This window comes from Neophocaena asiaeorientalis, unplaced genomic scaffold (genome assembly GCF_003031525.2).
Source record: "Neophocaena asiaeorientalis asiaeorientalis breed wild unplaced genomic scaffold, Neophocaena_asiaeorientalis_V1.1 scaffold182, whole genome shotgun sequence".
NCBI lineage: Eukaryota > Metazoa > Chordata > Mammalia > Artiodactyla > Phocoenidae > Neophocaena > Neophocaena asiaeorientalis.
In genome coordinates this window covers 1,186,540-1,330,718 of record NW_020174648.1, presented here as the reverse complement: position 1 = coordinate 1,330,718, position 144,179 = coordinate 1,186,540, and the positions used below count along the sequence as shown (strand labels likewise).

At 39.7% G+C, this 144,179-nt stretch overlaps 4 protein-coding genes across 10 annotated transcripts; 2 read left to right on the top strand and 2 right to left on the bottom strand.

Moving 5' to 3' along the window:
* The first annotated feature begins 13,448 nt into the window (after positions 1-13,448).
* LOC112408936 (protein FAM163A) lies at positions 13,449-22,142 on the top strand. Its single transcript, XM_024758811.1, has 4 exons — positions 13,449-13,543; positions 17,212-17,232; positions 18,260-18,374; positions 18,981-22,142. The coding sequence occupies exons 3-4, from the start codon at positions 18,282-18,284 to the stop codon at positions 19,389-19,391; spliced, it is 504 nt and encodes a 167-aa protein (XP_024614579.1). The 5' UTR covers positions 13,449-13,543; positions 17,212-17,232; positions 18,260-18,281; the 3' UTR covers positions 19,392-22,142.
* A 15,380-nt stretch (positions 22,143-37,522) lies between these two features.
* LOC112408923 (torsin-1A-interacting protein 2-like) lies at positions 37,523-78,012 on the bottom strand. Of its 3 annotated transcripts, none has more exons than XM_024758788.1 (5): positions 77,889-78,012; positions 48,551-48,729; positions 45,976-46,491; positions 43,681-43,782; positions 37,523-42,861 (listed from the first exon to the last, which is right to left on the bottom strand). In XM_024758788.1, exons 2-5 carry the CDS (start codon positions 48,582-48,584, stop codon positions 42,104-42,106), a joined length of 1,410 nt encoding a protein of 469 aa, XP_024614556.1. In that variant the 5' UTR covers positions 48,585-48,729; positions 77,889-78,012; the 3' UTR covers positions 37,523-42,103. The 3 variants fall into 3 exon arrangements, with proteins under 3 accessions (XP_024614556.1, XP_024614555.1, XP_024614554.1); XM_024758787.1 differs by lacking the exon at positions 77,889-78,012 and adding an exon at positions 73,249-73,367; XM_024758786.1 differs by lacking the exon at positions 77,889-78,012 and adding an exon at positions 61,572-61,699.
* On the bottom strand, positions 59,159-61,577 carry LOC112408924 (torsin-1A-interacting protein 2). Its single transcript, XM_024758789.1, has one exon. It carries the CDS (start codon positions 61,076-61,078, stop codon positions 60,683-60,685), a length of 396 nt encoding a protein of 131 aa, XP_024614557.1. The 5' UTR covers positions 61,079-61,577; the 3' UTR covers positions 59,159-60,682.
* Positions 76,285-124,330, top strand: TOR1AIP1 (torsin 1A interacting protein 1). 5 transcript variants are annotated; one of them, XM_024758781.1, is made up of 14 exons: positions 76,285-78,048; positions 79,747-79,821; positions 85,676-85,735; positions 86,640-86,684; positions 87,006-87,029; positions 106,462-106,503; positions 107,551-107,637; positions 110,136-110,192; positions 112,317-112,358; positions 112,890-112,958; positions 113,801-113,821; positions 118,992-119,036; positions 119,394-119,450; positions 121,825-124,330. In XM_024758781.1, exons 1-14 carry the CDS (start codon positions 77,571-77,573, stop codon positions 122,610-122,612), a joined length of 1,890 nt encoding a protein of 629 aa, XP_024614549.1. In that variant the 5' UTR covers positions 76,285-77,570; the 3' UTR covers positions 122,613-124,330. The 5 variants fall into 5 exon arrangements, with proteins under 5 accessions (XP_024614549.1, XP_024614551.1, XP_024614552.1 ...); XM_024758783.1 differs by lacking the exon at positions 87,006-87,029 and having other exon boundaries at positions 76,286-78,048; XM_024758782.1 differs by lacking the exon at positions 113,801-113,821 and having other exon boundaries at positions 76,287-78,048.
* The last annotated feature ends 19,849 nt before the right edge of the window (positions 124,331-144,179 follow it).

The following is a 144,179-nucleotide window of genomic DNA, read 5'->3' as shown; positions in this document are numbered from 1 at the left end:
CTTCACCATCCATTTATGATTTAAAACTCTCAACAAAGCAAGTACAGAGGGCACGTACCTGAACATAATATGGCATATATGGCAAGCCCACTGCTAACATCATACTCAACGGTGTAAAGTTGAAATCCTTTCCTCTAAGATCAGGAACAAGATAAGAATGCCCATTCTTGCCACTTTTATTCAACATAGTATTGGAAGTCCTAGCCAGAGCAATTTGGTAAGAAAAAGAAATATAAGGCATCCAAATTGGAAGGGAAGAAGTAAAGCTCTCTCTATCTGCAGATGACATGATATTATATATAGAAAACCCTAAAGATTCCATCAATAAAAGAAAAAACTGTTAGAACTAATAAATGAATTCAGTAAAGTTGTAGGAGGCAAAATCAATACACAAAAATCTGTTGTGCTTCTGTACACTAATAACAAACTATCCGAAAGAGAAATGAAGAAAACAATCTCATTTGTAATTGCTTCAAAAAGAATAAAATACTTAAAAATAAATTTAACCAAGGAGGTGAAAGACCTGTATATTAAACACTACAAGACATTAATGAAAAAATTGAAGACACAAATAAATGGAAAGATATTTCATGCTCATAGAATGGAAGTATTAATATTGTTAATATGTCCATACTACCCAAAGTAATCTACAGGTTCAGTGCAATCCCTATCAAAATCCCAGCAGCATTTTTCACAGAAATAGAACAATCTTAAAACTTATATGGGGGCTTCCCTGGTGGTGCAGTGGTTGAGAGTCCGCCTGCCGATGCAGAGGACACAGGTTCGTGCCCTGGTCCGGGAAGATCCCACATGCCGCGGAGTGGCTGGGCCCGTGAGCCATGGTCACTGAGCCTGCACGTCTGGAGCCTGTGCTCTGCAACGGGAGAGGCCACAACAGTGAGAGGCCCGTGTACCTCAAAAAAAAAAAAAAAAAATCCTCCTGATCCCCCTGGGTCAGAGACCCAAGTGCAGGCTGTGCCTTGGCCTAGGCTGGGGCTTATGTTGGCTGGTCCCAGAGGGGCTACTTACTAGGAACATTTTGAGAAACTGTTTATCATTTATGTTTCCTACCAAATCCCTATCTTCTTTGTGTCTTTCTGTTTAGGAAGTTCATAAATGCTAATCTCTCTCTTTTCAACTTTACCTAAATTGGCATCCTCCCATCTCTGAGAATTACTGGCAATTCCTACCGATCATTTTTCTTTGGACAAGTCATCCTCCTTTATGATGATAACCCTTGAAAGAACAGGACAAGTTGCCTGTGGGCTCAGTCTCTTCAAGGTGTCTTATTTAAAGAAACTCATCCAATATGCAAAACATATGTGGAAAGCAATTTAAACCTTTATTGAAGATTTTGGGGAAGTCCCAATGGGATAAATTTCATTCATAATATACAAAAAAACTTAAAAAGTCTCTTTCCCATTTCCATCTCTCCCAATATCTCACGCACACAGCAGCCACCTCGAGTCTACTCCTCCCTGCAGTCTCTCCAGAATGTTTTTCAAGTACCTTTCATGCCAGCTCTTGAACTTCTCCTTTTCTCCTTTCATTGTCTAAGTGTATTCAGGTCAGGTCATATCAGTTCAAACAGCATGGTATCTCCCAACTTATCTTTTATTCTCCCCAGTCCAGGACATGAGCTGGTAGGCAGAGTTTAGCAGAAAGCAGAGGATATAAACATTATATGTTTCCCTATTACACCATATGTTTTCCTATTGCACCAAAAAGTGTAAAGTTGCTTTTTTAACCTGTTTTTTGAGAAAGCATGGCTTATCTGGATCAGCCTAATAGGGAGGCTTCCCTGATGGGTAATCTGGCCACGTGCAGTTTTCACCCACTTCAGCCCTCAGGGGCCAGTGGATGAAATGGGACTCCTGTCTCCATCTTCGCTTCTGGGGGGCAGTTGGAAGCTCAATTTAGAATCAACACAAGCCTCCCCACCGCATCTACAGGGTGCAAAGTGAGAGATTCAGCTGGAAGAGCCATCACAGGCCCCTCCCATGGCCAAAGAAATTAGAGCATGTAATGCAGAGAGAATTTACGATTCATGGAGATACAACTACTGTTGGCTTAGTTTTGCTCCCTCTGGATGACAATATGTTGATAAGTCAAGTAGGTCAGTTTTTAGAAAAGTTTAACTTGGAACTTCATGAAGACACCCAAGGGATTAGTTGAGAATTAGCAAACCCAGAATGTAGAATAGGAACCATATATATTGTGGGATGCAGTTGACTTGAGTGTGTGTGTGTGTCAACTATTAAGAATAGGAGGCATATTTGGATGTGAATTTCCCATTCTGCTCACTAAGCCCATGGGGTTCTGCCAGGAGCTCTCCCGTGGTTTTCGTGGAGTCCCGCGCCCACCTGCACAAGTAGCAAAAGGTCTGCTGCCTGCATCACTTCATCACCTGCAAATGGACTTTTGAGAGTCCTCCTCAGGGCCCTCTTGCCCATTTTAGAATGTTTTCATTGAAGTGACTAAGGATCCTGAATAAATCCTGGTGCAATTGTTAAGGCCCCCAAACCCTGTAGCTGCCTCGTCACACCCTCATCCTGCCCTCAGCCTGGTTCCATCAGACCCGACTGGCAGGATGAACGGACCAGGTCTCTGGGCTGGAGGACAGGAGAGGAGGCAGCTCAGTAGTGCTTCCCACACCTCCCTGTACCACATGGGTTGACAGTTTTCCAATCTTCCTGCTACATTTGTTTGTGTCCTGTGAGATTTGCCTTAGATTTGGTCTAAATTTTCCTTGGTCTACTTTTATCCCATTACTTCAAATCCTGTCCCCTTGGAGCACATTGAGCAAGCCTCCCCCTTCCTGCTACTCTGAGTTAGATGACTCTAGGGTCCTGTGACCAGTCCCTCACAGGCTAGCTCCCTCTGGCCCACTCATTAGCCTAATGCCTTGCCCTTCCTTATCTCCATCTGCCCTCAGAAATCAAATTCTCTGTCCCTTCAGTGGCCTGGGTTCTCTTACTTGTATCTCTTCCAGTCTCCTGACATCTTGCCAGCAAGGAGAAACAAACCCCATAGATGCTTCTGCCTTTCCTAACAAGCCCGTTCAGTAGTAATCAGGCTGGAGGCCTGCTGCCTGGGGATCTTGGAACACCTTCCGAACAATAGTAGAGATCAAATGGAGAGAAATCCAAGTGTGTGGTACAGAGCAATGCACCTTGTGGAAAGGAAAAGTGAACCCCTTCCCAACATACAGGCCATGGTGCCCCTGAGCCTCCTGCAAATGGTCAGGTCAGGAAATAGAACGTGGAGTCAGAACTGGGGTGGAACAGAGATGGGACCCATGGCACAGGGCACATATTCCCTGCAGAGCTAGAACTATGCTAGTCATGGAAGAATGGTGTGGGCAGGGTGTCCCAGCTCTTCCCAAAATAGCTGTGTGACCTTGGCCAAGCCACTTGGCCTTTCTGAACTTTTTGCTTTCTATGAAATAAGAGAAATCAAAAAACTGCCATGCCTGAACATCAAACAAGATGAACATAAGAAAACTATCAGCAGTAATGAACGTTGTTTTGAAAGGCCAAAACGGAAAGAGAGCCAAGTCCAAGGTGAACAAAGCCCTTGATACTTGTACTGGCTTCTGCACCCGTCTTTCTGAAGCAGAGAGAACAGATCCATGATCAGGAACCCTGACCCCAAGAGCTGCAGGGACAAGTGTCATCTGCAGAAAATAGCCCACACCCATCTAAAGTGACACATAATTAAGTCCCTCCGTGCCCTCTAGACTATTAGCACAGTGGGAGTTGGCAGGCAGAGAGCTCAGGGAAGGCTGAGAGGTGGGGCAGGTGGGGCTGGAGGTGCCGTGAGATGCTCTGTGGCAGGGGCGGTGGGCAGTGGGCAGTGGGGATGAGCGGGGGGAGTGGCGAGGAAGACCTCCCACAAACCTGGCATGTGTCTATTCACTAGTCTCTTTGTTTGACAAGCATGTATTGAGCATCTACTACATTCTAGGGCTGGGGATTCGCTGGCAGACACAAAGCAGCGTGCTTACTGGGTTTTAGATCAAAGTCACACCTCCTCCCCAGCCTGAGGGGCCCATAGCCAGGTTCTTAGGCTCTGAAGGTTTGAGGGCTCCTACACACATGCACCCACTGTTCTTCCATGATCGGCATGGTTTTTATTGGGGGACCACACAGGGCAGCCCGTCTTTGGGACACCCTTGTCAGGGAGGAGGTGAGCTCAGCCTCTCCTCTGACAGAGGCATCAAGGACACAGGCAGCACCTCTGGGGTGACGCTGGGCTTTGAGGAGCAGGGCTGTCTCCTCTTTGCTGTTTCTCTGCAGCAGATACCCGCTGATAACTCCGAGCACTGGATGAGCAGCTCTTCCTGCCCTAGGGAGTTTGCAGGCTCACGCACTGTGTTAGGCTGATGGGGACTGCAGCGTCACCCCCAGGCCTTCCATCTGGGGGTCCTGGGACCGGAGGACAGACTGTGCCCACTACTGTTTACTAGTCTCCCAACCTGTGAGCTGCTTGAGAGCGCTCTGCCTGTTCATCTTTGTGTCCCTGGAGCAGAGCTCAATGCCAGGCACTTACTTAGTGCTCAGTAAATAGCAGATAAAGAGTAAGTGAGGGGAATAGCACAGTTTCCACAAGTATCATGCTGAGACAGCAAGGTCCCAGCCAGAACGCCAGTCACGGTCATGATCAGGGGCCTTGGGGACACATTTCATCTGAGAGCTAGGTCTAGGCTAGAACAAAAGAGGCATGACCATCTATTTTCACATGCAATACCTCAGGCATAACTCATATATCAGCTGGGATCATGTGTTCTAAGGATCTAGATCGGACTTGCTCTAACCCCTGTTCCAGGGCTCATAGGAAGCCAGAATCTGTCCCAAGGGCCATCGTTCTCACGGTGACCTCTGGCTCTAAACTGCACACACCGAATTAGTTCCTGTGTCATCTGCGTTCCACGGATATGCACCCAGGTCTGAGCTCAGTGCCTTCACTGGATTGCCACAAACAAGAAAAATATCCCTCACATTTGTGAGTTACCAACAGTTTGCGAAGACAATACAGAAAACTTAGAGACCTCCCAAATCCTAAAAGGCTTTCTCTCAAACTAACTGCTGGGGTGTTATCTGGCCAAGAGGCTCAGCAGGGTCCCCCAGTCTGGGCCATTCTTTCTGGCTCCTCTCTCTTCCTCACGCTGCCCTCCCTGCTCCTCCTGCCACCCTACACCCCAATAAATTCTTCTCACTCTCTTACACCGAGTGGTCCAGCTCTTACCAGGGTCTGCTCCCCAAACTTGGCATAGCCAATTCATCAAGGGATGAATGAGCACAAAGGGCCATCTCTCCTGTTAGCAGCACAGAGGACTTCAGGGACCCTGAGTCCTTGGAACAACACCCACCCTCCTTATAAGGCTGCAGCATTTTAAATAACCACACCCTTTCCCATAATCCTCACCCCGTAAGGGAAGATATATCATTTACCTTCATTTTGTAGATGAACCTCAAGGAGATCATTCATTGTCCAAAATCGCCCAAGCAATGAGCGTAGAAAAACAGAATTTAAACCAAAATCTTGGGACTCTTAGCCTGGTGCTCTTTCCACTACATGCAGCAGGTGAGACCAGAATGGAAGGCTGTGTGTTGGGACAGCACTCTGCATGCAAAGCAGCTTCCCCATTTGACCTGCCATCCCACTGTCTAGAATGTGCAGAACACCAGGCATTGGGAATGGGGCTTTATGAAGACACAAGATTCCAAGTCTGTGCCCTCAAATGGTCTGGAATTTAAGAAGAAAGCAAAATACAGCCACTTGACACCAGTGTGTCAACAATACAGTTACCTGAGAACAAACAGGAAGGTCAAATAGAAATGCGCCGCATTAAGTCAATCATGGAAGGCCTCCTGGGGGTGGTGAGAGACCCCTTCTTTCTTTTTTGAGTTGGACCTCAGACATAGAAGGTTAAGTTAATTATACTCCTCAGCATTACTTCTCAGATAGTCCACATTATTTTTCATCATTGGTCTTGGCAAGGCCCCTCTCCTCTATTATTTATTTTTTTCTCTTTTATTCCTGTTCTCATTTTCCTCCTTCCACAGTCAGCCATTCTAGCATATTTAATGTGTATACATTTTGGGGTATGTGTTTTCGGTTTTGTTTTGTTTATTGAGGTATAATTGACATATAACAGTGTATTAATTTCAGGTGTACCACATAGTGGTTCCATATTTGTATACATTGCAAAATGATCATCACAGTAAGTCTAGTTATCATCCGTCACCACACGTAGTTGCCAAAAAATGTTTTTCTTGTGATGATAACTTTTCAGATCTACTCTCGCAGCAACTTTCAAATATACAATAGAGTATTGTTAACTATAGTCGCCATGCTGTACATTACTTCTCCATGACTTATTTATTTTATAACTGGAAGTTTGCATCTTTTGACCCCCTTTGCCCATTTCTCCCACCTCCACTCCCACCCCCACCCCTACCTCTGGCAACCACCAACCTGTTCTCTGTATCTATGCACTTGGGGGGTTTTTGTCTTTGTTTTGGTATGTGTTCTTGAAAATGTAAATTGTTGGTCTGTGTGCCTGTATTTTAAATTTATATAAGCAGTATTATATATCTTTATACATCTAATTCTGGGTTTTTTTCACTTAGCCTTCTGCTAAGATTTACCCTTGTTGCTCTGTGTTACTGTGGTCCACTTGGTCCATTGCTTTCAGCAGTTGCATTATCCTTTGAGGTGTACCTCTACCTGACTTTACCCCTCCACTCTCTAGTGATGATCACTGAGCCTGCTTCCAATTCCCTGCCACCGTAAAACACAGTGAGGAACATCTCCACACATGGCCCCTTATGAATATACCGAGAAATTTGGGGGATACAGACCCAGGAGCAGAGTTGCTGCTTCATGGGGTCTGAACTTAACGTGACCAAATAGTGCCAGGTCTCTCCCTCAACAGTTGTCGTAACTACACTCCACCAGCAGTGCCCTTAAATTCCCACATCTGCTCCAACACGTGACATTATCCAGCATCCTCATTTTTGCCAGTCTACCAGTGTAGAGTGATAGCTCACCGTGGTTTCAATTTGCGTTTCCCAGATTACTAATGAGTTTGGGCATCTCTTCATTTTCTTGTTAGCTTTTTGGATTACCTTTTTTATAAACCACCTGTCTATTACCCATTATTATATTGAGGGTCTCTTTTTTTCCCTTGATGATTTGCAGAGGTTCCTTGTATCTCTTAGAGAGGCCCCTTCTCAAACAGCATGGGCCTCTCTTTGCTGCTGTAGTACCTCATCTGGAGCAAAGGAACCGATCTGACCACCAACTCTTCCCACCCTCATCCCCGGGGTCAGGGCTTGGTGATGGCCATAAGTACAGTCAGAGTGAAAAGAGCCCCTTCCTCTGATTCCCTCTGCCAGCCATGCCTGAGCATTGATGTCCGACCAGACAGGGAACAAGGAAAAAAACTGTTCCTATTCTCCAGGGCTGCTAACCTGCTGTGTCAATTTCATGAGTTAATAAATGACTGGAGAAGGCTTAATTGCATCGGAAGAAATTGAGATCAGCCGGTGGTTAGGCCCCACTCAATTAACTTGTGCTCCTTAGGGGGCCAAGCAGGGTGCAGGGGGCAGCCAATCGTTAATTACATATGCTAGGGCCAGCTACAGCAGGCGTTCTGCCACTGTTGGTCCAGGCAGTGAGGGAGGTGACCCTGCCTCTGGGCGCTGAAGACACTGAGGGCAGGGGCCCTTCAGAGAGAACATAGACCCCTGGTCTTATGGGGAATGGGAAACCCATTTCCAACACATTCTATCAGGGTGGCTTTTAATGCTCCCCCAGCCCCATTCTTCCCCTAGAAGAATGGCCTTAAGGTTCCGCATCCTGACCTCTTTATTGGCTCCAACCCACCCAGAGACACCATGTACTTTTGGTTCTCCTTGCACTCCCTTCCTCCTCCTTCTGGCCTGCTTGGCCCGAGGACACAGAATCCAGAGCCAGCCTTGTTATGGGCAGCAGATGATGCCACAAACTCTGCAAGGTCACCCGCCTCCCCTGCTGCCTCCAGCCTGAAATCCTCCCAAAGACCTTCATTCCTGCATCATTTCCCGAAAGGGCCAGATAGTTAAGACTCAAACCTGTTAAAGACACAGATTCTGGGCCCCTCCCCTGGAGATGCTGCTTCAGTAGGTCTGGAGTCTCTGCTTTAACATGTGGCTCAGGTGATTGTTACCATCAAGCCAATTTGAGAAACCCTATTTCAGGGGACACCTTAGCTCCTGGGGAGACAAGTGTAGATGTTCTAGGAGGAGAGACAGCATCCTAATGGCAGGGCCCTGGACTGGGGCCAGGAGGCTTTGCTCCCAGCACCTCTCCAGCTCCATCTCTGTCTTGCTGTGTGTGGTTAAGCAAGTCACTTGTCCTCTCTGAACTTGGTTTCTTCATCTAGAAAAGTAAAGATATTGGGCCAGATCTCTTAGAGTCCTTCTATTTCCATGGACCATTTTTGTGTAAGTAACTGGTTTGTTAAACAAGCATATTGCATGATTTATGCTCAAAAAGCAACTTTGATTTTTTTTCTTCTAGTATCCCTTTATTTTTTAATTTTAATTTTTTTTAGTATACTCCTCCATTTATTTAGTAACCTTTAAAAGTCTTTATAGGCTCGGTGCTTTGTGACCGCCTGGAGGGGTGGGATAGGGAGGGTGGGAGGGAAGAGATATGGGAACATATGTGTATGTATAACTGATTCACTTTGTTATAAAGCAGAAAGTAGCACACTATTGTAAAGCAATTATACCCCAATAAAGGTGTTAAAAAAAGTCCTTATAAAAATAAAATTTTATAGATTTCTACATAAAGTCTCTGTATAGCTTGTGTTATGTATATACCTAGGACCTAATAATTTTATCATCATTTTATATGTCTTTAAAATTACATTTTCTTACTGTTTTTTGCTAGTGAAAAATGATAATAAGATGACTTAGAATGTTTCTTCTTTTTCTGTTATTGGAATGCTTTGTGTAAGATAGAATCATTTCTTTATTAAATGTTTGGTACGTGTTTCTGGTGAAGCCCTCTGGGCGTAGGTGTTTTCTTTTCTCTTTTTCTTCTTCTTTTTTGAAAGTCAATTTTTGATGATTTGATTCTTCACATTATGTTTCAAGTAATTTACTTCTTGAGGAGGTGTTAGTAGGTTACATTATTCCATAAATGCATTCATTTCATCTGTATTTTTAGATTATTGGCATAAGGTTGTTTTTAATACCCTTTAGTTTCCTTATGTTTGCAGCATATGTGGTAATATCCATTTTCATTTCTCCTAGTCTGTAGTTGTGTTTTCCCTCACTTTTATTGATCAGAATTTCACTGAAGGTCTATCACTTTATTTTAAAAAATTTTTTATTGACATATAGTTGATTTACAATGTTGTGTTAGCTTCTGCTGTACACCAAAGTTATACATACACACATATCCACTCTTTTTTTAAAAAAATTTATTTATTTATTTATTTTGGCTGCGTTGGGTTTTGTTGCTGGGTGCGGGCTTTCTCTAGTTGCGGCGAGCGGGGGCTACTCTACATTGCGGTGCGCGGGCTTCTCATTGCGGTGGCTTCTCTTGTTGTAGAGCATGGGCTCTAGGCATGTGGGCTTCAGTAGTTGTGGCACACGGGCTGTAGAGCGCAGGTTCAGTAGTTGTGGCACACGGGCTCAGTTGCTCCACGGCATGTGGGATCTTCCTGGACTGGGGCTCAAACCTGTGTCCCCTGCATTGGCAGGCAGATTCTTAACCACTGTGCCACCAGGGAAGTCCTGTCCACTCTTTTTTAGATTCTTTTCCCATATAGGTCATTACAGAGTATGGAGGAAAGTTCCCTGTGCTATACAGTAGGTCCTTATTAGTTACCTATTTTATATATAGTAATGTGTATATGTCAATCCCAAATCTCCCAATTTATCCTCCCCCCCATCTCCTGGTGACCATAAGTTTGTTTTCTACATTTGTGACTCTATTTCTGTTTTATAAATAAGTTCATTTGTACTATTTTTTTTAAGATTCCACATATAAGTGATATCATATGATATTTGTCTTTCTATGTCTGACTGACTTCACTCAATATGACAATCTCTATGTTCATCCATGTTGCTGCAAATGGTATTATTTTGTTCTTTTTTATGGCTGAGTAATATTCCATTGTATGTATGTACCACATCTTCTTTATCCATTCCTCTGTTGATGGACATTTAGGTTGCTTCCATGAGCTGGCTATTGTAAATAGTGCTGCAGTGAATATTGGGGTGCATGTATCTTTTTGAATTATGGTTTTCTCCAGGTATATGCCGAGGAGTGGGATTGCTGGGTCATATGGTAGTTCTGTTTTTAATGTTTTAAGGAACCTCCATACTGTTCTCCATAGTGGCTGTACCCATTTACATTCTACCAACAGTGTAGGAGGGTTTCCTTTTCTCAGCACCATCTCCAGCATTTATTGTTTGTAAATTTTTTGATGATGGCTATTCTGACCGGTGTGAGGTGATATCTCATTGTAGTTTTGATTTGCATTTCTCTAATAATTAGTGACGTTGAGCATCTTATCATGTGCTTTTTGGCCATCTGTATGTCTTCTTTGGAGAAATGTCTATTTAGATCTTCACCCATTTTTTTATTGGGTTTTTTTTAATATATATCGAGCTGCATGAGCTGTTTGTATATTTTGGAGACTAATCCCTTGTTGGTCAATTCATTTGCAAATATTTTCTCCCATTCTGTGGGTTGTCTTTTCATTTTGTTTATGTTTTGCTTTGCTGTGCAAAAGCTTTTACTTAGGTCCCATTTGTTTATTTTTGTTTTTATTTTCATTACTGTAGGAGGTGGATCAAAAAAGATCTTTCTGCACTTTATGTCAAAGAGTGTTCTGCCTATGTTTTCCTCTAAGAGTTTTATAGTAGCCAGCCTTACATTTAGATGTTTAATCCGTTTTGAGTTTATTTTTGTGTATGGTGTTAGGGAGTGTTTTAATTTCATTCTTTTACATGTAGCTGTCCAGTTTTCCCAGCACCACTTATTGAAGAGACTGTTTTTTCTCCACTGTATAGTCTTGACTCCTTTGTCATAGATTAGATGACCATAGGTGCATGGGTTTATCTCTGGACTTTCTATCCTGTTCCATTGATCTATATTTCTGTTTTTGTGCAAGTACCATACTGTTTTGATTACTGTAGCTTTGTAGTATAGTCTGAAGTCAGGGCGCCTGATTCCTCCAGCTCCATTTTTCTTCCTCAAGATTGCTTTGGCTGTTTGGGGTCTTTCATGTTTCCATACAAATTGTAAAATTTTTTGTTCTAATTCTGTGAAAAATGCTATTGGTAATTTGATAGGGATTGCATTCAATCTGTAGATTGCTTTGGGTAGTATAGTCATTTTCACAATATTGGTTCTTCCAATCCAAGGACATGGTATATCTCTCCATGTGTTTTTGTCATCTTTTATTTCTTTCATCAGTATCCTACAGTTTTCTGAGTACAGGTCTTTTGTCTCCTTTGGTAGGTTTATTCCTAGGTATTTTATTCTTTTTGAGGCAGTGGTAAATGGGATTGTTTCCTTAATTTCTCTTTCTGATCTTTTGTTGTTAGTGTATAGGAATGTGAGAGATATCTGTGTATTAATTTTGTATCCTGCAACTTTACCGAATTTATTGATGAGCTCTAGTAGTTTTCTGCTAGCATTTTTAGAATTTTCTATGTATAGTATCATGTCATTTGCAATCAGTGACAGTTTTACTTCTTCTTTTCCAATTAGGATTCCTTTTATTTCTTTTTCTTCTCTGATTGCCATGGCTAGGGCTTCCAAAACTATGTTGAATAAAAGTGGCGAGGGTGGACGTCCTTGTCTTGTTCCTGATCTTAGAGGAAATGCTTTCAGTTTTTCACCATTGAGAATGATGTTTGCTGTGGGTTCATCATATATGGCCTTTATTATGTTGAGATATGTTCCCTCTATGCCCACTTTCTGGAGAGTTTTTATCATAAATGGGTGTTGAATTTTGTCGAAAGCTTTTTCTGAATCTATTGAGATGATCATATGGTTTTTATTCTTCAATTTGTTAATGTGGTGTATCACATTGATTGATTTACATATATTGAAGAATCCTTGCATCCCTGGGATAAATCCCACTTGATCATGATGTATGATCCAAGTATCCCTTTACTTTAAAATGTATTTAGTGAGAGAAATCTGCCCCTGCCCCTAGATTAAAACTTGTGCCAGCCCCATTGCTTTTTAAAAATTTTATTTATTTTTGGCTGCATTGGGTCTTCGTTGCTGCATGTGGGCTTTCTCTAGTTGCGGCGAGCGGGGGCTACTCTTCGTTGCAGTGTGTGGGCTTCTCATTGCGGTGGCTTCTTTGTTGCAGAGCACGGGCTCTAGGCACACAGGCTTCAGTAGTTGTGGCTCATGGGCTCAGTAGTTGTGGCTCGTGGGCTCAGTAGTTGTGGCTCACGGGCTGTAGAGCACAGGCTCAGTAGTTGTGGTGCCAGTCCTTGAGGCATGAAAATGTCTGTCCTTTGACCTCCAGCTTCTGGCTGAGGCAGAGAACCTGGAAGTGGTTGGCCCTGTCCTTGTGGAAGGTGGCTCAGTGCATCCCGTTAATGGTTGAGTTCCCTCCCCAGTACAAATACACCCAGTGGGACACGTCCTTCTCAGGACAGTGAGCAGGGGCCCAGCGTCACCACCAGGCGGTGTCCTTCCCCCCTCCACCCCACCCTCACCCCTTTCCCAGTGTAAGGCCTAGACACTCCATGTTGAGTGGGTAAAGAATTTTGGCTTGAAGGGACCCCCCTAGTAATTAGTCTACACTGGGTTCCTCAATAGGGTCTCACCTCCCCCTCCTCCATCAGCACATCGGCGTGAACTTACCCATCCAACTGTCTGGTTGGTGGGTTGGCCTGAGGAAGTCGGGATATTGGAGTAAGAGAAAGGAGTGATCAGCTCTGGGCACTGGGAATACGGACAGGCCCAGGAAAGAATGGGGAAGGAGATGGGAAAGAGGTGTGTGGGGCCACAGAGAGGGGGATCGGCCATGCAGCCAACAAGGACACGTCCGCCAGGGAACAGGTCAGCATTCTCCAGTGGAGTATGAAAGAGGCAGCTGGACTCCCTTCCCCCATTGAGCCTTGCTTCCCAGAGCAGGGAGAGGCTCTTGTCCTGATGGTGCATTGGGCAAGGGTTCCGGACAGCGACACTGAGGGAGGGAAACAAGGACGGGATACGATGTGGCCTTAGAGGCCTGACCTCAGGTTCTTAGGCTCAGGGACCTCAGACCAAGGCAGCCGTGGAGGTCAGGAAACAAGCCCCCTTGGGGCTGTCCACTCCAGAGTCTTGGGGTCACAACCAGGTGCCAGCGTGTGCCCGTCTGTCCTCTCAGCCTCCCTTTCCAGCTCTCACTGACCTTCCCCTCTCTTCTCTGTCAGGGACTGACACCCTTGGCCATGACGTGCCCCCAGCTGCTGTCTGCTCAGGCACAGCCTGCGTGACTGGGCTGTCGCTGCTCCAGCTGTTTCACGTAAGTGTGAGGCACAGGAGAAGGTGCCCGGATGCTGGGTAGAGAGAGGTGTTGGTGGAGAGGGAGCTCCAGAAAGTCCTGGTCACAGAGGGCGGGCCCCGGGGGTCTGCAGTTGGCAACAGGATTGTCCTTGTTGGCTGTCCTCAGCCCCTGAGTTAGTCGCTACTGAATCCATTCTGTCCAGAGCTCCTAGGCCCTGTGAGGGAACGTAGGGACCTTGTTCTCAAGGCCTCAGGAAATTAATCAGGTAACTGGTGTGACAGAAACTCCACAGCACTGGCCCTTGGGTCCTGACTCAGACACTTGCTATTGTATGACTTTAGGCAAATCGTATAAAGGTCTGGCCTTCCCTCCTGTGAGTGGAGTTTTTGTATGGTTCAAAGGAGGTGTGTTAGTTATCTTTCGCTGTATAACAAACTACCACAATTTAGCAGCCTGCAAGAACACACATCGATTATCTCACAGTTTCTGTGAGTTAGGAATCCAAGCATCGCCAGCTGGTTCACCGTTTCAGGGTTGGTCATGAGGCTGCATTCAAGGTGTCCACTGGGATTACAGTTTAATCTGAAAGCTCAACTGGGGAGGGATTCACTTCCACTCTCACTTAAGCGGTCGTTCGGTTCCTTTTGGGCCATTGGATTGATAGCTTTAACACCCTGCTGTCCATTGGACTGAGGGCCAGAGGCCATCCTCAGTTCCTTGCTACAACATGGGCCTCACCAGAATCCAACTTGCTGCATCAAAACCAGCCAGGGCGAGAGCTGGCTCACAAGAGGGAAGTCAGAATCTTTGAGAATCTACTCACAGAGTGACATCCCGTCCCCTTGGCTGTATTCTGTTATTAGAGGCAGGTCACAGGTGGCACCCGTCCTCAAGGGGAGGGGAGTACACAAGGCATGACTGCCAGGGGAGAGGCTCATTTGGGGCCATCTTAGAACCTGCTCATCATAAATGGCGACAGAAATGGAAACACGTTGTAAACTGTACAGTGAATGCTGTTTAGATTCAGGGAGTTATTGTGATCATTGGCATCTAGTTGCAAAGAGAAAATAAGCACCCCTGAAATCATAGAGAGCCACTGGGTGTGGGAATTTAAATGCTAAGTTGCACCACCAGGGCTGGGCCCTCTGGGAAGCTGGCTGGGACCTGGCTAGGTGACCACATGCACTTCACATGTGCCTTCTTGGTTTATGACTGTCAGGCCAGACTTAAGTGATCACAGAATGTCTGGGCCTTCCTTCTCCCCACAAATAGCCATGTTTGAAGGATATCTTAGAGGTTACAAGGGGCCCTCACATACATGAATCTTTTTCCTGAGTTTTTTGGTAATCTCTCTTTTACCATGAGAAAGAAGGTCAGTTTCCGAGATGGGATGTCCGCTAAGCAGCACAGTTGGGCCCTGAATGGGCCTTCAGCCCTGTGGCTCTGCCTGCACTGCAGTGCTCCCCATTTCCAGACCACTTCTGCTGTGCAGTCTTCATGGTACTGAAAGAGGGAGGCCAGGCATGGAAGGCAAAGAAGGGAGGGCACTGTTCTTGTATGGCTTCATAATTCCCCGTTCTCTAAAACAGCCTGGACACATCCCAGGGGACTATGCCAAGACTTTCAGTAGAGTGGACCACTGCTGCCTCCTCCAACTTCAGGTCATAGGCCTCTCTGTCCCGAGCAGCCCTCAGGGGTGAGCATGCAGGGGAAGCAGGGGAGGGTGGAGTGGTGTGGCTGTGATGGTGTGTAAGTCCTCCCAAGGCTGAGGTTCACCTGCCCGCCCCCAGCAAATACCCCAGTGAACCCTGAAGCGTGGCTCACCGTGCATTTGGGCAAAGTCAAATTGGTCTTGAACAAGGATGCTCTGGTCTGCATATCAGATGTGAGCGGAGAGATACAACTTGCTGCCCTCTGGTGGCAGATCCTAGTCATTACTGCCAGGCCTGTGAAAGAAACGCTGTATGGTGAGATGATTACCAAACTTTTAAGTACCCGCTGTGTGCCAGGCAGGAGGATAGGCTACAGTATAAGATGCAACTCCTGATCCCAGAGGACTCATAATTTAGCACAGGAGTCAAGATGTTCCCACATGAAAGTTGACAAGCATCATACCAAGACAGGATTTGAAAAGTGGCACCTGGGAAGGCATTACAGCAGAATTCCAGCCGGAGAGAGTGCATCACCATGAGGCAGTCAGGGAAGGCCTCTCAGAGCCTTGAAGGATGGGCAGAATTTAAATAGATGGAGACAGTGAGAGCATGCTCTCCCCTGCCGAAACCCTTCAGGAACCCCCACTGTCTTCAAGAGAGTTAAATCCTAATTCCTTGCCTGCCTTACAGCCTCCCCAGCTTCATTCCTACCCCCAGCCTTCCCACATGCCTTACAGTTCCCGGAGCCTCTGTGTTCTTTCACACTCCTGGACCGTGCATTCCGTCCTCTCCACCTGGTCTACTGGACGAGCCCCCATTCAGCCTTTAGGAGTCAGCTCAAATATAACATGTTCCATGGAACTTTTCCCCAAGTGGTTAGCTGCCCCCTCCTCTGTGTTCCCACAGCCCCTGGTCTGTGCATCTCTGGTTCATAAGGCATATTAAGTGTCTTTTCATCACTTGGCTATAAACTTCTTAAGAACTGAGACTACCTGATGGGCAGAGGATTCATGCAGGGGGGACAGTGGGCGCTGAGGAAGAAAAGATAATTGGTGGTGAGCATGCAGGGAAGTGGGAGAGGGCAAAGCCTCTGAAGCTCAGTCTAAAAGTCTGCGCCCAGATAAATGTGTCCTGCAGGCAGTGTGGTGCCACAAAGTCTCCAGAGGAAGAGGGGTGCAGGGGCATGACGAAGGGCTAACTGTGGGTGATGTGAAGGGTGCTCAGAGACAAAACCAGCGAGATCTGTTAGGAAACCTTTGCACCAGTGCAGGTATGCGGTGCAGAGTCATCATTGGTGTGAAGAACAGAAAAGACTGGAAGAAACCAAAGAAGAATTTGAGGATTTGAAAGTCTGGGCATCTAGGGGAACACGCCACAGCTTTGTCAAACTCTAATATGCAAATAATCACCCGGGACCTTGTTAAAACGCAGGTTCTGACTCATTAGGCCTGTGGTGGGGCCTGAGATGCTACATTTCTAACCAGCTTCCAGGTGCTGCCAGGCTGTGGTCCACAGACCGCCCTGTGAGCACTTTGAGTGATTTAGAAGCAGAGCCAGGTGCACACAGGGCTCCAGGAGCACAATGGTGAGGAGCAGATGGTGTCTGGGTGAAGACAGGTGCCCCTTCCCCAGGTGAGCACAGCAGGGCGCCCGGCTTCCTGAGCAGCTGGCGTTCCAGCCCTCACTTACCCTTCGAGTAACCAACAGCCTGCAAAACCCTTTGTGGCAGCCCTGGTGGAACCACTAACAGAGGGGTTGGAGACGGGGAGCCCACTTGGAGAGAGGGCGATGACAGCCTGTCATGATTGGGTTCGAGGTGCCAGTGTGGGCATCTGAGGGACAAGTCTGTCCACTAAGCAGTTGGAGACACAGCCTCAGCTGCAGATTTGGGACCTCTAGGCCTGTTGATGATAGAGCCCATGGTGAGAGAGCAGGGTGAGGTGAGGTGGAGCTCAGGGATTAATCTAACCCTTGGGGCCTTTTTCAGGCTAACACTCTTCTAACAACATCTCCGTCCCTTTCATTGTCTTGCAGGTCACCGTTCCCTTTATGAACGTAAGTGCTTACGGTCATTCTGTCCTCAAGATGCCAAGTCTCCTCACACGTTCCTGCTCCGTTGACACAGCCCACCTTGGTCCCCGTGTGCCTTGGGGGTCGGGAATCCCCGTTCAGTGGCCTGAAAGGGGATTCGGCCCTCAGACAGCCTCATGTCCGGAGCGCGCCTCCACCTGTTAGCCCCCATTAGCAGGATCCGTCTGGCCAGCCTCGCCCCAACCTTCCAGGGGCCAGAATGTGCCTGCCGGCTCCCTCTGAGCTCGCCTTGCCCTTGTTTTCCCCAAGAATTGGAAAGAGAGGAGATACGCCCCTCAAATGAGTTAGAGCCAGGGTGGAACTTCTGAGGTTCAGACCCTGTCCCCTCCACCTGGGTCAAGGGCTCAGGGACCGTCATCTCTTGTGCCCCAGAGGGCAGTGGTTAAGAGCATGGCCACCGGGGTGAACCAGGCTGGGTAGACTCCCAGCCACATCAGTCAAAGCCCCAGTTCATCGTGAGTGAAATAAGGATAATCAAGAACTATCTCAAAAGGTTATTTTTTTTCAGAAGGTTATTTTGAGGGTTAACTGAGATAACCAGGGGAGTGCTTACTGACACAGTGCCTCGCACAGACTAAGGCCTCAGTGAACAGAAGTTATTATTCTCTGTGTCTCGGCCCCGTGGGGTAGGGGAAGGGGAGAGGGTTAAGCCTGATGTGAACAGAGGGGAGAGGGGAGAGGAGAGGGAGAAGAGAATTAAAGCAGAAAGACAGCAAGAACCTTTGAAACTGGATGGAAACAGGGAGCAGAATCACACCTTCAGTTAGCTCTGTGCCGCCTCTCTTCCCTTCCGCAGCTATAAGCCCCCCAGGTTAGGCTGGCCCAGGCCACAGCTACCCTCTGTCTTCAGGAAGCCCCTGGTGTTCCAGTGCCCAGGGCCCTCCCTGCTCTCGGGTCCCCCACGCCTTCAGCTGAGAAAGTTGCAGGAGGGCTCCCGGCCCCATGCCCAGGAGGGCAGCTGCCCCTCACCTCTCCGCACACGTCTTTGCAGAGTTTGATGGGGCGTCGGGCGGATGACAGCGGGAACGGTTGTGATCACTGGCGGAATCCTAGCTACGGTCATTCTCCTCTGCATCATCGCCGTCCTGTGCTACTGTAGGCTCCAGGTCAGTCCCCTGGGCCTGTGGCCAGAGGCCAGCAGCAAACCACGTCCCCAACATGGGGGCAGAACCTGGAGGCCCACTGCGGGCGGGACGAGGCCCAAAGCCGTGGAATGTGGGAGGCGTAAGTCAAGGGGGCTGGGAGTTGGGGGGCTGTCAGAAGGGAGCTATGTTCCCCTCACGCCCTGCACACTTCGGGCACCCAAGAGAGTGAGCTGGGAAAATACCGGGTCACTGTGTTGTGTCTCCCGCGCGTCTGAGATTTCTGGAGTGCTGGGAAGGGCACCATGTGGGGAGACTCTGAAAGCAGTTCTCCGCACCCCAGCCTGTGCTTAGTAGGATCTGTATGTCCCTCCCTCTCTGCCTCCCCGCTCTCTCAGCCTCCACCTGAAGTCAATGCACTAGGAAGTAGCGGGAGGAAGAGGGAAGGAACTGGTCTTGCAGGGCCGGGAGGACATCGCTGTGGACCGTGGGCCTCTGGTGTTGAGTTTTCTCTCCGGGGCCAACCAAGCCCCTGGCGCGGGGTCCTCAGCGGAGCAGGGCCGTGGGCACCTGTGCGCAGCCAGAGGGGGGCATTCAGCCCTCAGGCAGCCCTCCCCACTCTCCCCTCAGTATTACTGCTGCAAGAGGAGCAGAGACGAGGATGCACGCGAGGAGGAGGAGGAGGATCACGACCTGCCCGCGCACCGCAGAGGCCCCACCTGCAATGCCTGCAGCTCCCAGGCCCTGGACGGCCGAGGCGGCCTGGCGCCTCCCACCAGAGAGCCCTGCGGCCAGCCGTGCGGGGTGGCGGCCAGCCACTGCACCGCCTGCTCCCTATACAGCTCTCCCTTTTACATACGGACGGCTGACATGCTGCCCAACGGGGGTGGAGGCGAGAGGCTCTCCTTTGCTCCCACATACTACAAGGAGGGGGGACCCCCATCCCTCCAACTGGCAGCGCCCCCGAGTTACCCGGTGACGTGGCCAGGCTCTGGCCGTGAGGCCTTCACCAATCCAAGGGCTATTAGTACAGACGTGTAACCCCTTCCACCCCCGCCATGCACCAGCGCTGCTGCCCCAGCAGGAGCAATGGGGACAGCGGACGACACCCCCCAGCACGGCCCACAAGGACGGTCTCAGTTTTCCTGGCTTTCCTTTTCCCACAGTGGAGGGCCCACCCGGATTCAGGCTATTGAGGGCATTAAGAACCAGGGCAGGGCCTGGCCCCGCGGTCCACAGGTGGCGGCCTGACAGGTCGTGTTGGCAGCTTAGACAGTTTCTCTGTTGGGACTGTCCTGTGGCCAGTGCCAGCACTGCCACCACCGTCTCACTTCCTCAGTCCCCTGGCTTTGCCAGACCAGAGGAAAGCTGAGCAAAGGCTCTGGGGGCCTCCGGAGTCCTTGGGGGACAGAAGGAGAAAGGGGGTATGTAGGGCAAAGGGAGAGGCCAGAGCTGAGGCATTGGCAGAACTCGAGAAGGGAGAGGAAGGGATTAAAGGGACTCTTCAGGACCTGCTTGCTGAAATGAATCCAAGAGCTAGTTCACAATCTAGTTTTGTACTTCGCCTGTTCTAGAGACTGCATTCCCTGTAGCTGTTCCAACACGGATATTGCTTCCTGAACACGTCACATCTGCATCTGCCTCTGTCTTCACAGAACACGTCGACTGGACTTTAAAGGCTGTGGCATAAGGTTATTTGTGAGGAATGCACCCAAAATGGATGTCTAGCCTTGTCTCCCCACAAATCCTCTTTCTCTGCCTCGGGAACCAGCTGCCCTGGCTGGAGAACCTTTTGCAAGTTTTGTTACTAGAGTTTGAGTAGCTTAGCAAAGGAAAGCCTGCTGATGGTCTCGGGGCCCTGGTCCGCCACACTGAGCACTGTGCGTGGATGCAGCCCTGCGAGGACGTGTGCATTCCCAGGTGTGTGCACATGGGCCTGTCACCAACAGTGCACACCAGGACTTTGCCACCTGTAGGAGCTGCAGAGCGGAAGGGTCTCTGATGTACCAACTAGAAAGAAAAATCTGACTCCAGACAGCAGGAGCGAAAGGTGACCAAGGTGGCGGCCAATCCCCACGGCAGCCAGCTGGCTGGTACAGGAAGAGCCTGCGGAGTCTCCCCTGGGATAATGCTGCCGCGTGGAAGCCACGGAAGCCCCTCCAGAGACCTGGTGTTCTCCCTAGGCATCCAGCCACGAGGCCACAGAGCAGGACCCCTTCGTTTCACCACGGATGGCAGCCCTCGCTCTGAGGATGGGAGGGATTTGACTTAGCAATCAGGTTCCATGCTGGCTGCCCTCCCTCCGCTGACCCACCCCCCAGTCACAGGACAGGGGCCTGTTCATTGCTGTGTCACTCTAGCCCCAGTCCAACTCCCAGTTGTAACTCAGTGTGGCCTTACGCTGCTTGAGTGAATGCATCTGATGAGTTTCCCAGTTGCCTCTGCAGTGAGGGGTGGCTGTCCCCCCACCTCCTAAGGGCATTAGGAACCCCCAGACTCTCTTGTGTCACCGAATGCTGCAGAGCGTGGGGCAGGGAGGGAGCTGGCCCCTCTGCTGAAATCTTGATTTTTGCATTTGCGACAGGGAGGGTGAAGCTGGGGAAGGGGAAGAGAATTCACCGCACCTTTTGCATCACTCTGGGCACTTGTCACCTTGCATCTCAACCTGTAATCGAGGATCACAGGGTTGAGAATCAGAGGAGCTCTAGGACCAGTCTGTTATCTCCTCTGAGATTCCATTTTCTCCAGGGAAATGAGACTTGCGCAGGTGGACTCTGAGGACCCTTTAATGCTCCATGAAGCCAGCACTCCCTGAAAAGTTCTGCCAGCCAGACCACTCTTTCTTGCCGCAGTCCTGGCAGGCGCTGGATGCACTTGCCAACTGCCTGATCCTGTGTGCAGGGATGTGTGTTAATGCATGAAAGACCACAGTAAAACACAGGGTTCGCAGGCAAAACCATTTTAATCGTCAGTGGAAAGCAGACATGTTTGACTGTCCTACTGAGTGACCTCAAATGATAACATTTCTCTGCTACCAGGAGACAGCTCTAGGTGGGGTAATGAGCTCTGTTTCAGAGCCGGGAGGGACCAGCTGAGGATGACAGCTTTTCATGCCCATCCCACTGCCAGCCCTTACTGGGCTAAGCACGCCCCCTTGACACTAGCTGCTGGGCCTGGGCATCCTCACCGCTTCCTGACGACCAGCCCCAGTGCCTTGCTTGCCGCCCTGGGATTCCACGGTCACACAACCACAGCAGGGGCTGCCCCTCCTCACCCAGAAGTTCCAGTACCACCCGCCTTGGGAGAAATCAAGACCCAGTCAACTCTCACCTGCTTCTTGGCCCTGATCTGTTGGGGTCCCTGAGTGAAAAGCATCTCGTGCAATCCCGTCTCCTCCTAGAGCTTTCCCAGCCTAAATCAACCCACATATCAAAATCTGAGCTTGGGGCATTGGAGAGATGGTGGCCGCGCCCCTCGCCACACAGCTGCACGTTGCTCAGGGCACAGGCTCAAGGTTGCCTGCCCGCCTCCCTGCAGCCACAAGGGCCTTGCCTGAGGAAAAGGAAGCTCACCCCACTCAACCACACTGTACTTTTTAGCTGCCGAGTCTGTGCTCTGGGACACTATGTGGACACTTTTCAAACTGCGCCCTAAACAGGAAGAGGAGAGGCAGGGGACACCCTGCTCTCTCCGCCTTTTCACTCCACCCCCACTTCACTGCTCCTGCTACAGATTTCTTGCCCTGCATCTTTGATAACTTGGAGTCACAACTAAGTGAATGTCAAAATATAGGAGGAGTTGGACATAGAAATCCCACAGGGTCCTCCGTTCTTTACCTGGGGGAGGGGCAGCTGGGCATGGATTTAAGAGTGAAAGACCCTTCTCATCGCCCACAATGTCCTTTTTCAACACTGAGATCTACCAGCTTCCTCTCCCTTCCTGCTTCCCTCTGCCATGTCCACCCCGACACTCCCATCCCTTTCCTTGCCTCAGTCGGAGCTCTCATCCAGGAAGGATGTGTCATTTGTTGGGAAAGGGGATTGCAGGGTAGCCACGGCTGTTGCTGAGGCGGAAGGAGCTCAGTCAATGATGCGGAGCCCTGGGGAGTAACCTGCCTCCACTCCACCCTCACTGTCCAGGCCCCTGGGGTCCTACCTGTAATTCGGGTCAAGGTCCCCGCTCTAAAGTCGGAGGAGGCCTCTGGGTGTCTCAGGGTGGGTGCCCAGCACACAGCACTGTCCAGCCCCTTGTCTCCCAGCCACAGCTGGTGTTGGGCTGAGCACCACAGGAATCAGGGAAGGAAGAGCTGCTGGGTCACAAAGCCTCCTCTTTCCCTGTGACCTAACATCCCAGCGATCTAGTCCTGGTGGTCAGAAGGTGGATTTTTGTGTTAGACTTCACTTTGAACTCCGGTTCCACCACTTACCATGTGACTTTAGGAAACGTTTTGGACCTCTCTGTGTCTCAGTTTCCTCATCTGTACAGTTGGGCTCACGGTGCCGACCTTATTCCATTGCTGTGAAAATTACGTGAGCCTGGCGCACACGGTAGCCATTGTCGTTAGTAGGATTTGGTGGGGACTCAAGTCTGAGCTGTGGAGGCAGCCGGGATTGCTCAGGCATCAGGGTGGAAGCCTCCTGGGGGCTCTTTTTCATCTCTCCCCCAAGCCTTCCAGAACCTCTCCTCCCTCGCCACTTCTCCCTGCCTGTTCCAGACGCTGCCAGGACCACCTCTCTGCCCATTACTGCCTCTCCCTTCGTTTGGAAACTCCCTCATAACTGCTTGTGACTCTTTGAGAGACCAAGGGTCCTATCAACCTAGGACTGAATTTTGGCCTCACATTTGCCCCAGTAAATTGTACGAACGAGGGAGAGAATATTCATACGTACAACAGCTCAGCTCTCAGCTTGGCGCTGTGCATATTCCACTGGTTTCCAAGTTCAAGGCTTGGGTTTGAAAGTCAGGTCAGAAGGGGTCCAGAGGACATCCAGCTCCTCCTCTTGAGCCTGGACTCCCCAGACTGTCCATCCGTGGCCCTGCTGAGCCTCCCTCAGAACTTGCTAGACATTCTGGCTGCTCTGCTCCCAGTTGTTAGCGGGGAGGTGAGAGCGGGAGAAAGAGCAGGAGGGAGGGAGTCCCAGTGTCTGGCTGGGAGGAATGGGAATGTGCTTCTGTAGGACACCATCTGCATCTTCACAGAGTTAGGAAACCAGAGGAGAACTGGACCTGCCTCTCCCAGGGCTGGCGCTATGGGACCCACCTTCACTCGGCCCTGAATCCCACCCACCACCCCCTGCCTGGATCCATAGAGAACAAAGAGACATGACTGGCTGAGCGCTACACTCTAACCCACAGGCCACAGGGGACTCCATTTCCCTGGCTAACCACTGTATCATCACTTCCATCCCTCCTATCTGCGGGTGTAAACTTCCTAAGAAAGAACATCAAAGTCCTCTTTCTCTACTCAGTTTACAAAAGGCCAAGGTGACTCTGCAACCCTTCTGTGTTGCTATTCGTCTGTTTTTGTCACAATACTTGAAGTGTGACTTTAGGCAAGTTTTCTATATAATTCTAAGTTATTTGGGGAAATGTATCCACAGACTTGTTTCCACTTCAAGATGGGCTAAGGCAGCTGGTGCTAGGAAACTGAGATCTGGGAAATAAGACTCTGGGGCCTAATTCTGCTAGTTCTGTGAAGAGGATGCAACCATTCCCGTGGCCCCCTCCACAGGCGCCCTTAGAGAAGGACGGCCAGCCGAAACCAGACAGCCACCAAGCATCGCCCACCGACCTCCTGTCCTGTCTGCCTTCACATCCCTTGTCTGTGTCTTGCTGTGGGCGGGAAAGGGCTTCATCGGGCCAGATCATACTGCCTCTGCCTTACCCCCTTTCCCCTTTGCTTAAGGGGTTTACAGGGTACTTTTTAGATGGGAGGAAAGAGAGCCTGTAAGTATAATGTTGACACTTTGATCCTGAGTTTTGTTCTGGATCTAACTACACAGCTCAAGGTTAAACTCACAAAGTCTTCTGAACTCTTCTCGAACATAGGGCCCAACCAAAGGGAGAGGCCATCTCCAGACAACCCACTGTTACCCACAATAACAGTGTAGCTGAGGAGGCCATGACTCAACCCCCAAGGGGGGGTTCTCTCGAACTCTTCCTCAGGCAAGACTCCTGAGCAGGGCAGGGTCCTGGGTGAGGGTGGGAGGAGGGTGGAGAATGGCACCTCCACCTTCTAATCTCTAAGAGGCAAGGTCATCAAAAGCAACCACACACAGGCTCTGAAAAATCTCAACGCTCTCCCAATCTGTGAAAGCACTGTCCAACAAACAAATTCAAATACATTCAGGAATAACAGACTTACCATGAATATTCTTAAGGATAATATTTTCTGCCTTTTAACCCATTTGTTGGGCAGCCGTGAACTCTTCCTGAAGCTTAGGAGACGAACATTCACCCTGCCCTAATCAAGGCAGAAGTCCCCCTTTCTCAAGCAAACTGCCCCCCACAGTCCCAGGCGAGCCTGCTTCCCCAGGATGTCCTTTTCCAAGGGTGGCTGGTCTCTAGGGGACAATCTGCCCAGGCCTCCAGGGAAGTACTTGGCTCCCAACTTCTTCTCCATCCTGTCATCCCCCCCACCTCCTTCCTACACACACACTACCATCACCACCACTACCCCCAGCAAGGAACCACAGCCACAGCCAGGAGTTGGCAGGTAGACGAGGCAGCCTTCTCCCTGAGCTCACTGGCTCCCAGGCCTGCCCCACCCAGTGGGCAGGACAGTTCCAGTCTTCACAGGGGTGAACATCCAGAAGCCGGGTGGCTGGATCGCATTGGGCATCTGAGATCACCTTCCCCTCCAAGTCTCAACAGAAGATGACACAGCTCATCCAGTGCCGGCCATGGGCGCCTGAGGCCTTGGAGGCACACAGGGCTCCTGTGCTGGCCTGCCTGCAGGTACAAGCCAGATCCCACATCCACGCCAACCCATCCCAATATCTGCATATCCTCCTGGGCTGCGTTTTGCCTTGGGCCAGAGGTTTTCTTTCTACCCATTGGGAATTCCATCCTTGTTTCTATCAAAAGATCATTCCCTGAGAAGATCTGTGTTCCGGGTCTAATCAAACATCCTGAAATTATAGCAGAGGCCTGACCCTCCTCACAACATCCTCTGAATTCTTTCTCCAAACATATAGGGCCCAACCAAAGGAATCCAGCATGGTCAGAAGACCCCAAAGCCCAGGCCCCTGCATAGACACCGAGGGTCTCACCAGACCGTCACCCTCCTCTTGCCTCCTTCCCACCATATGTGGCCCCGGTACCCCCATCTGAGGAGGAGCCCTGAGCTAGTGACGACAAATGAGCAGGAACCCAAAAAAGAAAATTTAAGAATTGAGAATTTCCAATGAGGTCAAAAAGTGGTAATATAAGAGGTTGGACCTCGGAAGGATACATAAAAAACAAATACAAATGGCTTCCTATTGGGAGGGAGTGGGGAATCAATAAGATGAAGGTAGAAACAAAGCTTTTCAGTGTATGCCTGGTTATATTATTTTGACTTTGTAACTCTACATTTTGAAAAGTTTTTTCGTCTGTTAAATTATACCAGACTGTGCCTGAGAATAAGCGAGTACCTTCCCGGCAGTCACGTGCAGGTACCCACCCAGCTGTGAGCAGAGCCCTTGGGGGGAAGCCTGCTGAGGCCCGTGCTCAGAAGCCTAACTGAAGAGAGGCTGAGTCTCCTAAGATGCTGCCGCATTTGGATCCTCCCGGCCCTGGGGCTGGGTCACAGCTTCTGCCTGGGGACCCTCCACAGGCAAAGAGGCTTCTGTGCCGCAAGTAGGGAGCAGTCTTCTCCCCACAAGGCCAGCGGGCAGAAGGCTAGAGGGAGAAACAGTGTCAGCCAGAATAGGTTCCTATCAGATAATTATTTTTTGAATGTTTTTTGTTGTGGTAAAATATCTGTAACATAAAAATTTACAATTTTAACCATTTCGAGGTGTATGATTCAGTGGCATTGGTTCGGCAGTGGACTGATTTATTTGAGATACAATTGACATATGGCATTGTATTAATTTTAGGTGTGCGACATAATTTAATATCTGTATATAATGCAAGAGGCTCACCACAATAAGTTGAAAGGCCATTAGCACATATAGGTACACATTTGCAGTTGTTTTTTGATGAGACTTTTAAGATCTATTCTCTTAGCAACTATCCCATATACAATATATATATTTTTTAATACAGTATTGTTAACTATAGTCACCGTGCTGTACATTACATCTCCAGGACTTTTTATCTTATAACTGCAAGTTTTACTTTTTTAAATTTGGTAACAACTTAAGTTCAAACACATTCTAAAGCTACTTTTTTACCCTCACCGCCCCGCCATGCTGTTTTTGTTGTCACAGTAGGTTCTTTTAATACTGTGCTTCTCCAGTTCACTTGCTAGCTTTCTCCAGTAGAGAAGGCAGTAGCCAAGGGCTCAGGATCTAGGCTCTGGTCTCAGTTTTGCACTAATAACCACGTGGCCTTGGATGGTCACTTAGTCCCTCAGTTTCCCCATCTGTAAAATGAGGGATTTAGACTATACAGCTATTCCAATCATTTCATTTTGGTATTTTACGCCCCCTTCTTTTAGAAGCTTCTAGGCAATGAAACTCAAAGCCAAAGTGTAAGGAGCCTATTGGTTATCTAAGTCCAATCAAATGATGTCAGAACATTTCAGTAAGGACAAAACAACCTGGTTGTCAGAAACCTGACTCGTTTGTAACTTTCAGGAACTGATGTGTTGCAGAAAGTTATAAATGAAGTTCAGGGGCCAGAAACCATCATTCCCTTGGTGACCCAAGTGGTTCCCTCTGCAGCCGTGTCCACAGCTTGGAGCCATGTGACCCAATTCTAAGGGTGAACCAAAGTGCTCCCAAGCTGAGCTAGGCAGAAAGGCCAAAGGGCACAAATTGTGGAAAACAGCCATGAGAGAGAAGGACTAACATAGGCAAAACTGTTCATTCAACTAACATTTGCTGGGGATGCAACACTAGGTAACAGACATTGTGCTAGGAGCTGGAGAAATATAACTGAAAAGTACCACCCCTGCCCTCAAGAGGTTTATACTCCAGGGTGGAAAATTAACACATACTTCACAGGTAAAATACTAAACCCTCCAGGTATTCACTTGCCCTGGACTAAAACAGAGACTGGAGACTCAAAGGGTAGAAGATGGAGCTCATTATCCTCATGGTCGAAGACAGGAAGGGGCAGTGTTCAGCGGCTACCAGATGTGGCACCATTACTTTAGGAAGCTGATACCAGCCTCAGCACTTCTTTCCTGCCAGACATTGTCCTCATGTTAGAAAGAGCAAAGTTGCTAAGTCAGCTCAGGCTGACAAATGACCATAGATAGGTGCCTTAAGCAACAAACATTTTTTTGTCACAGTTCTGGAGGCTGGGAAGTCAAGATCTAGGTATTTTCAAATATGACGTCTGGTGAGGGCCCACTTCCCAGTTCATAGATGGCCATCTTCTCACTGTGTCCTCATATGGTGGAAGGGACGAGAGAGCTCTCTGGGGCCTCTTTTATAAGGGTGCTATCCTATTCATGAGGGCTCCACCCTCATGACCTAATCACTGCCCCCCCAAAGACCCCACCTTCTAATACCATCACGTTGTGGGGTAGGATGTCAATACATAAATCTTGGGGAGACACAGCATTCAATCCATTGCAGATGGGTCTCAGGTCCCTGAGACAAGAAACCATTGATCAAGGCAATTTGTAGACAACGAAGAGAGACTGAAATTCAAGCAGAGACAGGTACAGACATGCAGAGGATGTGCTAGGCTAAAGCCTTGAGGAGGTGAAGATACATAATGTGGTGAATTAAAGAGACACAAGAAGAAAGAAGAGAAACTCTAAGACTCAATCCCAGCTGTCAGGATCACAGAGTCCTAGGGCTAGAAGACAGTCAGAGGTCACATAGTCAACCCCACCTCAATGCACTGTCAATGCAAATAATCATCGATAACCAATCTAAAAATAGAGGGGAGTTTTACTCAAGCCAAACTGAGATATAGCCCTGGAGACAGCCTCTCAGTAGCTCTGAGGAATTCCTCCAGAAAGCATGGTTTTCGGCACAGTTTTATATCTTATCAGAACGAAGAACAACAAACATGACAGGGGTACATTCCTTCAAGTTTTCCAAAAAAGATTAGCAAATACACAGTGAGTCAGTATGGCCTTGGCGCCTGGGAAGGGAGCCTTATCATCAAAGGAGTACTAGCCTTGATGTCCCAGGAAGGGAGGCATTTATCTTTATCTTCACAACGGACATTCTTTACTTCTGCACAGTGCACCCTCTTCTTTAATGGTTAGGGCAGATGTACAATGTATGTGTGATGGGCCACAGACAGACTGTCCTAGTTGGCATAAAGTTCAAGCCAAATCGCGTACGAGCTGGAATGACTTCCGCATCCCTCAATATGAGAAAATTTCTTCCATCAGCCGTTAGAAACCATCTGACAGGGGAAAAAAGTGTCCTGTTTTGAGGGATAACCAGACAACTTTGGAGTCTAAGGTGATCGTTACAGAGCAAAGCCAGCCCTGGCAGAGCATGACCCGATGGTGCTTGGCAACTATGATTGAGTCAATCACAGGTAAATGTTGAAGGGCAAGAGCTTGAATTTGTCTTCTCATTCTCAGAAAACGTAAGCCCCTGCTGCTTCTCTACCAAGGGGAAGAAAAGGACTGAGCTACAGAAAATATCTAGCTGGGAGGTACTTACAAATAAAAAGGGAGTCATAACTCCCTCTTGAGTGTCAGCTTCTTAGACACTGGAGCCACAAGTACCAAACTAGGAAAGCCAGGAGTGGCTCCAGGAAGGGCAAGAAGGAAATGGAGGATCCAGGACTTGCTACAGCTTTGTGGTTCTACAAGAAGGTATGTTTACAGCTTCTGGGCCAAATGGAACAGGGCTTGGTCATGCATGCGTTTGTGTCTGTTCCCCACGTGGCTGACAGAGCCAAAGCCCTGTCATTTCATCGCCTCAGCAATGATGGTGGCCAGGTCACAACGAGCCCTCGGCAGCTTTGAGGAGGAGAGGAGTGTGGAATTTGGTAGACCTCGGCAGGGCAGTTGTGATGGGGATGATCAAACCAGGCAGGCACGGCTCAGCAAGCCTCCCTTTCCCCACAGGTTATCCGCAGTGTCACCTGATGAATGGAACCAGCGCTCACTCCACTTTTCAATATTTTAAGAATGTTAAACTAGAGCAAATTTTTTTTTTTTTTTTTTTTCGGTACGCGGGCCTCTCACTGTTGTGGCCTCTCCCGTTGCAGAGCACAGGCTCCGGACGTGCAGGCTCAGCGGCCATGACTCAAGAGCCCAGCCGCTCTGCGGCATGTGGGATCTTCCCAGACCAGAGCACGAACCCACGTCCCCTGCATCGGCAGGCGGACTCTCAACCACTGCACCGCCAGGGAAGCCCAAACTACAGCAAATTTTAAATTACAATGCCTAGTTGTGTTTTTTCCCACAGGGGCATTTCTACTCCCATAGACATCTGCTCTAAACTTTAGACAGAACATGGGATCCCAGGACCACTGGGAATTAGAAAACAGAGTGAAAATGGTAAGCAAAAGTCATTTACTCATTTTTCCCAAGTACATCTGTGAACTCAACAAACTGTCTATTTTTGCTTTTTAATATAGTGTGTTTTTGCTATATGACTATGAAAATTCCTGACAGCTGATGCTACCAGGTGGGGTTGGTGTATGGAGAGTTATTTAAAACACTAAACAACATAAATCTAGAAGTTTAAATCCTTCCTCTGCAAAAGGCCATCCATGGACTTGAACAAGCCATCCCACTAGTCTTTATTTAGTGTTCTGTGTGCTGTAAACTTAGGCTCGATGCTGCCCACCAGGATGTAGGGAACCAGGATGTAGGGAGGGGCAAATTATGGGGACTGAGTGCTGTCTGGACCATACCTGTGCATGCTCTGCACCCAGTTTGCTCTCCCCGTTAGATCATATCTCTTCAAGACCTTTCTGAAAGGCAGCTGTCACCTTCCCACTGGGCCTGATAGGGTCACCCCCTCAGAGGAACACTTGCATTTTCTTTCTGTGTTTTGTGTTTGGGTGCTGTCAGATGAAACCCTGTCAGGGAATAACCAGCCCCAAAACACAACTGGGAAGATAGTTTGCTGCAATGAGTGATTTGCAGGCTCTGGTGGGGTCGATCATCTCTAATGCAGGGCTGGTGACCCCTCCTGTAGCCTCTTGAAACCACGATGCTATTAAGCCCCCAAATATCAATCTCCTTCTTTCAGACTTTGGACAGCATGTTGTTTATGGGTATGTGACTGTCAGCAAGAAGGACATTCTGCCAAATATAAATTCTTGGTCATACTTCCCACAGATAGAAGAGGCAAGATCCTATTCAAGATTACCAACTTTTGGGGTGGAAGAAAATATTCTCCCAAACCAGGTGAAAGTATTTTCCCATCGCGGAGCACAGGCTCCAGACGCACAGGCTCAGCGGCCATGACTCACGGGCCCAGCCGCTCCGTGGCATGTGGGATCTCCCCGGACTGGGGCACGAACCCGTGTCCCCCACATCGGCAGGCGAACCCACAACCACTGCGCCACCAGGGAAGCCCCAGGTGAAAGTTTTGATTTTTCCTAAGTCATTGAGATAGCCAATGTTCTGTTCAGTTCTCGGCACACGGTGGGCACTTGGGAAATATTCACTGAACTGAAGGTAGCCTCATGCCTAAGATTACAGAAAGCAAAGTCAGAGGAGGAGAAAGAGCGTTACAGGATGGGGGGCGGTACTAGGAGAAGACTTAAAGACCACCAATAGCCTTGGTAAGAGGGCATTTACAGCCTTAGGCCAGGAACAAATATTCTCATAGAACTTCTGTTATTCATCATTATTTGCAAAATAATCAGAATTCCATGGGAGAGGGGCTTCCTTTCACAGAGAACCATGGTAGTTAGGGAGCAGCACAGGCAGTATTGTTTTCTGTGAAGATCCTCAGTGAACTGAGTGATTCCAAAGATGAATAAACTCTCCCACTATTGGGGGTTGGGTGGGGAGGGACGGAGGGATCACTCTTATCTTATATTTGAGTGTGAATAAAATTGATGCTTTTATAGCGCAAAAACTAAGAACTTCAGCGTACAGAAGGTTTTTAGATTTGAGAAGCACATTTTCTAGCCTCTTCTAGCTACGGTGTAATCAAAAAAACAAGACAACCCAAACTAAGCAGTTTATTTGCTTCTTGGATATGCAGAGTAAATGTCAGGAAGATGCCAATTTCCCACCAGATCATTAAAAATTGTAATACAATCCCCATGAAAAACTCTAATCTTTTTAGACAAGGTGATTTTAAAGTTCATTTGAAAAAATAAGTAATAATGGTAGGAACTTTGTAAAAATAAATAAATGAACCACCACCAGTATTAAAGCTCCAATAATTAAAACTGTGGTGTTTATGCCTAATGACCAGCTCAATGGATCAGAAAATTCAGAAACAGACACAAACACATATGGGAACTAAGTCTGTGACAAAGTGGCACTTCAGATCAGTGGGGGAAAGATAGATTCTCAGTAAATGATGTTTGAATAGCTACAGTAATTCAGTGAAGTAGGTCACTCAGACTTTTTGTTAAATGTGAATATTCACTTTCAAATATGTAAACGAAGTCTATAATGTAACTCAAAGTTAAAATCACCATTTGTGATAGGTTTGAAAAACCTATCATTTAATTTAATAAACAGTTATCATTGTAAGAGTAAAATACTGAATCAGTTACGTTTGTGAAAGTTGTTAATTTTATGTAAAAAATATGAACTTGAAAACACTTAGGGAAATAAATTGACAGTTGATATGAATATCAAGAAAGATACATTTAGGAGAATAACGTTACATTCTTTTTGAGATAAACACCACTTATTAAAATGTAAATAATAGTAAGGAGATGTTGGTCAAAACTTTTCAGCTGTAGGTTCTGGAAATCTAAGGTACAGCATGGTGACTGCAGCTAATACTGTATTGTATACTTGAAATTTGCTAAGAGAGTAAATCTTGTGTTCTCACCACAAAAAAGGGTAACTATATAAGTTGATGAATATGTTAACGACTGTGGTGATCATTTCACAATATATGTATATCAAATCATCATGTACACCTGAAAGATATATTAGTTTATTTGCCAATTATACCTCAGTAAACCTGGAAAAATGTAAATAATTCAAAGCAGATAAGAGATTAGATATCATAATTTTAATCTTCCTATGATTATTTGGGGTGCTATTAGTTAACAAAATAATCTTTAAACACTGTATTTAATTTTTAAGTATGTAATAGGGAAGAACCTTCGTATTCTATTACAGGTTAATCACTAAAGGAATGTTGCCTATAAGCTTAAATTATACATAATGGCCCATCTCTGGGAACCCTGCCTCCCAGGTAATGAGCATTAAGCTAAAATGCTTCGCAGGAATCATCCCGACCAGGCCCACCTGTGAATGACTGCAGGAGGAAAGAAATTATCACATCCTCCCAGAGGCTGATGGGAACCAGGAAATGCTTGACTCTGCTCCCTCCCCTTTTAGTATAAAAGAAGCCTGAATTCTAACTCAGGCAGGATGGTCCTTTGTGACACGGGTTCGCCATCTTCTTGGCCTGCTGGCTTTTGGCATAAAGTTGCTATTCTTTGCCCCCTCAAGTCGTCTCTCGACTTACTGGCCTGTCGTGCGGTGAGCAGTACAAGCTTGGACTCAGTAACAGGTATTTATTTCCATTTAGGTCATGAGTCTTTTTTTCTTAGTCTTATTAGGAATTTTTCAAATCTTGTACAGATGCATTAAAAATAAGATGTCAGGGCTTCCCTGGTGGTGCAGTGGTTGAGAGTCCGCCTGCCGATGCAGGGGACATGGGTTCGTGGCCCGGTCCGGGATGATCCCACATGCCGCAGAGCGGCTGGGCCCGTGAGTCATGGCCGCTGAGCCTGCGCGTCCGGAGCCTGTGCTCCGCAACGGGAGAGGCCACAACAGTGAGAGGCCCGCGTACCGCAAAAACAATAACAGAAAAAAAAAGAAAAGATGTCAACTTTGCCACCTCAAACTATCATGGGGAGGAAATAATTCCAAAATTATGTATAAGAACACCTGTGAATCAGATATAATAAAGAACAGAGTGTATGAAGAAAAGAAGTACAATATAAATGCTAACAACTCTTATTAAATAATATTTATTATTATTTAATAAAACAAAGGGACATTTAGTCATATGAAAAGAACACTAATGGTTTTGACAGCATGCTGAACTGATGCTGAATTCATCTGTGCTTCTGCTTTTCTTGCTTTCTGAGAATTCCTGATCACTCAGAGAGCAATATGGTGAAAATCTGATTGAAGAAATATACACCTTATCTGTGCTGTTTCTTTTGTAATTGGAATAGCTAACCAGTTGGTAATCATGCCCCAGACTTTCACCACTAAATAATACCATTGAACTGATGGCTCTTGTAAAAGGTACTTTGCTTCTTTGTTTAAATTTGCTAATTCAGGCATTAAGTTTAAAGACAACTCTATAGGAAGAAAGACTATTACCTCGAGTTCACTTGTAGTGATTATTTGGGGTGATATTTTTTAATTAAAACAAGGGGGAGAATCATTTTTCTTCCTATACCTACCAAGAGTATAACGTAAAAAATGGCACCAGCTCTTGTGTTGTGGCTCCTGTTTATTCTGACTGCTGCTGTATACTTAAATTTTCAAATCAAATGCAGTCGCTGAAGTTTTTTTGTTACTTTTTCATTAGTTTCCTGTAAGCATACTGACATTCTTCTAAAAGCCATTCATCTAGATTTTACCTGGAGAATATTCTACATACAGCTTACTTTCTCAGTGAAACTCATAAACAAGTGGATGAAAAATTGATAAAATGTTGTGCAATATCACTGACAATAGACCAACATGGTGATTTAGTATAGCCCCACATCATGTGATGAAATTACTGGCTATAATCAGAAAGACAGTGGGGCATATTCAAATTATCTTTCTCCAGCCAAACTACATGGCATATAAGAAATTATGAAACTAACTTGTAGCATACTTACAGGAGGCATTCAAACAAGATGTTTTTTTTAAAAGCTGCTTGAAACAAAAGAATTACTGAATTTTTGTGGATAACAGTACTAATTTTGCAGGGCTTGCCTAGCAGCCATCTTGCTTATATAACCAAACTGGTGTGTCTCACATGGGGCACACCAGAGCCTCTGCCTGAGTGGATGCAGGCCCAGGAGGCCTATGGCTTTAGCCCCACTCGGCACATTGTTTGTACCGTTTCTGATCCTTAAAGGTGCATCTCTTGGCTTTGTGTTATTTTTGTTTTTTAACTTTATTGAAGTATAGTTGATTTACAATGTTGTGTTAATTTCTGCTATACAGCAAATTGATTCAGTTATACATATATACATTCTTCTTCATATTCTTTTCCATTATGGTCTATCACAGGATATTAAATATAGTTCCCTGTGCTATACAATAGGACCTTGTTGTTTATCCATCCTATATATAATAGTTTGCATCTGCTAATCCCAAACTCCCAATCTTTCCCTCCCTTACCCCCTTGGCCACCACAAGTCTGTTCTCTATGCCTGTAAGTCTGTCTCTATTTTGTAGATAGGTTCATTTGTGTCATATTTTAGATTCCACATGTAAGTGATATCATATGGTATTTGTCTTTCTGACTTTCTTCACTTAGTATGATAATCTCTAGGTCCATCCATGTTACTGCAGATGGCATTATTTCATTCTTTTTTATGGTTAATACTCCATTGTATATACATACCACATCTTCTTTACCCATTCATCTGTCAATGGACATTTAGGTTGTTTCCATGCCTTCGCTATTGTGAATAGTGCTGCTATGATCATAGGGGTGCATGTATCTTTTCAAATAGAATTTTGTCTGGGTATATGCCCAGGAGTGGGATTGTAAGATCCTATGGTAATTCTATTTTTAGTTTTCTGAGGATGCTCCGTACTGTTTTCCATAGTGGCTGCACCAACTTAGATTCCCACCAACAGTATAGGAGGTTCTCTTTTTCCACACCCTCTCCAGCATTTGTTGTCGACTTTTTTTTTTTTTTTTTTGTGGTACGTGGGCGTCTCACCGTTGTGGCCCCTCCCGCTGCGGAGCACAGGCTCCGGACGCGCAGGCCCAGCGGCCATGGCTCACGGGCCCAGCCACTCCGAGGCATGTGGGAGCCTCCCGGACCGGGGCACGAACCCGTGTCCCCTGCATTGGCAGGCGGACTCTCAACCACTGCGCCACCAGGGAAGCCCTGTTGCGACTTTTAATGACGGCCATTCTGACTGGTGTGAGGTGGTACCTCATTGTAGTTTTGATCTGCATTTCTCTAATGATTAGTGATGATGATGGCTCTGTGTTTTTCAATTTCCCTTGAATTTATTCTATTATTGTTACATGTTTGGAGTTACAAAAAGATGTTAAAATGGCATCTTAGGTAATATAATAATAAAAGGCATTACAGAGTTGACGGTTCATCTTAAGTACTGGTTTGTATATTAGAAAATTAGGGATCCTAAAAAGTGTCAGGCTACAGGTCAAAAAAGACGATTTGTGTCTCATTTGTACTGTTTGTGTGTATGAGGGCCTCCGGAGGGCCTAAATTCATGTATCATGTGGGTGGATTCTTCAGTAAAGTGTGCCCTGCCCATATATGAAACAGGATCTCCTTAAGTAGCTAAGGACTTCACTCAGTAGCTAAGATCATTCCCTAGTTTAGCTTGATGAAGCTACTTTGTTAAAGAAAAAAATATCCAATGACGCATGTTAAAAATGGTAAGGCAGACTTGATTCAGGACCCTCATTATAGGTATAGGGACCACTGCAGTGGGATGTCACAGTGGGGAGAGAGACTGGGTTCAACTCCAAATATAGCTTGGGCAAGGAGGAATTTATAACCAAGGAGCAGGGATGGAAAACAACTAAGAGGAAACACCAAGGAAACGGGGGTTCTGGCTAAACTGACCTATCAGGCCAGAGTGATCAGACATCACCTAGGGGATGGAAGATGGAAGGTGAGGAGCCAGGTAGGATATTGAGGGTGTGGGGTTCTAGTTAAATTGACTTAGCAGGATTCTTGCTAAAAGTGTGTTTTCCAAAGAAGTACACAGATAGGCCTAGAAAAATATTCAGGAGCCTGACTAAAGTTTGGTCAAGCAAAGAATCATTGTCAGCTTCTGCATGAAATGTCCCATGACCCAGACTGCAACTTCAGACTTGACATCATTTTTATCGTATACTATTTAAAATTACAATTCCTACAGTAACTAAATAACTCATAGCACCTCTCTTCCTTATTAAGCAGTTTTCACAGTATTGAGGCTTAAGTCTGTTCCTACGTACTTGGAGAAGTATCTTAATATCCTCTAGTGGTGAGTTTATGAATTAAAAAATCACGTTGCTGAAAACCCTGTGTTCTTTGCCTTCAGGCTCATCTTGTCCTTTGACTTTAGCCCATTCCACTGAAAGCTCTTATTTAAGACATGCTGACTCCCAAGAGTTCCTATTTTTCTAAACTGCAGGAATAAATCAGATTTTCAAAACTGAATTCAGATTTGGTGGAAAATTGTTCAATAAAATGTCGATAGGTCTGTTGTTTTTAGTGGGGTACAAACAGTGGGGACAGAAAGCTGGGAGAAGGGTGGGTGAGGGGCTGAGATGGGTATTCAGGTGCTTCTGTGCTCTAACTCTGGTTTGACAACATTTTACAGCAGAAATTCTTAACACACTGTCCTCTCCCACCCCCGACACACAACTGAAAGATGTCCACTCTTAAGATTAACACATTCCTAATCAGGACACCTAGGTTAGGAGCAATTCCCAGAGCTCTACTTACAAGCCCTCCCTCTCTCCTACTGAAGAAAACCTCATTAAGTAGAAATAGCACACGAAGAATGCTAAATGAGGCCTGCAACTGATGGCCTGGTACCTCCTGACACTCACAGGATTCTTTAGCTCTTGAACTTATTACCAAAGGAGGGCAGTTTCCTTTCCCATCATTAATGACCATATGCCCATTTCTATAAACTTGCTATTTGGGGAACTATAATCAAGAATGAGTCAACGGAGAAAAATTAAGGAGATTTATTTTTCGTAAAACCGCACAACTAACTTGAATAAGGCACATTCTTCAACATCTATAAGAAACAAATGCAAACACAATCATGGTTACATAAGGAAGAAGGGGGATGCCAAGAATTTTGACATTAATACTGGCAAAGCCCGTTTCTTTTTGTTAGGTAAAAAAAAAAAAAAAAAAGCAAATTGCAGTTGTTTGAAAGTTAATGTGCCGTTTCTTTTAGGACAGGGATGGCAAACATTTAAATCTCCTGTAATCCGCTCAACCAGAAGCAGCTGCCTGGAGCTTTGGGCTGAGAAGGCTGAGGCTAGTGTGGGCACAGGGAGAAGGAAGGCTGGAACTGCCGCGGGCCTTCACATCTTCTTGCCAGCTCTACCCTACCTACTGAGCCCACTGCTTCCCAAGTCCAAAAACATTCTTTTGGGTTCAGGTAACTGCTCTTAGCCAAGAGCAAAGTTAGTTTATGAAGCCTCAATGAGGAAAAGTGGGAGATCATTTCCCAGTATAGGAACCAAGCTATGGATTTTTAAAGACATCAAAACAAGCTGAAGTAAACACAGCATATAATCCTGGAAGGAAAGGCATTGCAAACTGAATTATTTATATCTTTACCAATTATTTACAGATTAGGGGATACTGGTTGTGTTCTCAGGCCCTTTGGATAAGGCTAGTGCTCTTAACTAGTTTGTATATTTTTAAAAACAGATCGAGAAGCACTGCCATATACAGAACTGATAGGGCCGTGTATTAGTTGGAAGTGAGTTTCAGTAGCCCAGTCTCAGTCTGAATGAGGCAAATTTAGGCCCACATCATCAGCTACTTTACAACCTAATACCTAAAACTTAACATAATAGGAATAAGGCATATTTTAAAGTCATCTGGAAAAACTGTTTTACACAGATATCTTTAGTTCTCTCTAGAATTGGTAACACCTTCTTTGCAAATATATTATTCATAGCAAGTATTTCCCACGTGACTCATAAGCCTCAGTATTTCATAATCTCATAGATACCCTTAGAAATATTTTAAAATAATCACTTCATCATATTTCTATGGATTATGATAGTGATTCATAATCATTAATATTCACAATACATATATAAAGACAAACGTCAACATTCCCATTGAACAAGTGACAGTGTTAAAGGTACTTTAATTTTTGAAAAAATCAAAAACAAGAGAAAACAGAACCACTAACTTTTCAACAAATTTCAAAATGAAATACATTATGCTCAGATTGGTGGACAAAATATTAAAATAAAGATTAATATTTAACCATACATTCAACATGAAAAGCAGACTAAAAACTGCTTTTATAAAATGACATATTGAGGGCTTTACAAAGATGTCTTGGTTTATTTTTATAATTGCTATATTTTATTTTCAGATGATAAAAGAAAAAAGGTATCATGTTCCTATTTGAAAGTACTCCTCTACAAATAAACTGTGTATGGATATAAGCTTTATTCTCAATAAATGGTAATCAGCTATAATGAGTATGTCTTCTGCTTAACATTAGGTTTTGAAGTACTAGACACCTGACTATTCTGCATAGAAACTGGTCAGATGTATGCAAATATAGTCCTGGAGAAGATCATCTTGCTGAATTAGTATCACTTTTACATGCTGAATTTGTTACATTTTATCATCAGTGCTCCTTACGTTTCCTGTATAAAACAAACAAAAACCGTGAAAGGGTCAAAACCACCTCAGCTGCGAACACTGTTCAACCGTGTCATTACCTGGAGGATGGTGGGTCACAGGCCTGCTGAACCTTACCACATAAGCTTGGCAGCTTTCAAATGAAATATATTTAAATTACTTTATTGATTTAAAAATTAGAAGTAGAAACAACAGCATTGCTTGGGAGCTAACTGGGAAACCTAAAATTTACCCCACAGGGGAAAAAACTCAAGTCAGACAGTTTATAATTCTACCAGTTGGTTCTAGAACTCTGGTATCACTCAAGAAGTGATTTATATTAATGTATAACAATTAGAGTTGTTCTATGATAATAATTAAATGGTGATGTTTGGGTATCATATAAAATGCCCACAAGTCATTGTTCTAAGTCAAACAAGCAAACTATCTATTATAGTAATGAAAGATGAACTACTAGACACCCAAAAGAAAATTTAGAAACTTGAAAAGTGTAAAAAAATAGGTACAATTGAATAGAAATTAACCTAAGGGTACATTAGATAATAGATTTTATTTGTACATTTAAAAAATATAAAGTTTTATGCTCTAAGAATAATCATTTTATTCATGAGGACACAGAGCTAATATACTGCTTCTTTTAAAAATGATTTTTGAAATAGTGGACAGAAAACTGACAACAGTTTCAGTTGATTGCACTTATACATGGAAGGAGACACATTTTTTTAACAAAGGCTGAACAGTAAAAAAAAAAATTGTGACATTTGGAAATATTTTCTAAATTATACTGAAATGATGAAAAACCATATTCAACTGAATGACGAAACCATCTTTGTCTCAGCTGTGATCTGAGTCACTGACAGATTAGATATGCACACTTCATACTGGTTCTTTATAAATCTGAGGTAGCACAGGTCAGCAGGCACCAGTTCTACAAGGCACCAATGGTTTTGTGTGATGTAATGCTAGCATCTGAGATCCAGAAATATCAAAAAATATTGAATATGGCATATAGATTTTTCTTCAGTTTCCACTGATTTTAAATTGGATTGATATTATATTCACTATGCTTTAACTTTTTGTTCAGGAAGGTCTCTCCTCAAATCTAGCGGAAGAGTCCTTCACAAAGTCCCAAATGAAAACAGTTCCTTTAGGTATGGCCTTACGCTCAATTGAGCACAATGTCAGGTCTTGGTTAGAACAGATCTGTTTTTCCTGTGACAAACACTTTCAAATAGATTCTTCCCCCCATGTCTTTATGCTCTCTGTTTAGGCATCAACAAAGACCCCTATATCTTCTTACTGTTTCCAAAAATCCTTCCATAATTTAGTCACATGACTTCAGAGGCCAAAACCTAACTGAAATATTCCAGGTTCATGGTGGTAGTTCCTAGGTATGCCATGTAATGGGACAAATCCTTCATTAGGTCAGGATCATTTTACTAAAGTTCTGCCTTCGGGGTTGAGATGCAAATCAACAATCACTGTCTCCATAAGCATCTTTCTCAAGCTTTCTTACAATCACAGAACATGGTCCAACAATTAATACTAGCTGTTAAAACCTCTTAGAATCTATCTACCATTTCCACTTCCTCTCACTAAGTATAGCATCTCTTGCATTTTTCTAATTGTTAACCTAATCATACTTCTAACTAGCTGGTCAAGAAATGAACTGCATTAGATAAATGTTCCATCACTGTATAATAAGTAAACAGTATGGTAAAGTTATGCTAATGTACCTATATAAAAATCTATGATTCAACTGGTTATTAAAATCTGTTCTTCTTAAAGCACTCAAACTCTCATTGTAGACAATTATAAAATTCCATTCAGGGGAGACAGAAATGATAACAGAGATTAACCAAAAGCATTGAAATATGCTAGTAAATACTAGTTTATACATTCTGCTATTCATCTGTAAGTCTTCATTCTTCATAAATAGCATGTCTCTTGATAAACCTGTATTTTATTTTCAACCTACTCATGAGTTTTAATATTTTCATTTTTTTTCCTATCTTCCAAGATGCTTTTTCACTTAATCAGTGATTTTCAAACTTCATTATTAGTGGAACTCTTTATTCCAATTAAATCTTACGGAGGAGCCCAATATATAAAATGGGAAAAAGAAGAACTTCTTTGATACAAAGGGGAGGGGTGCCAGTAGACAGCCTGAAAATCACTGCTCTAAATCATTCAAGAAAATTGAAGCGAAGACACAGCCAATTGGAATTTCTTCATTTGCAGTGATTATAAACAATTCCCCCATTGTTTTCAATTTTTAAGAACATTTCTTGAGCACAGCTGCTTTTCCCTCAGAGCTCATTAACGGAACAAAAACACAGTGCCTTACATATAGTATTCAGGTAAATAAGTATTTGAATTCTTATTTCCTTTTTCATACTATTCAAAAGTGCAAAAAAGCATAAGATGTAATCCCACAACTAGGTTATTAAAATGAATTTTAAAAATATTTAACATGTGATAGAAATTTTAAAAAAAATTTTCAGTTTTATAATTGTAATTGCTTTAATCTGAGTCCAAATACTATCCAAAAGGCTCCTTAGAGCCTCAAGAAAACAAAAATCACTCTGTAGTTACTGAGAAGATTATCTTCCCATGTAATGATTCTGTTGCTCTACTTTTGGATTGAAGAACATTCCCCAGTTATATATATCTGATTTGCTTGAAAGGCAGGCAAGGAAAAAAAGTCAGGTCAACTTTTAGCTTTGTCAAGCTTAGATTAGAAAGATTTTACAAAAAGTAAAAAATGAAAATTTCTTTTCTCAAATAAGCTCATTTGTGCTTTCCAGGCTATTTCCTCACATTCGTCAACCTCCTTCCATATAAATGGAAGGCTTTTAAACTGACTTTTTAATAAACCCATGCTGAACATAACCAACTCTGTGCTTAGCTTATAGAAAGCAGCCCTGTTCTTCTATGCTCCTCACTGGCTGGACAGGCAGCACCAGGTGGGAAATACGGCTCCACAGTCCACTCAGTTTGTCTGAATCCATGTGGCTGAAGGAGCTGGGAGTGTTAGAGTTGGTAAACCTCGCCCAAAGTAAATCTCGCACTTTCTCTTCAGTTTCCCTTGGGCTGACACTTGCTTCTAATGTTTCCTCCTCCAGTAGGATGGTCAGGACCAGGGCCACATCTTTAAAGGCAGCGTTCTCATGGTCACAATACTTGTAGAAGATCAAGGTGGAGCCTGCAGGAAGGGATTCAAAGCGGTGGACCACAGCAGCCTTCCCGCCCTTCTCAAATCCAGAGCTCAGCTTGTTGTCAACTGACTCCTTGACCTTATCACTGTCCTGAAAGGTTTTTCCAGCTCCATCAATCTGAATGGCAGAGACTTTCTGGGCAGACGTGTAGGCATTCGCAACGTGGTGGCTGAGGCACTTCAGGGTCTCTCTTCCCTCTCGAGCTGCTGTAAATATGATGGTGGCTGGCTCAGTGGGGTGTGAAGCATTGAGGTGCTTCTGGAGAAACTTACGTCCTCTCTGCCACAGAAAGGAACTCTGGCCTGGATATTTATCCTTCAAATGGCTGAAATGAACCAAGAAGGCCTCCAAAGCTGGATTTTTGGGCACTTGCTGGGCCGGAGAGGAATAATAGCTATTAACAGAACGTAGCAAAACAATCAGAAACAGGAGGCCAAGACAGATGGGGCCTATCAGAGAAAGAGAAAATAAAAGACAAAATTAGAGAGAATGTGAGTCAGAAGTAAAGCCTGTGGTAAACTGAAAAAAGGCAGATATGCTGTCAGATTTTACTGGCCTGTGGTAAGTTTCTTTTGCCTAAGTCCTTTAAACTTTCAGCTGTTGAAATCTACTGGAAATACTTTTTCTTTAATTTCTTAAGAAGAAATTTGAAGATAATGACATCTTTGTTAAAAGGTAAAATCTAAGTTTATATATTTTTTGATATAGCTACTGATGTGATTTAGAAATGAACTATCAGTATATTCTTCTACTGTCTCAAAAGTATCTACTACCTACCTGTAGATAGGCCATTTTTTCCTAAACAGTCAAAATGTAAAAATGCCATTTGAGAAGTTAATACTTTCTTTTTCATTGAAAAGACAGCTTTAACAGGGAACTATATTCATATATCTTATAATAGCCTATAATGGAAAATAATCTGAAAAAAATATACATATATAACTGAATCACTTTGCTGTCTACCTGAAACTAACACAATACTGTAAATCAACTTTACTTCAATTAAAAAAAAAACAGTTTTAGTTTCTTGTTTATGAAAAGCCCTTCCTCAGGTGGGAATTCCCATTTTGTTAAGGATGGCAAAATATTGGCTGCCACCGCTAAGGGAAAAATCCCCAGAACTCTATTGCTCTATTCTAATATTACTATCAAACATTAAAAAAAATATTAAAACAATGTTAAAACTATTTAAATCTGCTAGTTTTCTAGGTACTTCTCTGAGGATTTCTGAACGTGAATCACTACAGTAAGACCGGTTTTGTTCTTACCATAGCTCTGAAAACGCTTTTTATTAATCTTGCTTATGGTATCCTGTGCATTCTCCTTGTTTCCTTCCAATTTTTGTGTTTCTTGTTGATGTCTCTCAACCTCTGGGGGGGAAAAAAAAAGGAACATTATTTTTAGACAGTACACTAATGAGAGTGTGTATACCTTTATACCTCTTACCGAAGCAAAGAATTACCTGATAGGATTTCCATACTTTATAAAATTTTGTTTTATACAAAGCTAACTTCCTGTCTTTTCCTTAAGGCTCACCATTACCTTTATTCTACTTAGAATAAAATGAAATGCTGTGAAATTCACTTAAGGATACTGTTGCTACAGCCACAATTCTTCACTGGCTCTTACATCAAGGACAAAGAAACAAGCATCCTGATATTGCAGCCAAATGTATCTAACATGGGATTTAAGAAGGGATTTAAGAAATAATGTACACAAGACTCAACATCACAGGGCAATGATGCTCTAATTCCAGTGTTCACATCTCAAAAGGCTCCTGAAGACCCCCCTAATATACAAATAACAAAGACATTAAGTTTAGAGACAGGAGAGATTACTGTACAGTAATAGCTTACCTTTGCAAAATAGCTTACAAAAGCAAGCTTGAAACTTAGTGAATGAGGTATACAAAGCAAGGAATACAAGGTTAAGAAAATTTATGAACTATATAAAAATGTAGGTGTGGGGTGAGACACCAATCATAAAATGTGTGGGTGAAAAGGAGGGCAGTATTTTGTAGACTCTGAGCTAAGTCACTCTAGAGTGTAGATGTGTGCTTGACCCCAGCCAGGTACCTCATATAACAATGAAAGCTGACTATTGCCCATAACCCTTACTGGAGAAATAACTCAAATAGCATACACTATTAACATAAAGAAATAGAGTCACCTTCACCTATAAACGATAGTTCATTTAGTCATATCACACCAAAACACGGGTTTTTAAAATATCATGTCACAGAATTTAAGGACTGAAAGGATCTTTAATGATCACCTACTGTAGTCCCCTACTTTACCTATTGTGACAAAAGGTCCAAGGATGTTAAGGGCTTTGCCCAAGGTCACATAAAGAGATATGGCCAAGCTGAGATTAGAATGAGGTTCCTCATTTCCTAGATTAGCTCATTCCATTATATTATGTTGCTTCCCACACATAAACTGCATTTTTAAAACAGTATTTTCTTCCTCTACTCAGTGAACCTGCATACCGGTGAAATTCTGATGGCAGATAATGGTCCATACAAATCATATCCATTCATTCATTTAACAGATATTCATAAAGTCACTTCTCTGTGCCAAGTGCCACAGAAACACAGTAAATGAGAGAGACATAGCCCTTGCCTTCCCTGAAGTTACAGACTATTCTAATATTAACTAATGAAACATATATTTGAGATCAGACATTGACTTATGGTGAAACATGGAATTCTAGCCCTTAGTCAAGTCCTTGATGAACAGAATGTCTTATATTTCTTTGCTCTGGCAAATAGGCATTTCAGACTGAGCTTTCAGAGTACTTATAAAATACAAATCCACACAGTATAAATCCATAAAATCACAGAAGGTAAAAAAAAGCTGGAAGAGACCAGCTGGATAGCATCTTGTCCTACTTCTTCAGTCTGCAAATAGGAAACCGAAGTACCAGGAAGTTGACAGATTTGCCTAAGTTCACCCAAGTTAGGAAGTGGTAGGGCCACAACTAGAATCCACATCTCTTGGGTTCCAGTGTAAAGACTTTGCACATTCCAACTATTATCTTTGTAAGGAATGATACGATGCTGTTCTCCTTAATATACAAGTGGGGAAAATCAGGTATAGAAAAATTAATTTGCTTAAAGTCCTATAAAACTGAAAGATGACCGAGTTAAGGGTCCTATACCACTGCTGTTGGTTTTTAAATATACCTATCTCTTGATTTATTTAGCATTTAGTTTTCCCCAAAGTAAAAGATTTTAAAAAGTGAAAGTGAAGATATGCTCATTAGAAATAAAGAAAAAGCCAGAGGTAAATTTTTTAAAAGTCATGCCTTAAAAAAAAACATACTGGATTAATACAGACAGCAAATAAATAAAAACTGTTAAAAAACGCAGCTTATGTGTGGGAAGCAACTTAATGTAGTGGAATGAGTTAGTTTAGGAGACGAGAAACCTCATTCTAATCTCAAGTCAGTTATATCTCTTTATGTGACTTTGGGCAAGGTGCAAAGGCCTTAATCCTATGAAGGAAAGAGAAGTTCTCTGAAAAGAACAGTACAAAACAGGACAAGCTCAGGGGTTCTCTCACCTGGTGCCAGCAGTCGCTTCCTCAGTGTGTCCTGGCTCTCCAGCCCTGCACTGGAATGCCCAGGACTCTGGGTATCCTGAGGGTCAAGGACAGGTGGCTCCTGCAAAGCTCCGGGTCTGTCGCTCACGTGCTCAGGGAGGGCTGCAGAGCTGCTCACTAAGCGTGCGTCTGTTCTTCCCACCTTGTCACTTGGAGAACAGTTGGGTTCTGGATCCAAGAGGTCTTCACCCAGACTTTCTGAAGGGAGTGGATGCCCTTGTTCTCCACCCTGGAAACTCTGGCCGTTCTCACCTTCTGTATCCTTTGGATATTTCCTATCATCTGTTTCATCTGGACTTTCTGATTGACCATCTGTATCTGTACTTCCTGGACCAACTGATTCTACCTCTTGGTGGTCTTTGTTAAGACCAGAGGCAGGGTTTGGGGTCTGAGCTTCTTCAGTGGTACTTGCTGTCACTGTAGTCTCCTGTGCCTGACAATTTATTGATGGATCATTTTCCAAATCCTTTTGAGGGTCTATTGAGATAAAAATTTATAATTTTTATTAAAAAAATTTCCCTATATTTTTGTATTTTAACAAGGTCCCTGATTAATAAAAATATTTATATAGATTTTTATGGCTTATGAGGCACTCTTCCTAAACATTATTTCTCTTGATTTTCACTAAAGGTGACTGATTAAACAAATTCACTATCATGTTAATCTAACAAATAATATGAATGTAAAACTATTTTGAATGACAAACCAATTTTTGGTAGTATTAAATACATCCTCTTCCCTAATGAAATAACAGACCTAGGCAATAATCATCAATAGCAACTAAAACCATTATGCAAAAGGATAATGAGGAATTTTATGAACGCGATGAATGAGACTGACAACTGCTGAACCCACTGATCAATCTTAACACCACAAAAAGAAGGAAAACCAGACATTACTATAACCTCCCGAATTCAATGCAATAGGAAGTACACCGTACCACTTATGAAGTATTCTTGCCAAACTGAATCTGAATCTGATCAAGCTTCTAGAGCTAACTACCAGTTTCCAAGAGACACAGGGATAGAGGGATACATTAAATTATGCCTCAGCAAATGTAATCATGCAAAACCCACAATGAGGGAAATTCTAAGGGAATTCTAGAATTCCCTTATTCTGTGTCCCTAATAAGGGACATATTCCCTTATGTCCCTAATTCTAAGGGACAAAAGACTTTGTTTATTTAATAACAGCAGGAAATAAAAATAAATGGCAAGAAAAAAAAAGGAGTAACCTATTGATTAAGAGGTACTTGAATACATCAACAATGTGTGGACCACACTGTTTAGATTCACTGTCCTGCAAACCAGTTGTTAAAGAAATATTTATGATATAATCAGAAAATTTTGAACACCAGATATTTGATGAGACTCAGGAATTACTGTTCATCTTCTATTTATGATAAAGGTATTGTGATAGTGTTTTTACAAAGAAATCCTTATCATTTAGAGATAAGTGTTCAAGTATTTATGGCTAAAATTATGTGACACCTAGAATTTGCTTCAACTCAATGATATGGGGGTAAGGAGAAGTAAGGGAGTATAAATGAAACCACATTAGCCATATGTTGACAGCAGATGAAGCTGTTTGATGGGTACATGAGATTCATTTCCTCTCTCTACTTTTATATATGTTTGAAATTTTCCATAATAAAGCTTAAAAAAAAAAGAGCAACCAAAAAGATGTATCAATCAAATGCAGTATGTGGCCCAAATGTAAAGAAAAAAGAATTTAAAAACCCAACAGTGAAGAAAAAAAAATTATGAGACAATGGGGGAAATGTGAATACTGGCTGTATATATGATGACAGCATGGAATAACTATTAATTTATTTTTTAGGTGTGATAATGCTATTTTGGTTCTTTTTTTTATTTTTTAAATCTATCTTTAAGAGATGTAAACTAAAGTATTGACAAAAAATGATATAATGTCTTGGGTTTGCATTTAAATATTCCAAGGCAGGCAACAAGAGTACCATTATGTAGGTAAAAGTTGAAGTTAGATTTTGAGTACATGGGACTTCATTATACTGTTCTACTTTCATATATTTAAAAATATCCTTAATAAAATATTTAAATACCCTTCTCTTCTGAAAAACCTACTTCATATTTTGCCTATTTTATATCATATATATATATATAGACACATACACGTAAGTAGGATGAAGAATTTAAATTTCATCTTTCCTTATAATTGAAAGATCCCCCTCTAAATATATAGCATATAGCTTACCTGATTTTTAAAAATGTAACTCTAAAGATCTGTCTACCATCTTTTTTTAAGATGCATTGTAATTTTTCCAATACTATAGGTTCCTACTATGGGAGTCTCTAAAATATAACTCTTTTTCATAATTAGGGTCTGGTATTATGGTAAAATTCAGTAAATATCAAAGAATAAGAATCATAACAAATTAAGCAATTAAGTTAATTTCTTTTTTACTTCCAAACTTCAGTTTTAGTCACCAGAGGCTTTCTCTCTAGCACAGCCCTAGTTTCCTACAGCACAAACCTAGTGTTGTACAAACTAGTCTTACCCTCTGGAGGATCCCTAAGTCCTCTGTCGGTCATGTTTGCGTTTTATCTCTTCAGACTTTGGGATACTTTTTGTTAGTGTCTGGTTTTCCTTGTGCAGATGTCTTGTTTTCTTCTTGTCCCAAGTCCCAGCAGGCTCATGCTTCCCGTGGACCCAGGAAACAAGGCATATATACAGTGACTAAAATAAAATAAAAAAAATTAAATGACTTTTTTATTCATACATGGGAGAAATGCCAATTTCAGCTTTATTTACTAAATCTGTTTAGTTTGAGTAATATTTCCTCTCTGAAACTTTTCTAGTGAAGAGAAAGCGTTTTCTGGCTTTCATGAGGATTATATTCCAAATCCTAGACTACAAACTGAAGAAAAGCTTCAGATTATTAACCTTGTATAGAGGCCATAGCCTTCTAATACATTCCAATGTGTCTGGAAGGATGTAAAAAGTAAGACCAAGTGACCAGAATCTTGAAGAGAACATCTTTGAAACTGAAATGAAAAGTAATTCTAAGAGTAAAAATTTAAGTCACTGTTGAGTTAATCACTGCAGATTTCCTTTATGTCTTCAATTTCTGTCCCATATAAATTTCTCAGAGTTTGCCTATCAGAAGCTTTCACTTATCATTAACAAGTAACAATGCACACGGGCTACCTACAAACTAAGATGGCTGTCTTGGTGTTAGGAAGAGGAAATACACATTTTGTGTTTAGTCACTGCCTTCTTAGTGGTTTTCACACAGTATTCTTTTGTAAAATATGGAGACAGGTATCTCTTTATACAATGCCCTTCTATACAGTGCTCAAAGAAGACTAAATATAAATGATTATGATCTTAAGATATTATGTTTACTCTATAGTCTTCAATTAAATGTTTCTGTAAAAAATAAATAAATAAATAAATGATTATGAGCTGTATATAAAAGGAATAAAAATCAGAGGCAATTTATAAGCAATAAAAACTTAATCATGTCATTTTATAGTTAAATCTTATTTTCTTGTCAAAAACCATACCACTCAGTTACTTAACCTTCACTATCTATAAAAATGATTATGGATTGCTATGATGACTAAATATAAGAATATATGTGAAAGAGCTTTGTGAAGTGCTACATTTTTTGGATAGCCTAGTTGAGAAGTTAGCCAACTAGCCTTTTTTGTGTCCTTCACACAACACTCTTTTATAAAATCTAATTTTACAAGTTAAAAAATTTGATCCCAAATGCCTAGCACAGATCTTAGTATACAGCAAGAACCCCATATTTTAATTTAAAAGAATATGAATAAGTGAATGAATGCTTGAATGTACGAATAGAGTGGTGTCAACTGTAAACTGAATGTGAAGGGAGGGGTTAAAAACAGGCCTCCTTTCTGCTGGTGTGAACACTTGGAAACAAGTCTCAGATTTGGAGGGTTCCTTGTCACCCTTTTATCTGCTTCAGACTCCTGGGACTGGGCTTATACATCTCCTTTTCATTACCATCATATGTTGCAATGAGGGTTACCTCCTATCCTATTTTGTGATAGAAAATAAAAAGTCCCCAATCCTTTAAAAATAAAGTCCGGTTACAAAAATTTTAGAAAGCGAAGATGCTATTCACAATAACTGTAAGGTACCTCATGATAAAAACTAAAAGGTACCTAGTAATAAATCTAACAACACATATGCAAGAATTTTAGAGTAAGGTGAAGTTTATGGTATGTAAATTATACCTCAATAAACTGTTTTAAGAAAAGAACTTTTAGGGAGAAAAGTATAAAACTTTACTGAAGGACATAAAAAGGACCTAAATAGAGAAATACATATAGACAGTAAGACTCAAAGCCATTTAATGCCACTTCTTTCCAAATTAATCTATAAATTCATTGCAATTTGAAACAAAATCTTGAGACAATTTTTTTATTGTTATATGTTTCTTATGGAATGAACAAGTTGACCCTAAAATTCACAAAGAGCAGTAAAGGATTAAGAAGAGTCAAGATAATTCTGAAGAAAGAAAAAAGAATTTTGAAAAGGGGGGATATTTTTACCAGATATATCAAGACGTTAAAAACAATAGGGCATTGGTGTAAGAAGAGACAGATTACACAGAATAGAGAGACAAGAAATATATGCATACATAAATAACGGAAATTGAGTGACAAAAGAAAAAGAATGGATTAGTGAATAAATAGTTTTGGGACAAATGACTTTTCAAATGGGAAAAAAATTAGATTTCTACCTCCACAAAAATCAATTGCAGATAAGAGACCTAAATGTAAAGAGCAAAACTTTGAAATTTTTGGATGAAAGCATGCAATACCTTTATGATCTCAAGGTTTTCTTGATCAAGATATAAAATATACAAACCATAAGGGGAACTTTGACAAATGTGATGACGTTAAAAATGTTAATCTCTAGACAAATCATCAAAATCATGGTTAAAAGATAAATTCACTGACTATAAAGATATCAGCGACATATAATCATTAAGAGATTAATATCTAGAATACATAAAGACTACTGCAAATCAGTAAGAGACAAATAATGCTATTCTAAAAGCAGTGGGCAAAAGAGATGAACAAGCAGTTAAATAAAGAGGACATCTAAAAGTCTACTGAATTGGTAAGAAACTTAGTCAAGGAAATGCAAAATGAATTAATGATGAGATACCATTTCACAACCACCAGATGGGCAAAAATTTTTAAATCAGGCAATACCAAGTGTTGGTGAGGATTTGGAGATACAGAGATCTTTACTGGCAATGAAGTAAACTGTTACAGCTTTGGAAAGCAATATGGCAATACCTAGTTAAGACACACAACACATTCTATAAATCGGCAATTCTTTTAGACATATACCTTAGAGAAACTTTTCCTCAAGTGCCCAATGATGTTTGTAGCAGCATTGTTTAAAATGAGGAAAAATGAGAAAATCGTAAATGTCCATAAATAAGGAAGTGGAATTTTTTAATTGTAGTATATTCTTTTTTTTTTTTTTTTTTTTTGTGGTACGCGGGCCTCTCACTGTTGTGGCCTCTCCCATTGCGGAGCACAGGCTCTGGACGCGCAGGCTCGCCACTCCGCGGCATGTGGGATCTTCCCAGACCGGGGCAGGAACCCGTGTCCCCTGCATCGGCAGGTGGACTCTCAACCACTGCGCCACCAGGGAAGCCCATTGTAGTATATTCTTAAAACATAATATGGTATATAAATTAATGAGTTAGATATCAAAATTTTATAAAGGTACAATATTAAAGCATTTATATAAAATTTAATAAACACAATAATATATAGAGTGATTCAAAAATAATTGAACAACAAGCAACTATATGCTAATAAAATGGACAACCTGGAAAAAATGGACAATTTCTTAGAAATGCACAACCTTCCGAGACTGAACCAGGAAGAAATAGAAAATATGAACAGACCAATCACAAGCACTGAAATTGAAACTGTGATTAAAAATCTTCTAACAAACAAAAGCCCAGGACCAGACGGCTTCACAGGTGAATTCTGTCAAACATTTACAAAAGAGTTAAGACCTATTCTTCTCAAACTCTTCCAAAATATAGCAGAGGGAGGAACACTCCCAAAGTCCTTCTATGAGGCCACCATCTTGTCTTTTGCACAGCAAAGGAAACCATAAACAAGACCAAAAGACAACCCTCAGAATGCAAGAAAATATTTGCAAATGAAGCAACTGACAAAGGATTAATTTCCAAAATTTACAAGCAGCTCACGCAGCTCAATATCAAAAAAACAAAGAACCCAATCCAAAAATGGGCAGATCTAAATAGACAGTTCTCCAAAGGAGATATACAGATTGCCAACAAACACATGAAAGAATGCTCAACATCATTAATCATTAGAGAAATGCAAATCAAAACTACAATGAGATTTCATCTCACACCAGTCAGAATGGCCATCATCAAAAAATCTACAAACAATAAATGCTGGAGAGGGTGTGGAGAAAAGGGAACCCTCTTGCCCTGTTGGTGGGAATGTAAATTGATACAGCCACTATGGAGAACAGTATGGAGGTTCCTTAAACTAAAAATAGAACTACCATATAACACAACAATCCCACTACTGGGTGTATATCCTAAGAAAACCATAATTCAAAAAGAGTCATGTACCACAATGTTCATGGAGGGAGGGAGATGCAAGAGGGAAGAGATGTGGGGATATATGTATATGTATAACTGATTCACTTTGTTATAAGGCAGAAACTAACACACCATTGTAAAGCAATTATACTCCAATAAAGATGTTAAAACAAATTGAATGAATGGAAAAAAAATGAACCAACTACTGATACATACCATAACATGGATGAATCTAAAAAGTGTGATGAGCGAAAAAAGCCACACACAAGATTATATGCCAAATGATTCCATTTATATGAAGTTCTAGAATTGCCAATGGTCTGCAGTGATGGAAAACAGATCAGAGGTTCCTAGGGGAAGGACTACTGACTGGAAAAGGGCATGAGAAAACCTTCTGGAGTAATGAAAGTGCTTCATATTTTTATTGAGGTAGTGTTTGTCATCAAACTTAAAATCTGTACATTTTATTGCATGTAGAATATCCTCAAAAAACTTTTTTTCAAATAACAACTGAATGCTTTAAAAAACGTATTACTTGTAAACGGGGTTGTGGTCAATAAGCAGTCTGCAAAGAAATCATGAGATATTTCAATAATCTTACAAATGTTCAATATACACCTTTCTTGTCACAAGGCACACATCATTTCTATAGCCCATTTCACTCAGACCCTTTGTAACATTGTTGTTCATAGCCAAAATGTAGTCCCTCGAGGCTACAAAGAAGAAGTGGTACAAACACAGAGGTTCTTGACACATCCTCACAAAAAGTCACATGGTGGGGTATCTGGGAGATCTGGAGGCCACTGTTCCAGAGGCAGGTCAATCTTTTCAACAGTGTCCAATCAATACCAGGAAATGTATACATTAGGAATCTCTGGACTGTGTAATAGAAGTGAGGCAGAGCCTCATGCTGATGGAAAATGTACATGTTGGAGACTTTGTGCAGCTGTAGGAAAAACCACTCCATAAGAATGTCCAAAAAAAATACCTTTGATGGTATCTTTTGCAAAAAGGAACTGATGAAGTGAATCCCTTTCAAGTTCAATTGTGAAATGTTGGTTTTCAGTGCCCCATTTATGGAGGTTATGATTCATTTTTCCACTTAAAGAAAACTTAGCCTTATCACTGGTAGTTATCTCCACTTCCCTGTGACCCTGAAATCTGCACCAAAACTTATTGTTTTGCTTTAACTGTCTCCATGAGGGCATGAACCAGGTTAAAGTAGTAAGGCTGCATTCTCCATAACTGGAGAAAATCAACAGATAGTAGGCTGAGGGATGCCTACTATTTCGATATCCTGAGACCTCCCTGAAGAGGGACACAAATTTGCCTCAGTGCCTCTTCTTCTGTTGTGGCTGCCCTGTGCTCTGTCTTTAAGATGCACCTTTTCTGCTCCATCTCAATGTACCAGTGGTAATGTTTTGTCAGCCTGGTAGGTGTTCATTGTCTGGTATATGGAATGACCTTTGCACTGCAGTAATACAACCAAGTTTAGCAGACTCCAACACATAAAATTAAATGTTGTAAGGTTACCTCTATAGATTGATGCATAATACATGTTTATATATGAATGTTACTGAGTAATAAAATTTTGAAAGTGTTCAACTCTTTTATTGCTCTGTACATTGTTTAAATAAACACATGAACAGAAAGGATATATGCTTGCTTCTATGGAGGAAAGGACAGGAATAGGATGAGAACAAGAATCGGTTTCAACTGTACCTGTAAAGCCTCTAAAAAAAAGAAAAAAAAGGTATATGTGGCAAAATGTTAGCGTATTTTATCTATTTTTTCAAATTGAAGTATAGTTGATTTACAGTTGTGTTAATTTCTGTACAGCAAAGTGATTTGTTATACATATATATACATTCTTTTTTATATTCTTTTCCATTATAGTTTATCACAGGATATTGAATATAGTCCCCTGTATTATACAGTAGGACCTTGTTGTTTATCCATTCTGTATATAATAGTTTGCGTCTGCTAACCCCAAACTTCCACTCCATCCCTACCTCCACCTTCCCTCCCCCTTGGCAACCACAAGTCTGTTCTCTATGTCTGTGAGTCTTTGTTTCGTACATAAGTTCATTTGTGTCATATTTTAGATTCCACATATAAGTGATATTATATGGTATTTGTCTTTTTTTTTCTGACTTACTTCACTTAGTATGATAATCTCTAGTTCCATCCATGTTGCTGCAAATGGCACTATTTCATTCTTTTTTATGGCTGAGCAGTATTCTATTGTATATAGGTACACCTTCTTTATCCATCTGTCAATGGACATTTGTTTCTATGTCGTGGCTATTGTGAACAGTGCTGCTATGAACATAGGGGTGCATGTATCTTTTTGTTTTTGCAATGCCATGCACCTTGCAGGATCTTAGTTCCCCGACCAGGGATTGAACCTGGGCCCTCGGCAGTGAAAGCACGGAGTCCTAACCACTGGACCGCCAGGGAATTCCCTATCTTTTTGAATTACAGTCTTGTCTGGGTATATGCCCTGGAGTGGGATTGTTGGACCATATGGTAGTTCTTTTTTGGTTTTCTGATGAACCTCCATACTGTTTTCCATAGTGGCTGCACAAACTTATGTTCCCACCACAATGTAGGAGGGTTCCCTTTTCTTCACACCCTCTCCAGCATTTGTTAAAATTTGTACACTTTTTAATGATGGCCATTCTGACTGGTGTAAGGTGGTGCCTCATTGTAGTTTTGATTTGCATTTGTCGAATAATTAGTGATGTTGAGCAGCTTTTCATGTGCTTCTTGGCCATCTACATGTCTTCTTTGGAGAAATGCCTATTTAGGTCTTCTGCCCATTTTTCAATAGAGTTTTTTGTTGTTGTTGAGTTGTATGAGCTGTTTGTATATTCTGCAAATTAAGCCCTTGTCAGTCGCATCATTTGCAAATATTTTCTCCCAGTCTGTAGGTTGTCTTTTCGTTTTGTTTATGGTTTCTTTTGCTGTGCAAAAGCTTGTAGATTTAATTAGGTCCCATTTGTTTATTTTTGTTTTAATTTCTATTGCCTTGGGAGACTGACCTAAGAAAACACTGGTATGATTTATGTCAGAATGTTTTGCTTATGTTCTCTTCTAGGAGTTTTATGGTGTCATGTCTTATGTTTAAGGCTTTAAGTCATTTTGAGTTTATTTTTCTGTATGGTATGAGGGTGTGTCCTAACTTCGTTGATTTACATGCGGCTGTCCAACTTTTCCAACACCACTTGCTGAAGAGACTGTCTTTTTCCCATTGTATATTCTTGCCTCCTTTGTTGAAGATTGACCATAGGTGTGTGGGTTTATTTCTGCGCTCTCTATTCTGTTCCATTGATCCATATATGTTTTTGTGCCAATGCCATGCCATTTTGATTACTGTAGCTTTGTAGCATCATCTGAAGTCTGGGAGGCTTATGCCTTCTGCTTTTCCCTTTTTCCTCAGGATTGCTTTGGCAATTCTGGGTCTTTTATGGTTCCATATAAATTTTAGGATTATTTGTTCTATTTCTGTGAAAAATGTCATGGGTAATTTGGTAGGGATGGCATTAAATATGTAGATTGCTTTGGGTAGTATGGCCATGTTAACAATATTAATTTTTCCAATCCAAGAGCATGGGATATCTTTCCTAAGTTAATGTATTTTAGACCTGGGTACATAGGTGAATGTTATTTCCTGCACTTTTCTATATGATGGATGTTAATATATTTTTTAAATGAGTAATCAAATAAAATATATTAGCTTCTGTGAGGAAAAGTAAGAATCAAAAGAAAAGGCCTGTGGTATGATGAATTGGGAGATTGGGTTGACATATATACACTAATATGTATAAAATGGATAACTAATAAGAACCTGCTGTATAAAAAAATAAATAAAATAAAATTCAAAAGAAAAAAAAAAAGGAAAGGCCTGTAATGGTAACTGAGCCCACACACAATGAACTTATGTTACAGAGGCACACTTCAACCACAGCCTCCTATACATTTTGTCATATCCAGTTGAGAAGAGATAGGACAAAGAAAAGCTGCCCATGAGAACAAAATCAGAGCTGGGAGAGCAGTAGGACCTCACCCAACCTACTCTATCCTGGAAACCTCAATCTTATGATGTATGGACTATTAATATTCCTTCTATTTTACAGATAAGGAAACTGAGATATAGAGATGTTAAGAATCTTACCCAAGAACACACTAGTAAAAAATATATATATGTATCATAAACATACTATAAGGCATCCTGATTCTACATTTGAATTGTGACTCTAGCACATATGACCTGGGTAAATTTGCACATATTCTTCAACTCTTCTCAAATTGCGTATTTTGGTGTTGTGAAAGTCTCAAGTGATGTAATAAATTATGTAGCAACTACATCTACCACAATTATGATTATAAATGGGCCTAAAAAATGAGACAATGATTTGCCTTGGGTCATTCATCCCACCAGGCCTCTTAATCTTTACATCTAAGACCATTTGACATACATAATTACAGGATCGACCTCAGTCCCAAGATTAATCTTGTCCTTCACCAGGAAGGATTTAAGAAGTTTTTAACAATTCAGCATCAAGTTCTAACAATTTGGCTTTAATCCCTGTTCTAAAACTAAGACTCTACCTTATCCCTAGTTCTAACTTCTGCCTCATTCTCTTATACCCTTCCTAGTCCTAAAGACGTACTACATGCCATATGATTGACATGTGTTATCACATTTAAACCTCACAACAGTATGAGGTAGGTATTATTACATAACCTATTTCACAGATGAAGAAACTGGATACAGAAAGGTTAAAATGCCCAAGGTCATTTAATAGTGCCAGAATCAGAAGACAAACCTAGGTCAGCTGGCTCCAAAGCTATTATTTTTCCTCTATAACAAGTAGTTTTCAAGCTGTGTTCCCAAGCTTCCATGGAGACTCAAGGGCTGCCAGAGGAGACTGAAGAGATAGAAGGGGTATGGCTCAACTCACTTTTACAGATATCTGTATTCTGCTGATTGCCACATACACTTTGGATGTCATGGAATTCTTTCTTGCGTACCTGTCTGCCTGGGCTACCTTCTCCTACAACTTAGAGATGAATCTTAACTTAGTCACGCACAACTCAAGACAGACTCTGCTTTAGTAGGTACTTTCCAGTTGCCCCAGCACAGTTTCCATTAAACTTCCACTCCTAGGTCTGCATTAAAATAACAGAGAGTAGTTCTAGAAGTCTAGAAATGGCCACCATTACGTGTAAGTAATTATCAACTCTCCTACAGTACGGAAGTATAGATTAATATGGCTCATATAATCCAAAACAGTGGATCAATTGTCATGAGAATTTTAAGAATACACTTATACTTTAAAATTCATTATTCATAACTATGAAGTAGAGTATTTTAGAATAATCTGCAATATTTTAAGCCAAGTAAAGTCATACTTAAAAAGACCGAAGCTGAAAAGCTACAAAGCGTTCTAAATTTTCTCTCTTGCTCAATTTTATGAACTCTACCCCATGATGTTAGTTCTGAGAGCTGACCATATATCAGGTATGTGATGATAATCATGTATGAAGGCAAAGTACCCTTCTTAATGTAATATTAAAATTAGTATTTTTGATTCCTTTCTCTTGCCTATATACTCATATACCTTATAATGACAACACACAAAACTGTTTTTGAGGAGGGCTACAATAGAGCCTTCCTCACAGTTGAGAAAAATGACTGAGTTATAACCTGAAATATCAGCAGTGACCTTCACTCTGATGTGAAACCTCTTTATATGTCACCGGCAAAGTACAATAACTATCACTACCTTACAGTATTATGAGTACTCAGTTCCTTTTTTTTTTTTTTTTTGCGATACGCGGGCCTTTCACCGTTGTGGCCTCTCCCGTTGCGGAGCACAGGCTCCGGATGCGCAGGCCCAGCGGCCATGGCTCACAGGCCCAGCCGCTCCGCGGCATGTGGGATCTTCCCGGACCGGGCCACGAACCCGTGTCCCCTGCATCGGCAGGCGGACTCTCAACCACTGCGCCACCAGGGAATCCCTCAGTTCCTATTCTTTTAAGCCAGATAACTAAATACCCTGGATATGCTGCTATGGTATTTCTCAAAGTATAGTTCATAGAGTACCTGCATAAGAATCTCCTGAGGCAGTATTTGTAAAATGTAGCTACCTGGGCCCCACAAGCAATCTAAGGAATAAAAATTTCTGTAAGATTGGAAAATTTGCATTTCTGACAAGCTCACCCAGGCACTGATTTGAAAACCAATTGTATAAATCCATTTAATATGTCCTTACTATTTAAGAATGAGATTGGTTAAAACAAAAACAAAGACCCTTTCTCTATTTTGCCGATATTTAAAATTGCACATATGTAGTGCTTTTTGGTATGTGTCTGAAAAAGTTTAGGAGACAATAATACTGATCATAACAACACCACACTCAAAAGCAATACCTCAAAGTAAATTTTCACTTTTTAGAAAAAGCTTTAGGATAGTGTAGTTCTTAACCAATGGTAAATGATAAACTAATTAGTCTTCACTCAATTTAGCAGTCCACACAGTTTATTCAGCAATAGAACAGAAGAGAACTTCCATCATGACAGACATAAGGCAGATACAGGGCAGATCTCTGGGGTACATTCTTTAAGCAGACTAACAAGTGACTTTTTAACATGTGGCAGGCATGATTTGTTGCATACAAACAGCCATTCATTCCTTACTTCTTCCTTCCTAAAAGAGCCCTGATTTTATTAGGGGAGACAATGTGTCCTACCCAGGCAGTGCAACTCCATTCCCCTCTGCCAGGTTTCCCAGGCTCCTTTGTGAATCAAGGATGTAAGAAAAAATCTGTGAGGGACTTTTGAGAAAGATCTTCTTCCCAAATAAAAGACACAGACTTGAAAGGAGAAAGCTTTTTGCTCCTTACTTCCAGCCTTTGATTCGGATTGAAATGTCTAGAGCAGCAACAAGCTACATTGTACTCGGTGAGAACTATGAGGACAAAAAGCCAGTATGCTAAAGATCCCAGAGGGGAAAGATAGCGAGAACCTGCGGCCTTGAGAACATTGTTGAGTTGCTACACAAGCACTGGATTATCTAGAATCTTAAGTGGAATTTTAAAATTGTTCAGTGGCCTCTGAGATGTTTTCAATGCTTTTTCTAAGTTTCTTAACCTGAACTCTAGTTTCATGATTCTTATGAACAAGTGAAGGCCAGAATGAGGCCAGTGTAAGACCTTCTTAGTTCTAAGAAAAATGCTTCCCCTAAACTGTTCATAATATATATGCAGTCAAGCTGGGTAACTCCTTTCGTCACCTATCTCCTAGGACAGGTACTTTTCCATTGCCAGGGGAGGACATTCTAAGTTCAGTCACCACAAAGACAGGATAGTCCTTGCTTATGTAGAGCCAAGGAGGTGTAGACAGAGGCATTTCTGCATGTTTTTATTGTCACCTATTTAGGTGCTGCCTGACTGAATGTGATTCCTCTGACAGTGACCAGTTATGGATAACGTCATAGCCACACTGAGGATGAGCTAAATAGAGCCAATGATGAATAAATGGTTATATATGAATAAATTTTATATATATATAATTATCACTGATTAATATTTAAGAGGTGGAATTTAGAACAATATAGTTCATTATTAAAATGTCTAGTTGTCTTACTGGAATAATCTAGAATTCAGCTACAAGGATGCTTTCCCACAAAAGTTATCACTAGAATATAATGAAAGTACACACAGTATGGGGCTTCTCCTCCAGGACTACCATGTCATAATAACGTCAATAATTAGGCTGTGGAGATTTTTAGGAGTAAGCTAATTCCAAAACATAGGAAATATGGAATAGTCAGGTTCTAGATGAACAATCTGGCTTGGAATACTGATTAAATTCATGCTGAAGAAGAGATGCACAGACCCTGGAAGCAGATCCAACAATTTAAGCAGTTTCCCAGAGTAGTGACAGTCTGGATCAGATATAGAAAGGAGTCATTTTTCCATCTTCCTTGGGCTACTAGTACAAAACCCTCTAGAGTCTCCATGATTTTGACTGTTTCAGAAGTTATTTGCTTTGGCCAAGTTTTTTGTTCAAGGTTTTATCTGTTCTGGTCAGGATTAACTGTAATGCAGGGTTAAAACCAGCAACTCTAGAGTCATGTATCCTTTTTCTAACCAGTGGAGGACCCAGAAGAAATGGGTGGCAAGCTTTTTCAAAGGTCCACCTGGTAAGATTCTGGGGAGCCCACTCAAGTGGGAAAGACCAAGGAAGAACAAGGCTTCTATTAGCAGGATTATCAGGATAACACTCAGGGCAATAATCAGCTCTGTTAATACGGTCTAAGAATACTTGGTAACATTCATTCTCAACCAGTTCAGTTTGGTACAACCAGTGGCCTAGTTCTAAACTAGGGAACCATTGCTGTCCACAGTCAGGGCAATGTGAATTATCTGAGAACATTGGGACCTAGAGAGACAACACAGAAAGCAATGTAACTGTAAGAGGCAACAATGATAAAAAGAGACACCCAAACAACCAGTCCTATTACAGGTTTGGTTTAGCACTTTCTCAGTCCAACCACCATTACTTGGAGAGGGTAAAATGTGGCTTGCACCTCCGTGCAATTCTTCAAGATTTCGTTGTCTATTTTTCACTCACTTGCAACCCAGTCTCTGAACTCAGGGACTGATCCAGTCTATGTTATTAGTCACTTACTAGCAGCACAGATCTCAGAATAGCTCCTTTAAATCCCAGCTTCTCAAGAAAAGATAGGGTTCTAGTCTAAGTTAATTATTTTTTCTTGTGTGTTATCAGCTGGTGGTATCATGCAGAGGCATCTGGCTTACTCTGCTTTGCTGGTAAGTTATTATGTCTGCTTGGTGAAACAGAGGAGCTGACAGGTCCAATGGGTCTTTGGTGGGCGCTGGCACTCTTGCCGTTGTAATACACGTACCCAAGTCTTAAGGCCTTGGCACTTTATAGCGATGTAGAAGGGTCAGGAAAACCTGGCAGAGTCCTCTTGAGCGTGGATCCAATGAAGTCTTTCTTGGGAGGACCTTAATCAGGACCCAGTCACAGGGAAGTAGCTGCTGTTGAGTTGGTTGAAGGGTCTGGGAATGCTTCACACACCTGTAAATAATAAAACTTCAGACGACTCATGTGGGCTTTGAGTTGCTCACAATATTATTAGAAACATGCATTTGGATGAGAATTGTCTCATGGGTTTCCCCATAACAACTTCATATGGGTTCAAACCAATTTATCTGTTGGGAGTTATTCTTATGCTTGATTGGGCAACAGGGAGGATTTTGGTTCATTTAAGGTTTGTATTAGGTTAATTTTTTTTTAGGACTATATATTTCTTTTTCCTACTCCTTTGGAACTTTGGGAATAATAAGGTCTGTATAATCATGGTTAATGTGGTACAACTTTGAGATTTTTTGTCTCTCTTCTGTGAAATGGGTGCCGTATATATAGTTCTCCCATAATGGGTGGGATAACATTAACAATGGTGACAGCCTTCTAAAACAGACTTCAATCCATGCAGGGAAAAGCTTACAAAATTATTAGATAATATTCTTAATAACTAACCATAGGAAGTTGGATGAAATCCTTTTGAAGGCTGAAAAAGAAAACACAAGGGACATGTCTCATTGTCCACATCTGCCTTTATAGTCTCATATGCATTTTAAGTTTAAGAAGGCAATTAAGGCACGGTCCTGAGCTATTCTTGGAAAATATATAGTAAATCAGTTGGAATTTACAGATGCTTTCATCATCTTTGTACTCCTTCATGACACTGAATGTAACAAGTAAACAAGGTAGGGTAGAGCAGGATGCATGGAACAACTAGACAGGCACCTAGGAAGTGCCACAGATCACCAGAGCACAATATATAGTCTGCCTTTCTCCAGTGTTCTTTTGTGAATTCTGAGGCCTGATCCTGTGAGAGCACTAAGGGACACTGGGGAAGATGTGAGTGTTAAAACTGTATAAAGATATAGCCTGGGGCTTCCCTGGTGGCGCAGTGGTTGAGAGTCCGCCTGCCGATGCAGGGGACACGGGTTTGTGCCCCGGTTCGCGAAGATCCCACATGCCGCGGAGAGGCTGGGCCCGTGAGCCATGGCCGCTGAGCCTGCGCATCCGGAGCCTGTGCTCCACAACAGGAGAGGCCACAACGATGAGAGGCCCACGTACCACAAAAAAAAAAGATATAGCCTGAAAAGCAGAGGGAGTTATAACCCTTAGCTGTGATCAGCCAAAGCATTTTCCTTACAGACTATCAATAGCAGCTGTGATTCTCAGATTTTAAAATGGCAACTTTAAAAGACAACTGAAGAGCAGCCTCTGCCAGTGCTGCAACCTGGGGTCAATAGTCTGATGGGAGCCCCGGATGGGGTGGGATAGAATCAGTGTAGATACACTGATGTGTTTTTTGAGGTTAGGTGACAAAGTATGCATGAAGATTACGAACTCAGCTCCTCAGGCAGAGTGAACAGAAAGAAGGGTTCCTGACCTTTGTGGTGACAACATAGAGTACAACAGATTTCCCTGAGGGTCTACTGTCAAGAGCCACTACAGTAAAAGTTTCAGTTGTTGAACTGGGAAATCTTGGATGTCTAGTACATGAAACAAATAGATGATGAATAAAACCCACATGATTGTGGGGTTTATCACAGAAGTTAGTAGTAAAGTTATATGACTAAGTCTGACATTGAAAAGGTATAGAATTTTGGGTTTTTAGAAAGAAAAGGGGAAATTCAATTAAAACCACAACAAGATACTGTATTTCACATCCACCAGACTGGCAAAAATTAACAAGTTTGACAATGTGGGCTCTATATACTCTAGGCAAGACTACCCTCCCCTCAAACTCCACATCTCTGTTGGCTAAAGCTCCATTCCCTAAGCTCCAAATGCTCAGAATGAAGGATGGCCTTCCCTCAACCTTCATTTCTCCATCTTCAAGAGTTAAGCAAGACTAGAGCTCCAAGTATTCCTGAATCAAGAGCAATCTAGTGTTCCATATGTTCTAGACCACCCCTCCCCTCATCCTCCAAACCACAATGGGCAAGAGGGGAGTCAAAACAGGGCTCCAAAGCACTAAATGCTCAGAATAAGATCACCTATTACCAGCCTCCTAACTCATTCCTTCCTGAAAATACTCCTGGCAAGATTCTCGAACTACCCCCCCCCCTCACCCTCACAAGCTTCACTACCATTATCTGCTTGAAAGCCTGAGGACCAACCAATCTCATCACACCTGTACCTCTTTTTATGTCAATCACCACATGGAGCCCAGAGCTTCCTGGTTATACTTCATCCTCTTATAGTCTCTAATTCCCATATGGCTCTGACAGCAGTAAGATAATATCCCCTTCTCTTCTTACTTTTTTTCCCCATAAAACATGTACCATTTTGATATTAAATATTTTACCTATTTGTCTCTACTAAAACCTAAACTCCAAGAGTAGGGTGTTTTGTTTTTATTTACTGCTGTACATACCCAATAAACATTTCTTGAATGAATAAATAATGAGACTATAGAGTAATTTGAATCCTTATACCCTAACACTAGGAGCATAAATTAGTATAACCACTTTTGGAATTAATTTGGCATTATCAAGTAAAGCTGAGGATGTGCATTTCCTGTAACTCAGTAATTACCTGAGAGTAGTGTCAGGTAACTACCCTAGAGAAAATTACACGTTTATTTAAAAACACGAATAAAAATATTCATAGTAGTTCTTTGTGTAACAGCAAAATAACAACCAAAATGCCCAAGACAGTAGAATGGATTAAAAAAATTGAGATAGTCCCACACAGACATAGATGAAACTCAAGAATATTGAGCTGAAATATAAAGAGCAAGTAGCAGAAGAATACACACATACTCACTCTCTTATATAGTTTCCATTTACATAAAGTTTCAATATATTGCTTAGGAATAAATGCAATAAAGCTAAAAAGAAAAGGATAAGTACAAGGATAACTATTACCTTTGATGGGATAGGGAAGGGAATGGGATTGAGAAAGGCATACAGAGTATTTCCAAGATAATTGTAAACATTTTTTCTTTGAATGGTTGGAGGTACAAGAATGCATCATAAATCATAATAGTTTACATAATCTCTATTCAATATTTTATTTTTTTCTACTTCATTTTTACTTTTTTTAACTTTTAATTTTTATTGGAGTACAGGTGATTTACGATGTTGTGTTAGTTTCAGGTGTACAGCAAAGTGGATCAGTTATACATCTACATATATCCACTCTTTTTTAGATTCATTTCCTAAATAGATCATTACAGAGTACTGAATAGAGTTAGTTCCCTGTGCTATACAGTAGGTTCTTATTAGTTATCTATTTTATATATAGTAGTGTGTATACGTTAATCTCAATCTCTATTCAATATTTTATAATTAAAAAAAGAAAAGAGTGGAAAATAGCAGTGGGCTAGAAAAAGAGAATAGGCAAAACCAACTTTCACCCTGTGGACAAGAAGACCAGGAGCAGTTACCCTGCTCAGAGGCAAAGTGGGTGACTGAGGAAAACAGGAGTCCTACAGAAAGACATGGATCTTTGTTTTTCTCATAATATTGGAAGCAACTATCTCTTCATGGAAATAAAGTAACAGAAAATATATTATAAATCAACTATACTTCAATTTAAAAAAATCTCTATGGAAAGAAAAAAGAAATAAGGTAAAAGAGGCCTACCTAATGGAAAAGAACTTCACTTCGCCAGATATTCAACAGAAAAACTCCATCTCTGAAATAATACTTTTTTTTTTTTTTTGGCCACGCATGGAGCATATGGGGATCTTAGTTCCCGACCAAGGATTGAACCTGCGCCCCCTACAGTGGAATTGCAGTCTTAACCACTGGACCACCAGGGAAGCCCCCAAGATAATACTACTTAATAATAATAGCTAATACTTATTGAGCGTCACTATCTGTTCTAATACATGTAATACATTTTACATCTATTAACTCATGTAATCCTTACAATAATCCACTCTATAGTTAAAGAAACAAAGAGGTTGAGCAACTTGCCCAGAGTCACACAGGTCTTTGTAGAGAAATCAGTATTTGAATTCAAGAAGATTGGTTCCAGAGCCTGTACTCTTAACCACTATAAGACACTGCCTTTCTGAAGCAGTGACTGTTGAGTTTTAGAAAACCCTTTCATAAGCTATTTGCATAAGCTACAGGATACTCTTCAATTGTGTGTATTATATTAAAGTGGGGGTGGGAGAAACTCTCTCCCATAATTTTCCACTTTCACACAAAAAAATCCAGGATACATTTCAGGGAGTCCTAAATCCCCTGAAATTACATATAAAATTTTTTATGTACACATGTGCATTTTTTTCTGGAAAGAGAGTACAGCTGATCCTTGAACAACGTGGGGGTTAGGGGTACCAACCTTCAAGTAATCAAAAATCTGCAAGTAACTTACAGTCAGCTCTTCGTATATGCAGTTCCTCTGTAGCCATTGTTCTGCATCCTCGGATTCAATCAACCACAGACCGTGTAGTACTGAAATATTTATTGTTGAAAAAAATCTGCACGTAAGTGGACCCACACAATTCAAACTGTGTTGTTCAAAGGTCAACTGTACACACTTTTAGATTCCCGAAGGAACGGTTCAGAACCATTGAGGATGAATGGTTCCTAATCATTTTACCATCAAAGGCAATTTTTATTCCTGGCACCCCCCTCCCCAGATCTCAATGTGGAAGGATCCCTGAACAACTACCATTCTTGTAATAACTTCGTTTTCTCATTTTATTAATTAGACATGTAGATCTGCCAATCAGAACTTCTAATAAAAACAAGAAAAAAACTAGTGTTAATAGCCCTGATTTAGAAATTTTCAATATTTTAAATTACCGATAATATTCAAAATGCCTATAACAAAGTCAGAGAGATTTCGGCTACTCTGGATTTGTTTCCTTCCTCAACTCCATTAGCTTAAGTCAAAAGTGGTTGATCTGAGGTAAATGTATGATTACCACTAGGCTGGTAGAAATGCAAAAAATACCTTGGGAACCACCATTACTCAACTGATTATTGTTTAAGTTACTGAGGAAACCACCACGTACTAGGCCCAATGCCAAATACTATACATACAGAGAGAAAAATCTTACAGAGCTTCCAGATGTCCAGGGAATCCAGATTGGAACCAATGCTTTAGGTAAAGGCTAAGAGCTTTTCGATAGATATAAAAAGACTGCCTGTAGAGATCACAGGAAATTCAGGAAGGCCCACAGAAGTTGGAATGTCCTTATCTTCAAGCGAACCTTGCAGCCAACAACAGTGGGCAAAAAACAAATTTAAAGGGCTTCCCTACCACATAAATGCTATACAGTCATCTTTCAGTATCAGTGGGGGATTCATTCCAGGACCACCCACAGATACCAAAATGCAAGGACCAGAGGGACACTCAAGTCCCTTACATAAAATGGCGTAGTATCTGCATATAACCCATGCACATCCTGCTGTATACTTTAAATCATCTCAAGATTACTTATAATACCTAATGTAATGTAAATGCTATGTAAATAGCTGCCAGAGCACAGCAAGTTCAAGTTTTGCTTTTTGGAACTTTCTGAATTTTTTTTCACAAATATTTTCTATTTTTTTTTTTTTTTTTTTTTTTTTTTTGGCTGCGTTGCGTGGCTTGTGGGATCTTAGTTCCCCGACCAGAAACTGACCCTGGGCCTTGGCAGTGAAAGTGGCAAGTCCTAAGCACTGCACCAATAGGGAACTTCCCAGATCAGACTTTTTGTGTATGAGAACTAAAGTAAATTTAAGTTTCATCCTGTAGATTTATTAGAGGAAAATTTAGAAAATAAGCACTTTAACATCAAAACAGAAAATGCAGTTCTATTCAAACCAGTGAAATTTACACTACTAATGATGGCAGCTTAATACATATTAAATAATTATCATCTCTAAATATTGAGTCTGTATCATTCTTCGCTATTTCCTGAATTAATGTTAGTAAGCTAGCTCAAATCTGCCTCTGATAAACAAAAATTCTCTTGTTCTTTTTATTTATTTATTTAGAATATTTATTTATTTGGTTGCAATGGGTCTTAGTTGTGACAGCTGGGCTCCTTAGTTGTGGCATGCATGTGGTATCTGGTTCCCTGACCAGGGATCGAACCTGGGCCCCCTGCATTGGGAGCTTGGAGTCCTATTCACTGCATCAGCAGGGAAGTCCCTCTTGTTCTTTTTAGTGATAGGATAATATAAGTTTCAGATTGAGTCAGGACTGGGATGACTTCTCCAGGCAAATATATCACTTAAACTTCAGCCTCAGCCAAGTCCTCATATGATATGTAAAATCAGAAGAACAGACACATAGAAAAAATATAAATGCTCTAAATTTTCTTGCATTTCCATTTTAAATATTTTCTCCCATGGAATAATTTATTCTAACACTACTCAATAATCAAAACTATTTTTTGTATGAGACAGCTTCTCTGATAAGTTTCACACACGAAGTGAAATCTCAAGAGCTTCATATTTCATTAACTAGTTCTGAATTTAGATGTTGGGAGATTAAGGAGTATGAAAAAAAAAGAATCACTCCTTTTTAAATTCACATAATCTAAAATAATTCTTTGCTTAAAATATATTATGAAAATACATGCTCCTGAAAAAAGTTTTCAGCCTGTTTTGTGAGGAACTACTTTTAATTTGGCAGTCTTGAGATCACAGAGAAAAGGCAGAATCTTCAACACTGTTGAGCACACACACTGTTCCCTCTTACGAAAATAGATAAGCCAAAAAAAAATATGATCTTGAGTCACCCAGGAGTTGAGAAACAGGGAATTCCCTGGCAGTCCAGTGGTTAGGACTCCGAGCTCTCACTGTCGAGGACCTGGGTTCAATCCCTGGTTGGGGAATTAAGATCCCACAAGCCTTGCAGCGAAGCCAAAAATAAAAATAACAAAAAAAAAAGGAACTGACAAACATAACAGGTGTGTGTGTGCATTGCTGGCATTCCATAAAGGGGAACAACTGGTTTAAAAATTTACTGGTGCACTTCAATCTACTTTGCCCTAATGGACAGAAGTCCATGGTTCAAATTCTATCTACAGTTTCAATTTAAAACACCAGCAGCCAAACCTTTAAAGTTAATATGCAGTTTTCAACAGTGAGACCTAGTGCTAAGGTTAGGTATTTATATACTTGTACCAGCTATTTGTGTCTGTGTTGAAAACTAAGTATCTAAGTCTTGCCCACGCCTCTGCACCATATCCATTGTCATAATATGCCAGGATTATTATTTTCAAGATTTCCCACTCATTTCCCAGTGTTTTCACTAAATAGTACTTATTCCGTATTTTTGAAGGGGAGGTTGAGAAAGTACTAAAAACTAGAAACAAAAAGCACTCCACTTACTTTCTTAGGGAACTGTTTCTTATATATATAGGGACTGGATGTCTGGTGCAGTTCAGATATAAATTTTTTCTGAGGATAGAGAAAAAATTTCCTTTCCTTCTTACCCTTCTTACTCCCTCGATTTGCATTTCACATTTAGGCTGACCCACGCAGAGGCAAAAAGCAACACACAAAGATCAAAGAGTTTGCTACGATTTCCAACAGTGGGTGGCATAACTGATTCCCAGTTTTAGCTCAACTCCTCTAATCATCTTTAATATCTACAGGAAGCCAGCACATTGTTATTAAACATTTTATTTTGAACGAATTTTAAACTTGTAGAAAAGTTGCAAAAATAGTGCAGAGAGTTCCTTATACCCTTTACCCAGTTTCTCCTAAAGTCAACATCTCATAAAATACAGTTACAAAACCAAGAAATTAACACTGGTACAAGTCAATTAACTAAACTACAGACTGCTCCAATTGTACCAGTTTCTCCACTAACGTCCCTTTTCTGTTCCATAGTCCAGTATGGGATCCATTACTGCATTTAGTTGTCAATTCTCCTGAGTCTCCAATCCGTGATAGTTTCTGTCTCTAATTATCTCTTGTGACTTTTCCTGGTCTTTGTGACCTTTACACTTTTGAAAAGTACTAGCCAGTTATTTTGTAGAATGTCCCTCAATTTGTTTGTAGAAAGATAAAGAGTTTATGCATTTTTGGCAAGAATAACACCACAGAAATGATGTTGAGTCCTTCTAAGTGCATCATATCACTGGGGTCATGATGTCTGTATGTCTTATTACTGGTGATGTTAACCTCAATCAGTTGGTTAACACAGTATCTCCACTGTCAAGTTACTATTTTTCCTTTGTAGCTAATAATTATATTGGGGAGATATTTTGAGACTATGCAAATACCCTGATTTTCCTCAAAATTTCACCTACCAGTATTATAGGTAGATTTTATCTGCAATAATTACTACGCAGCTGTTTGTCTAATAGTGATTTTGTTTCCTTTTTACCATGTTTACTCATTGGAATTCTTCTCTAAGAAAGAGCTGTCCCTTCTTGAATTCTATTTATTTATCAACTATGTCAGTATGGACTCATGGCCACTTACTTTACTTTATTCTATGGGTTAAAATCCAGTACTACCATTACTCATTTTATTACTCAGGTTGTTCCAACTTCGGCCATCAAGCTCCTTCAAGTTCCTCCTGTGTCCTTTCAACAAGCTCCCAAACCTTTTTGAGCATTTACTTAATTTCAAGCACCACAAGATGTTCCAGGCTCACCTTGTATTTTCCCTGACTCAGACCTGGAATCAAGTACGTCTCAAAAAAAAAAAAATCCTAGTTCCTTTTATCAGAGGATAGTGTTTAAAAACAAGAGCTGGGTGCTCATTGCTACTGGGGTTTCACCATCAGGTCAACAATTTGGACAACCCCCACTATTATTTGTTTCCTTACTAAACTCATTAGCTGGAAATCATTAGCATCACCTGGGAACCTATTAGAAATGCAAACTCTTGGGCCCCACCCCAGACCTACCAGACTAGAATCTTTGAGGGTCTGGTGCAGGAATTTGTTTTAACAGGCTCACCAGATGATTCTGATGCTCGCTATAAAATTTAAGAAACATGAAACACTGCTTTAATAAAGAACAGTTAGCTTTCCATCACTATAAACCCTATGTTTACTCTATCTATCCCTAATAAAAAAAGGGAAAATTTACCTTTTTTGTCTTTTGGAAAATTTACTCTTAATAACTTGTGCATAAATTATATTTTTACTGCCACAACTAATAAAACTATAGGTGAATGCCTCATCTGTTAAGGCACTGAACACTTCCCTACTCTTGTTTTCCTACAAAGTTTTTTTTTACATGTGGTGGTCATGGTAGTTAGAAAGTACAAATATTGTTACTCTTATACAAAGAAGTTTAAGTCAGCCTGCAGGACCATCTCCTGCCTACATATATGATTCAACATCCATATAGTGAATCTATAAATATGAAATCCTCGCAGCACAGTCCTCTAAAGTCAGACTGCCTAGGCCTGAATGACTGCTCCAGCACCTGACTTGGTGAACTCTGCCCTATTTCCCTGGTTCTCTTAACCACAAAATGGAATAACTACCCAGATGAAAGAAGCATTATGAGGGTTAAAGTGATCATGTGCAGCACTTACCGCTATGGGGGCACAAAAGAAGTCTCAGGATGTGTTTATTATTATTTGAACTGTTAAGTAAAAGTGCAACTAGACGTTTTATTTTTCGGAATGGGGAAAGCAAGTGGACACTGTGCTAAAGGAAAGTTCTGCCGTTTCTTCACTAGTAGATCAAAATAAGGCAGAACCAGAGAGCTCTATTTATATAATAAAACAAAACCCTCAGCAGTTTACAAATTAATGTTTTAAATTTGCCTTTTGGCAAAAATGTTATTATATTTACATTATGTACACCCATGATCAAGAGCTAAAGAAGAGTATATAAAAATAAAAACAATTTGATTTGTTCAGGTAGTGGAATTATTGGTGAATTTTCTTCCTTTTTATTTTGATTATCAAAACCATGTGCCACTTCCTTTAATATTAGTAAAGAAGAAAGCAGTCCAATTAGTAATAACTGTTTCCACTTATTGAGTCCTTAAACCCATTTAATATTCCAAATAACCCTATGACTCTCCACTTTAAAGATGAGGTAATGGGCTCAGAGAGATAAAGCAACCTGCCCAAGCCACAAATTGACAGAACAGGAATTCAAACTCAGCTCTGACTCCGAAGTCTACGCTCATAACCAATGTTGGAGACATCTTTCTTTATTCACAAATGCTTGATTTGCTGTGCAAAACTTACGATAAAGTATAATCACTATATTGACTTATCTCTTGTGGGACACAGTAGTCATTATAAAATGTAGACTATTAACGAAATTTTAACACAATTAAAATTCTAAATGAAAAATGAAAAACAGCATAAAGCAGACAAGGTTTCTCTCAGCAAACTTTCCTTCAGGAAATTCAAGTGGCACTTCAGAGAAATGTGGATTTCCATGGTATACAGTTTAAAATTACCGCCTACGCAAAAATAAATTACATACAAGACGCTATACATTATTTAAATACCCAATAATCCTCAAATAATTAGCTAAATTCTTGTTACTCTATTTGTTACTTATAGAAGCTCTCAGGCTAGTATTATCTCTACACTAGGAAGAAAAACAAATGAAGTAGAGCTTAACTGAGTCACTTATGGTTACGATAAACCAGCAGTAAAACTGGTAATCAAGTTCTGGGCTCTGCATTCAGCATAAGCATTACTCAGAGACTCCCAAAGTTTTCACAGCAAATGTCAGTTTTCAAACTGTTCTAATCCACACAAAGGCTTCCAGGAACATTTTTAGTTCCTCTACCAGTAAGTTCCTTTTTAAATTAGATTATTTCCCACTGACCATTTATATAGTAATCCTGTGCTTGAAAAACAAAACTGATAAATACGGATAACAGCCACAGCCCTAATTCTTAACAAACAGAGACAAGGAAAGGATCTCTCATATAGATCCAAAAGAAAATGTTTTAAAACCTAAAGACAGGTAAAATTGAAACAGTGTGTTGAATCAGATTAACTGATTTCTGTAACTGTGTATAAAGTCAAACAATTAAGCACTACTGATTAAGTAGAGAGTAAACTTTTTTGAAGGAAGGAAAAAGGGGTAAACTTTCTCGGGTATGAGATACAATTGGCAATACATATATAATATGTAATTAATTGGTAATTGCAGGGTCTTACTAAAACTTCGCTCTTTTTAGCACCATTAAGGCTAAAAAGCAGGGGTGGCAAGTGAGGGATGGCGGGGCGGGGGCGGGGGAACACGGACACTATCTTATAAAGATTAAAAAGACGAATGATGGGATCCTGTTAAGCATGAAGGTAAAGGGAGTAATCAACACCTGCACTGGTAGATTTCTCGTTTACATTTGAACCTTATAGGAATTCTGCTTCTCGTCTCAAAGTCCAAACCAAACATTTATTCCCACCTTATTCTGTTTAATGTTTATGATTCTGTTTCTCTTTTTTCACTCCAAAACAAAAATATACCTCCAACCTGCTCCGTTTAAGGTTTTTGCGGTAAGGAGGTGGGGGTGGGGAAGGACCGTTTCTGAAAGATATTTAAAAAGAAGGTATCAGATCAAATATTAAAACATGGAAAAGTTGTATACAAATTTTACTTACAAATTCTAGCGGGGTTTTAAATCGTCGACTGTCAATGTCAGGAGAGCCCTTAAGAGTGTTCTTTCTGCTCCACAACGCTGAGCTGCTCCCCTCGGACGCGGCGGAACAGAACGTCGTCCTGTCCCTGCCCACGTGACCGCGACCTCCGCGGGGAGGGTAGGCGCCCGCGGAATGCTGGGACTGGTAGGCGCCGGCCCCTCCTCCCCGCAGGCGGCCAGCGGCCGAGCTGGAGGCTGGAGGTTCGGTGAGTGCAGCGACAGAACCGCAAGCCTCCCCGCGTTCTCGGGCTGCTACCAGACCCAGAGGCAGACATCCCTGCAAGACCCTGGAGGACCCTAAACCCTCATAAAGACCTAAAGTTCATAGGCTTGAGGAACTAATGGAACCAACACAGTGAGAGGTACTAGCCAATGATACTGGCAAGCACCAGTCAGACTTGACTTAGAAGCCGGCCTCTACCATTACAAGGTGCATGTCCTCAAACGAGTTGCTTAATCTAAACCCGAGTTTGCTCTTGTCAAATGCAGACAACGCTACATACATAGTACCTCATAAGGTGGTTGTGAGTAAATGAGCTAATGTACATAACAGTGTCTACTAAACGACATTAGTAAATGATGAATAAAAAATAGCTATTATCTTAATCTATTAATTTTATAAAAATGAAAATTGAGAGATGGCAAGCAATGTACGCAAGAACACATAATTGGTTAAGGGCAAAGTCAAGTAAGTCTAAAAGTCCTGTTCCTGACCTGCACCAATTCAATATAACATAGAAGAAATCTACTCACATAAATTTCACTTCCTCTTTCCTAATTTTTTCCCATAACACTCCTGACCAACACGCTATTGTACTTATTTTGATTTTTATCTGACTCCCATAGAATATAAAAGCCTAGAAGGCAGGGAGGGTTGTCTTCTGGTCTCTTCTTTTACTGCTGTATCCCCAGCACCTCGAACAGGGTTTGCCTAGTACATAGCACTAGCTCAATAATTTACTGGATTACTGATTCTTCATGTAACTGATTTTTTGGTGTATTCACCTCTCAACCATCCTTTTTTTGGCAGAAGACATGGGATTTAGGAACATTCTTAGATGCTGTTTAATTGACTGCAATTTCTAATTCAACAAAGAATAAGTGGAAGACATATTCTAATCACTTCATTTCTAGACATTTTCATTTGTATTAACCGTCTTTAAAGTATTTTTTCTATCACTTGTGAGAATGGGGAATAAATGCAGCTAGCTACTGTCTTTACTTCCTCTTATTTAATATTTCAATCTTTTCCTTATTAAAAATAACAATGTTTCCTCTTTCTACTAAGATATAATCCCAAAGTTATTTCTCTCATCAAAAGTGTGGATATTATGCACAATTAATTGATAAATGCTTTCTCAGTAAACAACAGGATTTCTGCTTACCCTAAACAAAAAACTCACGTACAAAAATTATCTTATTGGGGCTTCCCTGGTGGCGCAGTTGTTGAGAGTCCGCCTGCCGATGCAGGGGACACGGGTTTGTGCCCCGGTCCAGGAGGATCCCACATGCCACGGAGCGGCTGGGCTCGTGAGCCATGGCCGCTGAGCCTGCGCGTCCAGAGCCTGTGCTCCGCAACGAGAGAGGCCACAACAGTGAGAGGCCCGCATACCACAAAAAAAAAAAAAAAACAAACTGCTTTATTTAGAAATCCATTGTCAAGAACATTAGATTTCTAGACTTAGGCCTAATCGCTAGGTCCTTAAATTGCCAGTCATTTAACCTGAATTATAATTTTTTGTATATCTGTCTTCCCTAGTATATGGCAAATTCCCTCAGGGTAAAGAACACTCTCATTAATTTAATTCATATATTTATTAAGCATCTATTCTGTGTTTAATAAATATATGAATTAAATTGATGAGTATATTCTTTGTTGTAATCACTTCTTCTCTTGTTCTCTTTTGATTCACCGAATTCCTCTACATATCTCAAACTCCCAAAGTAATTGTTTAACATCTGGAGCTCATGCCTACTCTCTTGGTATTGGCAGCCCAGCAATTCCCTTATAATATTAGCTATGAGTCTGTCTCTGTCTCACCTCTTTTGGGCCACCCTTGTAGTTTGGAAAACATCTACAGCAGAATATCTGGTTTGACAAGGGTTTACCTTTACCTCTCAGTTAGTGATGAAAGTTGGTATTTGTAAGTTGCTAAGGCGTGGGAGGCACGTATGGCAGGGCTAGGATTATGTATCCTTATTACCTAGATAAAGAGGGAAAATCCTAAGCAAATATATGTGTTAATGCTAAATTAAAGTTGCCACTCCTCTGATTTTACTTCAAGCGTCTCATGATCTGTTTCTTTGAAAACCATTCCTAAACTCTTACAAGCATTTTTAATTACAAAATAACACATGTACTGAATATTCAATAATATATAGAACCTCCTGTCCTCTCTTTTTTAATATGTCCCCCTAAACTAAGTTTTACAATCTGTAACCAAGTTTCCATATAGTCACCTGTCCTGGTAACTGTTTTAAAGAGGCTCTTAATATATGCATTACTGTTCATAATATGAACTTTGTATAATAATACTATAAAGTTTTATATTGTTTAATAATTTCATCTATTACAGAACTTTTACTATTATATGTTAATAATGAGTAATATAGTAGGTACCTCATAAAGCATTAGTTAAATAAAAGCCAGGTATTAACCAAGTATCAACACTTCTCAGCATTTTGTCAGAAAAGACTAAGTCCCACGAATCTTGCAAATATACTATCTAACTCAGGCTGACGAGGGAGAACATGCTTTTAATTTTCCCTTAAGACAAAAGATTTTTTAAAAAAGTAGCATCTCCCATGTTGCTATTCCTTCAGTTTCTTTGGCTATATTGTATACAGTAAAAACAAAAGCTCAACTAAATGAATCTAACAGGCAAAAACCTAGGTGATTCTCTAAAGCATGTAATTCCTCTTGTCTGTGGCCAAATTTCTGGACAATTAGTGAAAACATTGAACACCTTAAGATTTCACTAAATTGAAATCTGTGCCCAGTTTGGACAAATGAGTTGCTCAAAAACATTCTAAAGTGATTTTAAATACAGGAAAGAATAAACAAATACCTTCAAAATTTTCAGGCTCGTTCATTATAATTGCTATCCAAATTGCAACTTTTTAAATCTAGTCACTAAAATCAATTATAGAAAGCCGTCCAAGAAGTGTGTGTATATTTGAAGGCAAGATTAATCTTTTTTCAATAATTGTTCAGACTTTATACTAAATTAACATTCCCTCAGTGTCTAAATTTGGTTAGATATTTGCAGATTATCCACATCTGCAAATACGATACACAGAGGTGGAACATAGGCTTTTATCATGCTTTCTTATTCAGTAAACTAAACGCAGGAAAACCCTATATCAAATGCAGTATATCAAATCATGCCCAGAATCAAAGTAAAAATAATGGATCACAAGTGAAAATTACAGTGCCGTCATTAAAGTACTTGTTCATTTCTCACTGTCCATAACACAGCACTAGCAAGCTTTCTGAACAGTGCTGCTGGACTACAGCTTTTATACGAAACCAGGAATAAGACTGCTTGCTATGCGCACATTTTGCAAATGTTAATCCACCCCAGTATGCCTGTAGATCCGATTTCGTACACTCAACGAGGCACTTAAAACTTAAAAAGTGGTTAAATGCCTTCCCAAGGACCTTGAAACTAAAATTTTCTCCAAGATGACACCTACAAAAGTATCTTTCTTATCAACCCCTGCTAAGAAACACTCGGAAAGGTACGGCGGAGGCAGCAGTCGATCAGAGGCTGCGGGAAAACTGCGCAACAGCCTAGGGGTGAGGACCGAAACTTCCCCTCCACTCCGCCTTTCCCAGGTTCTCGGTACTGGGGGACTGGCCGGACGTCTCCTGCGTGCCGGCAACAGTTGCCAGGAGCAGCGGGCTGAGTACCAGCACTCTGCCCAACCAGTGGTCTCTTCTCCGTCGTCCCCTCCTTCCCTCCCTGAAGGCTGAGGACAGCGACGTCCTCCTCCCTCTTCTCCTCCTCTTTGGTGCCTTCAGCCAGGAGGCGGGAGTGACCCGCGGCAGCTGACCCAGCACAGGCACTGCCTCTCCCACAGCCCTCAGAACACACGATGGGCCCAGAGGCGGGTTTGCAGCACAGCAGCGACGACGCAGGCGGCAGCCCCAGCGACTCTCAACTGCCTCCCTGACCGTCGACACCACTGCCGAACACCCGAAAAACCATCGCCACCAACGGCGAGAGACTCTACAGGCCCTCCAAAACACCTTCTCGATCAACTCAAGCTACGTCAACAACTATGGCAGGCGAGGGGTGGCGGGCGGAGCCGGAGAAGGAAGGATGGGGGCTGTACGTCACGCCCAGAGCTCCGCTACGGGAGGCGAGGCCCCGGCTCGCCCCTCAAAATGGCGGCGGCAGTGACGCGCCTGCGTATGGTACTCCTACGCCGTCGCGCCACGGCCGGCGGGAAGTGAGGTTCTCAGAAGAGCCGCCCGAAGTGTACGGCGACTTCGAGCCCCGGGCGGCCAAAGAAAAGGCCCCGGTGGGAAGACAAATTCCGCTAGAAGAGTTCCGGCCCGATTCGGCGAAAGAGGAAGTGAGAGAACGCTCCTATTACCTTCGGTCTCGGCAGCGGAGGCAGCCGCGACTCCAGGAAGCCGAGATGAAGACGCGAAGGGCTACTCGCCTCCAGCAGCAGCAGCACTCACAGCAGCCTCCGCTGCAGCCGTCTCCGGTTACGACCCGGAGAGGATTACGGGACTCCCATTTATCCGAAGGTGAGGCCGACAGAGGTAACAGTCTCAGCCCCGAGCCAGGGAGGGAGTGCCGCGAGCGTGCGCGCGCAGAGGGCGTGTGCGCCTCGGCCGGGCGTGTGCCTTTCTGGACCTCACCCCCTCGGGGCTTCTCCGCCCGGATGGGCGTGCGACCCGACGCCCGGTCCGCCCCGACCGCTGGCGGGAAAGCGGCAGGGGCGGGGGCACTGGAAGGGAAGGCAGTCGTGCGGAGCTACTTGAGCAGAGCCGTGGAGCCGCGTGCATCCTTGGGCATCAATTTAGGGGTGTCAGGATTGCCCCTTTTCTGCAGGCTTGCACGTTGGGACGGCGAGTTAGGCGGCAGGCGGGACACTGAATCACTCCGGGCTGGGTTTCATATCGGTTCTCTTTGTCCTGCGGATGTTTCTACCAAAGCCAGTTCCATTTCCTCCTTTAACTCTCAGAGGCCAGAAGTCCCTAGCTGAGAATTTTGGTTCTCATCTAACCTTCCAGTATTTCTCCATCACTACCTAGGTGGGGAGAGAGGGAGGGGAATTTTGTGAGTGGCCGTTTTGAGAACAAGTGTAGTTGATTAATTGATTTGAGGGCCCACCCAAATACTTACACCGAAATAGGGTAAGGCAGTTATCCTGAACTTGAAGCTTCCCAGTGCCTGATAAACTTGAGCTGATCGCTCTTTCTAGAGTGTGGTGGTCTCTGGCAAAAATTTGCATGTTGGGGACCGTCAATGGTTAACTAGTAGCCAGACAAAGCAAGACTTTTAATTAGTTGTCGTCTGAATGGGCCGCAAGGATACTGACAAGGTGATTGTATAGTTTTAGGAAAGTCACAGATGAATCAACTCCCTTAGTCCATCCTCTCCCACCCTGCCCTCTCTCCCCATCTAACACTGAGTCACAGATGAAGTTTCATGTTGGCTCCCCGTAGGGCACCTATGAGGTAAAATCAGGGGATTTGAATCATAATGGAATTACATAGTTAGTGATAGACCTTTGATGGATATGATGAAGAGGAGGTGGATTTTCAGTTTAGAGCAGAGTAATAGGCTGCACATTTACGACCTAACACGTGCTGCCACATTGGAAGATGTGTTGATTTTGGAAACTATGTTAAAGATAATGTAAATTAGTATTGGGAGTAGCAATTCAAGACAGTTTAACCCATATATATGTTAGTTTTATCTCTCTTAAGATTGTCAACTTCTGAAGACAAAGACCCTACATATATATTTATGTATTTGAAGGACCACGTTATACTTCCGTGCTTATGTTCATTCTGTATCTCCAATATCTGGAAGAATGCTTTAGAAGGCAAAAAATATATATGTTAAATTGTATTGACTCTCCCACACAGGCTGGTGCAGTTGTATAAGCTAATTTTTTTTAACACATAAAGGATATACTTCTATTTTAGTAAATCTATAAGGATCTACACGTTTTTCATTCTTCTGCTTTAGCCCATCTTTTAAATTTTCTAAAGTAATGTAATTTTGTTGTAAAGCATCATTGGTGAATAGTTTATTTTTATATTGTCTTAAAGAGTAGTTCTGGCTAGTTAAATTCCTAAGTTTTGATAAACCTAATAACACATTTCTGAAGGGATGAATTACTTGCATTTCTGTTTATATATTGCTGTTAATATACATAATCTCTACTCAGTTCACATATTCTGAATTTTAGAATTGTCATATCTTTTCTTTAGAGGATGAACCACCTTCACAAACTGTTTTAAGCCCAACTGTCTCAAAGAATACTATCAGGAGAACACAGACTCCAGGTAAGAAGAGTGAGTTTATTGTTTTCCTTACGTGGCTGCTTTTTTTATGTATAGATGGTAGCCTGGTCTATCAAGGGTTGCAGATCATACCTCATTCAGGGTTTCAGTGAATCTTCTTTATAGGTTTTTATTGAATTAAGCAATAGTAGGATGTGTCAAGAAAAGACAGGGCACATACTTGGTGTATGTTAATTCATTCACATAACTATGCAGGATAGATGTACCCATTTTTTGGTGAGAAAACTGGAGCTCAGAGTAGCTAACTTTTCTCTAAGATTACTTGCTTGTAACTGAGCCAAATTCAGACCCAGGTTTGTCTTCTCCAAAGCCCTTTCATTTGCCCCAAGTACCTCACTGTCACTGTCCCGTGTAATAATTACTACTCAGTAAAGCTTGTTAAGTGTTGAATGAATGAATATGTCACACTACTTTCCATTTGAAACGGATTAAGGGCTTCCCTGGTGGCGCAGTGGTTAAGAATCCTCCTGCCAACGCAGGGACACAGGTTCGAGCCCTGGTCCGGGAAGATCCCACATGCCGTGGAACAACTAAGCCCGTGCGCCACAACTACTGAGCCTGCGCTCTAGAGTCCGTGAGCCACAGCTACTGAAGCCCGCGCACCTAGAGCCGGTGCTCCACAACAAGAGAAGCCACCACAGTGAGAAGTCCGCGCACCGCAACAGCGAGTAGCCCAGCTCGGCGCAACTAGAGAAAGCCCGCACGCAGCAATGAAGACCCAATGCAGCCAAAAATAAATAAATAAAATAAAATGGATTAAATGGTCTGCATTGTAAAATCATGACACAATATGGTCGATCTCAGTTTGATAATATATTTCATCAAATCTAAGATCTCATCAGTTGTAAGATATACTGTCATTGTTTTATGTACCACCTAGAAGGAAGAAATGCTGCCAATTAAACTGTAATATGCCTTAGATTTTATGATACATCCCACTTTCAGAGATGTTAAAGTGTAAAAATATTTGCATCTTAGTATCAATGTAACATGACAATAGGGTACATTTGATAGTCTACTTAATGTTTTAAAACCTGTTTAAACTCTTTTCAAAAGCAAGGGAAAGGATTAAGTTGTCATTAACGCATAACATCCTTTGGTTTTTAGTTCCATTTATTTTCAGTTTGCTTTATTTGATATTAGGAAAGTCCACAGCAATAAATGATTGTAGCTATTGAAACTGATCATCTCTGGCTTTTTATTTTTAAACGCAAATCCTGACTTCTTTCCTTACCCATTGCTTCTAATAAGATTATTCCTTATAATTTAAACTGTTCTGTTCTCAGTTTAGAATGAATAAATATCTGGTTCAAGTTCAGTTCCAAATAACACACCCTTTATGCTTAATTCCTTGAATAGCCTATGGTACTGTATTAAGATTATAAACTACCTTAGAAAAATGCTTTGAGTGATAGGTGCTATAAACAGATTTTCCAGGCCATTTTTTTTTAAGATTTATTTATTTATTTTTGGCTGCGTTGGGTCTTAATTGCTGTGCGTGGGCTTTTTCTAGTTGTGGTGAGCAGGGGCTACCCTTCGTTGCAGTGCGTGGGCTTCTTATTGCGGTGGCTTCTCTGGTTGCAGAGCACGGGCTCTAGGCACACAGACTTCAGTATTTGTGGCACTCAGGCTCAGTAGTTGTGGCTTGTGGGCTCTGGAGCACAGGCTCAGAAGTTGTGGCACATGGGCTTAGTTGCTCTGTGGCATGTGGGATCTTCCAGGACCAGGGCTTGAACCCGTGTCCCCTGCATTGGCAGGCAGATTCTTTTTTTTTTTTTTGCGGTACACGGGCCTCTCACTGTTGTGGCCTCTCCCGTTGAGGAGCACAGGCTTCGGACGCGCAGGCTCAGCGGCCATGGCTCACGGGCCCAGCCGCTCCGCAGCACATGGGATCCTCCCGGACCGGGGCACGAACCCGTGTCCCCTGCATCGGCAGGCAGACTCTCAACCACTGTGCCACCAGGGAAGCCCCGGGCAGATTCTTAACCACTCTGCCACCAGGGAAGTCCTTCTAGGCCATGTGGAAAAACCATATCCTTGAAATTTTATTTATGGGAGATTTAATTTCATGTCCCTTATACTGGGAGAAACAAAAATCTCTCATTTTTAAAATCTACAGTAAATTTCTAAAAATTATGGAGTTAAGTAAATTGATGTAATGAAGACTGTTGAGCACCAGCCTATAGACCATTATAAAACGATTATAAAATAGAATGTCTCGTACAGTCTTTTGGAGTTCACATTAGGCCTGTATTTAAGGACTGCTGTTGAGGTACGTGGCTGCATAATATTGTGGAAAGAGCACTGGACCTTGGTTGAATTAGCTACTCACCTTGAACCTCAGGCCTTTATCTGTATGACTTACCCAGCCTAACTCACAAGGCCACTGCAAAAATGATATAGTACTTGCCAAGTCAGTTTATACACAGTAAAACATACAGATATAAGGTGGGGTTTTTTTCCTCACAGCACTTTACAGGAGATGTGAAGTTCATAAAATTTTGCTTAAGCATTTCTTTTTTCTCAAGAAGCTTGTGCTATAGTTGGTAATGGAAAAGACAAAACATTTCCCAGTATAGATGATAGATCGATGGAACTCATGCATAGATTACCTGGAATATATCGATATCATACTGTGCTACAGTATAACTAGAAATAAGGATATGTGCATCTTTGGGAGACTTGAGATACTCGGGGTTCTCTTACTCTAAAAGGTGCTTTTAAAAATTATACTGCATCTAGCACTTGGCATGCTCTTGTATCATTCCTCTTAATAAAAGGAGAAGGAGTTTAGGGAAGTCATTAAATGAATGGTTATAAAGTCTTTCTAGCAGAGGAATTATTTAAACAGGAGTCAACTTTGATGGAAAACTGCTTTAAGTGCAAGTTTAAGGTAGGCCCTTCCTTGTTTGAGGGAATGTAAATGGATGCAGTCACTATGGAAAACAGTTTGGAAGTTCCTTAAAAAAACTAAAAATAGAGTTGCCGTATGATCCTGCAATCCCACTCCTGGGCATATATCCAGAGAAAACTCTAATTCGAAAAGATACATGCACCCATATGTTTATAGCAGCACTGTTTACAGTAGCTAAGACATGGACACAACCTAAATGTCCATCAACAGCTGAATGGATAAAGAAGTGGTGTGTGTATATGTATGTGTGTGTACACACACACACACACACACACACACACACACACACACACACACACACACTGGAATACCACTCAGCCATTAAAAAGAATGAAATAATGCCATTTGCAGCAACATGGAAGGACCTAGAGATTATCATACTAAATGAAGTCAGACAGAGAAAGACAAATATTATATGATATCACTTATATGTGGAATCTAAAATATGATACAAATGAACTTATTTACAAAAACGAAACAGATTCACAGACTTAGAAAACAAATTTATGGTTACCAAAGGAGCAAGGGGGGTGGAGGAAGGATAAATTAGGAGTTTGGGATTGGCAGATACAAACTATTATATATAAAATAGATAAACAATAAAGTCCTACTGTGTAGCACAGGGAACTATATTCAGTATCCTATAAGAAACCATAATGGAAAAGAATATGAAAAAGAATATATATATATATAACTGAATCACTTTGCTATACACCAGAAACTTAATACAACATTGTAAATCGACTATACATCAATTAAAAAAGAAAAAAGATAGTCCCTTCCTTCTTGTAGAATCATAGACTTTCAGTTTAACTTTGGTATTCAAAATTGTGCCATAATTGTGTATAGGGCCAGTGGTATGGTCTGAGAGAACTTTATCCAAAAATGTCCTTAAAACTAATGACCTAAAGCAAGGGGCCACTTTCTAAAACAACCTAGTAAAGACAACTACATCATTTGTCATCCTGTTTTTGAAGTTGTGAAAAAATGTTGATTGTATTAGTTTAGAATAGGAATATGGTTTAAACTCTGCTTAATGTTTGAAGTTTCAGAATTGCATTATTTTCATGTTGAAATAGCCATTAGGTTGTTCAGTCAGTTCAGTCCACATATATCTGTATGACTTCTTCTATGGCCAGGTTCATCCCTTTCATGAAACTAATTTCATAATCTAAAAATACAGTAGGAAAATTTCATTTACTTTTCCTAAAGTTAAGTATTTTTAACAGTTATGGTTTCTGGCTAAATAATTATAGTTAAATATTTTTAATACCTTCTATTTTGTCATGAACATTTGATTCTTTGGCTCCTGTAGTTACAGCATTCATTCATTCTCCAGATATTATAGAGCACCTACTTTATACCAGGCCCCTTTCTAGAGCCTGGGGGTGCAGTGGTGAGCAAAAGCAGCAGACAAAGGAAGGAGATTGCTACTAAAGAAGGGTACTTGTTATTTTATTCTCTAATACCTCTCTGGGCTACTCTGTCTCCTTCAAGTATTTCAAGTATCTTACATAGGGCTGTATATATGGTAGAGCATACAAGAAAAGCTCAAATGAAAAGATGGGGACTGAAATAGTAATTGATGTCTATAGAGTAAGTTAAGTTTTAGGTTTTAATTAAACCTGAAAAGGATGGGAATACAGAGGAGAAAAAGAGGAAGGTAGTTGTAATAATAAGAGTAACAGACATGTACAAGATTTCTTTTTAAAGCTGCTTATATAAGTTCTAAATACCTGATATGTGAAATTCTAACAACTGATAATATTTCATAGACTCTTAGAACTGGAAGATTTAGGGAAGTCATCTACTCAGAGTTTCTATCAGTGTAGGTGTCCCTCTGTTAACATGTATCTGTGCATTGTTGATCATCTGCAGTGATGTGGAAATCACTCCCTCACTCTCCATTCTGTTTTGGAGACAACACTTAATTTGGTTGTTTTTCGTTTTACTATTGAACTAAAAGCTACTTTGCTGTAACTTTCTCTTGATCTTAGTTCTCTGTTTTTGAGCTACACAAAGTCAATTTAATTGTTTCTCTACATCTCTGTCTTGAAGATGTACAAAATCACGCTCAGTAAGTATTTTTAGAACAAATGAATGGGTGTCCCTTCAAGATTTCTCTTCTTGATACTGGAAAGGGGAAATTGGATTAGGTCAGTTTTGTGAAAACAAACATAGGCAGCCAGTGTAATGGCAGGGGTCAGGGATAGCTGGTTCAGAATGTGGTTTTTGCACTTCTCATACAGAGCCAAACATACTGCTTTTTTATAGAAACAAATGAAACAGAGCATAATATAACCCACATTTAGATGTAGATTGCATTTTATTTTATGTTGTGTGAGGCTGTTTGAGGAAACACACCTTGGATTTCTAGGCTAACATTAATATTTTATTTAATGGGATTGCTTCCTCATTAACCCTATGCCATTGAACCATAGACAGTCTGAAACCTGGCTAACATTAACATTGTTTTAAAAATTGGAGTTTGCATTTCCTGAACACACACAAGGTTAAATAATTGGAGGGAGTGTATTAAGTCTCAGGAAGTTAACCCTCAAATTAAAATATGACATAAATAATCCACAATTAGGGTATGCCACAAATGGGGTAGATATAGATAATTGAGTTGGTGCTATGGTACAGATTTTGGTTCTTAATTGAGAAATTTAGAAGAGTGTTATTTGATATTCCTTTCTTGTTATACAAATATGGTCTGGTGAGAAAAACTGCAAAATTTTCCGTCAAGTCCATAAATTTTTTATAGCAGGAAACTTTTCTCTAGTTCACTATTGTATTCCCATACTTAGCAAAATGGAGAGCTCAGAAAAAACTTGGCTGACTAAATAGATGATTGTATAATAAATCTAATATGTTTGACATTTTATATTTTTTTTTTAATGTTTTCTCTTCCTGTATTAGTGGTGAGTAAAGATCCTGTAATCGGCCTGTGTAGACCCCCTCTAAGAAGCTCAAGATTTGGTAAGAGACTGTTTTGTCTGTTGGTTCAACTTTCTTATATTTTTAAATAGGGTACTACATGTATTCATATGGTTCAAAATTCAAAAGTTTCTAGAAATATACAATGAAAAGTCTCCCTGCCCCTTCTGACCTTTGCCCACCCAGTTTCCTCATCAGAGGCAACTAATGTTGTCAGTTTCTTAGGTATTTTTCCAGAGGTATTTTATGGAGATATAGGGAAATTCATGTATAAATGATATTTTCCTCTCTTTTTTTAACCCAAATTTTAGCCCAATAAATACTCCTTTCTGTACTGTCTTATTGTTTATTTATTTTTACTTAAAATATATTGAGACGTCTTTCTATACAAGTGTATAAAGGACTTCCTCATTCTTTTTAAGAGGTTGTTTCTTATATGTTGCTATGATTCTTTTTGTTAGCAAAATGGTTTTAAATTAGGGTCAGGGACTTTTTATTCTTCCCAGTATAATGCTAATAAAAAATTCAAGACTGAGGCTTTGTGGCTCAGGGCTATAAATTTTCCCTGCCTTAATTAAGTTTCTTTTTGACTAAAACCTTAAAAGAGTATTGCCCTTAAATTGATTTCATGACTATGAAAGAAAGCTAGTAATGTCATTCCAAGAGGTCTACTTCTACTTAATTTTTAGAGTTTACAGACCCATAAGGGTGCTTTATCGTGGGAACTAAAAAGGAAGCTTATTTATCTTCACATGAGGTTTCTACTCCTCAATCATTCCCTTTAAAAAAGAATTCGGTTGATTTTTTTTTTTTGATAGATGGCTGTCCTTTTAAGTGTTATAAATGATAAAAATCTGTTAAGGTTTTGATGATGAACCTGTGGTAAAGAACCATATGATGCATTTCCTTTTCAGCTCTAATCATTTTCTTGCTATCTCTCTTGCAGATTCGTCATATAAAACAAATGGAAATACTAAAATGAGTGAATTAGGTTTGTTTATCTCTAATTCTTGTAGGTTCTCTTTGAGGTGTCTAATTATCAGTAGAATACAGGAGTACATTCATTTGGTCACTGGCTTGAGAATATTACTTTGTTCATTATCTCAGCTTGAGGGGCAGTGTCCTTATGACCATAAACTTTCTTAATCACCTGGGTTTTTATTCTCTCTAAAATTATGTCTTTTGTTATATTATTGTTTAAATTCATGTAAGAAAATATAAGAACATGTATTTTAGTTTTTACTAGCTTGAAGTTTACACTATTGGGAGAAAAGGGTATCAATTTACCAATTAAGGTTTTTCCTTGATTTAGAAAGTGAATTTGAGCTTTTTCAAGGTAAGTTCAGTGTTCTTTGCCATGTTTGTTGAAGTGGTTTATATTCTTTTCAGTGTTTGCCTTGGTGTAAGACATGAACTACCAAGATCTGTGGCTTTAAGTGAATTTACATTGATTGTGGTTGGACTTAGGTTACAGTTCTTTTCTAAATTTGGAGATGAGTCAAAAGGAGGGAAGCTTCATTTTTCTTTGGAAATAGTTGCAGCTTGTTTTAAATTTCTTTCACTTAAGCTCAGGCTAATTTTTTTTAGAGACTTCAGCATTTATAGTGTCTGGGTACTGAAAATGATCCTTGTAGTATGCAACTTATCATGTGTACTTTCACCCACCAGTTTCTCAAATGCTCTATTTAAAAACTTAGAAAAAAATTTTTTTAAGTCACAGAATCTTAATTAGAAGAGAACTTGGAGCTGAAATAATCTAGCCTTTTATGTTCTTTGTATGCTAGATTTAGAAATCATTTCTATAAGTACTTTATAATAAAAACTAACTTTAAAAAAGTGCTTTCCAGCTTAAAGGGAATTTCTGTGAGATCAATATAGGGAATGACACCCTCTTTTTTTTTTTAATAGTAATGCTCGTACATCTTGGAGTATATAAAATGGCTATTCATGGAGCTTGAGCACTAGTGATACTTCCAAACTATTCTTTATTCTCTTTTTCTTGCAGCCCCACTCTGTTCTCCAAAACATGATTGGCACTGAATAGTCTTAAAAGGTACCTTTCTTGAAGGTATCTATAGCAGGGGTCCACAAACTACAGCCTCTGAGTAAAATTTGACCTGCAGTCTTGTTTTTGTACAGCCTGTGAGCTAAGAAAAGATTTTTATGTTTTATACTCACACACACACACATATGTGTGTGTGTGTGTGTGTGTGTGTATGTATGACAGAGACCATATGTGGCTAGAGAAGCCTAAAATATTTACTATTTGGCCCTTGATGGAGAAAGTTTGCCAACCCCTGATTTTATCAGTGGCAGAAATAAACACAGCATATCACCCAAATTAGCATTTGTTTGTTCTAAGTAAATTCAGAGAGTTCCATACTTGTCTGGACATAGATTTATTGCAACATTCCATACTAGGTTTTCCTGACAACACAAAAGACAGGAGACACAGTGACTCTCCTGTATTCTATCTAGTCTTCTGTTTGAGAAGGCATGATAGTCTCACTTCTGAATCTTCATGTCTTTGTCCCACACAACACAAGTGAAGTTTATATTTCCTTGAGTACCCTTCACTACTCACACGAACACATTCCATAAGTCTCTAGGAATAGGAAAGTCTATAGTAGAAATATACCTGGGACTTTGTGTTTTTCTTAAAAATGATGACCAGGAAAAAGAAAGTGAACAGAAAGTGATACAGTTAGTGGATGGTCTCCACCCACCAGAGAAAGTGGTTGTAAGTGGTCTACGTTTACAGCAGACATAAAGACCTGGGACTTCTGAAAGTACCTTTTCCTAATTGGTTGAAGTTGTTAGAAAAGTGACATCTCCTTAATAGCACATTTAATTATTGCCATTTGTCTAAAAGCCACAGCTTTTATAATTTAATAACTTTTTTTGATTAAGGGTATTATTGCTCCAAATGGGATTTTAATTTCTTAAAGTTTCTGCATGAGTGTAGGGAAGAGTAATACCTTTTAAAAAAAAATTTTTTTTTAATGCTCTAACCTTCCACATGTAGCAGGCAAGAACTTTAAAATAAAGGAAGCTGAATGACAAAAGAGGGAAATGAAATTAAAAGCTATGTAGTTGTAGATACTGCTGATTCACCATGAGATTGTATCTGAATATTTATCTGTACATTTTCTGCAGCTTGGGTTAAAAAAATGAAAATTGTTTTAAGTATTAAAATAGTGGTATATATATATGGTAGCCTAGAGAAGTTCCCTACTCTGGAAGAGGTCAGGAAGGTTTTATGGAGATGGCATTTGAATTGAATTTTGAAGGATGAATAGCAGGCAAAATGGGGAAGGAGAATTACAAATATCGCCAATACTTGTAATTGTTTTGTAATAGAATGTCACTCTTTTACCTTTAGAGTTCAGGCAATATGAGAAACTCCTTTACATTAGAGGCAACACTCACATTAACTGTGGCTCTTTGAGACATTTTATGTTAAATAATTTTCAGAATGACATTCTAAATCGGTAGACTTGGGTTTCTAGAGTTTCATTTTCTAGAGTGAGAAACATGTTTAAAAATGTATATACAGTCGAGATGAAAGCCTATTACAGTGATGATTACTTGTCAAATGTACAAGAGTTATTATTATTTAAGCTGTCTAATTCATAAAATATTACTGGATTGTAAGGCACAAAATAATACCGTTTTTTGTTCTTAGTGATGTTATCAAGATAGCCTAGCTTGACAAGTTATTGTTTATGTCTTGTATAGTGCTGATAAATTTTTACTGTTAGGAACATGGAATTCTAAAGAAAGGATTTTTAGACACAGATTAAAAGTCTTGAAAGTGTTCAAAAATAAATTAAATACTTCAAATATGATAATAACATATTAGAAGTATTAAAAGTAAATGGGGAACTCTGTTATATAAGCTGGTTAAAAAATAATTCTTAAATCCTCCCCCATGCTAATTAGAACACTAACATAAACAGTAAAAAGGAGATTGAATTTTAGGCAACCTGGTATATGGACTGATTATTAGTTAATTGGCTCTAGACAAATTGACCTGGAACTTCAAAAGTATTATGGAAATAAATTGTATCAGGATGAAAAAGGATGAAAAGGATGAAAAAGGATGATTAAGGATGAAAAAGGATGAAAAAGGATGAAAGGATGAAAAGGATGAAAAAGGATGATTAAGGATGAAAAAGGATGATTAAGGATGATTAAGGATGCTTAAGGATACAATAAATTGTATCAGGATGAAAAAGGGTGAAAAGGATGAAAAAGGATGATTAAGGATGAAAAAGGATGATTACTGTATAATTTATTTTTTCTGATAGTTGGGTGAATGAATATAAATCTTCAACATACTTTTCTTTCCATTAACGCAGATTCAAAAATCAGTTCAGCCTTAAAGAAAGGTTGCTACACCAAATAAATTTTAAACTATATAAAGCATAATGCCCTAATATAATTGTAACTTTAGCCCAGCTGCTGTATTACATGACTTACACTTAGGTGTTGTTGGAACCTCTCATTTTAGGAGGAATTCACATCTCAGCCTTTTCCCATCATTCATTCATTTATTCAAAAAATTATTGAGGAAGGGACTTCCCTGGTGGTGGTGCAGTTGTTAAAACTCTGCTTGCCAGTGCAGGGGACATGGGTTCAAGCCCTGGTCCGGGAAGATCCCACATGCTGCCGAGCAACTAAGCCCGTGTGCCGTAACTACTGAGCCCATTTGCTACAACTGCTGAAGCTCATGCACCTACAGCCCATGCTCCGCAAGAGAAGCCACCACGATGAGAAGCCTGCGCACTGCAATGAAGAGTAGCCCCCACTCGCTGCAACTAGAGAAAGCCTGCACGCAGCAACGAAAACCCCATGCAGCCATAAATAAATAAATAAAATTATTGAGGCAAACTTTTTGGTTCCACGTGTAAGGAGCTTGGAAGTCACCACTTCAGCCTAATAACAAGTCAAAAACTGACAACTGAAAAATCAACAACTCTTAGATCCATAACAGAGGAGATGACACAGGTAAAACCACTGACCCCAGGATTGGAGAAACAGACAAACATAGGAAGTCATGGCTTACTGGAGCCAAGATTCACAAGCAGAAGCCTCTGCAGGTGGTAGTGCTGGGTAGGAAAATCTGAGGTGCAGTTGGTGAATTGTTGGAGGCTCAGTGTGGACAAGTCTGAAGAGTTAAAAATTCCAGGAGGACCCAGTCAAAGGTGGGCCCCTGCTGTATTGTGAAATTTACCTCCAGAAGCTCAGCCAGGCTCCCATAATGAATATCAGCAAAAAAATCCCCTCATACTTATGCAAGGTAAAGGGAGAAAGGAAACATTTTGATATATGCAAGGGCATTCTGTTCTTCTTAACAAGGCAAGCCCTCAAGGAAATCTAGTTAACTAGAACCTAACCTACTCTATTATTATTAAAGCCCGACTGACCTGAAGGAAGGGAAGTACGCAATGCCAGACCACTCTGAACATCCTGTCACACCTAAAAGGGAAGGGAAAAAAGGTGAGGAACTGTTTTGAAGTTCATGGTCCAGAGCCATAAGCTTAACCAAAAACAGAGACCTAGAGCTATAGAATACTTCCCCTTCCCCAACACCTGACCACCACCTTACTAAAGATCTATTTACAGCAGTTCTTTTTACCCAGTACAGCATGTCCAGCTATCAAGAAAAAAATTACGAAACATGCCAAAATGCAAAAAACACAATTTGAAAAGATACAGCAACATCAACCAGACGTGGCAGGGATGTTAGAATTATCAGACCAGGAATTTAAAACAACTACGACTAATATGCTAAGGGCTCTAGTGGATAAAGTAGACAGCATGCAAGAACAGAAAAACAGTGTCAGCCGAGAGACAGAAATCCTAAGAAAGAATCAAAAAGAAATGCTACAGATAAAAAAGCACTGTAACAGAAATGAAGAATGCTTTTGGTGGGCTTATTGGACTGGACACAGCTAAGGAAAGAATCTCTACAGGATATATCAACAGAATCCTCAAAGAAATTATAATTATGTGACATGATGTGTTAGTAAGTGCTATGATGATAATCATATTGCAATATATAAATGTATCAAATCAACACATTGTACACCTTACCCATAACACAATGTTAAGTATCAGTTATATCTCAATTAAAAAAAATAGAATCCTTAAAACCAAAAATCAAAGAGAACAGTGACTGAGTAATACAGAATATCCTAGACTGTGCGACAGCTACAAAAGGTGTAATAATGCATGCATAATGTGAATAATAGAAGGAGAAGGAAGGAACAGAAGAAATGTTTGAAATAATAATGACTGAGAATTTCCCAAATTAATGTCAAACACTAAATTCAGATCCAGGAAGCTCACAAACACCAAGCAGGATTAATGCCAAAAAATAAAAATACACTTAGGCATATCCTTTTTAAACCACAGAATGTCAGAAATAAAGAAAAAAATCCCAAAAGGTCAGAGGAAGACAGCACATGACCTGTAAAGGAATAAAGGTCAGAATTACATCTAACATCTCCTCAGAAATCATGCAAGCAAGAGATTGGAGTGAAAGATTTAAAGTGTTCAAAGAAAAAAACCCACCAACCTGGAATACTGTACATTGCAAAACTACCCCTCAGAGGTGAAGCCTCTACCTGAGCTAACTAAGAAAAAAAGAAAAGGAAAGAAGAAAAAAAAAAAAAGGGAGGAAAAAAAGTGGGACACGAATGACTGATGTCAGGAATAAAAGAGGGGACACTACAGATCCCATGGAAATTAAAAGAATAGCACAGGAATATTATGAACAACTCTGTGCCACAGATTTGATAACCTAGACGAAATGAACTGATCCCTCGAAAGACATAATCTGCTAAAACTCACTCAAGAAGAAATAGGTGATCCAAATAGACCTATATCTCTTAAGTTAATTGAATCAATAATTAATAACCTTCCAAAACAGAAAGCACCAGGCCCAGATGAGTTTCCTAGTGAATTCTATCAAACATTTAAGGAAGAAATTATACCAATTCTCTACAATCTCTTGGAGTATAGAAGCAGAGGAATTACTTCCTAACTCACTCTGTGAGGCCAGCATTATGCTAATACCTAAACTAGACAAAAACATCCTGAGAAAAAACTATAGACCAATGTCAGAAACACAGCAGAGTGAAGCATCTACCTTTGTCTCTCCCCTTCACTGTACAACCAGTGAAACATCCACAACTTAACAAAGGTGCCTCTGCCCAAAACAACAGGATGCTGGAGAATTCCACACAGCTGTACATCTAAAGCTGGGTGAATTTTAACACTTAGTGGAAGTGGAACTGAGGGAACAGTAGAGATGGGGCCTGCAATTTGAGTCCCTTAATGGGACAGCAGAGCCCACAGCTTCAGAGAACGCAGTAGCTGCAAGAAAGGCTACATGCATGACTTGAGCCAACTGACTGCACCAGCACCCATGGCCACAAGTAACTGGTGGGTAGCAGCAGTGTGGCCTAGGACCCCATCACAACAGCTGCTGAGGTGCCCACATCCACAGCCCTCTCCACCTCCTATTCACAGTGGCAGAGCCTGCAAACCTTACAACAGACAAGGTAGAGTTGCCTGCATGACTCCAGCTCCCTCTGCCCCCTCCGTCCTCTCCCCTTCCCCCGATGGTGGGAAGTGACCTCTAAATAGAAATCTAGAAATGATACAAGTAGAAGAGGAAAGAGAAATAAGATGTTTTAAAAATGAGGAAATCCTATGAGAGAAGTCCAACTCTTTTAAGAAGGGCAACGTTAGGATAATGGGTATCCCAGAAGGAGAAGGGAGCAGAGAGGTTATTTAAAGAAATAATAGCTGGGCTTCCCTGGTTGCGCAGTGGTTGAGAGTCTGCCTGCCGATGCAGGGGACACGGGTTAGTGTCCCGGTCTGGGAAGATCCCACATGCCAAGGAGCGGCGGGGCCCGTGAGCCATGGCCGCTGAGCCTGTGTGTCCAGAGCCTGTGCTCTGCAACAGGAGAGGCCACAGCAGTGAGAGGCCCGCGTACCGAAAAAAAATAGTAATAATAATAATAGCTGAGAATTTCCCAAACCTAGGGAAGGAGCTGCGTATACAAACCCATGAAGCTAAGAGAACACCTAATTACCTCTATGCAAAAAGACCCTCCTCCAAGACATAATATTAAAATTGTCAAAATTCAATAACAGTATTCTAAAGGCAGCCAGGGAAAAAATAATGGTGACCTACATACAAAGGAACCCCCCATTAGGCTATCAGTGGATTTCTCAGCAGAAACCCTACAGGCCAGGAGCAGAATGACATTCTCAAAATACTGAAAGATAAGAATTGTCACACAAGAATACTCTATCCAGCAAAGTTAACATTCACATATAAAGGAGAAAAAGACTTTCCCAGACAAAAGCTGAAGGAGTTCATCAACACTAAACCTGTCTTGCAAGCTCTATTGAAAGGAGCTCTTCAACCAGAAACAAAGTGGCCAAAATATACAAAACTTTGAGCAAGGTGATAAATAGAACTAGAAAATTGCAACGGTCTGTCAGATTTTTTCAACCCTCTATCATCACATAAAGGTTAAAGGGAGAAAAAAAGCAGAATAATATAACTATCTCACCTTGATAACAAACTCACAACATAAAAAGGAATAACTTAAGACAACAAAAACATAAAAGGGGAAAAGGACAGAACTTGTATAGGTAAATGAAGATATCAGTAGAAAAAGGACTATTTTAACTAAGGTGTTTTATACAAACCTCAGGGTAAACACAAACATTAACATAGAGCAGAGACACACAACATAACGAGAAGAGCCTGAGAAAAATATCTTAGAAAACCACCAAACCAAAATGGCAGACAGGGGACTTCCCTGGTGGTCCAGTGGTTAAGACTTCACCTTCCAATGCAGGGGGTGCAGGTCCAATCCCTGATTGGGGAGCTAAGATCCACGTGCCTCATGGCCAAAAAACCAAAACATGAAACAGAAGCAATATTGTAACAAATTCAGTAAAGACTTGAAAAAAATGGTCCACATCTAAAAAGAAAAAAAAAAAAAAAAAGCCAGACAGAAGCACTAGGAGAAACAAGGTATAGATCAACTAGAAAAAAAAAAGATATGATGGCAGTACTATGTCCTTATCTATCAATAATCACCCTAAATAAATGGATTGCACTCACCAATCAAAAGACACAGAGTGGCTGGATGGATTGAAAAACAACTATATGTTTCCTCTAGAAGACATAGCTCTAAAGACAAACATAGGCTAAAAGTAAAAGGATGGAAGATGTTACATCAAGCAACTAGCAGCCAAAAGAAAGCTGGTATAGCCATACTCATATCAGAAAAAGTAGACTCCAAGGCAAAAAAGGTAACAACAGACAAAAATGGACAGTATGTAATAATAAAGGAGACAATTTATCAAGAAGACATAACAGTGACAATTTATCAAGAAGACGTAACAGTGATAACATAACAGACAGATCATTCAGACAGAAAGTCAACAAGGAAACACTGGCCTTAAATGAAACATTAGACCAGATGGAGTTGATAGATTTTTAAAGAACATTCCATCCAAACACAGCAGAATATACGTTCTTCTCAAGTGAACATGGAACTTTCTCAAGGATAGACGATATGTTGGGACACAAAACAAGTTTCCGTAAATTTAAGAAGATTGAAGTCATATGCCATCTTCTCTTACCACAATGGAATGAAACTAGAAATCAACTTACAAGAAGAAAACTAGAAAACTTACAGATATATGGAAACTGAACAACTATTGGATCAATGAAATTGAAGGAGAAATAAAAAATTACTTGAAAACAAATGTAAATGAAAATACAATATACCAAAATCTATGGGATGGAATAAAAGAGGGAAGTTTTTTTTGTTTTTTTTCTTTACATCTTTATTGGAGTACAATTGCTTCACAATGGCTTGTCCCTCTCTGCTTCACAACAAAGTGAATCAGCCACACACATACATATGTGTTGCTTGTAGTAATCTCTCATGATCTTTTGTATTTCTGCAGTGTCAGTTGTTACTTCTCCTTTTTCATTTCTAATGAAATGAAAAGATTTGAGTGTTCTCCCTTTTTTCCTTGATAAGTCTGGCTAATGGTTTATCAATTTTGTTTATCTTCTGAAAGAACCAGCTTTTAGTTGTATTGATCTTTGCTATTGTTTTCTTCATTTCTTTTTCATTTATTTCTGATCTGACCTTTATGCGTTCTTTCCTTCTGCTAACTTTGGGGATTTTTTGTTCTTTCTGTAATTGCTTTAGGTGTAAGGTTAGGTTATTTGAGATGTTTCTTGTTTCTTGACGTAGGATTGTATTACTATAAACTTCCCTCTTAAAACTGCTTTTGCTGCATCCCATAGGTTTTCAGTCATCGTGTTTCCATTGTCATTTGTTTCTAGGTATTTTTTGATTTCCTCTTTGATTTCTTCAGTCATCTTGTGTTTTTCTGTCTTCTCATTTTGCTTATCTTACTATGTTTGGGGTCTCCTTTTTGCAGGCTGCAGGTTTGTAGTTCCCGTTGTTTTTGGTCTGTCCCCAGTGGCTGAAGTTGGTTCATTGGGTTGTGTAGGCTTCCTGGTGGAGGACTAGTGCCTGTGTTCTGGTGGATGAGGCTGGATCTTGTCTTTTTGGTGGGCAGGTCCACATCTGGTGGTGTGTTTTGGGGTGTCTGTGGACTTATTATGATTTTAGGCACCCTCTCTGCTTATGGGTGGGATTGTTTTCCTGTCTTGCTAGTTGTTTGGCATAGGTTGTCCAGCACTGTAGCTTGCTGGTCGTTGAGTGAAGCTGGGTGCTGGTGTTGAGATGGAGATCTCTAGGAGATTTTCACTGTTTGATATTATGTGGAGCTGGGAGGTCTCTTCCGGATCAGTGTCCTTAAGTTAACTCTCCCACCTCAGAGGCACAGCACTGACTCCTGGCTGCAGCACCAAGAGCCTTTCATCCACACAGCTCAGAATAAAAGGGAGAAAAAGAAAGAAAGGAAAGAAAGAAGTGAGGGAGGGGAGGGGAGGGGAGGGAAGGGAAGGGAGAAGGAAGGAAGGAAGGAAGGAAAAAGAAAGAAGATAAAATAAAGTAAGATAAAAAATAAAGTTATTAAAATATAAAATAATCATTAAGAAAAAAAACAGATGGATAGAACCCTAGGACAAATGGTGGAAGAAAGCTATACAGACAAAATCTCACACAAGCATATACATACACACTCACAAAAAGAGGAAAAGGGGAGAAAATCATAAATCTTGCTCTCAAAGTCCACCTCCTCAATTTGGGATGATTCGTTGTCTATTCAGGTATTCCACAGATGCAGGGTACATCAAGTTGATTGTGGAGCTTTAATCTGATGCTTCTGAGGCTGCTGGGAGAGATTTCCCTTTCTCTTCTTTGTTCTCACAGCTCCTGGGGCTCAGCTTTGGATTTGGCCCCGCCTCTGCGTGTAGGTTGCGGGAGGGCGTCTGTTCTTCGCTCAGACAGGACAGGGTTAAAGGAGCAGCTGCTTCGGGGACTCTGGCTTAGTCAGGCTGGTGGGAGGGAGGGTTACGGAGTGCGGGGCGAGCCTGCGGTGGCAGAGGCCAGCGTGACATTGCACCAGCCAGAGGCACGCCATGCATTCTCCCGGGGAGTTATCCCTGGATCCAGGGACCCTGGCAGTGGCGGGCTGCACAGGCTCCCTGGAAGCAGGGTGTGGATAGTGACCTGGGCTCGCACACAGGCTTCTTGGTGGCGGCAGCAGCAGCCTTAGCGTCTCATGCCCGTCTCTGGGGTCCGCGCTTTTAGCCGCGGCTCGCGCCCGTCTCTGGAGCTCCTTTAAGCAGCGCTCTTAATCCCCTCTCCTCGTGCACCAGGAAACAAAGAGGGAAGAAAAAGTCTCTTGCCTCTTCGGTAGGTCCAGATGTTTCCCCGGACTCCCTCCCGGCTAGCCGTGGTGCACTAACCCTCTGCAGGCTGTGTTCACGCCGCCAACCCATCCTCTCCCTGCCCTCCGACCTCTCCCTGAAGCCGGAGCCTCAGCTCCCAGCCCTGCCCGCCCCTGCGGGTGAGCAGACAAGCCTCTCGGGCAGGTGAGTGCCGGTTGGCACCGATCCTCTGTGCGGGAATCTCTCCGCTTTGCCCTCCGCACCCCTGTGGCTGTGCTCTCCTCTGCGGCTCCGAAGCTTCCCCCTCCGCCACCTGCTCCGCCACCCGCCATCTCCACCCGTGAAGGGGCTTCCTAGTGTGTGGAAACCTTTCCTCCTTTACAGCTCCCTCCCACTGGTGCAGGTCCTGTCCCTATCCTTTTGTCTCCGTTTATTCTTTTTTCTTTTGCCCTACCCAGGTACGTGGGGATTTTCTTGCCTTTTGGGAGGTCTGAGGTCTTCTGCCAGCGTTCAGTAGGTGTTCTGTAGGAGTTGTTCCCCGTGTAGTTGTATTTCTGGTGTATCTGTGGGGAGGAAGATGATCTCCGCGTCTTACTCTTCCGCCATCTTCCCCTCGTCCTGTCATTTTTTTTCCTTTTTTTAAAATTATTTTTATTGGAATATAGTTGATTTACAGTGTTGTGTTAGATTCAGGTTTACAGCAAATTGAATCTGTTATACACATATCCACTTTTTTTTTTTAAGTTTCTTTTCCCATATGGGTCATTACAGAGTACATCCATGTCTTTTTTTTTTTAATTAATTTTTATTGGCGTATGGTTGCTTTACAAGGAGGGAAGTTTGTATCAATAAGGTCTACCTCAAGAAAAAGGAAAAATCTTAAACAATCTTACCTTACACCTAAAGAAACTAGAAAAAGTAGAACAAACGAACCCCAAAGTTAGTATTATTAAAGAAAAAGTAAAGATAAGAGCAGAAATAAATAAGAAACTAAAAAGACAGTAGAAAAGATCAATGAAACTAAGAGCTAGTTCTTTGGAAAGATAAACAAAATTGACAAACTGTTAGCTAGATTCACTAAGGAGAAAAGCAACAAGGCTCTGATAAATAAAATTAGAAACAAAAGAGGGAAGAATACCGATACCACAGAAATACAAAGGATTATAAGAGAGTATTTTTAGCAGCTATACACCAACAAATTGCACAGCCTAGAAGAAATGGACAATATCTTAGAATCATACAACCTTCCAAGACTGAATCAGGAAGAAATAGAAAATCTGAATAGACTGATCACTTGTACAGAGATTGAAACAGTAATCAGACAACTCCCAAAAAACAAAAGTCCAGGGCCACATGGCTTCACAGGTGAGTTCTACCAAACATTCGATGAAGATTTAATACCTATCCTTCTCAAACTGTTCCATAAAACTGAAAAGAAGGGAATACTTCCTATCTCACTTTAACACATTATTGACCAGAGATGCCACAGGAGTTAGTTTCTGCAGAAATCCCCTGGTCAATAATGTGTTAAGAGGGCAATGTCACCATGATACCAAAACCAGAGGATGATAACAACAACAAAAAATTACAGTCCAGTATCTCTGATGAACATAAATGTAAAAATCCTGAACAAAATATTAGCAAACTGAATTCAACAATATATTGAAAAGATCCTACACCATGATCAAGTGGGAGTTATTCCATTCAAGGATGGTTCAACATTATAAAATCAATCATTGTGATACACCACCTTAATAAAATGAAGGACAAATCCATAAGATCATCTCAGTAGATGCAGAGAAAGCATTTAACAAATTCAATACTGATTTATGATAAAAATTCTAAAGTTGGAATAGTAGGGACATACCTCAACATAATAAAAGCCATATATGATAAACCCACGACAACATGATACTCCATGGTGAAAAATTGAAAGCTATCCCTCTAAGATCAGGAATAAAACAAGGATGTGCACTCTTACCACTCCTATTCAATATAGTATTGGAAGTCCTAGCCAGAGCAATTAGATAAGAAAAAAGAAATTAAATGAGTCCAAATTGGGAAGGAAGAAGTAGAAATAATAAATGAATACAGTAAAGTTGCAGGATATAAAATCAATATATAAAAATCTGGGGATTTCTCTGGTGATGCAGTGGTTAAGAATCTGCCTGCCAATGCAGGGGACACGGGTTTGAGCTGTGGTCCAAGGGCATCCCACATGCTGCAGAGTGACTAAGAAAACAATGTGCATAGCACAGGGAGATCAGCTCAGTGCTTTGTGACTACCTAGGTGGGTGAGATAGGGAGGGTGGGAGGGAGATGCAAGAGGTAGTAGATATGGAGATATATGTATAGCTGATTCACTTTGTCATAAAGCAGAAACTAACACACCATTGTAAAGCAATTATACTCCAATAAGAATGTTAAAAAGAAAGAAAGCAATGTCACTTACAATTACAATAAAAATAATATACGTGGAAGTAAATTTAATCATGGAGGTAAAAGACATGTAACAGTGAAAAATACAAGACACTGTTGAATTGAAGAAGACACAAATAAATGGCAAGATATTCTATGCTCATGGATTGGAAGAATTAACATTGTCAAAATGTACTTATTACCTAAAGCAAACTACAGATTCAGTGCAATCCCTATCAAAATCCCAAAGCCATTTTTCACAGAAAAGAACAAAAAATTTTAAAACTTATGTAGAACCACAAAAGTCCTCAAGTAGACAAAGCAGTCCTGAGAAAAAAGAACAAAGCTGGAGGTATCACACTCCCTGATTCCAAACTATACTACAAAGACATAGAAACAGCATGGTTGCTATGGCAGGAAAACATACATAGATCAATGGAACACAATTGAGAACCCAGAAATAAGCCCACACACATATGGATAATTAATTTATGACAAAGGAGCAATGAACATAAAATGGGAAAAGGATAGTCTCTTCAATTAATGGTATTGGAAAAACTAGACAGCCAAATGCAGAAAAATGAAACTAGACCAAACCATACACAAAAACTAACTCAAAATGGACTAAATATTTGAATATAAGATGAAAGCGTACACTTCTAGAAGAAGCAGAGACAATATACTCTGTGACATCAGTCTTCGCAGTATCTTCCTAGATACATCTCCTCATGCAGGGGAAACACAAGCAAAATTTAACAAGTGAGATTATATCAAGCTAAAAAGCTTCTGCAGCAAAGGAAACCATCGATAGAATGAAAAGACAACCTACTGAATGGGAGAAAGTATTTGCAAATGACATATCAAATATGGGGTTAATATCCAAAATATATGAAGAACTCATACAACTCAAAACAACCTGATTAAAAATTGGGCATAGGGGCTTCTCTGGTGGTGCAGTGGTTGAGGGTCCGCCTACCGATGCAGGGGACACGGGTTCGTGCCCTGGTCCGGGAAGATCCCACATGCCGCGGAGCGGCTGGGCCCATGAGCCATGGCCGCTGAGCCTGTGCATCCGGAGCCTGTGCTCTGCAACGGGAGAGGCCACAACAGTGAGAGGCCCGCGTACCGCAAAAAAAAAAAAAAAACCATTGTGCATAGGAGCTGAATAGACACTTTTCCTAAGAAGACATACAGATGGCTAACTGGCACATGAAAAAATGTTCAACATCACTGATTATTACGGAAACGCAAATCAAAACTACAGTGAGATATCACCTCACACCTGTTAGAATTCTCAAAAAGGCAAGAAATAACAAGTGTTGGCAAGGATATGGAGAAAAGGGACACCCTCATACATTGTTGTTAGGAATGTAAGTTGGTACAGTCTCTATGGAAGACTATTTAGAGATTCCTCAGAAAGTTAAGAATAGAACTACCATATGATCCAGCTATCCTACTTCTCGGCATTTATCCAAAGAATATGAAGATACTAATCTGAAGAGATATCTGCACCACCACCCTCCCCCATAATCATCACAGCATTATTTACAGTAGCCAAAGTACAGAAACAACCCAAGTGCCCATCAACAGATGAATGGATAAAGATGTGGTATATGTATAAAATGGAATACTACCCAGCCATAAAAAAAGATGAAATTTTGCTATTTGTGACAGTGTGGATGGACCTTGAGGGCATTATGCTAAGTGAGCTAAGTCAGACAGAGGAAGACATACATATGATTTCATTCATATGGGGAATGTAAAAAAACTAATAAACATTTAAAAGTAAATGAACATACCAAACAAAAACAAACATGTAGATAGAACAAAGTAGTGGTTATCTGAGGGGAAGGGAAAATGGGTAGAGGGGATCAACTGCGTGATGGATGGAAAATAAGGTTTTTTTAAATAAATTTATTTGTTTATTATCTATGTTTGGCTGCATTGGGTCTTCATTGCTGTGCACGAGCTTTCTCTAGTTGCAGCAAGTGGGGGCTACTCTTCGTTGTGGTGCATGGGCTTCAGTACTTGTGGCACACAGGCTCAGTAGTTGTGGCTCGCGGGCTCTAGAGCACAGGCTCAGTAGTTGTGGCACACGGGCTTAGTTGCTCCACTGCATGTGGGATCTTCCCGGAGCAGGGATCGAACCCGTGTCCCCTGCATTGGCAGGCGGGTTCTTAACCACTGCGCCACCAGGGAAGTCCCAGAAAATAAGTCTGTGGTTGTGAGCACATTGTAGGGTATATAGAAGTAGAAATAAAATGCTGTACACATGAAACTTACAGATCAATGTTACTTAAATTTTTTTAAAGATGTTTAAAAAATACTTCTCATGAACACAGATGCAAAAACCTTCAACAAAATGTTAGTAAATCAAAATTTTAAAAGTACGAAAAGAATTAATACACTACAACCAAATAGGATTTATCTCAGGTGTGCAAGGCTGGTTTAACATTTGAAAATCAATTCATATAATCCAGCACATCAACAGACTAAGGAAAAATCATATGATCATATCAATAGATGTAGAAAACAACATTTGATAGAGTCCAACACCCATTCATTATAAAAATCCTCAGTTAAGAATAGAGATAAACTTTGTCAACTTGATAAAGACTGTCTACAGAAACTACAGCTAACATGTGTAATAATGGTAAGAAACTGGAAGCTTTTGTACTAACATCAGGTACAAGGCAAGGATGTCCTTGCTCACCAGTTTTCAATATTGTGCTGGAAGTTCTAGCTAATGCAATAAGACAAAGGAAATAAAAGGTATACAGATTGGGAAGGAAGAAATAAAACTGTCTTTATTCACAGATGACATGATTGTCTATGTAGAAAATCCAAGAGAATGGACAAAAAAACCTTCTGGAACTTATGCAGTTATGCACAGTTGTAGGATACAAGGTTAATATACAAAAGTCAAGCACTGTCTTATATACCAGTAGTGAACAAGAGATACTTGAAAATAAAAACACAATATAATTACCATTCGCGTACCCAAACATGTAATACTTAGATATAAATCTAACAAAACATGTACAAGGTCTATATGAAAAAAACTACAAAACTTTGATGAATGAAATCAAAGAACTGCTAAATAAATGGGGAGATATTCCATGTTTACGGATAGGAGGATTCAATATTGTCAAGGTGTCATTTCTTCCCAACTTAATCTGTAGATTCAGTGCAACACCAATCAAAATCCCAGCAAGTTAATTCATAGATATCAACAAATTAGTCCTAAAGTTTGTATGGAGAAACAAAAGACCCGGAATAGCTAACACAATATTGGAAGAATAAAGTAAGACAGTACTCAGCCTCAAGCTAAACTAAACCTAAAGCTACAGTAATTGAGACAATGTGGTATTGTCAAAAGAATAGACAAGTAGATCATTGGAACAGAATAAAGAGCCCGTAAGTAGACCCACATATAGTCAACTGATCTTTGACAAAGGAGCAAAGGCAGTACAATGGAACAAAGAGTCTTTTCAACAAATGGTACTGGGACAACTGGACATTCACATGCAAAAAAAAAAAAAAAAAAGAATCTGAACACAGTCCTTAACACCTTTCACAAAAATTAACTCAAAATAGATCATAGACCTAAATGTAAACACAAAACTATAAAACTCCTAGAAGATTACATAGGAGAAAAATCTAGATGACCTTGGGTATGGTGATGCCATTTTAGGTATAAACCAAAGGCATTATCCATGAAAGAAATAACTGATAAGCCGAACTTTGTTAGAATTATAACTTCTGCTCAGCAAAAGACAATGTCAAGGGAATGAGAAGGCAAGCCACAGATTGTGAGCAAATATTTGCAAATGACTTATTTGAGAAAGGACTATTATCCAAAATAGACAAAGAACTCTTAAAACTCAACAATAAGAAAACAACTTGATTTAAAAATGGGTTGAAGTCCGTAATAGACACCTCACCAAAGAAGATATACAGGTGGCAAATAAACGTTTGAAAAGTTGCTCTACATTTTATGTCATCAGGGAAATGCAATTGAAAACGAGATACCACTACATACTTACATTAACAATACCAAATGCTTATGTGGATGTGAAGCAACAGGAAATCCTATTCATTGCTGTTGGGAACATAAGATGGTCCAACCACTTTGAAGTTAGTTTTACAGTTTCTTACAAAACTAAACATACTCTTACCATACAGTCCAGCAATCACATTCCTTGATATTTACCCAAAAGGGTTGAAAACTTATGTCCACACACAAGCCTACACACACATATGGCAGCTTTATTCATAATTGCCAAAACTTGGAAACAACCAAGATGTCCTTCCATAGGTGAGTGGATAAATAAACATCCAGGCAATGGGATATTATTGTGTTAAGAGCTATCAAGCCATGAAGAGACATAGAGGAACCTTAAGTGAATCTTACTAAGTGAAAGAAGCCAATCTGAAGAGGCTACATACTGTATGATTCCAATTATATGATATCCTGGAAAAGGCAAAACTCTTGAGACAATAAAAAGATCAGTGATTGCCAAGGGTTTGGGGTGGGGGTGGGAGATGGGGGAGCAATGAATATAGGTAGAGCACAGAAGATTTCTAGGACAGTGAAAATACTCTGATATCATACTAGTGGATACATGTCATTATACATTTGTCTAAACCCATAGAAGGTACAACATCAAGATTGAGCTGTTATGTAAATTATGGTCTTTGGGTGATTACGATGTGTCTGTATAGGTTCATCAGTTGTGACAAATGTATCACTCTGATAGGAATGTTGGTAATGGGGAAGACTATGCATGTCTGGGCACAGGAAGCATATGGGAAATCTCTCTCCCCCTCAGTTTCATGAATCTTAAACTGCTTTTAAAAATGAATTTTTAAAATGAATTTAAAAATAAATTTAAACAAATTACTGAGTGCTTACTATGTGCCGTTATGAACAAAACTGATGCAGTGGTAGAAGGGTAGTAGACTAGGAATCAGAAGAGTCTGTATTCAAGTCCTTTTTTGTCACTTGTTAGTCCTGACACCCTTAGACAAGTCACTTAGTATCTTTGAGCCTTACCTATGATAGTATTCCCTTAGGACATTATGGGAATCAGGTAACAGACATGAAGTTTTTTGAAAACTAACTAGCAACATGAGAATATTAAGGACTTACTATTATTAAAATAATAACTAAGACATGACCATTGACTCTTAAGAAAAAATTTTTTTTGCATGCTATGTGAATAGTTGTATAAATGAATAAAGCAAAACAGCCGTCCAAAAAAGAAATACTGTTATAGTTACGCACTTAGAAAACAAAACTTCAGAAAGGGAACAATACCTTTTTATGTGAATAGAAATATTACCAAATTTTAAGGGAATAGCACTAAGACAAGTTTGACTTTCTATTTTTCTGCTTGGAGGAAAAAGAGAAACTGAAAAGACAGTCTTTCTAAGGAAAGAGTAGCATAGTATTACTAGCAATTTTCTCAGGGTTAATTTTTTTTATAGCAGAAATGTTGGCAAATACTGATTTGCACTTGCCACTATTAAGAGAAGTTTGACTAGTATTATACCATCTAATTAAACTGATTTTAAAAAAGTATTTCCAAATTCACCATATAATGTTTTGGTAGTTGCCTTCTACAGTACAGTTTTTTTTTTTTCTTTTGTAAAGCAAATGGGGGTTAAAATCAATAGAAGAAAATCTGAAAGCAAACACAAGTTTTCAGCTCTGTGGAACATACTACTTCTCATATGATCATTCAGCAGTATTTTAGCCCAATTGTGCAATGCTTGCATTTGGGTATACCTTCCTTTATTAAAAAAAAAAAATCACAGAATTCCCTGGCGGTCCAGTGGTTAGGACTCTGCGCTTCCACTGCCAAGGCTCTGGGTTCAATCCCTGGTCAGGGAACTAAGATACCATAAGCTGCGGGGCACAGCCAAAAGTACAAAAATAAAAGTCAGAATAGCCAATGTAAAAATACTGCATTTGTTTGACACATTTTGCTCGTTTATCTTTGTCCAGATTCTCTGGCTCTTAGAAATAGTGGTGTATGTGGACCTGCTGGAACTAGGAGAGTTTCTTTACCTTTCTTACATCCTCTTTGGATGCACTGATTCATTAAAGAACTAGTTTTTCAACTCTACTGGTGTGGTTGGCTTTTCAAAAGAGTATAGGGAATCTAGCAGATATGAGAATAAGAATACAGTAAACCTATAGGGACTGTATTTATCAACATAGAGTTTCATGTTTTCTGCAAACAAAGGTTACATTTTATAATACAAACAGACCTCTGGGTGAAGGAACAGTAAACTCTTTCTGATTCTAGTTTGTAGCAGACTTATTCCTGAAATAATGTAAAGGGAATTAATTGATTCTTTTTTTTATAATTTAACAAAAAAAGTTTAATTGGTGTGATGTAATGTTCACTTCCCTAAATTAAATGCTCTTATTTATTCCTGAGCTTTGGCTTATGATGTTACATACAGCATGTATGCTTCTCTCTTCTAGAAGCCACCAGTGTCCAACAGAAGGTCAATTTCTCAGAAGAAGGTATTTTCTCTTAAAATATCATGCAATATATTCTAAATCTTTTTGTTGTTAAGATTAGAAGCAATTTTGCTAAGTACTTAAGAGAGAGAGCAGAAAATAGTGTCTTTTTGGAAAAAAAATTCATGATTATCTGAACTGTTAAATGGAAGGTAAAATAGGATAGAAATATAGCTTTTCTGTGCATTTTTTTTTTTTTTTTGGTACGAGGGCCTCTCACTGTTGTGGCCTCTCCCGTTGCGGAGCACAGGCTCCGGAGCCGCAGGCTCAGCGACTCATGGCTCACAGGCCCAGCCGTTCCTCGGTATGTGGGATCTTCCCGGACCGGGACACGAACCCGTGTTCCCTGCATTGGCAGGCGGACTCTCAACCACTGCGCCACCAGGGAAGCCCCCTTCCTGTGCATTTTAAGCATCTTTTGTCTGTTTGAGTTAATTTAAGCAAAGCTAATATTTTCCGTTTCTGGCATGTGCTGGCCTTTGATTGTGGTATTCAAATAACCAGTTTTCAAATTCTCATAACCAGTCTATGTTTGAATAGTACGGTAAAATTTAGTCCATTTTTAAGTTCACCATAATCTGAGATTAGTCACCTGCATACTGAAATGTTTGTGTACGGGTGTATGTATCCACACACCCTGTTTGCAAACACACACACATATATGCAAACACATATGCATGCATATACTAATCTTGTCTGAATTTATACACTAACTATATGTACTTTTCCTCCCCGTAAGTTAAAACTTTTCTTCTATTTAATGTTCATTTGTTTACTTTTCAACTCTACATTAAAGCCTCAGAATATAATCTTATTGAATATTCGTTTCGGATATAATTATTTACCTCAGAGAAAATAAAATAAATGAGCTCAATTTTAGCTTATTTAGAGCTTTGTGACTCAGAATAGTAAGCATAATAAATAGCAATTCTATATCCGATTATTTTAAAGGCTTCATTTTAATGTTGAATTACTTGTTTTTATTTTTTAATCCAGATCTTTAGAGCCTTAGAATAAAGACTATACTAGTATATTTTTATTTCTTTTTAGGGGAAATGGAGGAAAATGATCAAGACAGCTCTGACAGTGATGTTACGGTTGTTAAGGTCAGATCCGAGGATTCTGTTGAGTCCGAAGGTAACATTGCTTTATGTACATATGACTCTTATCTTAGGAGCTGTATTTTTAGTTAAAGTATAAAGGTATTCTGTGAATTTGCTTTTTTAAAAAGTATTTTAAAGTATTTATTAAAACTACTTTTTAAAAAGTTGTGTGCTTTTAAACATTTTTTTAAATTACTGATTCCATGTGTACATCTGATTAGTAATGTAATATCTAAACAAACAAATCACTTTTACCTTGCTTTGTTGTTTATGGAACATAAGATATTTTTGTGCTCAAAAGAAGAGTTATTTGTGATTTTTTAAAAAATTTAATAGAGGGACTTCCCTGGTGGCGCAGTGGTTAAGAATCTGCCTGCCACTGCAGGGGACACTGGTTTGAGCCCTGCTCCGGGAAGATCCCACATGCCGCGGAGCAACTAAGCCCGCGAGCCACAACTACTGAGCCCACATGCCACAACTACTGAAGCCCGCGCACCTAGAGCCCATGCTCTGCAACAAGAGAAGCCACTGCAGTGAGAAACCTGTGCACCACAACAAAGAGTAGCCCCCGCTCGCTGCAACTAGCGAAAGGCTGCACGCATAGCAACGAAAACCCAATGCAACCAAAAATAAATAATTAAAAATTAAATTAAAAAAAATGTTTATAGAGAAACTGATCACACTGGCATTGACTCACTATACTATCAGGAGTATTAGTTAGCTTTTAGGAAGTTTTAATAAACTTAGATTACTCCTTTTATCTCTGAATTGTTCAAATTCACATCCAGTTAGCAATAACAATTTCTGATTGTTCCTGTGAATTGATGTTTAAGTTTTTTCAAGGAAAGAACTGACTGAAGAGAAAAAAAATACCAACTTGAGACTTATGAGGGTGCTGATTAAATTTGTAAACTGTGGAAATAATAAATAATTTTGTATTTTAGTTCCATTATAGAATAAGTCTCTACTTACCCCTCACCATCTTTTGAGAATTTCTGTAATTCTTATGTTTTACTAAATCATTCCATTTTAAAAATAAGCTCAGAAGCTGGTTTATGGGCATTTATTCTACATATTTCCCACCCTTCCTCATTTTTCCCCATTCTTTCTTTTTTTTTAAATATTTATTTATTTATTTGGTTATTGCAAGTCTTAGTTGTGGTACACAGGATCTTTATTGCCGCATGTGGGATCTTTAGTTTCAGCATGTGGGATCTAGTTCCCTGATCAGGGATCGAGCCCGGGCCCCCTGTATTGGGAGCTCAGAGTCGTAACCACTGGACCACCAGGGAAGTCCCTCACCATTCTTTCTTGATACAGAAATCCCAAAGGAGATATGCAACACTGTAGCCTGGTGGTTAAGATCTTGGGCTCTGGAGTTTCACTGGGTTTCACTCTTCCACTACTAGGTTTGTGCCCTCAGGCAATTGCTTAACTTCTCTGTTCCTCAGTTCCCTCATCTGGGTTGTTGTGAGGTTTAATTACTTAGAGAGTACCTAGCACATAGTAAACACTCAAATTGAGTGCTGTTGTTAGTTTTCATATATGCATACATACAGCTCTAAAAATTAGAGATTAATTAAGTCCTGAATCATATAGCCAGTAGCTTGATGCCGTTGCTACCAGTGTGGCTCTTTGATGCTACATAAACCCCAGGCTCTGTGATCCCTTTTGAATTCTAATAAATTCTTACTGAAGCATGCATACCCCATACAGAAGAAAACTCTAGCTAAAGAACAAAGATGTGAGGCATATTCAGAAGAATACTGATCTTTCTAGATTGTCTTCTGGGCCAGTTATTACTGAAGAGGTACTAGAAGGTCCACTGGAGGGCAGGAGGAAAATATTAGAATTTAGTATATATACATCTTTTATTTCATCCATTTAAAATGTCTTTTAGTTTGTTTTATAATATATACAACACATTAGTTAATATATTATTTTAGTAATGCTTGTATATAATATTAAAGATATATTTTGGAGATAGATGCTCAAAATTTTTTTAGTTAGAGGAGTACACCAACAAAAATACTTAACCACCACCTGGTTGTGTCAAGTGCTTTTGCCTCCAAGATAGCAGTCTGACTGCTTTTAGACATACTTTGTTATAAACTCCACTTTTAAATGAAAAAAAATTAAGATTTTTAAGAAGGGAAGGCTAAAATACATAACATATCGACCACTTGCAAGAAAAATTTAAGACAAAATGGATAGTAATGATTTCCAGAAGATCCATTATTGTAAACTTTCAAGATTTTCCCCAGCTCAAAGGTTTCATTATCTTCTTTACCTCATGCCATGCTCTATATCTTTTTTTCTCTTTAAAAAGAAAAGACAGATAATTAATTTTTTAGACATAACTTGACCCTTTAGAAACTATTTTTTAAAATAAATTATACATTCAAGTGTTGAATTCCCTGGGGTTTATCTGAATATTTTTGCTCTTTTGATTACTCATCATTCTCTGGTTAAATGTGCACTTAGAAAGTTAAATATGCTTTATAGTATACTATATTTCTTTTTTGTTTTTAGACCAAACCACCAGATCATCAAGTCAATATCCAGAATCATTTTGGCAGTCATCACAAAGTAAGTAAAACCATGATTTTTACTCTTAAAAGTCTACCTGTGGCTGTGGTCAAATGCTATTCTTATTTTTGAAGATCTTCTTTTGCAGTTTAATGTAAAATGTTGAAAAAGAGGTATAGTGAATGCTAAAAAAACCCCTCATCTTGCATCTTGAATTTGTTTCTTGAGTTAATCACCTCTGTACCCAACATTGATTTTGAATTTAAAAAAAACAAAAAACTACTGCCTTCTTTGATTTGTTCAGTGTACTCGTTTGCAATATAAATTTGTTGTTTGTTTTAGTTTAATTAACTAATGTAGTAGTTTGAACCTACTTATATGGTATGATTTAAACTGTGTTGCGAAAGTTTGGAAGGATGAATAAATAAGTGGTAAATCAGGTAAAGTAAAAAGTTAATGGTAAGTTAGTTGGTGTGTATATAAGTCTTACAGCCCGGCTTACAACTTTGAAAATTTTCATAATAAAATATTGAGAAAATGTAACACACATGAAAAGAATGGGAAGTAATATGCTAAAATGCTAACAGTGTTTTTTCAGGATGGTAGAATTGTTGTTGACATTTTTCGTTTACTTTTTTCCTATGTTTTGCAGATTATCTACAGTGGACATGTATCTCTTAGGTTAAGCAGAAATTACACTGTGTTTTCTTTTTCCATTTTTAAATCAAGTCCCAGAATTCAAATTAATTATTAGTCAACCAAAAATATCCTGGAATGTAAAATCTTCAAGAAATTTTTTTCCTTCCACAATACCATTTTAAAAATATGAGACTATTTTTAAAGAAAAAGTCTTTGGAAATCTGTTTTTTAATCACCGTGTTCATAGAATTCCACTTTATATATGTGTATATATATTTTTTTTTTTAGTTTTTAGTAGGTTCTGGGTTTGGAATTAAAACTGAGACAAAACAAAAGCAGGTGAAACAAAAATCAGTCATTTATGGAAAATTACTCTCTGGATTATCTTATATGTTTGCCCTTTGCTATTCTAAATCTTTGATCTTTGGAAGCTCTGAAATGTGTGTCCCTATATTAATTATGCTATACTTATGCAATGGTATACTTTTCAGTTATGGAAAATGAGTTGTTTGTATACAATTAGGTATATATTTCCTTGAATCGAAAATGCCATTGCTTTTATGTATTACTGAGAAAGAAAACCATCCAGTTAAACTGTGTCGTATCACTGATTCTAAGATGCAGCCCTAAAGCAAAGGTGTTTTTAGAAAATTACTTCACAGAGTCAATGAAAGACAATACAAAAAAGTGTGTCTAGTTTTTTAAAAAGTTCTTTGTTAGTGTAGGCTGAAAACAGATCTGGAATATACACCTATCTGTCTTATTCACCACGGTTTTCCTACAATGTTTTGCACGTAATAGGCACTTAATAGACATTAATGAATTTTTAGGTTATGCATTTCTAGAATGTTACAGCCAGCACATACTGCATTTTTAGTCAGAAAATAAATTGAACATAAATTTATATTGGTACTTGTATCAGTAGCTAGAAGTAACTTGTTTCTTCAGGGCAGATTTGCAAATTTACCATGTTATAATTGTTTGTAATAACATTTTCTAATTATCCCATTGTATCATTTTGTAGCTGTCCTTAAATACCATCCCAAAACATGAAGTAGCATCTTGCACTGCATAACTACTTTGCAGTGTTCACAAATTTGCTTATATAGTATATACCGTTATATATGAACTGCCTGGGTTTATATCTCAGTCCTACTACCTTTTACATATGTAATCTTGGGGAAAATTATCAATTTCAGTTTACTTATTTGTAAAATAGGAATAATAGTATCTACTACATAAAGTGTGAGAGTTGATAAAATTATACTTGGTACCTGGTAAGCATTCAGTACATTTAGCTTTTATTTTGATGGCGTTGCTCTTAAAGCTGGCTTCTTATTATCCAATTCCTGAACATTTTGAAGTTTAGAAAAGGGAAAATACATATATATTGTATATGTTTGGGACTGATGAAAGAAAGGTTTGATTTCTTTTGTTTTTGTTTTTGGTGTCAGTAGTAAACAAGTAAAATGTTTATGCAACATCTTCATTGTTTTTATTTCCGTTCTTTATTTTCTATGACCTTATCTCTGTTTTCTGTTTCAGGTCGAGACTTCACAGCTTATGATAAGCAACCATTAGCGCTAAGTAAGTGGTTGGTTGTCTATTCTTTTATCAATCAACCCAGTCTTGCTAGCCAACAAAAATTTGAATAGAATTCAAAGTCATTTTACCCTCTTTGCCTTTTAATCCACCACAAATTGATACTATATGTAATATTGGTACTCTGTGATGTAGAAATGTGTTTAGGACTACTTTACTGAAAATAATTTATTTACAAAAGTAAATGGTTAACCTTTTTCTTCTTAATTAACACCAAAGTGTTAATGAAGTTCAAGTGTTAATAAATGCAGTCATAGACCATAGCAAAGGACTTGTACATAGTTTTGTCTATTAGGGGATTATGTATTTATTTGCTGCCTTTTTTGCTGTGGGAAGTAACTCATCCTCACTGATGTGATCCTTTGACATTATCTTTTACTTTTGAACCTATTGCTTTGGTTGTTTTCCTCGCCAAATTTGTTTTGCCTTTCTGATAAATTTACCTTATAACACTGAGGTATAGTATACATTTTCAAAGTATGTGAAATGATATCTTGATATATATATTTGTCTCAGGCTCGGGATATCAAAAAAATCCTCAGGAATGGGTTGAACAAACCACAAAAATAAGGACTAGGATGCAAAGTAAGTTGATAAATCTCTACCTGTTATTGAAGAAATTTTTAAATTACTACCTGTTATTGAAGTAATTTTAAGTTTATTTGCTGTTTTTTTGACTATTTAACATATAAAACTGTTTAGTTCATCAGATAAGCATTTGGGTTGCTTGTGATCTCATTAATAAAGGACATTTATGATTGCTAGTTTAGTTATTTCCGTCTACTTGGACTGGCAGGAGATGGACTGGGTGTAGAGTGTAGAATCATGGTGTGAGAAAACCAGTGGATGATAGGTCTGTACTTGACAAATTGTCAGTTCTGTCTAGCAGCAGTACAATCTGCACATGAAATTGAAATTCTAATCTTTTGATAGTACCTGTTTTTATTTTTAACAGTTGTTTACCGTTGTATAAATAACCACTTAGAGCAGCTTTGCATACCCATTATTTTAAGTTATAAATGCTGAAATCCTCAAATTGTATTTTCATGTTTGGGTTTAGGATGGATTAAATGTCATAGAATTTAAGAAATATTTAAGAAATAAATAGGTGTGATAAAACATACTTTGAATTCAGTGTCTATCATAATTTATTTCTATAGCAGTGTGTCCACATTAAACCTTGACTGTATAAAAAAAATCCATGCCATGCCTTAAGTGACCTTTAACCTCTATCCCTTCCTTATTCCTGTAGCCACAGTAGGTCTTGAGGTCATCAGGTGTCCCTTACTTTTATTTAGATAATATAAAAATCCCCATCATATAGCTCTTGCTCACGAAATAACTAACTGTAATTGGACAAGATAACCTCTGTAGCTTTGTTTTTCTATCAGTAAAGTAGTAATGGTTGCAATTCATTTTTTCCCCAGCAGTGAAGTATTACCGTACACGTAAGTGAGTTCTTCAGCTGTCTAAAACTGAAATAACTTTTTGCCCTCACCTTATTGTTGGCTGTTATTTTTTTTTGGCCATGCTTCGCAGCTTGTGGGATCTTAGTTCCCCAACCAGGGATCGAACCAGGGCCCTCAGCAGTGAGAGCGCGGAGTCCTAACCACTGGACCGCCAGGGAATTCCCTGGCTGTCATTTCTTATTGCTGTATATACTTGCTATTAGAAGACCATTTCCTCTTAAAATTTGTTCTTCTTGACCTATTATAGTTAGGAAACCAAATATTAATTCAGCTTTTTAAGATTATGGTTATAACCAATATCAAAAATTATAACATTCTGAAGATCTAAGAATTACTCTAGGAAGCAAAACTGCACGAGTTTAAGTGTATATACTATGAAAAGCTCAGAGTTTTATGATGTTATTAGTTCTTAACTATATATTCTGGGTAACTAATAGCAGATAAATTACTTCCAGAAAAGTGAAGTGTAGTACATATTGTTGTCACAAAATGTTTGCATTGTCCTCTGTTAAGACACTGTACAAATGCAATGCAGAAGGGAAAATAATTATATTGAAGGTCTAGCTGGAATGTAGAAATAGATCTTTATGGTTGCTAAATTGATAGCTCATTTATAGTATTTTCTCTGTATTCCTATTTTGTCTTAAGTTTGTATATTTGTTATGGCTTAAATAGTTGTATACTGGTTGATAGCCATCTACCATATATACAGAACTTCCAGAGTTAAAGAGAAACTATATAGCAGAAATTTGCACATTCGGGTGCAGGTAACAAAATTTTTTAGATTTTTGACCACAGAAGGACTTTTAAGATAAGAAGAAAGAATTTTCAATCAGAGTAGACGATTGCAGAAAGAATTTTCAGTCAGAGTAGAAGATTGCAGTGATTTCCAAACAGCCTTATAGATTTCTCTTCAATCTAACATCATTTGAAAAAAACTTTTCCTTGGCATTCCAAGTTTCATATCTTATTGTCTTAACTATACACTTCTGCCTGCTTCAGTGAGAAAAAAAAATTCATTTTTAGATTTAGGTGTTCAAGAACCTGGATTTCAGATCATCACCCTATGTTAGTACCAGTTCTCTGGGTAGACAGGTCCCAGTTCATGTTTCTGCCTGTATCCAGATCTTTGGGGAAAGATAGAACCACTGTCTATACTTTTGCTGTGTCCCAGATGATAAAACAGTGAGGCCTCTGAGTCTGTGCTTCATTAACATACATGCTTTGGAACCTGTCTCTAAAAGTGGTGTAGAGAAAAGAGGAGAGTTTGGAGTTAGAGCTATTGGGTTCTAGTCCCAGATCTTCTGCTTACTAATTGAGTCATCTTGGTAAAGTCTCTGAAATTTTGTGAACCTCAATTTCCTTAAGTTTAAAGTTGGGACAATAGTGCCTATAACTAGGTTATTCTAATGAGCTTATTATATATGTGAACACAATTTTTTAAGTCTAAATGTACCACATAAATAATTAATGCTTATTTATTGTTAACAATATATTGTGTAATAATCAGTAGTAATAACTATGAAAGATTCATGCCCTCTGCTTTTGACTTTATAGAGTGATTGATGGTTACCATGCTCTTCAGACTAGAAAAACTCTGAGCTTTATCTTTTTAAAAAGATCTTTTTTAACGGAATTTTTATTACTGTCTCTAAAAATATTTTTAATGAGGATAAAGTTTACCTTTTAGACAGTGTGTTGCCTCAGTAGTATATATACCCTACTAAGTTTGAGTTCTTCAAATTATATAAATGTTTCATATGGTATATAATAACTGTTACTTACCTATTCTATATCATTAAAATCATCATAGAAGAGCACTTAACATTTTTATGTATTGTCTCATTTGATCTTTGCAACCATGGATTAAAGTTTTCAAGATAAACATTATCTTGATGGATTTATTTTCTAAATTGTTTCACATACTCTTTAACTGTAGGTTAAACTATTGAAGTATGATTGACATACATTCATTTTGGTTTTTAAAATATTTTGTTAAAGTATAGTTGGTTTACAATGTTGTGTTAATTTCTGCTGTATGGCAAAGCGATTCGGTTATTCATATATATATTACTTTTCATATTCTTTTCCATTATGGGTTGTCAGAGCATATTGAATATAGTTCCCTGTACTATACAATAGGACCTTGTTGTTTATCCATCCTATATATAATAGTTTGCATCTGCTAATCCCAAACTCCCAGTCCATTCCTCCCCTACCCCCACCTTCTTGGCAACCACAAGTGTGTTCTCTGTGTCTGTGAGTCTGTTTCTGTTTCATAGATATGTTCATTTATGTCATATTTTAGAATCCATATATGACTGATGTCATATGGTATTTGTCTTTCTCTGACTTACTTCGCTTAGTATGATAATCTCTAGGTCCATCTGTGTTGCTGCAAATGGCATTATTTCATCCTCTTTTATGGTTAATATTCCATTGATTATATATATACCACATCTTCTTTATCAATTCATCTGTGATTGACATGCATTTAATGTATACAACTTACGTATTTACTGTATACAACTTGATGAGTTTGGAGATAAGTATATACCTGTGAAACCATCACCATAGTCTATGCCGTGAACATATCCATCACCTCCAAAAGTTTTCTCCCACCCTCTTTATTTATTATTATGTGTGTGATAAGAACACTTAAGATCTACCCTCGTAGCAAATTTTTAATATATAGGACAATAAATATAGGTACGATGCTCTACAGTAGATTTCTAGGATTTTTTCATCTCATTTAACTGAAACTGTGTACCCTTTGACTGATATCTCCTGATTTCCCCCTCCCCCAGGCCCAGGAAACCACCTGTTTCTATGAATTTGACTAGGTTCCTCACATAAATGATATTATGAAGCATTTGCATATCTGTATCTGACTTATTTCATTAGGATAATGTTCTCCATGTTGTCCAGAGTGGCAAGATTTCCTTCTTTTTTAAAGCTGAATAATAATTCCATTGTGTGTGTATGTGTGTGTATACATGTATATGTATAAATACATCACATTTTCTTTATCCATTAATTTGTCAATGGACATTTAGTTTGCTTCCCTGTTTCGGCTATTGTGACTATTACCGCAATGAACATGGGTGTGCAGATATCTCTCCAAGGTCGTAATTTCTGTTCCTTTGGATATATATCCAAAAGTGGGATTGCCGGATCATATGGTAGTCCATTTTTAACCTTTTGGGGAACCTCCATAATTCTTTTCCATAGTGACTGCACCAATTTATATTCCCACCAACAGTGTACAGGGATTCTCTTTCCTCCACATCCTCTCCACATACCTTGCACTTTTGTTTTTTCGATAACAGCCACAATACATTTGATAATGTGAGGTGATTTCTCATTGTGATTTTGATCACATAAGTCATGTGCTTTTTAAGTTTGATGTAATCCCATGGTCTATTTTTACTTTTGTTGTCCGTGCTTTTGTTGTTATATCCAAGAAATCATTGTCAAGGCCAACTTCAAGAAGCTTTTTCCCCATGTTTCTTCTGGGAGTTTTATTGTTTCAATTCCTAATTTAAGTCTTTAATCCATTTTGAGTCGATTTTTGTGTATGGTATAAGGGTCCAATTTCATTCTTTGTATGTGGATATCCAGTTTCCCCAGTACCATTTACTGAAGAGACTATCCTTTCGCTATTGTGTAGTCTTGACACCCTTGTTGAGGATCAGTTGACTATATCTTCATGGGTTTATTTCTGAATTTCTATTCTCTTCCATTGGTCTATATGTCTGTATTTATGGCAGTATCATAATGTTTTGATTATTCTAGCTTTGTGATATATTTTGAAATCAGAAAGTGTGATGCCTCCAGTTTTGTTCTTCTTACTCAAAGTTGTTCCGGCCTTTCAAATTTGGGGTCTTTCGTGGTTCCATATGAATTTTAGGATTGTTTTCTGTTTCTGTAAAAAATGCCATTGGAATTTTGATACAGATTTTACTGAACCTGTAGATTGCTTTCGGTAGTATGGACATTTTAAGAATATTAATTCTCCATTCCATGACCAGGGGATGTCTTTCCATTTACTTATGTCTGCTTTAATTCCTTTCATCAGTGTTTTAGAGGTTTCAGTGTATAATGCTTTTACCTCCTTGGTTAATCTCATTCCTAAATATTTTATTCTTTTGATGCTATTGTAAATAGGAGTTTTTCTTAATTTTGTTTGCGTTAATTTTGTTTTCTTAATTTTATGTTCTTCTGAGTTATATGAACGTTACATGTGTTTCATAATAACTATTATTTAGCTATTCTCCATTATTAATATCATCATGCACTTCACAGCATTTTCATATATTATATCATTTGATCTTTGCAACCATGGAACGAGGTATTTAAGATAAACATTATCTGATGGAAAATTTTTTTTTTTTTTTAGTAAGACAGTTTTAACTTTGGTTACCTAACTTTGAAGCTTCTAAATGATGCCATTTCCTAGACTAACCTAGTAATTGCAAAACAATATGCCTTTAGAGTTAAGGTTGATGTCATTTTGTTTCATTTGAGGTTTTTTGTCATATGACCAGAAATAAGGCTATTTCTGTAAAAATATATATAAAATAAATAAATTAGCAATGCTAATTTTATTCCTCCAGTTTAGTCCAGTGTTTCTCAAATGAAAACTGTTGTTAAATACTAGGAAGATCACTTATACACATAAAGTTATAAAACTCCAGGCAAGTGCTAGATGACCGTATTGGTAATGTAGATCATACAAATGAGTAACTCAGCCTCTTTGCTTCCTGAACCCTGTCGTTCCATTTCCTCTCTCTTAGATGGCTATGCCAAGGAGGACGGAGAGGAAAAGGAAAGAGCTTTTCATTTGTTTTCTAAAGTATGATGGAAATAGAGATTTGATGGAGTTGTGGGAAAATTATTTTTGAAATCTGTTGTTTAACCACAAAGCTAAAACAATTACTTGTCTATTACCAGAAATGGTGAAAAGTTTTTCAGTGTAATTTCTAAAATATTACTGATATTTGAAATGGTCAGAAGCACCAGAGGACGTATTTGAATCAGTTTGAGGTAGAAATTAGTGAAGATTAAGATTGAGTTTTACCTTAAAACCCCTTATCCAGAGAGCTCAGTAATCCATAATCATATTTTGTCCTTCTTTCCCTCTTTACAGCATCATCACCAGGCAATCGTTCGATATATGGCAGTTTTTCAGATGGTATTATTTGTTTTCTTTTATTATAGTTGTGCTTATTTTCTTTGTCCTCTTAACTTTGTCCCAGAAGTTTCACCACTCCCATTAAATAATTTGGGTCAAGTTCTTCAAGGCTTTCTCACAAAACTAATGTGTTAAGAGTATGCTTTGTACTCGACCATTACATTAATTATGAAAGAAATCAATCTTGTGTCTCAAGCAGCTGTCAATCTAATAGACACTTGAATCTTCTGCTTTTTCTTCTGTTTCTGACAGATCTCTGCCTTATTTTCTCTTGGTGAAATTTGTATTCTCTTTTTCTGTTGGAAATACTGAAATTATGAAACATAAATTGATAGTCTTTATTACTTCTATCATTAGATGACGGTGTTCAGAAATCAGAGCTTGGAAACCAATCTCCATCAACCTCCAGCCAACGTAAGTTTGTCTATTCAGCTTTCATTAAATGAGTCTCTAAAATTGGTGAACATAATGATTTTTTAATTTTTTTTGACACCAAAGAACTTCATGCTATTTGAAGAATTATATTTTAAGTACTTCAAAAGAAAAAGTATATATTTTACCAGCAGTAAAAGTCTTTAAGGACAAACTCTGTGAAAAAACATCTGGCTTTCCCCTTTACTTTATTATCCATAAGACCAAAAGTGAAAGTTAACAAGTAAAGCAACTAATACTGTTAACCAAGTGAACCTTGTTGTCAAAAGAAAGATGCACATAGCATGACATAATGGGAATACCATAGTTTTTTAGAGTTCACAGGCCTGAATTTGAATTGGTTTGGACCACTTACCTTCTGTATAGCCTTGGGGCAAGTTTCTTTATTTCTCTAAGCCTTTTTATTATCTTGAAAGAGTACTAAGAAAATAACAGTGATTCTCAGATTCTTTGGTCTCAATACCACTTTCCACTAGCAAAATTAATAAGAACCCCAGAGACCTTTTTTAAAAAGAGACTTAAAAAAATATATATGAGTTATACCTGTCCATATTTACCTAGAGATTAAAATTGTAAAAAAAAATTTTAATGTTTATTAGTTATTTTTAAATAATTTAGTAAGGAGAGTGGTAGATTGCTTTGTATTTTCTCTGATCTCTAATGCCTGGCTTAATAAAATGGAGCTGGAGTTTCATTCTGCTTCTGTATTCAAACTGTTACAATATATTGGCGATTTTGCGGGGGGGCGGTTAATTTATTTATTAATTTATTTTTGGCTGCATTGGGTCTTCTTTGCTGCGCACAGGCTTTCTCTAGTTGCGGTGAGCGGGAGCTACTCTTCATTGCAGTGCACAGGCTTCTCATTGCGGTGGCTTCTCTTTGTTGCAGAGAACGGGCTCTGGGTGCACAGGCTTCAGTAGTTGTGGCTCACGGGCTCTAGAGCGCAGGCTCAGTAGTTGTGGCGCATGGGCTTAGTTGCTCCGTGGCGTGTGGGATCTTCCCAGACCAGGGATTGAACCCGCGTCCCCTGCATTGGCAGGCAGATTCTTAACCGCTGAGCCACCAGGGAAGTCCCAGTCGTTTTCTTGGAAACAACAGGCTCACATTGTTCGTTTTCCAGAAAAAGTGTCCCAAATATTAAAGTCTGACTAACCAGTTTGTCACTTGTCTTTTCAAGTAAAAATTCTATGAAAAAAGCACTATTTCAGCTCACAACTCAGTTGCACAAAGTTCTTTGCTTTGAGACAGCCATATACTGTTCTATGTAGCAGAAGTGCTTTATATATATGTCCCATTTCTTCACATAGAATGTTAAGATTTCTACTCAAGGTTGAGTTCTAATAGATAAATTCTTTTAAATGCTTCATGAAGGATGTTCTTAAGTGAAACTGATAACCTGGAATACATGGCCATGAAGGATACAAAGACAGTCCTAGTTTGGTGCTACTGCCCTGTGATTCATCTAAAGCATCAGTTATTTTTCCTACCATGGCTTTTTACACCATCAGTGCAGATGTCAATATGGTGGAAAAAGGCAAATAAGATCTTAGTGTCAGGAGAATAGTTTTAACCTCAAGGACCCCCTTGAAGAGATCTTGAGATACCCCACCAGTCACACTTTGAGAACTGTTGCTTTCGAGGGTCCATGGTACAATTATTAGTCTAAAGCAGTCAATAAATAGAAAGTGTAAAAATACTGTTGCTGTCATATTAAATTATTAAATGATGTATATGAGAAAGTGCTTAAACTGAAAAGCACTAGGTAAATGTAAATTCATATCATCATTGCCAATAATAATTAGGAATGAGTTGCAAACTAAGTTTTACCAGTGTTAACTTGCATATAGCAAAAGATAGGCATCAGTGCAATTAAAGGGACAGCTAGCTATTATATGGAAGATTTTACTTATAATGCATCCTTTTCTTTATTCCTTTATACACATAAACATTCCACCTTGGATAATAATCCATGTTAGTTTCTAAATATAAAACTATTTTGTAAAGTGTCTTTTAATATTGTTTACCTCCCAAATATTAGCAGTAGTAATAATAGTTTTGCTTTATAAATTGTATTCTTTCTGACTTGCACACGCCATTACATATACTTAAATTCTACTTTTTCCTCTAAGTCTCTTTATCATTTTGACATTGAAGAGACATGTGCTTACTCATACAAGTAACTTAAAACACATGTGCTAAATTATTTCTTTAAGAAAGTAAATTATCAGCTCCCTTCTTTAAATTCCTTCCTCTCTCATCTAATGTTTATAAAGATTAATATTGGCTTTAAAAGTCACTTGATCTTGAATCTAAGAAAATAATATTTGTGTCTATCATTTCTTTTTTTCCTGAGCAGAAGTGACTGGACAACCCCAAAGTGCATCTTTTGTCAAGGTGAACTGGTGGTGGCCCCTTGTTCTGATAGCTGCGCTTCTCATTGGGTGTTTTTTGTACACTCGTACTCCTGAAGCAGAAACCACTGCTGTTCAAGAGTTCCAGAACCAGATGAAACAACTTATGAATAAGTACCAAGGTCAAGATGAGAAGCTGTGGAAAAGGAGCCTAACATTCCTGGAAAAACATCTTAATAGCTCCCACCCTCGGCCTCAGCCTGCTATCTTGCTGCTCACTGCTGCCCGAGATGCTGAAGAAGCACTCAAGTGTCTGAGTGAACAAATTGCCGATGCCTATTCTTCCTTCCAAAGTGTTCCTGCAATCCGGATTGATGGGACGGGCAAAGCAACTCAAGACAGTGATGTTGTCAAACGAGAGGTAGATGAGGAGCTGAGCACAGGATTCCGAAATGGCCAGAATGCAGCTGTGGTCCACCGCTTTGAGTCACTGCCTGCAGGCTCTACTTTGATCTTCTATAAGTATTGTGATCATGAAAATGCAGCCTTCAAAGATGTAGCCTTAGTCCTAACTGTCTTGTTAGAGGAGGAGACACTTGGAACCAGTCTAGGCCTAAAGGAAATTGAAGAAAAAGTGAGGGATTTCCTCAAAGTCAAGTTCACCAACTCTGATACACCCAACTCCTACAAACATATGGACCCAGACAAATTGAGTGGGCTCTGGAGCCGTATTTCTCACTTAGTCCTGCCAGTACAACCTGAAAATGACCTGAAAAGGGGCATCTGCTTATAAGAGGAGACAGAAGAGAAAATCATGTCTCAAGTTCTGAGAATTTTTCAAACTTTCTAACCATAGACAGGATCCAGAGCTCTTTTTGAAAGAACTGGTTTCTTTTTAAAGGAGGTTAAGTTCTTAGGTAAACGTGGGATATGTAAATCGTTTATTCAACCTAATTATCTGTTTTTTGAGAGAATCGTTTCCTTGTTTCCATTGAGGTCTGTGTTAATGATATCTGAGGACTGTAAATTATATGCAGTCCCATAGAGGATCGATTCTGGGTTGAATCATTATTGCTATGGTATGACCAGTGGGAGGGATTAGGCTCCTTCCTATGAATCCACCCAATTTTTTAACTTAGATTTTTTTCACAGTTTGTCGAGTTATTAGTAAGACAGCTCCCTGAACATAACTGTGGGTTTTCCCTTTTGTCCTCTTCTACATCGTTTAGATGTGAATTCTGTAGTCAGCTTCTGCTTATAGGAACAAAAATAATGAAAGGCCATCCAAGTGTGTGTTTGGGATTTTTGGGTTTTGTTTTTTTTCCTTTGATTTTGGAGGGCAAGGAGAAGGAGACATGGGAAAAGTTGTGGAATGGGGAGAGAAAGGGGGGAAAAAGTCTTCAAGGTGAAATGTTAAAATAAGCCACTGAGGGAATTCCCTGGCGGTCCAGTGGTTAGGACTCCACACTTTCAATGCCGAGGGCCCAGGTTTGATCCCTGGTCAGGGAACTAAGATCCTGCAAGCCGTCCCACGTGGCCAAAAAGAAAGCCACTGAGGCTTAGGGTTAGTCAAACATAGTTATATGAACTGCATTCTCGGTGAATTCTGTTGGGACTTGTTTTTCACATGTCCTTTTTTTTCCTTTCAGAAATTTTTATTCCTCCCAGAGATTTTGAAGCGTGTATATGCTGAGGTTTAGCATGTTTGTTCACTTGGCTCTTAAGAATGGGTAAGTTCAGAGCCATTTATTTTGGTCATATCCTGAAAGTTTTGTTAAGAAATACAATTTCAGGAATTGGTAAACCATTTGTTTAACCAGCTCTCCTGGGCTGTTGAAGAAGGATTTGATTTTCTGCATGTCTACTTGTTGCATTCTGAGTCCTTTAATGACACTTTTGTAACAAGAGTAAAGATTTACAATGCACGTGATAAATTCTACTAAGAGTGCCTCAAGCGAAAAAGAAAGTGAAGTTTACCATATATGAAGAATGTTAAAATGTACTATTGTACATTACTGTACTACTATAGAATTTCAGTTTTAACTTAGCATCACTAACAGCTTTCTCATCCGTCAACTGCTTTGGTTTTCTTAGAAGCTTAAAATTCTGGATCCACTTTATTTTTTTATTGTCTACAAACCTTTAAATGAAAATATTGTTTTTAGAATACTAGAGCCTGTCAATGGCTTCATCATTTACCTTTTAAGGATCCCATGACTGGTGGTAGAGTACAGTCTCGTTTCTTCCCACTAGGACTACCAGTATTCATAAATTTATACCCCTTATTGTAATTTGTTCCTGACTGTCAGAAGTCAAATATTCTGATTTATAGAGGATTCTAAAACAAGAGTTTTTGAAAAGACTTATTTTATACCTATATATATTATATGGAGAAACATGTTTTTTTAAATGTTTCATTGACCAAAATAATTTTAAAGTAATTAATATTACTTATATCAGGAAAAATAATTGTAGCAGCTGATCTGTAAATGACTTTAAAAGCTATTTTAGTAATTTAAATAAATTTACTTTCTTGGTTTGTACTCTTGTGTGTCATAAACTTAATGATTCATATACCTTTAAAAGAAATTATTCCTAGAGTTTTCTTTACACTTGAACAATTTTAGTGACTTCTGCTAGGAGAAACAAAGGCCAAACAAAGAATTGCAGCCACTCACAAGTACACTGGTAGGAAATATAATCACTGTGATTTTCTGTTTCATCCAGGGATTTTGAATTATCACTAAAATGGAATTAGTTTAGGTATTCCCCACTTGGCAAAAGAATCCACACCATGTTTCTCAAATTTTTCATTCTCACCTCTCTAAAGAACCTTTTTAGATTTTTGTTTTCTAATCATCTACCCCCATGAAATTTTAATACTGCATGTATACTCTATATCTGTTTATGGACTGCATATTTTTATGCTTTATACACCTGAAGAATAAGATTTTTTTGCCCCCATTGAAAGTGCATGCTCACGGACATCTGCATTTTATATCATTGATGCCTAAAACATTTTGTTTTGTTCATGTTACCATAATCCGTTTGGAGGGGAAAATTTAATAAATCATCGGCTTGAAAGTAGGAACTTGGGCCTCTAGAAATTAGGCACATTGTGACTTTGGGTGACAACATTGGCCCAGGGAAAACCACAGTGCAAAACTGACCTTACAAATTTCTAAAACCTTAATCTGCTTCCCTTCTCTTAATGACTTACTTATGTTACTCTTAAGGAGGTTTTCTAAACCTCCAGTCCTCAATGATAGGAAATAAACCTGATTTTCATTCTACGAAGAGAAGTGAAACTTAGAAAGGGTTTGCATAGTTAATACTTACACTAAAGATATAAAGCCCAATTTGCCTGTGACCTTAGGTCTTCTGAAAGCGGCCTTTGTGTTGTCAATATGAGGAAGCATTTCTCCTTGATTGCAAAAAAAAACAGTGGACTATTCTTCTACATTGTCCTTATCAAGGCCACAGAGTCAAATCTTATGGTATGAAGATTCTACTGGCATTAGCCACCTGGGATGAAGGTGTGAGTCCTGGGTCTGGGAAACCAAACTAAGTCTTCCATTGACGGCCATTGACTTGGAAAAAGAGGAAAGTCCTGCCTTAAACCTATCTTTGGCCTGGATTCAGAGAAGTCCTGGTGGGCTTGCAGGTTCTTCTGGATGGTAGGGGAAATATAGCCCATCACCTGAGTATGAACAGGGAGAAACCTCTTGCAATTTACAAATTAAAATCTTGTCTTTTGCACACTCTTGGATTCCTCTGGAATATTTTTCATATCTTGCCTTTTCCCTTTTCCCAGCCTCACGCTCTGCTAATTCTTATTTGTTCTGAATGCTTTATTTTTTTTCAGACAGAACTTTACTGAACCTAACCTAATTCCCTACCCTGAAACACTGGTGCAGGTGCCTCTTCTTTACACGCTTGTTCATCCTGTATTACCCCTGTCACAGCACTTAGCACACTCCCACAACCATAGGCGTCTTTTTAAAAAAAATTTTATTAGTATAGTTGATTTACAGTGTTGTGTTAACTTCTGCTGTACAGCAAAGTGATTCAGTTATACATATATATATTCTTTTTCATGTTATTTTCCATTTTGGTTTATTACAAGCTATTAAATATAGTTCCCTGTGCTGTACAGTAAGGCCTTGTTGTTTATCCATCCTACATAAAATAGTTTGCATCTGCTAATCCCAAACTCCCACTCCATCCCTCCCCTCCCCCCCCACCTTGGCAACCACAAGTCTGTTGTGTTTGTATGTTTCTGTTTCATAGGTTCATTTGTGTCACATTTTAGATTCCACACATAAGTGATCATATGATATTTGTATTTGTCTTTCTGACTTACTTCACTTAGTATTGATAATCCTAGGTCCATCCATGTTGCTACAGATGACATTATTTCGTTCTTTTTTATGGCTGAGTAATATTCCACTGTAAATAGTACTACTATGAACATAGGGGTGCATGTGTCTTTTCGAATTAGAGTTTTGTCTGAGTATATGCCCAGGAGTGGGACTGCTGGATCACCGTATGCCTCTTGAGAGCAGGAGAGTGTGATCAATCTACGTACAGTGGTAATCACATAAAGTGCTCAAATATTTGATAAATAAAAATTGCAAGCCCTGTGTGGTTAGCAAAAATAGGTAAGTTGCATCTTTCTCAGTGTTTTGCTTTTTTTCTGTTATTACTGAGCCTTTTTTTTCTAAATCTTTTTTATATAAACTATTTCAACCTGGATTCAGTAGGGCTATGAATAATTTCAGGAAAGAGAAAGGGGACCAGTCTCAGAAGGGAAACCTGGCCCTTTTCTGGTGGAAGCAAGGATCATTAGTGAGAGGTCCCCAAGGGGAAGGTGAATGTTAAGAAAGAAAACTGGGAGGCCTTAAGGTCTTTCCACAGTAAGATTAGGAATTTGAGTTTTCTTAAAAGAGCTAAGAAGTTTCCTTACATCTTTTCATGTTGCCTAAGAGGGTAATTATAGTCCAGATAAGAGATGGCTATGGATGTGGAGAGAAGATGGATAAGAAAAATATTCGAGACGTAGAAATGACAAGGTTTGGTAATCGAATGTAATGCTATAGAGAAAATACCTCATAGAGGACTCTTCAAAGCGCTGTACTACTAAAAATACCTCCTCAATCTATTTAGCTCATCTATCTTCTCTCCCCAAATACTAAGCACACAGTGGTAAACTAAATTCTTATCTCTGAATGTCTTTCTGTTGACTTTTAGCAGTTTGAAGTAGAGACTCACATATTTAGTCAGGAATTATTTGATTGTAAATAAAAACCCTGTCTAATCAGCAAAAGAGGAAAGGAAGGGTGTGGTGGATATTGTAAGAATATACATCTGAGACTCCAAGACAGGAAAGTATGGGAACTGTGAGGACTGCTCTGGACGGGGACCTCACAGCCATTCCCTCTGCCTCTCTATGCCTCAGCAACTTCCCCTTGTGTCTTTTTTTTTTTTGGCTGCGTTGGGTCTTCATTGCTGCGAGCAGGTTTTCTCTAGTTGCGGCGAGCGGGGGCTACTCTTTGTTGCGGTGCGTGGGCTTCTCATTGCTGTGGCTTCTCTTGTTGCGGAGCACAGGCTCTAGGCGCGTGGGCTTCAGTAGTTGTGGCACGCGGGCTCTAGAGCGCAGGCTCAGTAGTTGTGGCGCACGGGCTTAGTTTCTCCGTGGCACGTAGGATCTTCCCAGATGAGGGCTCAAACCCATGTCCCCTGCATTGGCAGGCAGATTCTTAACCACTGCACCACCAGGGAAGTCCCTTGCTTCTGTTTTTGGCCACAAGGCGTGTGGGATCCTAGCTCCCCAGCCAGGGATCGAAACTGCACCTCCTGCTTCGGAAGGCAAAGTCCTAACCACTGGACCACCAGGGAAATCCCTTTCTTCCCACTTTTAGAGAGCACCATTCTTAGGCTAAACTGAAGAAGAGAAACTGCTCCGTTCTATATAGCCCATAAGAGAATATTTACTCATAGTAGTTATGTGCATTTCTTGATGAGCAATTTTTTTAATCTACTCTCAATTTCGTAGTTTAAATGGACTTTCTCCTACTTTGTATACCATGAAGATGGAAAAGATCTATATCGAGACCTTTGAATATGTATTAAGTTGTCCCTCACCATTTTCTAGTTTTTGTTACTATTTATTGAGTGCTTATTAATGCCCCAAACACTGTTTCAACTTCTTTACATGTATTAACTGATTTAATTCTCACAATAATCCTGTGAGGTGGTAATATTATCCCAACTTTATAGACAGGAAACTGAAGCACAGAAAGATAAAATGACACCCAAGAATACCCAAGTAAAAAGTGGTGACGCAGAGATTTGAACCCAGGCTGTCTGTGTTTAAAACATCTATTCTTACCACTATGTAGAGAGTCTCTAGAACCCCATATATGATGTTTCTCCCCAATCTATTCAGGCTCTATACAGGTTGGAGTATTTTTCCGACATTGTAGAATTTTTTTTTCAATTGAACTATAGTTGATTTACAATATTGTGTTCATTTCAGGTGTACAGTGAAGTGATTCAGCTATATATAGATGTATAAGTATATATATATTCTTTTTCAGATTCTCTTCCACTATAAGTTATTACAAGATATTGAATATAGTTCCCTGTGCTTTACCGTTTTTTGTTCCTTGTTTTTTGTCTCTTTCATATATAATGGTGTATATCCCATACTCCTAATTTATCCCTCCTCCCCTCCTTTCCCCTTGGTAACCCTAAGTTTCTTTTCTCTGTCTGTGAATCTGTTTCTGTTGTGTAAATAAAGTTTTAGATTATTTTTTAGATTCCACATATAAATGATATCACATGATATTTGTCTTTTTCTGTCTGACTTACTTCACTTAGTGTGATAATCTCTAGGTCTATGCATGTTGCATGAAAGGATATTTCATACTTTTTTATGGCTAATATCCTATTATTATATATAGGATATATATATACCTTATACTATATATGTTATATATAGTATATTATATTACTATATTATATATAGTATAGTATATATAATATTTACATTATATAAATATATATATAGGATAGGATATATATCCTATATATAGGATATATATATAATTATATATAGGATATATATATATAGTATATGTGTATATATACCACATCTTTTTTATCCATTCATCTGCTGATGGACGTTTGGGTTGTTTCCATGTCTTAGCTATTGTAAATAGTGCTGCTATGAACATTGGGGTGTATGTATCTTTTCAGATTAGAGTTTTTGTCTTTTCCGGATATATGCCCAGGAGTGGTGGGATTGCTGGATCATACTGTAGCTCTATTTTTAGTTTTTTAAGGAACCTCCATATTTTTCTCCATAGTGGCTGCACCAATTTACATTCCCACCAGCAGTGCAAGAGGGTTTCCTTTCCTCCACACCCTCTCCAGCATTTGTTGTTTGTAGATTTTCTGATGCCCATCCTGACTGGTGTGAGGCGATACCTCATTGTAGTTTTGATTTGCATTTCTCTAATAATGAGTGATGTTGAGCATCTTTTTGTGCCTGTTGCCATCTGTATGTCTTCTTTGGAGAAATGTCTATTTAGGTCTTCTGATTTTTTGATTGGGTTGGTTTCTTGATATCAAGTTGTTTGCCAACTTTGTAGGTTCTTATTTGTGATTTTCCTTTAAGCCATTTTCTTTCCTTCTTGCTCAGCTTTGTGGAATTCAATATCGCACACACCCAGGGTCTAAAGAATTTTGAGTGGAGTGAGACACACACCTGTTGACTCATATTTGCATACATTGACATCATGCTTTTGTAACTGGAGGCCTGCAGTGTTGACTCACAGTTTATCTTTTACGAAATACCTACACATAGCCTAGGTGTTATCTGTCCCTATATACCATGGAGCCTTTGTTTTGCCTGCCCTCAGCCTTGATGCAAAACAGCACTTCTTGGAATTCCTAAGGAAGAGTCCAGTTGCCTCAAAAGCATTGGTAATTTCACATAAACAGTTGGGAAAGGATGATAAGAGCACAGGCCCTACGATCCCAGCTCCAACACTTTTCTCACTGAGTGACATTGGCAAATTACTTCTCTATGCCTCAATTTCCTCATCTCTAAAATGGGGGAAATAACATAACTACTACCTTAGTGGTGTTATGAGGATTAAGTCAGTTATACATACAAAGCACTTAAAAAGTGCTGAGCACATCAAAGGGTACAATGTTAGCCACTTTTGTTCATCTAAATTCTTATCAAGTATTCTCCTCTCCCCATCTGTGTGGCATCAACTGTGGCTGGCTTATATTTCTGCCTCCTAAGTGACCCTTATTCTACAGAGTACCTGGGCTTTCTCCCAGTTTACACCTCCATCACAAACCCCAATCCATCACAATGTTCATTAAACAAAGGGCTTCCAGTTACCAGAATCCACCCTTTCCAAAAATCTGGGAAATTATAAAGAACAAAAAAGATTTCCATCACATGTGGATAGCTCTTTCGTATTTCCATGGCTTATTCTTATGTAGCTTCACTGTCCTACTCTCAGCCTTAAAGACCTCATTTTTATTCAAGCAACTGTAATTTGTTGAGATTATTTTCCAAGTGCTGCACAGACCACCTTGTGTTAAACACAGAGATGTGCCACTTAGACCCTCTTAGAGGAAGAATTTGTTGTGCCGGCTGCTGGGAATACGGTTAATGGACAGCCTTCACCATCAGCCACTTCATGGATTGCTTCAGCTGCAGAGAGTCACTTTACCCAACGTCATGCCACGGGGGGAGGGGGTGGACATCCAATGGCTGATTGACGGAATATAGAGGCTCAGCCTTCTCAGCCCAACACAGTGCAATTTGGACAGGCCATTTGCACTCCAGAGCTTCCACATGAGGTTGGCTGAGGCTATAGCACCCGTATCATAGTGTGACATCCTGCTTCCTTCTCCTCCCTTCCTCAGGTGCTCATACCCAGCACATTCCCTAGTAAATATCCAGCACACTAAACTTTGTTTCATAGTCTGCTTCTCAGAGACCCCCACCTGTGTAACACACTAAGCTTAGTGTAGTATATAAATGGAATCAATAATAACTAATGTTTATTGAGCACTAAATATGTGCCAAGCACATAATTATGACAGGCACCGTACATATAGTAGTATCTTGTTTAATTTTCATAATCCTTTGAAGTAAATACTGCTACTATCTGACTGTTACAGATAAGGAAACAAAGATACAAAGCTATACTGTTAGTAACCGGTGGAGATAGAATTTGAACACAGCTTGTCTGATCCAGATCCTACATTTTTAACCATCATGCTACATTCTATCCTATAATAAGATCTACTTCTTAAGAAGTGAAAATGATATTAAACCATATCTTATAAACCGTAACATATGATGGATGTAAGTTAAGGAAACATAGTGCACGACCTATAAGATCACTTCATTATCTGATGAAATTTATGCTTCTCTATAGAGATAAAACCTGGTAAGAACATTTGAAACTCTGTTAGGAAGAATATATCTTTCTAACAACAAAGGCCTGCTGTGGTTCTGATTTCCAAAATTTGAATGTAGGTTGAACTAGAGGTAGGTTGAGTTAAATCTCTGTCAATGCTGACTATAAAATTGACAAAGGTTATAATATCTGAAAATACTGTAAAGCCCAAAGTATTTGTTTGATGTTGCCTCTGAAAGAGTCTTTATCTCTTGTAGCCAATAATCTGTCCATTGTTCAACAGATGACTCAAGCTGGGTTTGAGTGATGTAATACTTGCCACTGGAAATACAACATCTTAGTGAGCAAATTCCAGTAAAATCTTTCCCTTTGGAAATAGTCCCAAAGGATTAGATTTTCTGTTGTTAACTGGTAGGTTCCAAAGACCAAAGGTTTGCTTCTCTGAAATATTTTTATTAGCCTTGGATAAGCAGGTTGACAGACACAGGGAATGAAGTACTTTCATGTTCAGGAAGTGTAGCCAACCTCCTACTTCTGACTTCACCTCTAAGTTTTCACTGTTATTGAATCAGCAGCTCTGCTCTTTGAGTCATGTGGGTTATTACTGAAGTAGCCCTTCTACCCTTAACATTTGTCTTGAGATCAGTGTGTGTTAGCTGATTGGACTGTAGATTTAGTTCAGATTTAGTTCTAAGTAACTAATCTTTTGCCCTTATAGCATGTTATCTCATTCCTCTAGAAAAGGGACACAAACATCAAAATTTACAGCAGTCTCAACATCTGCCTTAAATCTTTCACAGAGTGTGCAGGGAGGAATATGCATCTGTGCATGCTAAAAATTAACTTTTATAATGAAATAAAATATAAATAATGCAAATAAGAGGGATAGATAGATAAGGCTAATATCACTCTCATAGCTATAGCTGTCTCCTATAATTAGAAGGTTGTTTAAGTGACTTTTCATTCGTTTCAAATCTTAAACAGAAGCATATGAGTTTAAATAAATGAACAAACCAAACATAAGACAAATTAAATCATGGTTTCCTCAAAGCATCAACTCTCCTCAAAACAACACAGACAGAACAAGGAAGTTAAAATACATAAAGAGTATAAATAGAAATGAATAAAGCCAAAAGGCAATTGAACAAGAAAAGTTTGGAAATAAGGCGCTGGAATAATCAGCAACCCTGGTAAAGTCCATGTTTTCAGACAGTATGAGGTCATGCCTCAGACAACAAAATACTTCTGGCACCTTTCATCTGACTTCTCCAAATGCTTTGTTGACATTATCTAATAGCAAATATTATTACCCTCATTTTATAGGTGGAGAAACTAAGATACTAAGCGATTAAATAACTTGCTTAAGCATGCACAAGGAGTCGCTGATGGAACCAGAAATTTATTTCAGGAATCTAATCTACATTTCTGTTAATATCACTAGGTCAGCTTTCCAGATACCAAAAGACATTTATTGGTATAAGTTTGTATTAAATGTATTTTTAAAACTGATATTATCTTCTGTAAACAAGTCAATGAAAATGCTTTTGTTGAAGGTCATGGTTGCTTTTTGTGGGAGGAATTTAAGAGGTGATTTAAAAATAAATTCTCCCAGATTCCAGAGTATCCACCTTAGGTTAAGGTTATTTAGTAAAACCCATTTTCGGCATCTAATACAGAACCATCGTGAAATTATGTCAGTTAATATCCAATGTCCTAATGGTTATTTCGTGTGTGTGTGTGTGTGTGTGTATGTGTCATACATTATTTTTAAGAGGGTGAGGCTGAACAGGAGAGGTCTAGGAATTATTCTATGCTTTCTATTTCCACTCAACTCAGAATTGTCCCTGAAAATTCTGTAATCTCTATGGGAACATATTATGGGAGACAGGGTGGTTTTTGGTTTTTGTCCTTTCTCAAGAATGTTACTCACTTTTCCCCTTTGTCCTAATATCCAAGCACCTATAAATCTTTTATAGTCTGCCTCATGAACACAAAATTTTCAGTGCATAATTGATATTACTACTTCTGACAAGAATCACAAATATGAATTGTTTATATTCGACTAATAGCAAATACTTGTGCTAAAAATAAACTGTTCACAGGACAAATGCAAAGTTTCATAATATTAACTGCATGTAAACTCTAACTACATTTCAAAATGGAGAACTAATAAATTGCTCCTTCATTTTGGCCTGAACTCGGGGTGAAAGTTATTGACCAGAGGTCAAGGGCAGAGAGCTGCATATGAACATCCAGAGATATACACTTCCTTTATCACCAGTGTGTGCAGGTTAAAAGGTGACTAGAACCATACTTCAGTTAAAAAAAAAAAAAATGGTGACGAGAGCTTGGGGGAAGAGAGGGATCCTGAATTCAGCAAAATCCAACTATTTCTCACTTAGTCACTCATATCCTTTTTATTCAGAAATCTACATCCCAGTGTTCTTTCGAAAGAGCATCTAACTGCTTTTTTTTTTTTCTGGCTGCACCACAGATCTTAGTTCCCCCACCAGGGATCGAACCCGTACCCCCTGCAGTGGAAGTGCTGAGTCCTAACCACTGGGCCTCCAGGGAATTCCCACATGTAACCGCTTTGAGCAACCACACTGTGTAGTAGAAGAGGAATATGTTCTGGATTCAGAAGGTGGAGTTTCCAATGCCAGCTCTACCACCCTCCAACCTGTGACTGAGAGCAAGCCACTTCACCTTTCCTCATCCTTGTGATGCTAATACAGCTCAGGTTTTCATGAGAATTAAACAAGACAATGTCTGTGAATAACAGAGGTTATTAGAGTTCATACAAGAGCTATTTATATAGTGTACACTATATAAATACATATATTAGTTATATAAAATACATATGTAATAGTTATACCAGAACCACTTATATATGTAAAATAATTGTCGACATATGTTACATCAGCTTATATGTTTGCTTTGCACAAATTTTTCAATTCATGCTTGATATATGCAATCACTTATATTTCCAAAACCAGCTACCTCTTCACCATCACTCTCATTTCTTCCTGTCAGTTTTTCTGTCGCACAGTTCCAGCTGCTTTTGCCCCCTTATAATATTATGTGGACCTTCTGTTCATGCACTAGGATTTGTAACCAAATGCTCACATGTTCTCATTTCTTGTTCAACAGGTGGGGAGCACTCAATCCTGGGATTCCAGGAGTGTTTTTAGTGGCTGATAAGCCTCATTAAAACCTGTGGGTCTTCCCAGCTGCCTTTTTCTATTTTTGGAATGGCCACAGAAAATGTTCTGTCAAGAGTTTAAAATTTTCCACCGCCTGTACATAGGATGGTTTACCCCTTGCAAAACATAACCTGGTTTGGTTACATATAACCTCATTCTGATTTATATTCTTCAGGGTTTTTTTTAATTGCACCTGTCTTTCTATAAGATATTTCAGCACACATTTCATTTGTATAATTAGTCCATAAATCAGCAGTGAAACCGAGAGATGCTCTAAAGAGTGATGTTTTTCTCTTTAAGAGTGTTCTAAGAAACAGGGCTTACCTTTGTACAGAAAAGGGATTACCATGTCTGTTAGCTAAGCTATTTACAAGCAATGCCAGTAGGTAAAATACCAAAAAGAAGGTACTCAACATTAAAAGAGACTAATTTTTGAAGATTCTTGGAGATTAAATACAGGAAAGTACAATTTTTAAAGCTTAGAAACTTCAAAATCACACATTTCAGAAGTACTTTTGTTCTTAACAAGTATAAATTTTAATTTGGGGAAAATGGGAAAGGCTTAGTACTTAGATTTAAATATATTGGTTGTCTCATTCATAAATCTTGTTGAGGAAAACTAGGAAAATAGAAGTAAATCATAGAGATAAAATGATCAAAAGTCAGCCTCACCCTGATCCAGATCTGCTCCCCAACACCAGAGTTTATCATTTTTATGTATTGTTGTATACTTGTATATATACATGTACCCACAGAATAAGTATAGAATCATTTTTTTAATTTACATAAACGTCAGAGTGTAGACATCTGTTTAAGCAAGCTGCTTTTTCACACCCAACAATGCTTTTATTAAACAATGTTTTTGAGATGTACCCATTGTTTCTAATGTCTCACAATTGCTACAATGAATGAATCTATGATTCTAATCCTCTATATTAAAAAAAAAATGTCAGCCTCAGGTTTGTGCTAAATCCTGGTTTGCTTTTGACCTTACCAGAAATAGAGGAAGGAAGAAACGTCATTGCCTGGCTCTATTCCAAGAGAACTTCAGTACTCATCATAAGAGAGGGATTATCTATCAAAAGTAAAATGTGGATTTGAAGCAATTTTCCAGATAATTCAATCTCCCCAAAGCTCCTTTGACCTGAACAACCAGATATTTAAGAAATGGATTTTGTTCTTCCTTAGACTTCCAGTTAGTTCTCCTAGTCTACTTCACTGATGGAATGAATTCATCCATCCATCCATTCAATGAGTTTTTATTAATTGTTAGAGCTAAATGCATAGCACTATGTTAAACAGGTCTACGTTTTCTTGTGATTGCAAAGAAGGGCATGCCCTTTGTGAAGGGCATGTTTGTCCTTTTCATGTCAACTTTACACATTACAGCTTCCTAACTCCTAGCTACCTTTACCAACCACTGTGAACCAATAACTCAAAAACAGGATGGGAGAAAGTGTAGGTCCTACCACTGATTTTAACTGTTTGCCCTACAGTTCCATCACATCTTTGAGTCATATCCCATACCACAAAAATAGAAATACACCCTAAAACAAGAATCTCTGCTAACACTAGGTCCATCCAGGTTAAATTCCTTGTTTAAGAATCATAGAGCAATTGGGTGTGAGTAGAGAGTTTGGAATCAGATATGATTTGAACCAACAATACCCTGCTATTCGAATATGACAGTTTCAAGTCCTTATGAATCTGAGGTATTTTATCACAAGAATTTCATTCTCAGCAACTGGTTTATGCAAACCCAATGTTAATTGTATCTATAGATTATTTGGAGTGGGGATGTTAAGATCTTTTTTTTTTCTTCGGCTGTGCTATGAGGCTTGTGGGCTCTTAGTTCCCCAACCAGGGATGGAACCCAGGTCCCTGCAGTGAAAATGCTGAGTCCTGTCCACTGGACCGCCAGGGAATTCCCGTTAAGATCTTTTTTAAAGTTAGAAAATAAATTTCCAGACCATCCAAAAGTAAGTTTGTGCCTATTTGGGTTGTTTGCTGCTAAATTCATTTAGCTGCAACATACATTGAAAACCTCTCTGATCTCTTTCTTAAGAGTGATGTCTCACCTTCTCCAACAGGGTTAAATCTTTTACCTAGCAATAAAGCAAAAATAATGTTTTAATATTTACTCAACAAGAGGTTGTAAGTAAATTGAGTGAAGTGAAGGTCTCTGTTTTCATTTTGCTAGACCCTGCTTAATGAGGATTTCTTTTCTTCCAAGCTATGGCTTTCTGCAATGGTCCAGTAACTTTTCACATTTAAGAAGAGTGAGAGGGACTTCCCTGGTGGCACAGTGGTTAAGAATCTGCCTGCCATTGCAGGAGACACGGGTTCAATCCCTGGTCCGGGAAAATCCCACTATGCCATGGAGCAACTAAGCCCATGTGCCACAACTACCAAGCCTGCCCTCTAGATCCCAGGAGCCACAACTACTGAGCCTGCGTGTCACAACTACTGAAGCCCGTGCACCTAGAACCCGTGTTCTGCAACAAGAGAAGCCACCACAATGAGAAGCCTGCACACCGCAGTGAAGAGTAGCCCCCGCTCCCCACAATGAGAGAAAGCCCGTACACAGCAATGCAGACCCAATGCAGCCAAAAATAAAATAAATAAATTTATTTTTAAAAAAAAAAGAAGAGTGAGATTCTGAGCCATGGATGAGCTCAAATCCTAAGTCCTCTTTTCACTGAGGTAGACAAACACTGCTGCCTTATTGGTGGATTCTATCTGTGACTTGAATGGCTGAATTTTCAGAGAACTTTAAGGTGTATTCTTACATTATGTATTTCTTATCAGCAGTGGGCCTCATCGTGTGTCCTCTCACAGAATCTCAAAATCCCAGGGCAGTTCCTCTGAGCTGAGTCATGGTCTCAGGACTGAGTGGCATCCATCATGAGAAACATAATACTTAGAGTTATACCTACAGGTTTGTCCAGTGAAAAATAGATTCTGCTGAGGTGGTCCAGTGTATTCTTACCAAAGGCAAATTCTTGCCATGTATTTCTCCTAGGGCTATTGGGATGATTAAACAAATGGGCTAAATCCCACTGCAAACACTGCAATAATTGTGTGTAATTCTTAGCTGATGTCTAACTAGTCTGTACTGGTTTAGCTGTTTAAATATTAAAATAGTTCTACACTAGCTGCTGAATAACTGCTGTCCCTCAGCAAACTGATTCCCAAGGCCTAACAACTAAGGAGTTTATCCCCAGCCCCAAAGGGGAGCCTCTGACCCTGCTCCATTCTGATTGGCTCCAAACATTACTGGACATTATAAAGTTTTAGTATCACTTTTGCCTAAAACAAATGTGAAAATAAAAGTGAATGATGTAACAAATGCATATACAAGTAGACTAACTACATTTTACAAATTTAATGTCCCATTATTAATGCTGCACTACAAATTATCCTTGAAATTTAGTAGCTTAAATAACAATATTTTACTCACAATTGTACAGTTTGGGCGGGACTTGTCTCTGCTCCAGTGATGTTAGCTGGGGTGGCTTAAAGCCTGGTGTGATGGTTAACTTTATGTGCCAACTTGGTTTGGCCACAGTACCCAGATATTTCATCAAATGCCAGTCTAGATATTGCTATGAAGGTATTTCTTAGATAAGATTAACATCAAATCAATAGATTTTGAGTAAAGCAGATCACCCTCCATGATGTGGATGAGCCTCATCCAATCAGTTAAAGAACTTAAGAGAAAACAGACTGAGGTCCCACACAGAAGAGGGAATTCTGCCAGCAGACTACCTCTGAGCTGAAGCTGCAACTTCAATTCTTCCCTGGGTCTCCAGCCTGCTGGCCTACTCTCAGACATTGGACTTGCCAGGCTCCACAGCTGTGTGAGCTAGTTCCTTAAAATAAATCTCTCTCTCTCTCTCTCTCTCTCTCTCTCTCTCTCTCTATATATATATATATATATATCTGTGTGTGTGTAACATATACAGAAAATACACATACATTTATAGATAGCATTTTATTAACTATTTTATTTTTATTATATATACATATTTACACATCCCATTGGTTCTATTAGACCCTGATTAATACAGATCAGGACTGGAATCATCTGGAACCATCACTTTTTCATGTGTCTGGTGGTTAATGCTGGAAAGACTATTAAACAATTGGGAACAGGAATACCTGGGGCTCCTTGGGCATCTCTATCTCTATGTGGTCTTCCAGCATGGCAGCTTCAAGAGGACTTTTTCTGCATATCAGACAAGGATTCCCAAGGCACATGTCCCTAGAGACAGAGCACCAAGCAGAAGTGATATTGCTTTTTATGACCTAACCTCTGAAATCACATTATTCTGTTGGTAGAGGCAGTTACAAAAGTCCATCTAAGCTCAAGAAGAGGGTACACAGACCCCACCTCTCAAGAGAGGAATGTCAACATCCCATTTTAAGAAAAGCATGTAGGATGAAATATATTGGTACAGCCAACTTTGGAAAATACTATCTGCAATATTAATGTTTTTAAGCTTCTGAAATATATTTTCTATTTATTTAAAGTCACCAGGCTTCCCTGGTGGCGCAGTGGTTGAGAGTCCACCTGCTGATGCAGGGTACACGGGTTCGTGTCCTGGTCCGGGAGGATCACACATGCCGTGGAGCGGCTGGGCCCGTGAGCCGTGGCCGCTGGGCCTGCGCGTCCGGAGCCTGTGCTCCACAACGGGAGAGGCCACAACGGTGAGAGGCCTGTGTACTGCAAAAAAAAATAATAATAAAAAAATAAAGTCACTAATACTTGATTCTCTACTTTTCAAGTAGGTCCACTTATTGACCATTCTTTTTTTTTCTTGACTTAAAATAGGTATTTTATTATTAGAGGAATGTATACTTAAAAATCAAATTTCTAGTTTTTCCAGTTTTAGTATCTTGGTTTTTTTTTAAGTCACATAAAGTAAGTCTAAAGCGAAACTAAAAACTCTTCATGTGACCTTTAGGCCTAGGAAATTTTTGACCAAAATAAAAACAAAGATGTAATAAGAGTGTAATTAATAAATGCCAGAGAAGACAATTTAATTTTTGTCTTGAGCTAATCAAAATGTGGACAATGTTAACATTATCTTTGAGATTCTTTGCAGTTAGAACCAGCTGTACTGCTTTTTCACTGACACATCTTCCTCTCATAGGAATGTAGGTAGAGGAGGGGCTGGGTTCAGGTGATAGGATGACCTCTCTTTGCTGGTATGGGACAGCAGCTTTGAATCAGGAGACCAGTCAAGTTGATTCTACACTAGCATCCCCTAGGTGACGGTTGCTCCTTACTTGAACTGCAGCTAATTTATGCCCAAGGAAGTTACTACTGCTTTTTCTTGGCTTAAACTCTGATGAAAAGAATGACTGTACTTTTCTGCCCAGTGTTGTAAAGTTGAAAAGTTTCTTGAGCCCCAGCTTTGTAGGATATCATTTCTACCGTGTGAAATTACATTCTTGTGCTCTTTTACTCTTCCATCTTGCTGTTCCTCCTCCCATTCCCCACATAGATTTTTAAATTGTTTGTTTTTATGTTTAACATATATTATTTAATATTTTGGATATAAAAGCGCGATGAAAAATAATAATACAAGCATCTGTATATCCACACCCAGCTTGAGACATAAAAACATTATCAACACAGGAAGCTGAAGCTTCTTGCGGTCACTCCTACCATGTATTGATTCCCCTTCTGCTCCTTCAGAGGTAATGGCATTTCCAAATTCAGTTTTTTTTATTCCTTGATACTTAAAAATATTTTGCTACATTTGTGTAGCAAATAAAACTATGTTTAAAAACTATGTTTGTGAGATTTATCCTTTAATTTATTTTCATTGTTGCTTAGTATTTTATTGTATGAGTATTCCCCAGCTTACTTACCCATTCTCCTGCTGATGGACCTATTATTTCCTATTTTTGAGATTATAAACAATGCTTTCATAAAATCTCTTGTACTTGGGTTTCTTATAGAAGTTAACTATTTAATACAAGTCTGAGGTGAGATAAGGAGCCTTGTATCAGAATATAAATCAACGTATCATTTCTTTTTATTTATTTATTTACTTACTTGGTTGCACCAGGTCTTAGCTGTGGTGTGCATGTGGGATCCAGTTCCCTGATCAGGGGTCTAACCCGGGCCCCCTGCATTGAGAGTGCGGAGTCTTATCCACTGCACCACCAGGGAAGTCCCATTGTACCGTTCCTTTCATCAAGAAAGTTTTATCTCAAAAAAAAAAAAAAGTCAGCTCACCTAGGCGGTGTGCTTACTGATGTAGTTGATTTACATCCTTGCACAAGCTCTTTATCTTACTGTGGTTCAATAACAACGAGTTTGAGAATGTGGACCACTTTCAGTGAACTTGTTGGGTCATAGGCACATCTTCAACTTTACTACCTATTTCCAAAGCGTTCTCCCAAATCATTGAACCAATTTACATAGCTATGAGAAGTGAATAAAAATTCTCATTGCTTCACATCTTTGCCAACATGTGGTATTATCAGACTTTAAAATTTTTTGCCAATCTGGTGGGCGTGAGACTGTTCTTATTATGGTTTTATTTTGTCTTTCCCTGATTGCTGGTGATGTAGAGCATCTTGCCATTTAGAAAAACTTTTTAATTATTTTTTATTGAGATATAATTGACATATAACATTGTATTAGTTTTAGGTGTACAATATAATGATTTGATACATGTATCTATTGTAAACATACAGTATTTGTCTTCCTCTGTTTGACTTATTTCACTTAGCATAATGCCCTCAAGTTTGTTGCAAATGGTTGCCTCTTTTAAAAATTGGTTTTTAGTTTTTTTTTTTAAATCATTGAACTTTTCTGGACTGTTGCTATTAATCTTTATTTTTTTCTTTAACTCCTTTTTCCAAAGGCGGATCATATCTGCTATTGCTTCTTCTGTTATGTCTTCTTGCTTCTTCTCCCTCTTCTCTTTCTTTCCCCACTGTTGATCATTCCATTCTTGCCTGTGGAATGTTACTAATGCACCTATGACTGCTTTTCTGCTTTTCTAAATCCACTGTCACTCTGCTGGCTCAAGTTCTCTCAGGATCTATCTCTACTTGTGGTAAAGGTCATGTAATTCCATGCTGAATAAGCAAGACTCAGGGGTGTGATAATAAAAACAACTTTACTTTGTTCTTCCGCTGTCCTTCTATATCCGTTGTGTGAGGGAAATCCTTCTCTTACTCCTGGATAAAACTCAAGAAGTTCCCATGACTTTTCTGATCAATTTTAGTTAATAAAATGTCTGAACTCACGTTAGCTGACAAACAGTGTTAATTCAGTAATAAAATGTCCAGTGCAATATATGAATCAACATTTCTATCTTTACCCAAAGGTGTGACTGCTACCCTCTCCTATCTAGGGCTTCCTGCATTTTTGCTGTCTCCTTCCAGGAGGGAGCAAGGTGCTTTTCTTTTTCTGTCTGGACTATCTCCATTTCCTCAAGTTTGCTGCCCTACCCGGGGTGGAAGGCAGGAAGTCGGGGAGGCGTGGAGGAGCTGTGAGGCTTATAAGAACATTCTCACCTGACAGCTACTGTTGTAAGGTGGATGTTTAAAACCAATTCTTTCTCTTGGGGTATTTCCCTGGCTTCTTTAAAGGATCTCCTGCCTGGCTGCCATAGCTGCAACTCCCTGGATGTGCGTCTTGCCTCCCCTTCAAGTGGTCACTCCCAAGGTCCCCTCATCTTTGGTTCCCAGCCAAATACTCTTCTTTCTCTGGATTTCACTCACTCCTTCAGGCTACCCTCTTGGGAGGATTCCTTCCATTTTAATTTATTTTTTAAAAAAGGAAAATACCTATTCTTTATTTTAAAATATTTATTTTTTTGAATGGTTCTTATAGTCACATTTTTTACTGACAAGTTGCTCTAGTAACCCAAAGAAGTGAAGGAGAAATCAGCTGCCTCACCACCTAGATATTGATTTGTTCAGACACTTCAATGCCTTATGATACAATAAAACCACAAACATTTTCTTTAAAAAAAAGTTCGAAATTTAAAAAATATAAGAGACTACAACTGATAAGTCTCCCTCTTACTCCCTGTCGTTAGTTTCCTTCCATATTGACAGCCAGTGTTAACAGTCTCTTCTGTATCTCTGTAGAGATGTTGTATGTATGTATAAGCAAATGTTATATATCGTCCCACCTTAAGTCGAAGAGTAGAATACTATTGACATGGGTCCCACAGCTAGTTCCTGGGATTCACTAATCTCTGGCTCCCCTTTTAAGAGCAAGGAATACTTAATTTCACGAGTACTGTCAGATACTCAGAACAGAAGCTGCTGTGCTTTTTCCAGGCCCAATTCCTGGAATAGTCTCAGACTACTCCGACATCCAAATTCTGAAGCACATATGTAGCTCTCCTCAAAGCCCCTCTCTCACTAGCTTGAGGTAAGGAAAAAGCTACCTCTGCATTCCCACTGCCTGTTCTCCCCTCAAAAGTCTTCCCCTCAAATCCTCTGAATCTACAATCCCTCAATTCTTTCATATCAGTGACCAGGTTGAAGGATCTTTGGTGAAGTTATGTGAAGAATCACATAACTGGTCTCATATTACTCCTTTGAAAATGTGCTTCTTGGAGTCCCGTCACATAACTTACTCTGGTTGCTGCTATCAGTTTGCCTTAGGGCTTCACTCAAAAACTGTAATTTAACATTTTTCCAAAGAAGACATGCAGATGGACAACAGGTACATGAAAAGATGCTCTATATGGCTAATCAGCAGGAAAATGCAAATCAAAACCACAGGGAGATGTCACCTCACACTTGTTATAATGACTATTATCAAAGAGACAAGAGATAACAAGTGCCGATGAGGACATAGAGCAAAGGGAACCCTTGTACATTGTTGGTGAATATGTAAATTTAGTGCAGCCACTACTACGGAAAAAAATATGGAAGTTCCTCAAAAAGTTAAAAATAGAATTGTCATATGATCCAGCAATTCCATTTCTGGGTATTCTTTTTTTTTTTTTTTGCGGTACGTGGGCCTCTCACTGTGTGGCCTCTCCCGTTGCGGAGCACAGGCTCCGGACGCGCAGGCTCAGCGGCCATGGCTCACGGGCCCAGCCGCTCCGCGGCATGTGGGATCCTCCCGGACCAGGGCATGAACCTGTGTCCCCTGCATCGGCAGGTGGACTCTCAACCACTGCGCCACCAAGGAAGCCCCTGGGTATTCATTTGAATAAAATGAAAAGACTTCACTTGTAAAGATATATTCACCCCATGTTCACCGCAGCATTATTTATAATAGTCAAGATACGGAAACAAACTAAGTGCTTATCAACAGATGAATGGCTAGAGAAAATGTGATATATATATATATTATATATATATATATTATATTATATATATATATATATATGCCACAACATTCTATTATTCAGCCATAAAAAAGATGAAATCTTGCCATTTGTGACAACATGGATGGACTATGAAGGCATTGTGCTAAGTGAAATAACTCAGACCGAGAAAGACAAATGCCATACAATCTCACATGTGGAATCTAAAAACAAAAATAAAAGAAAACCCAAACTCATAGATACAGAGAACATATTGGGATGCCAGAGGTGGGGAAGTGGGGGCAGAAGAAATGGATGAAGGAGATCAAAAGGTACAAGCTTCCAGTTATAAAATAAATAAGTCATGGAGTTGTAATGTACAGCACGGTGACTACAGTCAGTGATA

What these genes read in the sequence shown, in the direction of transcription:
- LOC112408936 (XM_024758811.1), top strand. Translation starts at nt 18,282, where the DNA reads ATGACAGCGGGAACGGTTGTGATCACTGGCGGAATCCTAGCTACGGTC. An exon ending in TGTGCTACTGTAGGCTCCAG is followed by an intron (nt 18,375 to 18,980) that starts GTCAGTCCCCTG and finishes CTCTCCCCTCAG; the next exon opens with TATTACTGCTGCAAGAGGAG.
- LOC112408923 (XM_024758788.1), bottom strand. Translation starts at nt 48,584, where the DNA reads ATGACCGACAGAGGACTTAGGGATCCTCCAGAGG. An exon ending in ACTTAGGGATCCTCCAGAGG is followed by an intron (nt 46,492 to 48,550) that starts GTAAGACTAGTT and finishes TTATCTCAATAG; the next exon opens with ACCCTCAAAAGGATTTGGAA. An exon ending in GAAGCGACTGCTGGCACCAG is followed by an intron (nt 43,783 to 45,975) that starts GTGAGAGAACCC and finishes TTTCCCCCCCAG; the next exon opens with AGGTTGAGAGACATCAACAA.
- LOC112408924 (XM_024758789.1), bottom strand. Translation starts at nt 61,078, where the DNA reads ATGTTCTCAGATAATTCACATTGCCCTGACTGTGGACAGCAATGGTTC.
- TOR1AIP1 (XM_024758781.1), top strand. Translation starts at nt 77,571, where the DNA reads ATGGCAGGCGAGGGGTGGCGGGCGGAGCCGGAGAAGGAAGGATGGGGG. An exon ending in GGATTCTGTTGAGTCCGAAG is followed by an intron (nt 107,638 to 110,135) that starts GTAACATTGCTT and finishes TTTTGTTTTTAG; the next exon opens with ACCAAACCACCAGATCATCA. An exon ending in ATTTTGGCAGTCATCACAAA is followed by an intron (nt 110,193 to 112,316) that starts GTAAGTAAAACC and finishes TTTCTGTTTCAG; the next exon opens with GTCGAGACTTCACAGCTTAT.